Here is a 122,659-nt window from a genome sequence, read left to right as displayed (position 1 = left end):
AGTGGTGGGGTATGTTTAAGAAAAATTAAAATAATTTTAAATAAATAACAATAAAATTTTGAATAAAATGAATAAATAAATTAAATGGTTTCAACCCACCCGAACTCCTACATGAATCGATCCCTATAGGTTAGTAATTTCTTGTGTGTAGAGATTAATAAAAAAATTAATTTATAATGAGTTTGGAAAAATATAAAAAAAATGGGTGAACTTAAAAAAATAAAAAATAATATATATAAGAGAATCGATTTTGAAAGTAAAATTGATTGATTTGTCTTTTAATAATAACCACCCTTACCATTTAAGTTAACTGAGGGTTTATTTTGTTATTAATTAAAATATAACTTTAAATATATCAAATAAAATAAAATGTAATAATAATTTTTGTTTTTTAGTTAGGTACCTTGTATAGGCTCCTAATAATTGAAAGTTTTATAGTTAGTGAAATGTTTTTAAGTTGAATTGGGACATTGTGTGTGTGAGAAGGAATCGAAAGTACTTTCCTCATAGATATAGTTTCAAAATTCATTATAACATTTACACAACTTTTTATTTGTTATGAATTTTGTAAGTATAAATTAAATTATTTATAAAATTAAAATAATTTGTAAGTGAAAATTTTAATTAATTTAATATATTATTTGAATTTCAACTCATTATCTTGCATTAATAGAAGGATACTAAGATTGTAATAGATTTATCAGAATCTGATTGAGCTATTTTAATAATAGTAAGATTAAGCCCATTAATATTAAACTATATTATAGTATCAAATTAAAATATAATTAAGAAAAAAATAATAAATCTAATATTTATTATTATAATTATGAATTTAGTTATCTTTATAAAAAATATATATTTTAAATCCATTAAATAATAATATTACAAATTAATAAATCCAAATAGTTTTTTTAATTTTATTTATGAATTTGAATGATGGGCTTGAAGAACATATACGCATTCTTGAGAAGCCCAATAAGGATCAAAAGGGAACTTATTCCCTGGTAGATAAATATTCAGCATAACATTTGGGCCTTGATTGATCTGAGATTATTTTCATAAAATTATGTTATACTTTGAAAACTTATTCTGGTACATAATAAATAAATTATTTAGTTCATGTTACTAAAATATATAAAGTGAAGAATAATTTTATATTTAATTGAGTAGATGATGTGAATAAACCCTCAATCAAATATAAAAAGTTTCAAGAGATTACTTTACTTTGGGTCAAAGTACAAGAGATTGTCTCAATTTAAATATTTAAGACGGACTTTTTATTTATTTTAATAAAGAAATGTGAATAATTTTATATTTATTTTAAAAAAAATGTGACTTGAACATTCAATTAATCAATTAATCGCATATGTCATGTGTTATTAAAAAGATTAATTTTTATTATTAATAGTGGGCATATCTCCAATTTTTATTATTTTAATATAATTATTTTATATATATTTTAATTTAATAGAAATAATTTGAGGAGATAATTTTAGTGAGGAGATAAGAGAAAGAATAATGTGAAATAATTTGATTGATTGAAAAATAAAATAATTTATATCTCTTTACATTTTTTATTTATTCTCTCTCCTATCACTATTATTGATTTAATTTATTCATTACATTTTAAATATTCAATAAAAACAAAAACTCTAATTAGAACACATAAATCAATAGTACCTTATTTTCATTCAAATAAACAAATGAATATAGTAATAATTTTGTAAAATTTTATAAATATTTCAAAATTAAGAGTTGTTTATTTTAGTTTAAGAAATCATCCTTCAAAATCCTAATACAAACTAATAAATGCTAATAAAAAGAATAGTTTGACATCTAATCATTCTAACAAAAATAAATAAAAATTTAGAGTTATATAATAAATAAATGATAGAATAAAATTAAGGATCTCTATTGGGAGTTACTTGAAATTTTAGATATCTTCTTTAAACCAAACAAATTAGATTTAGGACTTTTTTTTTATTAAAGTTATACAAACAAGGTTTTATCTAAACAATTTCAAACGTCATTAATTTATTATTTACTTAATATTTATAAATAAATAAAATATTTATGTCACTAATCTAACTATCGAATTTTAAAATTTGATAATTAAAGCCTTAAATGCTTATAACCCGAACAATATTTTGCTTAGCATTTTTTCATAAATTGTCCTTAACATTGATGTGGGTAAAGCAAACCTCCCAAACATTACCATAAAGAATTAGTGTTAGTCAAAATGAGATGTGTGACTTTTACTCAAACATTCTTAAATGATTCTTTGTCACCATCATTTACCCAATATGGTACCAAAAAATGCAAAATATCTTCACGATGACTGAAAGAATCATGAATCAAGTTTGGAAGGAGGTGGTCAATGATGGTAACTCGCTCATTCATATTTGGAGGCAAATCCCGATTACTTAACAAAATTGAAATATTTGATACGATGAAGTAAAAAAAACAACGATATTTAAATCCCGCTAGTTATCTAATATTTTCAATCAATAATTTGTTTTTGAATCTTTAATTTAAATATTTATTCTTTAATTATATTATTTTAATCCTCTATTTCGATAAATTAAGATAAACTGTAGTTGCGTAAATGTACATGAATATGAAATAAAAAACGACTCATTAAGTCGTTATTCGGATCTTCTCTCGTTGGATCTGTACCTAGATCGAAATGTCTGATGTGGGTGGAGTTTAAGTCTTCTAACCCTCTATCGATAGCCCTTGAATATTATCTCTAAGACCTTTACCTTTTGTTTGATGAGAAAAAATAATAAGTGACTATCTATATGGTCATTAATTTAACCCTAATATACTCATTTTTAATTTGACCATTAACAAAGTAGTAAATAATATTTCTATTTATACATAAATATATTCTTATATTTATTATAAATATTTAAATAAATTCATAACCTTTATTCTTTAATAAATTATTTAAATTGAGTTTTAATTTTACATGATAACAATTAATACATCGTTACTATATTATAAATAAATATACCTACCCAAATATTAATAATTTTATTATAATTCTGATAAAATTATTTTAATTTTTTATTCAAACCAAAATGAAAAAAGAACTACAAACTATTATATTTGATATTTGGTTCATTGATATATTATAAACTCATTATAACTATTATACACGTTTTTTTGGTCGAAAGGTTCAAATTTGTGTTCAGATTGTTAAATTCCTTACAAATGAAATGATGCACGTTTTAAATAGTCCAAAATTCAACACATTTGTATCAAAACTCACTACTATATAATGTAATGTGGCTAACTTTTAACCTTCACTCTCTCATTGGATGACACCCTTTGTATGATTCAATCCCTCTCTTCTTCTTTCCGCAAAAGGGACGATTATTATATATATAACACCATTGCTCCACTGCTTTCAGGTCTCTTAATCAAGACCCAATATCCATTCTCCAGATTAAATCCAGATTAGCAGCAGCTTTGAAGATTCATGGATCTACTTTCCAGATTGAGTCTCTTCAAACTCACACTCCTCTTGACCTTATCATCCCTAGTTTCATCTGATACAGACGTTCTGGCGGAGATCCCGAGGAATTTTCTCAAACTTGCCAAGAAACCAGAGCTTGTGGAATGGATGGTGGGTATTAGAAGGAAAATCCACGAGAACCCAGAGATTGGTTTCGAGGAATTTGAGACCAGCAAGCTCATAAGAACTGAGCTTGACAAAATGGGTATTCCTTATAAGTATCCAGTCGCCGTTACTGGAGTTATCGGGTATATCGGGACTGGAAAACCTCCTTTTGTGGCTATAAGGGCGGACATGGACGCTCTTGCCATCCAGGTTCATTTCTTCTTTGAATCATCTTTGATAAGTTACCAATTTTTTGTGGCTCAAATTGTTTTGTTTTGGAAATGGGTTTTAGGAAGCTGTTGATTGGGAGCACAAGAGCAAAGTTCAAGGGAAGATGCATGCTTGTGGGCATGATGCCCATGTTGCAGCTCTTCTTGGTGCTGCCAAATTGCTTCAGGAGAAGCATTCTAATGATTTACAGGTTTTCAATTTCCCCTCATTCTTCTGTTTATTGATGTAACAAATCATCACAATCAGTATCAAGATCTTATTTGAAATCCATGAACAGGGACAAGACTTGATAAAAACATCTTGTGTTTTAAACAGGATGGAACAATTCTTCTAGTTTTTCAACCAGGAGAGGAAGGATATGGTGGGGCAAAGAAGATTGTCGAAACTGGTTTATTAGATAATGTCCAAGCAATATTCGGTCTACATGTCTCTGTTCGAATTCCTATTGGCACTGTCTCATCTAGGCCTGGTCCATTTTTGGCTGCCTGTGGTTTCTTTAAGGCAGTAATCAGTGGAAAGGGCGGTCATGCTGCCATTCCCCACGAGACAATCGACCCTATTATAGCCGCTTCAACCGTAATTGTCAGTTTGCAACACCTTGTTTCACGCGAAGCCGATCCTTTAGATTCTCAGGTGGTTTACATTATGATAAATTGATAATAGATGAGAAACTGATGTTAGTTAAACAGAGACTTAATAGTAAACAATTTTGTTATTGCAGGTTGTGACTGTTGCAAGATTTGAAGGGGGGTCTGCCTTCAATATAATTCCGGATTCAGTAACCATTGGAGGAACATTCAGAGCATTTACAAAGGAGAGCTTTGCACGATTACAACTACGAATCAAAGAGGTAAAATAAATAGTTTGATTCATGAAATTAATTGCAGACTAAAAATAACTATTTACGCAGGTTATTACTAGCCAAGCAGCTGTGCACAGGTGTAATGTGACAGTTGAGTTCGTCGAAAGTAGCATTTACCCTGTAACTGTTAACGACAAAGATTTGCATGAATATTTCACTACTGTTGCTAAAGATATGTTGGGAGAAGAAAAGGTGAACGAAATGGCACCGATAATGGGAGCAGAAGACTTTTCGTTTTATGGAGAGGTTATTCCGGCTTACTTTTACATGTTGGGGATGCAAGACGAGGCTAAGGAACAAATGGCTTCGGGGCATTCGCCATTTTATAGTGTGAATGAAGAGGCTCTTGCTTATGGAGCAGCACTTCATGCTTCTTTGGCTACAAGATATTTACTTAAGAATCAACCTGTTATGCATTTGTCAGCTGTTAAAGAAAATTTTCATGATGAATTCTAATGTATAGTATCTCTTTTTGAAAAATGTAATTTTCATTGAAAGTAAAACGCAACAACGCATTCAGTGAATAACAGATCATTCAAGAACAACTTTTTTAAGATTCATGTTCTGTTTTATAATATGTGCACTGTTTGATCTTATTAGAATAGTAAAGTGAAGGGAAATATAATAACAGTATAAAAAGGACAAAGTGAACTTTGAGAATTATCAAAGCTTAATATTATTTACAAAACTGTATAAAGCAATTGGGCATTTGGTCTAGTGGTATGATTCTCGCTTTGGGTGCGAGAGGTCCCGAGTTCGATTCTCGGAATGCCCCTTTTTGAGTTTTTATTTTTCACATCATTCAACCTGTTTCTCATTTGGTATAAATTTTGGAACAATTGAGTTATATCTGATATTGTGATATTTCAGTAAATAATGTAGAAACAATGAAAATAGATTTTCAAAAAAGACCTATTATTTGAGTTATATCTGATGAATTCTAATGTATAGTTATATCTAAAATATGAGTTTTTTTAGATGTTTTTGCCCCTTTTTGAGTTTAAGGTTTTTATTGTTGTATATTATTTAAGTTGTTTCTCATCTGGTATAAATTTTGGAACAATTGAGTTATCTGATATTGTCATATTTCAAACAAGATTTTTTAAACAAAACTTCAAATAACCAAGATCAATCAAGCTCTAAGACAAAAGAAAATACATAATCAGAATATAGAATTTCTCCAAACAAATCATATGGTATATAATATATAGTATTATATTGTCCAATCTCAACAACCAAACATACAAAAACATACTTAAATATAAAACTGCCAGTGTGATGATGGTCAGCTTGAATAAAATGGCATTATACAAAAGAGATGAAGAGCAACCAATTCATTAAGTGTACTACAAAAAAAAAAGAATCAAATAATATGATATTTTGCCTTTCCTGCCATACCCGTGGATGCTGCTGCAAAAGAACACTAATGGAATCTGTCATTTTTTTTTACTTTCATATAAACCAACTTAGCTTTAGCCACGGTTAACTCGAAGAGCCTGTAAACGGGCAGCTATATCATCGTAATCAGGAAGCTTCGGATGAACATGACTAGCCTTCTTTATTGAGCTCTCGGAAGTTAGGCCTTCTTCTGTTGATGTCTTAGCTTCAGACTTTTCAGTTTTTCTTTCAGACATTGTTGTAGAACTAGATTGACCTGGTTCAGTTTTTTGTTGAGTTGAGGCCAGTTTCTCCTTCTCGGGCTTGGGATCATTGGAGGTCCTTGAAGAAACTCTATCTGACCTGCCTTCAGACTTTTCGGATTTTATATCAAACATTGTTTTGGAACTTGATTGGCCCGGTTCAGTTCTTTGTTGAGTTGAGGCCGGTTTCTCCTTCTCAGGCTTAGGATCATTGGAAGTCCTTGAAGAAACTCTATCTGACCTGGCTTCAGACTTTTCGGATTTTATTTCAAACATTGTTTTGGAACTAGATTGACCCGGCTCAGTTCTTTGTTGAGTTGAGGTTGGTTTCTCCTTCTCAGGCTTGAGAACACTGGAGGTCCTTGAAGAAACTCTATCTGACCTGCCTTCAGTCTTTTCGGGTTTTATTTCAAACATTGTTTTGGAACTAGATTGACCCGGCTCAGTTCTTTGTTGAGTTGAGGTTGGTTTCTCCTTCTCAGGCTTGGGATCATTGGAGGTCCTTGAAGAAACTCTATCTGACCTGGTTTCATACTTTTCGGGTTTTCCTTCGGCCATTGTTTTAGAACTAGATTGGTCTGGCTCGGTTTGGTGAGTTACGGTTGGTTTCTCCCTCCGAGGCTTGGCTTCAGAGTTTATGGGTTTTTCTTCAACAATTGTTTTAGAATCGGTTTTCTCTGTTGGGCCTGGTTTAGTTTTTCGTCGAAATGAGGTTGGCTGAGCTTCAGAATAACCGAGTCTTTCTTCAGCCAATGATTTAGATGGGTCTGGTTCAATTCTTTGGCGTAATGAGACCGGTTTTTCCTGCTTAGGCTTGGGATTGTAGGAAATTCTCGAAGATTCAGAATTATCAAGTCTTTCTTCAGCCACTGGTCTAGAAGAAACATGTTTAGTTGGTTCAAGTCTTTCTTCAGCCAATGATTTAGATGATTCTGGTTCAATTCTTTGGCGTAATGAGACCGGTTTTTCCTGCTTAGGCTTGGGATTGTAGGAAATTCTCGAAGATTCAGAATTATCAAGTCTTTCTTCAGCCACTGGTCTAGAAGAAACATGTTTAGTTGGACTCGTCTCAGTTCTTGAAGTAGGTTTAGGAGTAGGCTTTGTTCTTCGAGAAAGAATAGTCTCAACTCGGTCTATTTTGGCAGACACTTGTGATGATTGATCTTCCACAGATTCACTAACCTTGAATGATTCCCTTTTCCTGTTAGGACTTTGTCTTGGAGGAGGTACCACATTAGAATCATCACTATCCGATTCAGATACTGTCAGATTAGGTTTACCCGAAAAGGCGCTGTTGGTGTAAGGTGGTGGTCTAGGTTTCTGATGTCTTAAACCGCCTCTTAAGTTTCCAAAGTCTAAACTCGACTCTCCTGATTCATCAGAAATAGTCAACTCCTTTACGGTTTTCCTGGACTGTGAGGGATCAACAGGTTCATCGTCAAAATTCATCTCTTTATCATACCAAGCTCCAAACTCATTCAATGAGTCAGAATCATCAAAAGATGAATTTAGCCCAACTCTGGCCTTAGCATTGCTGGGGTTGCTATTTTTCTTTGAATTGTCGGACTTATTCAGGACAGGCTGTGGATCTTGGATATAAACATTCTTTGAAGGTTGAGAATTAAACTTATACTTGTCTGCTTCATCTTCAGTATCAGAGCTGGGGCCATCAGAATCATCAAATGACACAGGTAAAAGTTTTTCCGGCTGCGAAGGAGGCGAAGAAATTTTACTGCCAGAGATATTAACGAGTGGTTTCTTACCAAACAAGGAAGACTCTTGACCATCATCATCTGAACCCAAATCATCAAAAACTACAGAAGGCTTATCTGAAAATTCTTCTTTTTCAACATGAAAATCAGATGCAATATAACTATTTTTCCGGGGATGATTATAGCTTCTTTGGTCATCATCACTGCTAGCTTTACTGCCAGAGATATTAACGAACGGTTTCTTACCAAACAAGGAAGACTCTTGACCATCATCATCCGAACCCAAATCATCAAAAACTACAGAAGGCTTATCTGAAAATTCTTCTTTTTCAACATGAAAATCAGATGCAATATAACTATTTTTTCGGGGATGATTATAGTTTCTTTGGTCATCAACACTGCTAGCTTTACTGCCAGAGATATTAACAAACGATTTCTTACCAAACGAGGAGTACTCTTGACCATCATCATCCGAACCCAAATCATCAAAAACTACAGCAGTCTTATCTGAAAATTCTTCTTTTTCAACAGGAAAATCAGATCCAATATAAGTATTTTTCCGGGGATGATTATAGCTTCTTTGGTCATCATCACTGCTAGCTTGTTTGTCAATTCTTTCTTCAATGATACTAGACTGTTGATTCGAATATAAAGTATTACTCTTCTCTTCCTTCACAGGATGGTTATCAACGAATGAGTTCTTCTGTGAATATTGATCTGCATTCTGATATTTCTCATCAGCGGAAGTCTTAGACCTTAAAGAATCCGAGTGATTAGCCCTATAATTTCCCTTTTCATGTTTTACCTGGAAAGAATGATTTCTTTTGTCATCTTCCTTCACAGGATGGTTATCAACGTATGAGTTTTTCTGTGAATATTGATCTGCATTCTGATATTTCTCATCAGCGGACTTCTTAGACCTTAAAGAATCCGAGTGTTTAGCCCTATAATTTCCCTTTTCATCTTTTACCTGGAAAGAATGATTTCCAGGGTTTTTCACATTTGAAAACTCTTTGATATCTTCCCTTCTTCGCTCTTCATTTCTAGATTCACTTAATTTCTGCGATTCTGTCGAAGACTGCCTGGAAAGCTTTGCTTCTCTGGCAAGCTCTGCTGCTTCTTTAGCAGCTCTACAAGCTATTTCAGCAGACTCAGCCGCTGCCTTAGCCGCTGCAACTGCATTCTCGAATTCCAAGTTCTGATTCTTCACAAATGCATCATCCACAGAAATAGAGGGTTTGAATGATGTTTTCTGATGATGTTCAGCTCCAGTTGATATCTGAGGAGATTGAAAAGTTGAAGGGGTGGCAGTCTGAACTTGGGGAGGCTCAGTTTGGATAATCTTCGCCTTCTCGAATGTATTCGGTCCGTTCTATCAAATGCAAAAGTATAGACAAACACAAATTGTTATAAACATCTTCATACTTCAGATCAAAATTCTTTCTAGAAAATGAAAACCTGATTCTTTTACAGAAAAAAAGAAGTTTTGAAGATACTTTACCAGCAAATCTGCAGGAGGTTTCAACTCGATTTGCTCGAGTGATTTAGCATCCCACTTAACGTTGTGTTCTTCTGCAATTTCTTTTAAAATCTTGATTCTTTCATGACCATCAGGGGTCTTGGCAGATAACTTCTCCACCATCTGAAACAAGTTGAAAACAGTCAAGGTTTTGGAAACAAATTTATAGGATGAGAGTCAACAAATGATAGTTTCTAACTCTGAAATCTTACCATTCGGCTAACACCACTCTCCGGCCGTAACTCAATAGCAGCTGAAACGAATTCTTTGCCATATTTTGCAGTGAAATGCTTACGAACATCTTGTAGTTCAACTACGTCTGAACATCGAGGCGATGCAAATAATACGCTTGCAATTGCTTCCTTTAGGTCAATGGGGCAGTTCCTATAACGAAACAGAAGATTACATTATCTAACATATCATCGAGAATAAGATCGAAACAAAAACTATTTAGGGTTACTTACTTCTGAGATTCAATGATTTGCATACGAACAGCAATAAGCTCACAATATATCTCAAGAAGATCATAAGCTAATTTCAACTTCTCCTCACGAATTACATGCTCAACCTAATAATATCCAAAAAAGGAAAGTAACCGTTCTTCAATAACCTAATAAGTATTTTCACAGAGAAGTTCAATCAATGGAGATTGAAAATACCCGGATTCGAGCAGTCTGATCTTGCCCTGATTCCAGCAATTGAGCAAGTTCTCTCTTCATCTGCTTCACTTGCACATCTTTCCTGTTCTTCAATAGCTTTATTCGAGACGATGCTAACTTCAAAGACGTCTTGCTGCATTCAAATTCCAATCCGGATGAACATGTATACAATTTTCACACACAATTATAAAACCCACGTATAAATCTCAAAACTTGATAGATTTACAAAAAGAAAAAGCATAGAGTTGACTGAGATTACTTACCATTTTACAGGTTTGAAGCTCCGGTGAAGCATTGATTTGATTTGATTTCAGCCGATAAAACGCAAGATCGAATACTTTAGGAGCTCAAAATCGTTAGAAAAGCAATTTGTAATTTTGGATTGAAGATGGAGATGGTGAAAGAATGAGGATTAGAACCGATCATCATCTGTTGTCGATATTCTGAAATTTAAGGCAAACACGCAATGAGAGTCGTCGTTGACTTTTTTTTAGAATTTAGTTGAACTTTATTAATTATGGGGTATTAGTGAAATCAAATCAAATAGAAGAATGGGACTCACTCTTATTATTATTAAAAAGTTGATAGATATGTTTTTTTAATTAATTTATAGAGATAATTAGGGATAACAATTGGGCAGGACGATAAATGCACGACGGGAAATACATTTATCGTCCCGTTTTAATATTTGGGATTTATTTTAATACCATCTTTGTCCCGTTCGATTCGGTTTTGGGGAATACCGCGGGACACCGTTAATAATTTTTTAAAAAAATTAAAAAAAATTATATAATAAAATTATATAAACGAATTTTTTAATATAATATATTAAAATTTTATATTATTATAAAAAAATAATTTTACTACTTTTATAAAATATAGTAAATAAATAAATATATTAGTGATTTAATATATTTAATTATGTTTATGGTCTTCGGGGCAGAATCGTGGTGAAATCGGGACGGGTCGGGGCGAGGACACAAATATCATCCCCGCCTCATCCCCGTTTGATTTCGAAAAAAAATAATCCCAAACGGAGTAATTCGGTTCGATTTTCGCGGGGCAGTTTCAGTTTCAAATTGTCACCCCCTATATATAATAAAATCTATGTAATTGTCTTTAAATAAGATTGAATAAATTTTATTTCAATAAATAAACTAATTACAAAAATATTATGACATAAGTATCACTTTGTTTTAAAATTTTGTTGGAAGGATCCAAACATTTTCTAAAATTTTGTATTATTGAGGAAATCTTAATTTATTGTTTTTATATTTATATTTATATTAAGAATGGCATCCATATTTGGGTATACGTGTTTAAGGGACAAAGTAACGCGGTTAAGGAAAAAGTGTGAATTCATATTAAGGGCTTGTTTGATATGTATGTACTGTACATATATATATTTTTAAATAATAAATCGTATTCATATTTTTTTCATTAATTGTAAAAGGTAGCAACCTAAAGATAAAAACTCATACAAAAAAAAATTAGTACAAGTTAAGACATTATATATCAAAATATATAATAATATTTAATTACAAATTAATGGATCAATGCACCACCTTTATGTGAGTATAATTGAAATTTAGATCGGTTAATTGAAAAAATAAGATTATAAATAATATATAACTCTTAAACTTGCTAATTATAATTAAAATAAATATATTTGAAATAATACACAATTTGAAAACATAAACAAATTAGTTTAAATAAAAATTAAAACAATTTAAATTGATATTTAATATATACGGAAAATTAAATATGTTAGATATTATATAACAAATTTATATTGAACAAATTATAACTATTTGAAATATTTATATTAGGTTACTTGAATAATTTAAATTCGAACTAAACCATTACAATACATATACCCTGTTATGGGAGTATAAACAGGTTGGAGAGTTTGTTTACGAGATAACACGTTATAGAATTTGAAGTGATTAATTAAAAAAAAAAATTATATAATATAGAATCATTTTCATTTCCACATGTTGCTATGAAAGTTTGGGATCTAGATATACCCCGCCTTTGGAGTCGTCATTCAAATGAAAATGAGGTAAAGAGAGCAAAAGGGTGAAAAAGACTTGGGTCTAGCAAGTGGTAAAGATGTTAAGAAGAAAAAGAACGGTTACAGTAATGACTCTCAGTTGAAAGAGTTCCTTCAGGTTATGCAGCCTCGGACTAAGTCACAACGGTTAATACTAATAATGTTCTTCGTGTGAGAATGAAAATAGCTTATGTGCTTTTGAATAAGATGAAACTGAAAATGCATTGGCGTCAGTCGCCCTCATTTTCTCACTTTTCGTTTACAAGTAAAGTTTGGAAAACCACACCACGAGGCGCGAGTAAGTCTCTATTGAACATCAATTCGCAGTTTGAATCAAGTGTTCGGTCTGGAGGAAGCTTTTGTAGCTACAGACCAATCCAAAAATGTCTAGACCTGTTATGTTCTTGTCTGGGCACTTATCTTCAAGCCTTTGTTGCGGTGCGATTGGCTTCAATCGTGCTGTTTGCGCCCACCCTTTGTTGGAAAATTTCAACATCTGTGGCTCCTTTGAAGATCGAGCAGTTTGCGCTTAATCTTTTCCATGACTGACATATGCCCGTCCAGTGTTGTTACTCGGGCAATGGGTGTCCTTCAAACCCGCTCTGAAAATCCTAAAAGGTGTTGATGGGGCCGTTGACCAACAGCAAGGCTAGGACTGATAGGAGAGCCCGCAGATCTCATAACAATGCTAGGAAACAGAAGCACATAACAATGCTAGGAAACAGAAGCAAAGATCAAGGATGATGTAATAAACAATGGAGAAGATGCTTGATTATATGTCAAATATATCATCAGGTATGAGTTTTTTTCCACGTGCTGAAAAATCTAATGAGACTGGTTCTATTGAGAATTCATACTGTAATGATAAACATGTGCATAGTAAAAATGATAGGAAAATATAGAAATTCATATAGAACTGATATGTACATGACTTGTAGTAGCTGGACCGATCTTTTCGAGACTGATATTTTGTACAGGACTGACTGAATGAGGAGTGTCAGATGCATATTTATGAACAGTAGTTTCCTTTGTGCATGGTATCTGTTAGAATCTAAACCACAATAAACGAGGATAAAAGCGATAAAGAAGAACGAACACCAAGATTACGTGAAAAACCCTTTACGGGTGAAAAACCACGGACAGAAGAGAAGATTTCACTATAACGAAGATTGTACAGATTTTTGATGGACAACGTAAAACTGTATTAGAGAAAAGACGGTTTTTTTCTCTATATATTGTCTAACCCTAAAATGTGATGTAAATTAAAAAGGGGCCAAACCCATTAAGACTACAAGTCCATACACTGACCCAACAAGAATTCGGGCCACAAACTCTAATAATATCTCAGCTTGACAAATAGGACCGGACAAGATGACTGTTACTGGATTGCATTAGGTTCAGTTTCTCCAACATTAGGATCAATGAATTCATGATCAGCAGCAGAATGACCGGCAACATGAGCAGCTCCAGGGCATATGTGACCAGGACCGACTGTAGCGGAACCTTTCCTTGGTCAGAACCAATCTTTTGATCAGGACCGGTATTAAATGCATTAAGACCGGCTACTTTCTCAGCGCTAGGAACCTTAGTATGACTAATATGACCCATCAGTTTGTCTTCATCAATATTTTCATCCAGACCACGATCATGACACAGACCCAGATAATATCTGCCCTTTCCATATCAATACCCATGTCTTCAACCCTTGCTAGACCCAAATTTTCAGCAATCAGAATACCTTCTTCAGACCCAACCAAGCGAAAACCGTTGGCTCATTCAGTTCATTACAATTTTCATCTCTTTGACCCATAATGACCACCTTATCCTCACCCTTAGTTTCATCAGCGATGTTATTACCCTGACCAATATTCTGGCCCAGACCCAAATTATTTGTAGCATCGATAAGACCCAAACCCAGATTATCAACCAGTTTGCAACCCATGGTGTCATCTGCCAACGAACCAATATAATACACATCCAAATTCTTACCTTTGGCTATTTCAATCAAGGAGTTCAGTTCATCATCATTCAGATCAGTATTGTTGAGATTTCCTCAATTAATTTCCATATCTTGCTCTAACTCAGACCCTATCTCTTCAGCATTTCCAAAATTGCAGGTTTTTTTTAGGAGATCCTGCAACTTTAGCTATAATTTCAATTTCCTGAGCACATCCATTATCTTCAGACTTGTCTTTATCAGCCTAGCTTTCAATCTGGTCTTGGACATTAAGATGTGTCTTGTAATGATGTCCAAACCGAGGTCCAAACTTACCTGTAAACAAAAAGTGAGAAGAGGAGGGTGACCGGCTGACGCTAATGCAGCGACCGGTCTCTGCAGAAGGAGAAGATGACTGCGACTTGAGATTACTCTGACGTCGGAAACTCCGCCGGCGATGATGCGACCGATCCGTGAGCGATTTTCTCCCTCTAGGCGCGGAAGCCAGTTTAAAAGTAATTATACTTTTGATTGAAGTGATATTGAGAATTTGTTTAATAACTAGAACTAAGCTGTCATTTCATATACGTCCAGTCCAGTCCAATCTAATTAGGATATTTACCATGACAATGTATGTAGATTAAAGATGCTTAAATGGAAGTTATGGCAATTCTCTTATGAGAAGAATTGAAAATTAGTTATATTCTAGGTGAATTGTCTTATGCATGTATAGTCAGATAATTATTTCCATAATAAAGGTACGATGTTACAAGACACGTACATCTTAATGTCCAAGAGAACTAACTAACTGTGTAGCAATTTGTCAATCCATGAAGTACGTAATTAATTCTGATAGAGAAGCAGATGATATTCTTGCTGTGAGAATTGCATTGGGTGAAACTCAAGTATTGCTCTCTGATACTACAAAAAGGACTTGCAATCATGTTATATTTATTAGTGAAGAATTTGCCATATGGATCTTCTGAAGGTGAACTGGCCAATATGTTTGAGAAATATGGAGATCTAGATAAAATTGTTCTCCCTTCAACAAAAACGCTGGCTGGCTCAGGTAATTAAGTTGTTTTACTAATTAACAAGTCTCATTAAGGATGTCCTAGCTAGATGTGCATATGCATATATATGCTATTTGATTGTACAATATCAAGAAAAATCTACTCCAGAAATGGGGGAAGAAATGATTTATTTTGATGATTGTGGGAAGGTCACAAACTTTTTTATAAGTTTATCTATAATTGGGTGCCTATTTACAGTAAGAGAAGTAAAGAATACACAATTTATGCAATTTTGTTGTCATTTATGCAATTTTGTTTCCAGGTTATTTTCTTAATTAGAACCAGCTGAAGCAGGTGCATGCAGCTTTTAAGGGGTTAGCCTACAAACGATACAAGTAAGTCTGTCTTGTCCATCTATTGTGGCCATTTTGTGTTTTCTTTGGTTTTAGAGAAATGTAAAATTATAAATAACAATTTTCACTGGTTGAATTACACATGTGGCTGTTTTTGCTTGAATTTAAGGGGGGCACATTTCTTGATAGATGTCATTTGATATGTTTGGTTGGATGATCCACTATGTTTGGAGTGGGCACCTGGTAACATTCTTCATGCAAATACGGCATCAGTAGTTGAATATTTTCCACTAAATTTTCTCCTTGTAATGAATATTCATATAGGTGAAGAAATACGAGTCAATACGTTTTTTCTAGAATCAATCAGTTTTTTTGGGCAATCAAAGATAGGAGGTTGCCTGTTTGGGACAGATTAGTAAATTTAGTGGTTGTTCTTGTCTGGGGTATACAAACAGAATTGTGACGTTCAATTTTCGTAAAGAATCTGAACTTCTAAACAACAGATGAGAGTTTGAGAAAGTATTTTGATGAAAAGCTCAAGGTAGGAAAAATCCTTAGTGTCCGAGTAAGTATTTTTGTTTTGTTTTGTTTTGGCAAGTGTGTTACAAAAAGATGTTTGTTTTTCTTTGGTAAATTGTCCTGTTATGTTCTGGCAGGTGAAAAAACACTTGATAAATGGGAAGAATGTTTCAATGGGGTTTGGTTTAATAGAACTTGACTCTGTAGATACAGCAGTGAATGTTTGCAGAGATTTACAGGTATAGTTTGCCAATCTTAATTAATCGTAATCAAGCTGAATATTATTGAAATTATATCCAAGTAAATTTTAATATAATAATTATTATTATTTGTTTTCATTCAAAAAACTGTATTTGATGGACATACTCTCATATTACAACAATGTCATGCTAAGAAGGGTTAAAAGGTGAAAAAAACTGCTGGCAAATATCGAAGTTCAACAAAGTTAATAATCGTAAGAAATGTAGCATTTGAGGCGACCGAGAAAGATCTCAGACAGCTCTTCAGTCCATTTGGTCAAGTAAGCTTATCCTGTGTTATCATTTGGTCCAAGACAAAAGGGAAAACAAATATAGAAATTAGATTATTGTTGTTTATTTAATGCATATATTTACTATGGTGTGATGCTAGATTAAAAGCCTGAGACTTCCAATAAAGTTTGGGAATGAATCATAGAGGTTTTGATTTTGTGGAGTTTTTGACCAAGCAAGAGGCACAAAACGCATTTGTAGCTCTCGAGAAAACGCATTTATATGGACGACATCTGGTATGTAGACCACCTTTTAACAGACTATATATGCGAATTTTATGATGGAAGAAAATAAAAATAAATGCGGTTTCTTCTATGTTAGGTACTGAAAAGAGCCAAGGAAGGGGAAAGCTTGGAAGAGTTGCGTGCTCGAGATAATAGTTGGAGTGTAACAATGTCGTCTAAGAAAAGGAAGCATTTAAATGAATTTGATGAAATGTAGAAGTTTGATGAAGAAATAGAATTTGTTTGTTCTTGTAATGATGTGTTATTTATTGGATGGACTTTATATTTTTTAATAAAATCTAATGATTTTTCAAAATATAAAAAATAAATAAAATTAAGAACTCAAAATCATGGCGATAGACTTAGGGTGTAACCAAAACTGACCGATTCGTTCTAAAAAAAAAAAATGACTGATTCGAGTTAAGGTCGGTCATTTCTTGTATCGACTTTAAACCTACGTGTTTTTTCATAAAATGAACCTGATCGTTTGATTATGAGTAATATATATTTATTATTTATATATTTTATGTCTTTTTTAATTAATATTTTAATATATTTTATTTTTAAATTAAATAATTATTTTATTACTTAATTTATTAAAATTTTATTTCAAGACTAAATTAGGTTTTTTATTCTTTAATTTATTATATTATATTATATATTTTTTCATTATTTAGTTTATTAAATTATATAAATTTGTTAATTTTTTAACGATAACGATTTTATAACCGATTAAATTGAATCGACACTTAATTACTGTCAACTGAAGGATGAAGATTTTGAAAAATCGACACTAGAAACTAAGATGATTTTTTCATTGAAAAAATTGACCGAATGAAACCAAACTGATTTGTTTATACGTAGACTTATATATTTATATCTATAATGTTTTTTTTTTTAATTAAATAACTTCATTTTCAACTACATACATCAAATAAAATCAATTAAGACTTAAATTAAATTCAAATATTTTATAAATGAAATAAGCTCCAAGTTAACTTACTCGTGCAGCATGTGAAGACTAATAAAAGTATAAAACCAACCACTTTAATCTATATTCAACTTTTGACTTTAATTATTTATATATTTTCTATCATTTTGGGCCATTAATGTTTTTACACAATTTTATAGTTCTCAAACGGCTGACCCCAATTTTAATCTTTATTTTAATTTATCTCAAGAAAGTAACAATATACACTAAATTATTTATTTATTTTGTTAGAATTAAAAAGTCAATCTGTGTCAGGCTTTAATATAATAATATATATATAAAATTAATTGAGTAGTTCCTTTCAATAATTTTGACTATGGGAACTTGGACTAAATAGTTTTGAAAGGGAGCATGCAATTGGCACCGTATAAACTATATGATATAAAGTATTGAATAAATAAAGTCAATTATTGTAAATTAAATGTGGTCATTTAACAAGTGGTTACATTGACATTTGGCTTATAGCTAGACATATAGATAGAGTAGACTATCTTTAACTTTTCGAATACTCATTTGGCTAGCTGCTTCTTCCATAGGACAAATCGAGACATTCTAGTCATTTTATTTTAAAAAAATTTATTTGTTTGAACTCATAAATCAACGTTAAATTGCAATAATTAATGTTCTTATGATCATGATAAACTTACAAAAATTCAAATGAAAAAAATATAATGACGATCTCAAGGTTAAATAAAAGAACTCATCTTTTGTAATTCCTATGATGCAATTGGAGCTTATCGACATAAACGAATCCATTTAGATAGTCCTATGTGAAGCGGCAGAAATAAGTGGATTCATGATAAATTCCTCGCACAAAAAAGAAAGAAAAGAAATGGTTAATGATACAATCAATTACTATTATTCTAGATACGTCATGGTATAACATTATTTGGACTACAAGATCAAACCAGACTCGTGCCGTAAGGTGTTGGGTTAAGTCCCGCAACGAGCGCAACCCTCGTGTTTAGTTGCCATCGTTGAGGTTGGAACCCTGAACAGACTGCAGTAAAAAAATATTTAGAAATTCAAATTCAAATTCAAATTCAAATTCAAATTCAAATTGAAAATATCAAATAATTATGAATTTTGTAAATATGAGTAATGAAATAGAAAAAACCGAACAAATTAATGTCTAGAAGAATTTTATTAGAATATATCAAATATTCTGAATATAATGAAAATTGATTTTTAAGTAACAACAAAAATAAAAAAAAAACTCATAAAAATTACGAGAAGTATAAAAGGGTTTACAGATTAAAGAGAAGTTTGTATGACTTTTTACTAACAAAAAAAAAAATCACATTCAGTAACTTCATTTTTTGTTTTTTCACTAAGAAAGGTATCATAACAATTGAAATGTATGAGTAATAAACTATTCATTAACAAATGAAAGTATTATTCAAATTAAAAAAATTTGGTTTACAAAATCGATTCAACTAAATTCAATCTCTGATCAATTACGACATCAACTCAAATATAATGGTTAGAAACAAAATATTATGATTCATACTTAATAATGGTAAGAAAAATATATAAAAAACCAGGAAATTAAAAACAAAATATTATGATTCATACTTAATAATGGTAAGAAAAATATATAAAACAACCAGGAAATTAACTGTCTTAATTAATACAAAAAACTTTTATCATCCAAAAGTACAACAATATTCTTCAACAACAAAAAAAAATACATAAAAAAAAAAATGGAACACTGGTCACACAAGAAAGAAGGGAAGGTCATAATTGTCAAGCTGTCCTTCTGTACACGTTATGGGACTAAAGTCGTAATGAAATGACTGAAAACACCCCGGATTTGAATATATATATTCCTCCCACAGGGACATTCAAGTCAATTCACAAAAAAAACCACGTCGCTACGGCGGCGCACAATCGGACAGCCTGTCAACTGGGTCCTACCCAACAAAAAAAATATGGTCAAGATGGTAATATTAGCTAGTTTGGTTTACAATCACCGGCGCCGTTGCCGGAAATAGGTTTCCGGCCGCCGCGTTTCCATTCCATTTTATCCACAAAATCACGTATCCTCTTTAACGCAACCTCCAACGTATTTTCACTCATATTAGCAAAACAAACCCGAAACCAACCCGGTTCAGAACAATGACAAGAAGAACCGGGTGAAATATTCAACTTTACTTCATTTACTATCAATTTCCAAATCTCCAATTCGGATTCCATAGTCGGATCTTCAAGAAACGGACCCAAATTCATCCAACAAAACAAACCCGCATTTCCTTTCAAACACTCGATTCCAGCTTCTCTCAACCCGTTAACAATCATCTCGTATCTTCTCTTCAATCTCTCGCGATTAATCCTTATATATTTTTCCACGAATTTCTCGTCAGACAACATGCATGCAAGAAGATGTTGTGTCTGAGAAGAAATCAACGTGAAACTCGACATTCTTCTCGCCGTCGTTACGACTTTATCGTTGTACGAATATATCGTACCGACTCGAAACCCGGGTAGACCAAGATCCTTGGAGAGACTATAAACAATGTGAACTCTTTCCTTCTCGTTGTTTTTGTATTTCCTATCTTCCAATATCTCGGCCATGCTCACGAACTCTGACGATGAGAACACAGATCCTGAATAGATTTCGTCCGATATAAGATGAATGTTTTTTTCCACCACGAAGTTTAGGATCTCGTTGAGGACTTTTCGTTGAATTGTTGCGCCCAATGGGTTGGAAGGGTTCGTTATCAGAACCCCTGCAACCCTTAAGTTCAAGCCGCGTGCAGTTTCGTACGCGGCTTCTAATGCTTCGGGCGTGATAGCGAAGTTATTCGAACTTTCGCAGTGGATTGGGACAATGTTTACCCCTGTTCTCCATCTCAAATCTCGATCAAATCTACATCCATTAAAGAAAAGTGTCAAGATTACAAAAACTCATGTCTTTAAGGTCATGAGTTCGAATTTTCACGAAAAAACTACTTACCCTGGATAATAAGGTGTTGGTATAAGCAAAGCATCTCCAGGGTTAGCCAAGATGAAGGTAAGAAGTTCATTGGCAGCAGTTGCACCAGCCGTAAGAACAATTCTGGTTGGTTCAAATTTAGCTCTTCCTCCTCTTATTTGCTCCATGAAACTTGCCATTGCCTGATCATGACCATCATCAAAATTGATTCAATATTCTATATAATTGAATGAAGATATTTTTATTTGATTAATTACCTTTCTGAAAGATAGGAGGCCATGATAGTCTTGAAACAGGGCATTATCTCGAAAGCCAGAATTAGTTTTCTTTCCAAACAGAGCTTTTTCAGAGTGTTTCTCCAAGTACTCTTCCACCAAGTCAAACGAAACCTGGAATTTGAAGAAACCTTATTATAAATATATCGAGAGACAAAGAGAGATAGAAGAAGATTGTAATTATGATTTATGATTGCTTACTTGATTCTCAGCCAATCCCATCTGTATAACACCAGATGGGTTATGAATTTCATGATATGGGTTTTCATCATATGCTTTCCAACCAGAAAAATAGGGAGAATCTTCTCCATGGGCAGATGAAACAGCAATCTTTGAGAGTTCTACACTTGGTGATTGTACTTCTTGATCATCAGTATCATGAAGCTCTAATAGTATACCCATGTCTATGTTTGAGAGATGGAAGAGAGATGTGATTATGTTCTGTCAAATGAAGACATTATGCAGAGTATATATATAAAAGAAAGGGAGGAAAGGCGTGACACCGGATTATATGACATTGAAATAATGAAATTCTCCTCAAAAAAATATAAGTGATGGATGATTGAGCCCCACGGGAGCAATTAATTAGGAGGATCAGAGGTCAGAGGATGGGTCTTGAAATAATATATAAATATGGATTAGTTTGATACATCTTATTCAATTCAATCATTAGTCAATTATTTAGTTTATTTGATGCAAAAATTTATTTGTATTGTTGCAAGTTGGTTTGTAAGAGATTAAATGGGATTTTGATTCCACTTCTAACTTCTTAAATGAATTGAAACTCATAATTTTGAGGTCATAGCTTTACATATTTAATTGTTGTTGAAGAAATTGTTCGGATTCATATATTTTTTTTAAATAACTTGAATTATTTAAAAATATTTAAAATGTATTAATATATAAAAAAATATTTAAATAAAAAGTATTTTAATATTTGATTAATGAATTAAGTGATTGGATAAGCAGTGAAACCATGTTTGATTAAGTTGAGTTATTTTATATACTATGAACTCATTAACTTAATTTTAAGTAATAAAAATGATTATTAAGAGATCAAAAGTTACGAGTTCAATTCTCACTTAAAACGTCCTTAACTTGAATTAAATGTTAGATGATTATGTTTTATGTTAGTTTCTAATAAAAAAAATAATGTTTATATGGTTCTTTGTAATGAATTGCAAATCTACATGAATTTATAATTAATTAAGAATTAAAATGAGAATAAGAATATTAAGATATATATTATTATATCTTTAACTTAAAATTGAATCAATAAAACATAAATGGATTTAGTTTGATTCCATCAAATAATAATAACATACTTTCATCCCACAAAAATAGTTTAGTGGTATGAGTCGACTTAGGAGATCAAAATGTCACGGGCGTTTTGAATAGAAGCGGGTGATTGTGATTGTATGGTGTCATGCTATGATTGTATGATGTCATGCTAGTTTTCTTTAATTATATATTTTTTTTAATAATAACTATGTCGATCAAGCCTGAGGGATAAACGATAAACACTATAACCATGAAAATGTTATAAATATATAACATGATCCTTTTCAAAATAATTAAATAAACTTATAAGATTATATAAAAAAATGAAAAAAAAAAAGTATAGTTTTGATTCACTGGTGCCAACCTGTTATGGTTTCATCAGCATTTCAAGCTTCCAATTGGTCACAAAAATCTCCACTTCTTTTAAAAAAATGTGTGGTGGTTAGGATTAATAGCTTGCTTGCTAACTTGTTGTTCTTCTCCATACTCAAAAGCTCTCTATTAATTTTATATCTTAATCTGTCAAAACTAATTCTTAATTAGCTAGATTAACAAAATTTCCCTTTTAACTAATATTTCTCCATCATCATGGTCTTGATGAGAAAAATAAACAAATATTGTTGTTCTTATTGGTATGGTTGATAAACTTAAAATGAGTTGGTCTTAATAGTAGGGACCATCACACTAATCATGGCTTCATATAACATTTTAAATGAGTAATAACTATAATTATCTTATATAATTTTAAGAAAGAAAAAAACCCATAAAATAAAATACAAGGTCAACAACCAATTTGTTGTAAATTATTCACTTAAAATGGTACCCAATCTCCCACCTCAAATACTTGGTGCACACACTTAAAATCCCATAATTAATTAAGAGCAAATGTTGAAATGGTATTCAAGAGGAAAAGTGCTTCTAAGATAATAAATCTTATTATTTAATTTTTACTTAAAACGTTTTAAATTAAATTAAAAGTCATAATTGTGTATAGTCAGGTTGAATTTTTACGTTCAAAAATAAAAAATAAAATAATGGCAACTCACTTATTTTTGTATTGTCGAGAAATAACTAGTATTTGAAGTCTTTTGTAAAGTATTACTATGATTCATTGTGTAATGCCTGAGTCATTGAATAATTGCTGAAAAATTTTGATTGCTGCGGCTGATATGACAAATCTATATATTTTCAATGCGTATCATTCATAATGTTAATATTATTAATATTATGACGTTTTCTGATATTCATTCGGAAAAGTCAGTAGAATTGGTTAGAGTTAATTGTTTTTCTTGAGAACTTACGAGTTTGATAACTTATTAGGTAACGTGAATTTTTTATATCATGTTTTGTCGTTGTGTTTATCCAATTTTTAATATAAATAAAGAGTAATGAATGATGAATATTAATTAGGGTGATCATAGTCCATAGAGATGTTATCAATAATAGGTTTGCTAAATAAACATAATAATTGTTTATGTGGATGAGACTGGAGGCCTCGTGGAGGTGCATGAGAATATTTGAGGAGATCTGATTTAAGTTTGATAATTAATTAATACAAAATTATTATGATTCTGATTTTGCATAGAGAAAAGTGACAAGGAAATGAAGATATGATGACCCCACATCTTGCGATTCCCCTTTATTCTTTACAATAAAAATAAATAAATAAATAAAATGATATAAACTAAGATTCTTAAGTTTGGTTAATCGTGTGCTCGCTAGCTAATTGCGGCTCAATTACTTTGTAATCATGTGTAATCACATGCTTTTCTTAGTTGTTAATTAAGCCTAGCTACTAATCATATGCTAATCCCCATACATTACACCATGTATATATATTATATAGGATCAAGACTCAATTGACTAACTACTTCATGCCACTTTTTATATTAATTAAATCACAACTCACCCCTAATTAATTAATAAGAGACTAATTTTATTAAGTTTAATTTTTACTAAAAATGTTTCAATTTATAGATATGAACCTTCCTTTTAACTTCAAACCTTTATGATCAATGATCATCTTTCTCAATTGAACTTGTTAAAAAAAATATAATATTTAGAAAGGACATAATAAGGTAAAGTTTTTTTCTTAAATAATTCATTTAAATTAAAAATGATAAAAATCATTTAAACACAACGAAAAAATATAAAATAAAATAAAATAAAAAATAAAAGTACAAAGTTAACAAAAATTAACAAATAATTATGTTGTAATTTTGATAGAAGATACAAGTAAAATGTTATAAAATGTAAAATGTGGTAAAGATATTAGAAATGGAAAAGTAATGTTGGATTTCCATGTTAATATATGTTAGTTCTTTTTAATTAAAAAAAATTATGTAACTTGAATATACAAGTGATATAAATTGTTTAAATTATTATTATTTTGTTTGAAGAATAATTTTTGTATAATGTGTCTTATAAATTTGTATTTAATGCATTATATAATAAAAAATAGTATAAAATATTTTTTTTTTCAATCAATTAAAATAATAATACAAACTTAATTTATTTCTATTTGTTATTATTATAATTATATAGCATTATCTAGTTTATAAACAAATCCTCTTAGTGTATTTCATAATAAGTATTTATTTGTCAACAACAACAAAATTTGTATCACTCTAATATCATTAATGTACTTGACAATGTTAAAAAATAATAAAACCATGAATATACCTACAAATAATTAATAATTATATAAACAAAATAAACTATTTACTTATATTTTAATTCAAATTAAATGTTAACTACATTCATATCATTATGCTAATGATATGAAAGATAACTTAAGTAATTCAAGAAATTGAACGTCAGAAATGAAATGAATCAAAAAATTCATGTTTGGCTTGAGAAAGGATTATGGTAGTTTTGAAAGGTTGGTATGAACTCAAAACTCATGTACATTTTTGTGGTAAATAGTTAACTACAACATGATCTCAATAACAACAATTTTCTATATTACGGATTATGGTTTAATTATGAGTTATTCTAATAGTAACGTCTCTTAATCTAATCAATAGTTTCATTACAAATTTTTAAATATAATAAATAGAAACTTTTCGTATGAATAATTACATCTTTTTGCGGGATGGTTAATTATGCCATTTAGATTATAATTATTGAGGTATAAATATATAGGTCCCTCCATCATGATTCATGAGTCATGGCAATTGATTCTAATTATTGGTAATTAGGTTGGCATGCATGAGTATTAAGGGTGGTGGTGATTAAACCATCATGATTCATGTCAATTGATTCTAATAATTGGCAATTACCTAGGTTGGCATGAGTATTAAGGGTGGTGATTAAACCATCATGAGTCATGTCAGTTGATTCTAATTATTGATTCAGAAACTGTGGCATGAAAAATCACTTACTAGTTAATTAAGTCCTAAGATAAATTATATAGAAAAGTCTATAGCTAAGATAAATATTTTAAGAGTCCTAGCTATCTTATCATTGGTTAAATTAAAAACTCATTTAGTCACAGGATTAGAAACTAATCCCTTCTTTAATGGTCAATGGAATGTGGGCTTTATGGATGTCTTTTGAGAGAAGGCCCAAAATATAGATATTTTTTAAATGTATTTATTTAAAAACCTTCTCCAGTGAGTTTACTATATATATTTGTGACAGATCAAACCATTGCTGATTATTACTTCCTCTTAATATGGTGGAAACGAGTGTACAAATGTTGATTTTAACATTTTTTTTAGATTTACAAAAAATAAAATGTGAATAAAAATAAATAAAAAATTAAGGAGACATATCACTTCTTTACATCAGAAAAATTATTTGTGTAACGAGTTTAAGCCCAACACAGATTTAACTTAACTTAGATCACCCCCAAAATATTATATAAGAATATTAAAAAATATATATATATATATATATATATATATATATATATATATATGAAACCGAAATTTTAATTAAATTTCTATAAAATTAATATAATAGAAAAATTTCAATTTCAATTTTCACCTTTGAATTAATAAAAAAGTCGTCAAACCTAAGGAGTGATCACCGACACTATGTACCAACATTTGATATAGGTCGTAACAAAACATTTGTTATTGAATATAAATTATTTAAATAAAGATTAATTAACATAAAATAATTAAAAGAAAAAATATATTATTTTTTTTTATTGAAGGACTTTCTTTATATATGTTTGTATTGAGTGTCAAGTGGTTCATATATATCATCATATTAGGGTGGGTTTGAAAATAATTCATAAAATATTTTAGGATGAACTCCAAAAATAATAAGAATGGGCGGGTTTGATTAGGCTTTTATAAGCTCGTTTAGTGTTTGAGCGTTTGACGTAATAAGATGTTACAATAATTTTGTAAAATAAGTTCACGCAAAAAATTATAATCAAACATATTTTTGCGTTTAAACTCAATTTTTTCTCTACTCCTTGTTCACATTTGAACCTATAATCTCATTGTTTTTCTTTCATCATTTTTAAATATTTTTTATTTATTTATTCTATGTAATTTATTTAATCTATTTAATATATTTTTTAATCATTTTATTTATTCTATCTTATTTATTTCATCTATTTTTAATATTTATATAAAACTATTATAATAATAAAATATACATTTAAATACATTTTTATATATTATTTATAATATGTATATATATTTTAATATATAAAATAATTAAGCAAAATATGAAATATAAATATATTGTGAATTTTTTATTTTATAATTATAATTTTAGAAATTAAACTCACCTTAAATAATTAACTAAAAGTACCGTTTATAATAATAAATTATTTTACTGTATTGAATTAATCATTTAAATATTTAAAAAATTTAAAAATATAAATAAAAATGGAGAAAAAAATAATATCATTTTCAAATAAAAGAGACGAATTTTAAAATATTATTAAATATTTATATATATATCTATATTTTTTATATTATATTTATATTAAGTATATTAAAAAAATTAATATATTAATATATTTATTTTAAAATATATATATATATTTTAATTTAAGTCATTTATTAATATTTAAAATTATATATTAACAAAAAATTATAAAAATAATATATTAATATAATTTATTTTCAAATATAATATTTTTTAATTTAAATCATTTATTAATAATTAAAATTAAATTAATAAATATATGTAATATTAATTATTAAATAATATTATAAATATAAAAAATAAATAAATTGAATCGTATAAGTTAAATCAAACTAGTTTGAATCAATAAAATATGATTTGTAAAAATTATCATAATAGTCCTTAGGTAAATGATAATTATTAAAAAAATTGGAATATGCATCATTAATATTAATTATTTTATAAAAATAATATTTATTATAAAAAAATAAAAAAAAAATATTTAAAAATACCTATAAATTATAAAAAAAAATAATACTATCAAACAAATTCTAAAAAATAACTAAATTTCAAAATTATAATTAAATTATGTCTAATTAAAAAATAATTAATTTAAATTTTATCTTCAGCACCTCAATCCAGATTAGTTATCTGTTGTCCTCTATTTAATATTATATGAAATAAATTTTATTTATTTATTTATTGTTTATCATTCATTTTTCTGTTTGTTTATTAGTTAACAACTATATATTATTAGTCAATACATATATTATTAATCTTTATTGAAGAAGGAACCAAGAATAAAAGTTGGGATAAATTTTAAATGAAATGGGTTACTTTAGGATTTGAAAGGAAAATTATGAATACATTTAAATGGATGAAAGTGAGTTTTTTCCTCATTCTTTAAAAAAATTAAAAAACTAAATAGTGAATTGAATTGAAAAAAAAAATAGAGTATATATCATGTCATATTTCTATTATATATATATATATATATATTATATATATATATATATTATATATATATATTACTGAACCCTGAGCCTTGTCTTTTGTGTATTATTAATTAATTATATATATATATATATATAAAAAAGTATCTATAATAAGGATTAATGCGTTTAAAATCTCGAGATAGTGTTTGTATGATTTTAGATTTTTTTGAGAAGACTAACAAGTCTAATTTAGGTAAATTAATTTTTAAATTAGTCAAATTCTTATTATTTTAGTTTAAAATATTATAATTTTACAATTAATATATTATAGTTTTATAATTTTATAGATAATTTTTATTTTAAGATTTTATACAAGTTTACGAAATAAAAAAATTATTTATTTGAATAAATAAATTAAAATAATTAATTTATTATATAACTCATGATTTCTAGTTATACTCTATAATTGAGTTCCATCTATATATAAAAGATCATAATTATATAAATAAATACTAATAATATATATATAACAATTTTTTTTTGTTGTTAAAAGTAAATTTTCAAGATTTTAGATAAATTCTCAATTTTACAAGTTTATAAATATTCAATAATCGTGAGTAAACTCTCGATTTTAAATGTGTTGTCATGGTTAATAAACTTTCTAGTGTTATTTTTGTTAATTTACGTTACATGCTAATATCTTTACCCTATTCTTGATGTTATAAAACATGGGACTTAATTTGCAAGTAAGCTCTTCTTTTTAAGTTATATATTTATGTTAAGAGTACTTAATTAATTATGTAGGAACATAAATACCCTTTGGACCCTCTTAAAAAGGCAGCTGTTTAGTAACCCCACCAGCCACTATCCTTCATAATTGTACTTAAAATAATTAACCGTCTTGACTAAAGTGTGAGATTTCATCCTTAATTAATATCAAAGATCCATTTGCTTAATGTGGGTTGTGATTAGATTTCTCAAAACATCTCATCATAAAGCTCATGCCACTTTAAATATAAGTAGTAATACCTTTAACAATAGCAAAATCTGATTAACTTTTGTTTTCTATTCACATCTAAAGCAATCTTGCCTTAATTTGTTACATTGCAAAAGATGCGCAATCCAATTTAGTATTAATTATATCTTCATAACTGTTGTATTGATTTAAAGAACACGTCTTCATTCATAAGAGTGTCACAAAGTACGGAGAATTTGTATTTGTTTAAGTTTAAATAACTCACTCGAATTGATCATTGGTTCGAATTGTTAATGTGAGTTTGTATTTATGGTCTAACCATTGGCTTATAAATATCTCCACTTGCCTTTAGGAGATTATATAATATAGGAGAAGCCATTGATTAAACCATTTGCTCAAGTTTAATAAAATTGATCAATTAGGGGAAAGGTTGTTTAAGAAAAAAGATAAAAAATTATAGATGATTTATATATATTCTGTCTCCACATTAGATTAGTGTCCACATGCATGAATTCACATGAGAAGGAGAAACAATATTGTATAGTTACCATTAAAATGGAATATACTAAATTCTTCTTCTATCATTTCAATTTTTTAATTCATTAGAAATATAAAATTCATTTAAAAGTATGCTTTTTACAAAATATCAAAAGAAAAAACTATAAACAAAAATTGTGAAAAATCATCCTCACAACACCTAAGTTCAAAAATAAGATATTTATTGTATCCAAGCTAATCAAATTAAAAATATCAATTATAAGAGTTTTTTTTTTTAAAAAAGAATTAATTTTTTAAATTCTAAAAGGACATGAGAAATTAATGAGTAAATAATAAAGATAATGTTATAAAATCAAAATTAATAATTAATTATCTAAATATTAAATTGCATAAATAATTGAAAGATAAAAATAAAACTTCAATTATAAATATTCAAAGATGAAGTAATTTGTTGAGAATTTCTCCAAAAACAAACTCATTTGAGTTTTTAAATGAGAATGGTTGTAGTAGAGCAATTCGAACGAAACTAATTAAACAGTATTGGAAGAATTTTTACCAGTCGATTGTTGATAAGTAACGCTGTAAAATGTCATGTCAAACAAAATTTATTCATCTACATATATAGTCGAAATAGTGAGAAATACATACAAATTATGGAAGGATACATGTAAGAGGTCATTCATATGAAAGATCAAATCGAGTAACTTTTTATTGAAAAAATGAAAAATAATTCTAGACCCGATTATTTCGTCTCATTTGCTTCTAAGAAGAGAACGGACACGGACTCGAGAAATGATCACCAACATAATTGGAGGGTATGTGCAGCAAACGACCCACCGACGATTAGAGGTATTATTCGGATTATAAATCCGAGTCAAAAAAACTAAATCAACTAAACATGATGCCGAACCAAACAAAATGCAACATTAACTCAAATCTGAGTTATAAAAAGAAAAACAAGACACTATCCGATGTTAAAAAAAATCATTGGAGAAATTGACCCTATCAACTTCTATAGAATTTATTTTCATTTTAGAGAGAAAAAATATAAGATTGGTGTTTGGTTTATTTATTAAATTGTATGAGTTATGATGATCAAATTTAAGTAAATTAAATATATATTCTAAATCAATTCATATTGTCTAATACATATTCAACAAAATTAAAATGAATAAAACTTATACTTGACCCAATTTATTGCCGTGAAAAAAAAAATTTGTCCAAAGTTTTTCCTATTAAACTAGTGTGAGTCTCTCTACAAATTTTACCCCATATAATTACTAGGAAAAAATTTTAAAAAAATATATATACATTGCACATTTAATTGGTAATAAAAAAATAAGAAGAAATTCTCAATTTTCCAAGTCAAAGTCAAAGTCAATTTTTTCTAATATTAATATTAGTCATCTTCCCAAATTCTTTAACAATACATACTCTTTGACCAAAATGAAAGACCATATTTTCTCGTAGAATTACTAAATGCATTCATACATAGATGTAGATATGTTATTAATATTGATAAAAAAGAGTTAATGAGTTGAAATTAATAAATATAATTAATATAATATATTAAATAATATAATATATTAAATATAATATAATGATAATATATTTGCAAGATATAATATCAATATTATATTATATTATATTAATTTCTTTATATAGACATTAAATTAAACTTATAAGGAAACTAATATAATATCGATATTATATCTTACCGATATATTATCTTCCTATTATATTTTCAATATATTATATAGATTATATTTGTTAGAAATATATAGTTTATATGTCCATCTATACAAATCATATTTTTTTTAAGAAAAAAACTCATGATTATACGTGCCAAAATTACCACTTTCTGTACCATACCACTTTCTGTACCATCTTCTTTAAGGCTGTATTCAGTAATTAGTTTTTTAAAAATAAAGAGAGAGAAAATAACGAATAATGAGTGATGATTTTGAAAATGTAATAATTATTTATTTATTTTTTTTGATAAAAAGATTTAAAGAAAATTGATATATATAAATAAAATAAATAATAATAATTTAAAATAAATAATATTTTAATATTTTGGTTAATGAATTGAGTGATGTAATTGATGAATGATGTTTGATTTGTATGGAGTTATTTGAAAAATCATACTGAATAAGGCGTTAGTGATTTTTTCGTCCCTCACAAATTCATAATTAAGTAATTAAGAAATTGTAGTAATCAATTATTACTCTCAAATTTCAAACATCATCAATCCAATTCCCTTGAAATGGTAACTCATATTTAACGGTAGAATACATTAACACATTATTCTCAAAGTTATAAGCTGAATCTTCACACAAGCAAAAGATGATCCAAAATAATATATATATATATATATATATATATATATATATATATATATATATATATATATATATATATATATGATTATTTAAGTCATTTGAGTAAATTTTGCTTTGTTTGATATTATAATCGTTATAAGTCCGGATAAATTTTGTGAAAATTTTTAGCCGGTTAAGATTTCAAATTTACGCATAGTATAAGGATAAATTAATAAAAACCAAATGCTTTGAAAATATCAACGCACTGAAAAACAATATTGTCCATCCAATCATCTCTTAATTAATCTTGTTGTGTGCCCATTTTTCCCATAGCCCCACCTTTCAAACATGATCATAAATAGCACCAACCCAAGTTTTATTTATAAATATCTCTTTCTCTCTTAATTCGTGTTCTATAATCTGACTAGTGACCAAGTACCGATCGAGCTCCATTCCAAGTGGGTGGAGATTAAAATGGCAAGAAAGTGCTCACATTGTGGAAACATAGGCCATAATTCAAGAACATGCACATCATATAGAACCAACACGACAACTACGGTCGATAATATCGGTGGGCTAAAGCTATTCGGGGTTCATCTCGACTTATCTTCTTCCTCCTCTTCCATTTTCATCAAGAAAAGCCTAAGCATGGATTGTCTTCCCTCGTCATCATCCCCGTCTCATTTTACTTCTTTACCTTCGTCAAGACTTTCCCTCCAAGAAAACATAAACGGGCTTTTAGGTCGAAACCAAGAGAGAAAGAAAGGTATACATTGAATTATTTATTTTTCTACAATTTCTTAAGTCCATATGGTTATCTAACATATTGAAGAATGATTCTATAGGGATGCCATGGACGGAGGAAGAACATAGAAGGTTTGTAGAAGGATTGGAGAAGCTTGGAAAAGGTGATTGGAGAGGAATTTCCAACAACTTTGTGAAAACAAGGACTTCAACACAAGTTGCTAGTCATGCTCAAAAATACTTTCTCCGACAAGACAGCCACAATAACAAGAAGAGGCGTTCAAGTCTCTTCGATATGGTATCCGAACAAACATCTTCTAAGTCGAAGAAATATGTTCCTGACTTAGAGCTCACGCTTGCGGTTCCAATGGGGACTAGCCAACCAAATTCTTCTTCGAGTCCTCTCTTATTATCGAACCTATTAGCATCATATTGACACTAAGAAAAGGCCAGCCAGTACTGAGATTTGTTTTACAAAAATGCCTTAAATTAGACATCAACTTCTTGACAAGTTATATAACACCTTATCATAGATATTAATTATTGTATTGCTAAGGAAAATGTCCTTATCCCATGTTTGTTTTCCTTCTTTGGTAAACCAAAATAAATAGCATATATGTTTAATTAAATACTAAATGTGTAAATCATTTGTTTTAGTCTTTTAGATAATAATGCAAGATTGAAAATACCAATTTTATTTGAAGAAGTTTGAGATACATTAGAATATTTAAAATCATGATATTGTTAACAGTCACACTTTTTTTTTTACTTTTTTAACACTTAATTGGTTATTGAAATTTTTTATTTAATAATTTTAAAAAATAAATAAATGTATAGATAAATGGGTTCATGACCTAGCTATCTACTATAATAAATACAAATTTTGATACAATTTTACTTACTAGGAAACTTTACTAGAGCTAGTTTGAGAATTATTTTTAAAGGAAATATCATCAAAATAATCATAATTATTTTTTTAATCTCTCGCTATAGAAATTATTATTTAAAATACCAATTAAGAATTTGATGTAAATAAGTGTCACATCAATACCTAACAACTTCACTTCATTGGTTAATAATTGGTTTATTATGAAGATTAATATATATATATATTTCTACGTGACTCAAATCATGGAACCAAGTAGACAAGTTAAAGTAAGAAACAAAGGTACAAGACCCCTCAATTATTTTATTGTCTAATTAAACTATGATCATGATATTTACATTCATAAATACAAAATTAAGATAATAACAACCAAGAAGAAAAAATTGTGAAGATTTAAATCCTCTCAACTAGTTCATATTCTTGAGTTTTTCAAGTTTTTTAGGTAAAGATTAACATTATTGTTATCCGAATATTTCTTAATTAGTTGTTACCTAATGAAAAAGAAAACGAATTATTATTATTAATATAGTTGTCATCTTCGTAAATTTAGATAAATTTATGTCTTATTTGCTATTTCGATCCATGTCTATTTGTGTTTGTCACAAATTGAAATTAATATATACCTAGACTAGCTAATTAGTCCTTAATCTTAAATCAAGAGTTTTGAAATATTAGGTTAATTTAGTGATGAAAATGACTCATAATTCTACTCATATATACCATTTGATAGAATATTTGAAACAAGTAGGACACAAATCTTGTAGAGGATGATAAGTAAGATGAATAAGAAGTAAATAAAACAAGAGATATTGTGAACCTTTTAAATTAGCTTAGTACTAGATTACTAGTTCATGTTAGGTGTAGATTAGAAGTAACTTTTAAATTGATTCAATTGTTATACCCAGGGGCGGAGCCAGGATAAAAAATTACCTGGGGCTGACTCCAACTTGCATCTCAGATTTAACTTTCTATACTCCGTTTTTTTTCAATAAAATTTCCACGATTATTCAAAGATGGAGACTCGTCATGCCCTCTCAATGCACACGCTTGCAAAGTGAGCCACCAAGTGCTTTCAATAGTTGTTCTAAGTCGTAATCTGTTATTTTGTTTTTCATCTAAATACTATGCATTCAGTACTTTGTCAATATGACAAGGATATTCATTAGATTATCAAGATATTCAATTGCCCTATTATGTGGTGAAATATTACATCCTAATGCATAACAAAAGAGCATCTATCATCATCATTAACTCGCTTTCAATATTTGAATTCGTTTATTGTAAATGTAGGTTTTTGGGGTTGCTTATGTTCAAACAAGAAACATGGGAAACAAAAAGCAGCATCTTTCAAAGGAGAGTATTCTAACCAAGTAAATTTCTTAAACCAATGACTTTGGAATCGTCGATTTTGATTTCCAAATTTGATCGGCGGGTACTCATCCTTAATAAGTTGATATGACCCCATCTTATATTAGTTCGTCTAATTTCATCCATTTTATTAAAAGGATATTTCCATATCGGAATACGTAATGCTGGATCAAGAGAACTTACATCAACATCAATTCTATGAGATTTGTTAGGTTTTTGAGCAGGGATATTAAATTCTTTATTTAAATACCGAATCAAACTAATGTAACTATTTTAACTTGTTTATTAATATTAATTTATATTTTCTTATAAAATTTTGAAATAGTTTAAAATTAAGAAATATAAAACACTATTATTATTTTAATTTTTATATTTTACCCTTATAAATAATTTGTATTATTAATTATATTAAAATAAATAAAAAATAATGTATAATTATTATATAAATATAATTTTAAAATAAATAATATTATTATATGATTTACATTATTTTATATATAATTTTTTATACTTTATTTATATAAATAAATTTTATTTATATATTAATTAAAATTTATGGATTATTATAAATATTTGTATATTAAAAAATATTGTTAGTATAAAATAAAATAATTATGAATTAATTTATAGATAAAAATTATATTTTAAAATATAATAAATTAAAGTTATTTATATAAATAAATATTATTTATATATTAGAAAATATTGTTGGTATAAAATAAAATAATTATGAATTAATTTTTAGATAAAAATAATATTAAAAGTGAGGCCAGGATTGATCACCTGACCTCATCTTCACAGTTTAGAAATATTGCCATCTGGGCTAAGAGTCATTTATTTAATATATATATAAAATGTTGTCTTTTAATATTTTAATTTAGGTGGGGCTGGAGCCCACCCTAGCCCATGTGGCTCCGCCCCTGGTTATACCGATCAAATAAGATTTGTCGGATATAAGATTTTGATACGATAAAAAATCTATACATTATTACTTCAATCAGAGTCGGATCTACGTTAGGGGCTGACATAGACTCAAGCTCATCCCGAACTTTAATTCCTATATCTGTCTCTGCCTTCAATAACTATGAGACATGTCCAATAAGTAAGTTGATCAACCAAACAAACCATGTCCAGTCTAAGACAAGACAATAGTGGCTCAACCAAACATAAACTCTTCTATTTGTGTAGTGAAGACGAAACAAAGCAGATGAAACGTTCTCCGAATGAATTGATGTTTAGGTTACCTATTTTATATATGAAACGTTCTAATTACCTATAAAAGATAACAATTAGGAACAACAAAAACTGTTTATAATATTTATGTTTTGCTTGATCCACTATATATTGTCTCAAAGACGCATCTTCCAAGGTTCCGTTTGGTTGAGTTTATGGTATCTTCAACTCACCATTCAATTGGGTAAAACTTAAAAGCAAGTGAGCAATATCCCCTAGTGGGTTAGGATATCATTTAAAAACAACCAAACAAGGCCAAACCGCCCACAGAATTTGAAAGAAAACACTTTTAAGGCAGCCCTAGCTTCATGGAATAACATGCACACTGCCCCCTGTTTTGAAATTAAACTAAATTTTATTCCCCACCATGAACAGTATGGGGCGGTTAGATTTGCGGGCACACGAATTTGGGCTAAATCTATATTATTTTTTTATGGATAATTTAGGTAAAGAAAAATCTCAAAACTTTCAACAATCTTAAATGATAGTTACGAAAATTTTAAAATACTATCCTATTGACATTATATGAGGTTTGATTCGTAAGAGAGCTCGTTGTCCTCTTAGAAGATCTTCGCAAACATTGCTTGATTTTTTTTAGACAAGTGTTTTGTTTTTGTCATTATGCTTAAATGACTATTTATTTTATAATATTATTACATTACATGCTTTTTTTTTTAAAAAAAAAAAAAAAAACTTATAAAATATGAAAGAATGAAAGAAAACTTGATTAGATTCATGCATTTTACTAACAATTGTAGCAACGTCTTGATACATTTCTAACTGTTAATTGAACTTACCCTCTAAAAAGGTGCTACCTTTACTTCATTTTGGGGTTAAAATGAATAGTTGACCATTCTGTAAAATAAAACCCTATATAAACCAAGCTTAGTTTCAAAATACAATCATCAATTAATTCATCATCCCCTTCTTGAGACTCTGAGAGAGAGAATTAGCTAGTAAATTAATGGAGGTTCCAGTTATAGACTTCAAAAAGCTTGATGGTGATGATGATGAACAGAGAGCTGAAGCTATGGCTATTCTCCATGAAGCTAGTGAAAAATGGGGTTGTTTCATGGTAAGTAAATTACATGTCAATCAAGAATTCATAAAGTCATGATCATGTCTTTATTTGCAGATTGAAAACCATGGACTGGATTATGAATTGATGGGCAAAGTGAAACAACTGGTGAATCAGCATTATGATGATCGAATGAAGAAAAACTTCTATGAATCTGAGATTGTTAAAGGGTTGGAAATCAAAACCATTACCTCAGATTCTGCAGATTGGGAAACCACTTTCTTCGTTTGTCACCGTCCAAATTCCAACATCAATGAACTCCCCAATCTCCCGGAGGATTTCGGGTAAGTCTTGTCTCCAGTTAATATCTCAAACCATGTCCATGTCCAAACAAACCATCTTTGTTTTTTGTTCTTAACCCAGGAAAACAATGGATGCATACATTGAACAACTGATAAATCTGGCCGAAAAACTGTCTGAACTAATGTGCGTAAATCTGGGCTTAGATAAAAACTTCATAAAAGAATCATTCAAGGGAAGCAAGGGTCCTACAGTGGGAACGAAGGTAGCGAAATACCCAAAATGTCCACAGCCGGAGCTAATCAGGGGATTACGCGAACACACAGACGCCGGCGGCATAATCCTGTTGCTTCAGGACGATCAAGTTCCGGGTCTACAGTTCTTGAAAGATGGGAAATGTTGGATGGACATTCCGCCTTCGAAGAACAACGGTATATTCGTTAACACCGGCGATCAAATTGAGGTTTTGAGTAATGGAAGGTACAAGAGTGTGGTTCATCGAGTGATGGCGGATAAGGAAGGAAGTAGGTTGTCGATTGCTACGTTCTATAATCCTGCCGGTGACGCTGTGATTTCGCCGGCGACGGAGTTGATGTATCCTGAGTTCCGTTTTCAGGATTATTTGAATTATTATGGTAAGACTAAGTTTGGGGAGAAGAGTCCTAGGTTTCAGAAAATGAAGGAAATAAGCAATGTCCATGCCTAGGGGTTCCCTATCCTTCTAGGCTTTGGCTTAAATTTGTGTTAAAAATATTTGTGTTGTATTGTATTAACAATCTAAGAAATACTTAATATCTATATTAAAGTCCTAAAGTGTAACTATGTAAGGTGAAAATAATTTTTCTGTTATTATATATAATGAACTGTATTTCTTTTCAACCTTCAGATTTGAGTTGATGTCGTGTTTTGTTTAGTATGATATTTTATTTAGTCAATTTGGATTTGTCGTATCGAATTTTTTTAATTCGAATAATATTCTTAATCTTTGGTGTTTCATATGTAGCTTTTACTATTCAATTGATTTAGTTTAGGTTTAACTCGAAACCAAACTAAAATCGAATTAAATTTTTATTATTTATTTTTATTATAAATTATATAATTTATTATATATTATATATTAAATTATTATAGGTCTACTACTAGATCCTTAATATCCAGCCCAATAATTCAATAAATCCATAATTCCTTATTCATTTTACCATTTTTTAGTCGGCCATCTTCCTAACCTTTATTGTCTTTTCAGTTGTCCACGTCATCTACAACCTTAAGAATATCTAAATTCTTTACTTATCTAGTTATTTCACTAGTAATATTATCACTGTCAATAATACATTTCCACCGTCATATATTGTCGTCGTTAACTCCTCTCTACTGGCATATATTGTCGTCGTCAACACTGTTTAACTTAGATCATTCAATTACCGAATATCGACAATGAGTTACTAATCTTAGTTTGTGTCATTTTTTTTATAATTTAAATAGATAAGATTTCTTTAACAACTTATTTATTTTGTTAATTTTTTAAGATTTTTTTTTATCTTAGGGATATGTCAATATATGGTCTAAATCGAATATTCGACCGAATTCAAACCAAATTTTATTAAATCGATTTCGAATTTATTCAAATCGGTTCGGTTTTCAAATTTGCTTACAAAAATAAAAATTTGAAGAACCCGAATCGAAAACTCAAATAACTCAAAAATCAAACCGATGAACACTCTTAAATGGAGGCAACAGCCCTGTGATCTTCTTCAATTTGATTGCTTAGTTTTTCATGTTTACGAGGTTAGTGAAGGGTTGAAGATGAACACTAGATTAAGAAGTGAGTTAAAAAAATATTTTTTTTACAGAATGAAGTTATTAGAGCTTTTGGATGAACAAAACAAACTTTAATTCCTTCTTTAGAATATTTGAAAACTTGAAGATTTTGTTTTATTGGTAAATTTTATTTCCAAGAAGATTTAGGGCATGCTTGGTACGTGGTTTTTGTACTCAGGAATGGGAAAGGGAATGAAATGAGATGTTTGGTTGGTGGTTTTGATTCCAGGATATTGATTTGATTCCCGGATACTCAGGAATCATCCAATCCTCTCTATATTGGGAGGAATGAATCCCATTCCGGAGCGATACACTTTCTCTCCCATTATCTCCACTCTCCTATTTTCTCTCTCATAATTATAATTATAATTTTATTATCATATATATTTTATAATTATATTATACGTTATTTTATAATTAACATAATAATAAATTTTTATTTATTTATGAATAAATAATTTCAATTATTTAAATAATATTAAGGAATTATTTAAAATAAAATTTTAGTGATAATTACAATAACTAATGATAATATAATTAATTTTATATAATTAATTTTAAATATTATATATTAATAATAAAATTAAAATAAATTAATTAAAATATAAAACTAGAAATAAAATAACAATTTATATAAAAAATATTAAAAAATTAAATATGAAATATTTTAATTAAAAATATTATTAAAAAAATTATATCATGTTATAATATATTATTAAATAAAATATTATATTTAATTTAAAATATATAATATTTGAAAGACTTTTTCTTATATTATTTATATTTAATAGATAATTATTTATTTATAATTAGTAAAAAATTGAAAATTCAACATTTTTTTTGTTATAAGTATTTTTATTTTTATTTTGAAAAAATATAATTAATATGAAAAAATATTAGATGTTTATATTTTATTAAATTATGTCACTTAAATATTTTATATATTTTAAACACTACAAAAATAATAATATTTTATTTTTTTAATTTAATAAAATAAAATTAAAATTAATCATAATTTTAATAACAAAATTATATTTATAACTTTTCTCTTATAAATCCAAACGTTATCAATGGGAATGTGAATGATTAAAACTCTTAACCAAACACTACACTTCTATCAATCATACCCATTCCCATTCCACACATCTATCAATCCCAATCCTATTCCCATTCCTTTATTTGAACCAAGCACCCCCTTACTAGTTTCGAATCTGGGGATGTTTCAAAGTCTTCGGTAAGATTTCATTAATATATTTTTGAGACATCCTCATATTCGAATTTTCTAGAACGAGGGAAAAAACATAAAGAAAACATTAAGAACATTACAAATAAAATCCATCAATAAAATACAAACTTCAAGTTTTTAAGATTTTTCTAAAGAAGAATCAAGCTTGTTTGGTTCCATCCAAGGGCTATAATAACTTTATACAAATCATAAATTTTAAGTTTTTTTTTTACGTTTAATTAAGCTGTAAACAATTCTATTTAAATAAAAAATAAGATTAGAGGTTTAAGATGACTCCATAGATTTGACATAGGTTTATCAACTACCCACACTCTTGATAAGCCCATTCCAAATAACCTTGGACTTATTAGTCTTTTGAGCCTTTTTTTAATATAAATATTTTAAACCCATCAATTTATAATTGATTAAAAAATTAAAATATAACAAATAAATTATATATGATAAAAAAAAATTTAATAATAAAAATATTAAAAGATTTGTATAGAAAGGTCTTTTATATTAACATAGACTCGAAAAATGTTCACCAACACGAACCGAGAACTGTATTTGAATTCGATTCGATTTAGAATTCGATTCAAAAACTAAAAATGTAAATCAAAATCAGTTTATTCGAATATAAATTCGATCGGATATTCGGTTTAGATTAAAGCCCTAACACTCTCCATTGAAATAGTAAAGTCTGTCAAGAAGCTTTGAGCTTATTAGTCTTTTGCATTTTTTAATATAAATATATTAAGCGTGTTAAGTTATAATTAATTAAAAAAATAAATGTAATAATAACAATTAATTAATATAATAAAAGAAATAATAATAAAAGATATATATATATATATATATATATATATAATAACATAATATATATAATAAAATAATAATTATACGTAAATATATAATAAATAATAATAATATATATTAATAATAAAAATAATCATTATACCATTGTACCCGGACAATAACTATATCTATACATAATATAATGAGGGATAATAATTTACCTAGATAATTACATACTATATACAAATATCCAAAAATTAAAAAAAAATATCTAAATACTTTTTCTTTTATATATCTATAGATGAAATGATAATAAAAACAAAATAAATAATAACTTTTCAATAAATACAAGATTGATTCTTCTTAATATAGACTAAATAAATATTTGTGCATAATATTTTTTTAAAATCCAAAAAAAAAATGATTTTAAAATATATATTTAAATAAAATTTTAAAGAACATTGTTTCTCTTAATAAACATTTATAAATTATTATTAAAAACCAACTAATTTAGTTAAAAATTAAAGTTATTATTTAATTAAAAATTAATAAATTATTTTTAAAAAATTAATTTTTTTAAAAATATTTTAAAATAAAAAACTAATTTTATTAAGTTATTATTTTCCATAGAAAAATTAATTTTATATATTCTCTTATTTAAATTCTAAAATTTAATATCTTTATATTATTATTTAAATCATCTACAAACAATAAAATTTTAACATTGGACAAAAATTTAAAGTAGATATTTATTTAAAATATTTTCTAAAATTATCCCAGAATAAAGACTTAAAATTTTAAAAAATAAAATAATAATAGAAAGATGTTGAAATGTTACATCAACTAATATTTTTTTAAATTAAACTTTTATAATTTAAAATAAAATTTAAATTTTACGAATTTACAACTAAACAAATTTTATTTTTAAATCGATTTGAAGTGAAATAATAAAAATAACAGTAATACTTTTTCAAGTTTCCACAAAAAGCCCAAAAAGAACAGTAAGGCCCAGATTCCTTTATTTTCTTTTCGTTTAGCTCAACTTTTACAGCCATGAATTTATCCTTCACCTTTTATTTTCAGCCGCCAGCATCTTTTTCTCATAACATCACAGCTAATATATATATATATAATCTTTTAGATCAAACCTCCGATTAAGAACATCTGTGAGAAGAAATCAACACAAACAGATTGATAAAACAAAGAAAGAAGCAAATCAAACATTTACTTAATAATGGATGTATCCAGATTTGTTATTGAAGCCTCCGAAGCTGAATCAATGGCTAACCAAGCAGGTCTCTCTGTCAAAGATCTCCTCTCCACCCTCGTTGGATCCTCCCAGAAGCTCGCCCGATGTCCAATCTCCAATTTCTCCGTCGCCGCCGTTGGATTGGGCTCCGACGGCCGGATCTTTCTCGGGGTAAATCTTGAATTCCCCGGAGTTCCTCTCCATCATTCAGTCCACGCTGAACAATTCCTAATCACAAACCTCTCTCTCAATCTCTCTCCCGGTCTCTCCGCCTTCGCCGTCTCCGCCGCCCCTTGCGGTCACTGCCGTCAGTTCTTGCAAGAGGTTCGCAACGCCTCTAAAACCCAGATCTTAATCACAACCGATGAATCACCAAAGTTCAATCCTTTATCATTATTGCTCCCAATCCCATTTGGCCCATATGATCTCTTAGATGAAGAAACCCCTCTTCTTCCTGAACCACATGATAATAGATTGAAGTTTTTGTTCATAGAAGATACGACAAAACCCTGCAATTTATCAAATGGGTCATGCGAATTGTACAAAAAGAATCGACATTTATTGAAAGAAGAAGCTCTGAAAGCGGCGAACAATTCTCACGCACCTTACAGCGGTTCTCCATCTGGGATTGCGTTGATGGATTGTGAAGGGAGAATCTATAAGGGTTCTTATTTGGAATCGGCGGCGTTTAATCCAAGCTTGGGTCCAGTACAGACGGCGTTGATTTCTTATGTTGCGTCTGGTGGCGGATATGGGTATGAACGGATTGTGGCGGCGGTGCTGGTGGAAAAAGAGGCGGCGCCGGTGATGCAAGAAGACACGGCGAAGTTATTGCTTAAGGTTGTTTCTCCAAAATGTCATCTCCAGGTTTTTCACTGTGTTTCAGATTCAGATTCAGACTCCATCAAAAAGCAGTGAATTTGATTCACCACGGTTAACATATTATCTTAATTAAATATTGAAATGGTTTGATTATTTAAATAATAATAATAATGTGTTATAAGATCTGTTTGCAGTTATTAATTATTATAAATAAATATTGACTATTTTGAAGTCATTGTTCATAGACTAATCAACATTTAAATATTCACATCTTTACAAACAATTCGGTGGACATATCATTTAAAGGGTAGGTAGGCATTCTTTAATCAACAACGTTGGGCAGCTGTAGGATTGTTGTGTGTTTTAAGGGCATTTTTAATCTTCTGAAACTGTTGAAAGTTGTAACAATACAAATGTAATAATTAGATGTTACTTTACAATGGAACATTAGGGTAATCAGTAACTGCCCTTAAATTTGGGATGTCATGAAAAAAAAAATTTATTGTTTAGTTTGATGAGTTATATTTTATTTATATTGAATAAATATAATAGTTTTGTATTTAATTATAAAAAAATAATAATATAATCTATTAGTATTCTATTCTTATTTTTATCTAATTCTAAATTTCGGGCTAAGAAGAGAAGAGTAATAGATTTTTGTTGCATTATAAGTCACGTATTAATTATTGGGTAAATTAGAAGGTAATTTGAATGGGAAATTTGAGGAAGTGACCCAAAAAGGGGGCTAATTATGTTTGGTGCGGGCCACTAATTTTTATAGCGCTGGTGACCCCCAAACAATTTTCTGCCGAAAATACCCCCGTTGCGTGACGCACCTGAGGGCATTGTGAAAAGATAAAAAAAAAATGTTAGTTCTCTTCATTCTTTCTTTCTTCTTCTCTTTCTTCACTTTCCTTCTCCTCCTTCTCTCTAAAAAAGACAACCACCGACCGACGAAGACGACGGCGGAATCCATTTCTCTTCCTTCACAATGTCTCTTTCTGCTGCTACAGGTATTCTTCTCCTTCTTTATTTCTCTTTCCACGCTTTGTTTGTTAGGGTATAGTGATTAGGGAATGAGTAGGTGGAATGCCACCGTCGCGGCGGAAAACCGGGTGCGTAACGCAGTTGCGTCACGTAGTTGCGTAACGCAATTGCGTCACGTAGTTGCGTTACGCAGATGCGTAACGCACCCCAGACACTTTACTTGCATTTCATTGTTACGGTGTCTCTCGATTGATACTATCATTTTTTCAATTGCAGCTGAAGTATTTGCTGACGTATTTGTTGTGTACAATGGAGAGTGGCAAATTGCAGCCAATGGTACCAGGTCTTTCTCTGCACAATCATGCAAAACCATGGATATACCCCAATGTACTACATTTGTTGAATTAGTTGATACAATCTATGAGACGATTAACGTGCAAAAGTCTGCATATGATTTAGTGATTAAAGTCATGTATGATCCTTCTGCAAAACTTCCCCCTGTTGTTATTGAGGGAGATAAAGATGTGGGCATGTATTTATCACGGTTGATATCGGGTCGAAGTTCGTCATCTTCGTCACCACTTTGTGTCTCATTAGTAGAGAAGTACCCAAGTCAAGATACTACACTACCAATCATTACTCAAAAAACTATACCCGACGTTGTTTCTCGAGTTGTTTCTCAACAGATTTTATTTGAAAGTGAAAATGAAGGAGGAGGAGAAGAAGATGAACGGGCTCATCATGAACTGATTAATCATGAACGCGTTATTGACTTTAATTATGAACGGGTTAGTGATTTCCAAGCTATTACTAGTCCTGCATCAGCAGTTGCACGCACGCCGCACCGGTCAATACCTACACCAATGGGTACACCATCTAGTGCAAGAGCGTCAATGAGTACACCATCTAGTGCAAGAGCGTCAATGGGTACACCATCTAGTGCAAGACCATCAATGGGTACACCATCGACAGACCCTACAGACGTATCACCGACAGACCCTTCATTTGCATTGGCGTTAACTAGTGAAACCGTATTGGAAGTCAGTACGTTATTTGATACTAAAAAAGAACTTCAACTGACGCTATATAAATATGCGATGACTTATCATTTTGAATTCAAAGTGAAAAAGTCTCGAAAACATCTTTGGTATGTGAAATGTATGGATGAGACATGCAAGTGGAGCTTACGTGCTGTGAAAGGTAAGTTTTCCGAGATGTTTGAGATTCGGAAATTCAATCGACAATACTCATGCTCAGTTTTGTCGAGGTCGGAAAAAAAAATGCAAACACCGGCATGGGTTATTGGGCAGTGCATGAAGGGTAAGTACATGGACCATCACCATAACCACTTGCCTAAAAAAATAATTGAAGACATGCAGTCAGCTTATGGGATGTTTTTGACTTATAATAAGGCTTGGAGGGCAAGGGAAACGGCTTTAACGGCGGTGCGAGGAACGGTAGAGGATTCCTGTGGAAAATTGCCTTCATACCTATACATGTTGGAGAAGAATAATCCGGGTACCATAACAGATATTCAGACAGACGAGCACGGCCACTTCAAGTATATGTTCATGTCTCTAGGCCTCTCAATTAGGGGTTTCAAAGCCTTCTGTCCCGTATTGTGTGTTGATGCAAGTTTTCTCAAGCACAAGGTGGGAGGTCAACTATTGGTGGCTGTTGCATTGGATGCCAATGAGCAACTGTATCCTGTTGCATTCGGCGTTGTTGATTCAGAGAATAATAACTCGTGGACTTATTTTATGCAAAAACTTAGAGAAGCAATTGGATTAGTTGATGATCTCGTCTTCGTATCCGATAGATACCCAAGCATAGCCAATGCCTTGTGTGCTATTTTTCCAGAAGCAGACCACGGTGCGTGCACATATCACATAAAGATGAATATTAATGCCAAATTCAAAACTGATAATTGTCATGTCGAGTTTGATTTGGCTTCTCGTGCGTACACTATCCCCCAATTTAATCGGTTTTTTGACAAGATTAGGGTTAAAGATCATAGGATTGCTGCCTATTTGGAAGAGATTGGGTTTCAAAGATGGAGTAGAGCATATTTCCCCGGTAAGCGATACAATCAACTCACAAGCAATTATGCAGAGAGTTTAAATAGTCAGTGCAGGGAAGTCAGAAAGTATCCAATTTCAGCAATGCTTGAGTCTTTAAGAACAACATTACAAGGGTGGTTTAATGATATAAGAGAAAAAGCGTCCAACCACCAAGAATTTTTATCTCCAACGTATGAAAAGTTATTATGTGATGGTTTTGAGAAAGCAAGATTCTAGGATATAATAGAGCAACATGCAAAGCAGTGATGCCTGCACCGTCTACCGCAAGAGAAAGAGCATCATCTCAGCAGCATGAGCCCTCATCATCTCAGCAGCATGAGCCCTCATCATCTCAGCAGCATGTGCTCTCATCATCTCAGCAGAATGAGCCATCATCATCTCAACTGTACGAGCCCTCATCTCAGCCCTACGAGCCATCATCTCAATCTTACGAGCCATTAGCTTAGAATGAACTTGTTAGTGTTGTGTTGTGGTGTTAATGTTGTTTTTGTAGACTTATTACCAAGTGTCTTGTGTGGAGGTGTTAATGTTGTTTTTGCATCAAGGATTCAAGGATTCAGTAAAGTGTATTGTAACAAGGATTCATTGAATGTTGTTTTCTGGTGTTTTCTGGTGTTTTTGTAGTTTTCTGGTGAATGTAATACAGGGACAGGGTTTTTGTACCAAGTGTTTTTGTAGACCCAGCTGCTTGACGAAACTACGTGACGCAGCTGCTTGACGAAACTGCTTGACGCAGCTGCTTGACGAAACTGCTTGACGCAGCTGCTTGACGAAACTGCTTGACGCAGCTGCTTGACGAAACTGCTTGACGCAGCTGCTTGACGAAACTGCGTGACGCAGCTGCTTGACGCAGCTGCTTGACGCAGCTGCTTGACGAAACATGGTTTACATTAGTGCAGAACCTATTACATTAGACATGGTTTATATAACTGTGTACTTAAGGCATTAAATTAATTACAATAACATATATATCATTAACACCGTTTCATATCGTTAAATCAACCATATTACAAAGGTTTGAGATTAACATTACAAAAATTTGATATCAGTACAAAAGTTTCATAAATAACTTATGGATCTACAAGTCCATGAAATAACCTCACTGCCCACTTTTCTCTCCAAGCTTTCATCTCATTTGAGGTCACTTCTGCTAGATTCAGGTTTGCAGTCAAGTACTCAATATACATTAGTACAAATACACCACAATCTCCACTCTTAGTTGCTTTGGGAACTTCTGACTCTGGAAGTCTTGTGTATGGCAAAACGGAATCAGGGTTGAGCAGAGGAAATCTTTGTTTATCTTCAAGAGGCAATGCCTTGTCAAATATAACTGGAATCATTTCGCACATCGGTAGCACAAACTCATCAAGAAGAGCATAACATCCAGGATCGCAGTCATATACGTCTACGCGCCATTGCTGTAGACGGACAACACAAAGTATCCAGTGGACGTCTTTGATGTTCAAAGGAATATATATATCATCGCATACTTTCCAACTATTCCTATAGTTGCTTTCATTTCCCAAGAAGTATTCGAAAAAGTTTTCAATGTCAAACTCAATACGACTTTTCTTAAACGCAGGGTACTCAGCAGTGAACCTGGTGTGGAGCCAACAATCTCCAATAAAGAAGTTCTTCTTATATGTCTTTGGATATACCCAAGCTCTTCTTCTCAAAATGAAGCAACCTGCATCGATTTCCTACACGAGAGAAAAACATTTAAAATACAATCTGCAAATCTAAAATTATTCTAACATGAATATTACTTACATCATCAGTCAGTCAGGTGAACCTTTTTAGCATTCGGCGAAATAATGCCTTATCACCTAATATAGTATGGAGCTCAATTTTTGTGTTGTCAGTTTTTGGATCTTTAAGCCATGTTTGCAATTGATGAAGAAGTTGATCGTCATATTTTAGAAGTGGATTGACGGTGATAGGATCTTTTAACTTGGGCTGTTTCAGATTGGGGTCGGTGAAATCTGGATCATTCTTCGGCCTCTTATTCCTTCTCGTGACCAATATGACTTTCTTAGGAAGAGGAGGAGGAGTATTCACTATTTTCAGTTCATCTTCCTCATTTTCGTCTTTCTTCTTCCCCACCTTCTTCTCCACCTTCTTCTGAAAAGTCTTTTGTATAGGCTTTCTCTTCACTTCTTCTTTCTTCTCCCCTTCTTCTCCAATCTCCACTTCTTCTTTCTTCTCTCCATATTCAATCTCCACTTCTTCTTTCTCATTCTCAACAACAGCCTCATGAATAACGTTCTCTATCGGCGGATCCTCAACAACAGCCTCATTCTCGACAACAGCCTCATGAATAACGTTCTCTATCGGCGGATCCTCAACAACATTCTCATTCTCAATCTTCTTCTGCTCCAATTCAACATTGTCTTGCAAAATGGCTCCATTATTAACCTTCTCATTCTCCTTTTGCTCCTCTTCTTCATCGAGAATGTCATTCAGACCAATGGCATTCTCCTCTTCTTCGTCACGAATGTCATTCTGCTTTTCTTCCTCTTCTTCGTCAAGAATGTCATTCTGCTTTTCTTCCTCTTCTTCGTCACGAATGTCATTCTGCTTTTCTTCCTCTTCTTCGTCACGAATGTCATTCAGACCGATGTCATTCTCCTTCTACTCCTGCTACAAAAGTGAAAAGAATTTATATTCAGGATGCGTCAAGCAGCTGCGTCAAGACATTAGTAAAAAACAGAAAGCTCTAACAGAATTACCTGGTTGGTGACATGGCTGGCGAACTGGTTGCTTAGACTGAGAATCATCTTTTCAAACCTCGTAAAGTAGTTTTGTTGATTCAATTTGATGTCTCTTATGTCTCTCTTGATCTCTTCGACATCTTTCTTTATCTCTTCAATATCCTTCTTTATCACTTCGGCATCCTTTATCTGAACATGAGATGCCGGTGCCGGTTCACGTGCAGGTGATGATGGAGGTGTTGAAGTTGCGGATGGGGGACTCATGTTACGCAGGCTGCGACGCTTGATGACTGCTTTGCTGGGGGGGATATATCATCATATTCAACATTCCTCTTCCTCTTGGAAGGTTGGACAGTAGTAGGTTCTTCATCAACATCTTCATCATCATCATCTTCATCAACATCTTCATCAGCCTTTCTCTTTTTTCCCCCATCAGTAACTCCCTCAAACAAATCATCGAATGAATTGTTAATGTGTTCAAAATCCTCCCCACTGTACAAACTCGTCTCCTCGGAGGACTCTTCCATCTTAGAAAACACAGCGCTATTAAAGGCAGATTGTACCTCCTGAAATTTATTCTTCCTTTTGGATTGATACAACAGTATCCTTGGGCTGGGAAGAAGAACCAATGCCACTAGTGGGGACAACCTGTTTTCTAAAGCTACCCGAACCGCGCCTGGCTAGCTGTTTCTCAGCCTGTGAAGCACGCTGATGTGCCTCAGAAACAGTCAAGAGATCAAACATATTCAAAATATCCTGCAACTGGAGGCGAAGGCCACCAATATAGCGAGAAACCAACTGGAGAGGGGACTCAGACAGGTCAACACGAGCCACAAAGGTGTAAAACTCAGTGGAATAGTCATCCACGGAACGAGAACCCTGACGAAGATTCTGGAACCGCTGGTACAGGTTACGTTCGTAATTATATGGTAGAAACGCAGCCCTAATATGCTTCCTGAATTTGTCCCAATTCGTGAGCTTTTCCTTACCATGACGAACACGTGTCTGTTTCAACTGCTGCCACCATGCTTGTGCACGATCATGTAAGCGGATCGTAACAAGGGGTACACGACGATCTGCAGGAACTTCCTTGAAATCCAGAATCTCTTCAACCTGAGAAAGTCAATCAATAAACTCTTCCGGTGGTAGACTACCATCGAACTTAGGGATGTCCACCCTGAAAGCCTGCTCCCAGCGATGATTGGGGCGTTTAGGGGATCGATTCCGAAGACCACCGAGAGGGTTTTCATCTGTCACTGTAACATCATCTTCAGGGTGGTGCATGTGCATAGATGCATCCATCCGTTGCGTCAACCATTCAACCTGCCGCCTCAAATCGTCGTTATCACGGCGAAACTCAGCGTTTTCACGTCGCAACTCAGCAAGGTCACCATCATCAGCACCAGGGGTAGGGTTGCGCGGCTGTCTTCGGGGCGGCATACCTCAGGGTCGACTGGAAACTGATACCAACTAATGCAGCGTGCGTGGCTAGGATGAACCTTTATCAAGATTCGTTGATTCTTACGAATACCGAAAGTTGATAGATATTGAGGAAACCTCGTTTTCTGATTAATAATCTTCCCATAACAAAGTGTTTTAAGATTCTTTACAGCACCACGTTTCCGCCCGAAAAACACTAGGCAATCGTCGAAATCTGACACTTGCGAGATATTTTCGGATGCTGCAACTTTCGCATAAACGCCTTTTCGACTCGCACCGCATCAAATATGGTGCCATGGTCGACGGTGCCTCTTCGATTCGTTCTTCATCGCTGAAAAAGAAGAGAAAATCTTCTCCGCCACCATTAGGGTTTCACGGCGGAGCGAAGAAGACGGGGAAGAAAGGGGCTGGATGAGAGAGAAAATGAAACGAAAATGAAAAAAAAATTAAGTCTTTATAGGGTTCAGGGTGCGTCACGCATCTGGAGGGTGCGTGACGCATGGGTATAATGGTCATTAAAATATTTGGGGGTCACCAGCACTATAAAAAATAGGGAGCCGCACCATCGGCTATTTGGCCCTATTTTGGGGTCATTTCCTCAAATTTCCCATTTGAATAGGTGTCTTGTTATTTTAATAAGTTAATTAATAGTTTACATGTTAAATCATATACCTAATGAGTTTGGTTTAGATTGATTCTAAAAGTAAAACTATAAAATAAAAATCATGAATTTAAGTAAAATTTATATTTTTAGTATCTGCTAGACTACTACAAGATCAACAAATTTAGGCTTTATATAAAAAAAAATATGTCAAACTGCATAAGGATATAAAAAATAGTAACATCAAATGTTATGTTAAATTATATTGTGGTTAATAATTCAAAGAGTTGTGTTTAAATACCCTTTTACGATGATATTTTTAAAATAAAAAATGACAAAATGATTATAAGAGAAATTTCCAATTTGCAAGCCAAAATATTGGTGTTAATATTAGGTTAGGTGGGATGGTTTTATCATTTCCAAAAATATTAAGTTAGATAGGAAAATAATTTGGATCATACTTTTTAAAATAAATAAAAAATGACAAAATGTTTGCAAGTGAAAATTCCAAATTGCTAGCCAAAATATGGTGTTAATATTAGGTTAGGTAAAATGATTTTATCATTTCCAAAAATATTAAGTTAGTTCCTACAATAATTTTTTTTCTTTCAAAGCAAAAACACATTTAAAGGGCAAAACATATTTAAATAATTGTAAGTAGATAGAGAGAGATCATCCAAAAATGATCAATGCTATATTTCATTTGGAAATACTTTTTTAACTTACATTTGATTAGACAATAAAATATTAACAAACTTATTAATACATGTTTAAGAATATTATCTTATTTAAATCAACATTTATTTAAAAAATAAATAAAATAATAATTGAACTAATATTAACAAATTTAAATAACAAAATTAAAAAGTATTTTATTTTGAATAATTTTTTTATATATAAAATTGAATTGCTGTTTACAAAAAGAGAAGTGTTTCAATAGGAAGTTTTAAACAAAATTAACACTAACAAAGTTGTCTAAAAGAAAATACATTAAGAAAATTTATAATTACATAATTGAATTATTTTAAAATAATCAATTATCAAATCAGATATATATTTTTAACAATCAAATAACTAAAATTCATTAATAAAAAATAAAAATACTAACTTTAATATATAAAAAAATATTTTAATATTTTCACTAAAATAATGTTTTTTGAAATGACCCAAGAACTTGATATGAGTACATAATTTAACTCAAATAATCTACTTTTAATCAAACAAACTTTAAATTCATAATCCAATTTTTTTTTTCAAATAACCCAAGATCAAACCAGCTCAATCTAAAGACCATCAACTCTAACCCTCATTTGGAAGTAACAATAACAAACAAACAGAAAAAGAGCACAACCAGCCCGAGTTCACCTAATCGAGTCCAACCAACAATACAAAATTGGGAACCACCTAATCGAGCTAGCAGACTCAGATTCAGACACGGCTGGCTCTACTCGTTTTGAACTAGAAAGCTGATTCAACAAAGCCTAATAACATCATCTCATGTTTCCCTCCCTCAAGACATCAATCATGTCGTAGATTCGCTTGTCAGCCTTAGTCCGAACCTACATAAAACATTTCCTTAATAGAATCTTTTAAGGAATAAGCTCATAGAATCCAAAACAAACAATACCTTCTGCGCCAAGAAAATGACAGCATCAACTGTGCCTTCAGCATATATTGATCTACCACATACATTATGCTGAAACTCAAAGGTAACTCTGCCCAAGATAAAAAAAGAAAGAAGACCCAAAGTACATTAGATGGTTCTAAAAGGCATCAGCAGATGAAGAATTTAATACACGAAAATGATAAATGTTTACGTTTGATCAGGGGATGTCAGATGATACATATGGAAAGCATGACCAAGCAGATGGTCCTCTGGGACTCCAACCAACTCGACTTGCTGTTTTGGATCCCGAATCATTTGTATCTGATTAAACAAGCAGCAAGGTTCAAGAACTAATAAGATTGTTTGTGATCAACCGATTCCACTAATAAGAACTAATTCCTATTTGTTCCCGTTTCACTGGATAACTCATGGCAGTTAATCCTTTTGTGGGAGCAGATTCAAATAAAGAAAATCAAAAAAATATTATCTGCACCTCATCCATTTCAAAGGACACACCAAGTTTCTGAAAACAAGAAATGACAGCCTTGGCAGTTCCAGAAGTGTCTAGCTTGCTTGCTTGATGAGACTCCATAACCTGAAGAATTATTACTTAGAGATGCCAAATAATTGGGAGAGAAATAAGCGTGAGACAGCCAAAGTGGAACCTGCAGATCGTAACCGGAGAAGGCCCCTGGAAACTGCTCCGACATAATTTCCATGGCTGCTAGAAAAGCTACAACCTATTGAAGGATTATAACTAAACCAGTTACTTCTTCTGTAAAAAAGAGAAAAGAAAAAGAAGCAAATGCTTAAGAACTAAGGAAATATCGATAATTTGATCACCTGCTTTCCCATTTGTGGAGAGATTACAGCATAATTTTTCGAGTCTCTAACAGTTTTAAAAAGCTGCTCCCTATCTCCACCTGTAGTTCCCAGCACAAAGGGCACTCCAACTTTGCAGTACAGCTCTGCATTAGCGTTCACTGCAGCTGGAATTGTATAATCAACCACTACTAAATTTGGATACTCAGCAAAAGTTGATGATAAAACATCCTCCCTTTCGGAAGGACCATGCACTAGGATTTCTTTCCCACCAACTTCAACCCTTTGTCCAGATTCCTCTACACTACCAAATGATATAGGAACCACATCAACTCCAGCTGAAATAGCTGCCTCAATAACTGCCTTTCCCATTTTACCAGTGCAACCATTCACCTATAAAGGAAGGTGATGAAAAAGCTTGTCATCTACAATGTAATGGATGGATCCCTTATGAAAAATGAGAAGATAAACTAAAAAACTGACCATGACAGCGTTTTGAGCTACAACACTTTGGTTGGATACAGATAATAATGTCTTGTCAATAATTTGAGTGGATGTGCTAGACATGGAGGAAGCTACAATCAGATTATCTGGTCTCATCTTTGTAAATCGAGGAGCATTCCATCTTCTGTTTCCTCTCCCATCAAAGAAGAACTGTGTGGGGAGTTTAACAAGGAACGCCATCTCAATATTTGCTGAATAACAACAAGAAGCAAGCAATTATATATCAAACCCAGCTCGGAATCAATCGTTAGTATTTACCCTAGGATAATTGGAGAATGAAGAGTTTCGACTGGTCTATTATCTACATGGGTTTAAGAATGTTACTTCTCATATGGTAAGCTGCTAAACTGAAAACAGAGAGAGATTACTTGCCTTATCACTTATCAGCTTGCGCCTCTCTTCAGTGAGAAAATCGACAAACGACAGCGACGCCGACCGATGAACAAAGAAAAAGATCGAAGCTTCACGCGGAAGGATATAAGTCCGCTTCACGAGAAAGAGATACGGGCTATGACTTAGGTCTTGTTCGAAACTGGGTTATTTTTATTTGGATAACAATTTGGGCATTGTTCGAAACCGACCAGGGTTATTTGGATAAAAGAATTGATGAATTGGCTATTTCTTCCACACCCACTTCATTTATTTAGAAATCCAACAAACCCACTCTTTTCATCTTCCAAAAGGGTTTCCTTTTGTTGGGATTTCTCCATTTGGATTCTTGGAAGGCAAAGAATTATTATTATTTTTTCAGAATTGAACACAAATTCACATACACCAATCCGTTTTGTTAACTTAATTTGGCAAGAACACATTTTTATGCTTTACAAGTATTACCCACCTTCAGTTAAATCAAACCATAAATCCAACTATGAGTGTATGATATCCCAAACAACTTCATGCAATCAAATGACAGAAGCAATGGTAATGGAGCTGACCATTAGTTGAATCAAACCACCACTCACATGCTACAGCCATTGGCCCATTGGTTGAGAGGAATTGTGTATTCTTAATAGATTTCAAATGGACATGTTGAACTTAAATTCACTAGTCCAACAATACTGATATAATCCTTGTATTTCAATATTCTTACAAAGAAATAAATTAAATAGTAATAAAGCCCTGGCAAAATTAAAAATTAAAAATGATTGTATAACATGTCCCTAATTTGTATCAAAACTACAATCTTCCGCCCTTGATTATACTGGCTTGCCTACAAACCCAAAGAATGAAGAACACAATGACTTTCAAATTTCTCATTCGACGAGAATACAGGCGAGATCAAACTGAACTTAACCCGACACATGACACAGATTCAGAAATTGAATCCAGAAACAAAAGTGTTTTTCTTTGTATGTTGTGAACCCATACAACATTCCTTCCTGAAGTCGAAAAGCTGTTCCAATTCAAGTATTTTCCCCTTCTTCTGATTCTGATTCTGATTGTTGTTGCTTATTGGTAGTAGTAGTAGCTTTGTCTGGATTCATACAACATTCCTTCCTGAAGTCGAAAAGCTGTTCGAATTCAAGTATTTTCCCCCTCTTCTTCTTCTGAGTCTGATTCTTGTTGGTTATTGGTAGTAATAGCTTTGTCTGGATTCATCAACATTGAATCACATGAAGACAAGCCTCTACGTGAAAGGAGGACAAGATCAAGAAGCTTTCTCCTGGCAGTATACACAGGATTCGGTTCAATCAGACAACCCCTTTCATAACCCTCTCTAAGAAACATAGTATGCATCTTTCCCTGAGTAGACAAGTAAAATATCCCAGGATGATCTAAGAACAAATCCCTTATGTTCAAATTAATCCCAAAACATTTCCTAAAATGGCTTATCTTCTCCACTTCCACCATTTTCTCAACTGTCAAACTCAAAAATTCGTGGACAATTGCCGCAGCTCGTTTCTCTAATCCCATCATTCCAGCTTTAGAATTAGACTTTCTATTCTCTCTCATTTCTTCATATGGTCCAATGTAAGGCAATCTTTGCCACTCTTTCAATTTCGCCTTAAAAGTTTTACCCAATCTCATTCCAGGAGGAAACATCTGTTTAAAGCAGTACTTAATATCACTCCTATCAACATTATTTCCCTCTTTACAATACTCTGTAATTCTCCAATTCTCAATTGCAGCTGAAAAATTCTCGATAGATTTGTTATCGACTAGTTTCAACACATGGGTATTTGGTTCATTGCCATCAATCAGCTGAAATATATGAGGGTTACTAGCAATTACCGAGTTCACGAAATCATCGGGCAGTCCCAACTCTTTCCAGACCTTCATAACTGCTCGAAGAGGCACGGATTTAGACACCGACATTGAGAGAATACGAACGAGGCGATCGACGGAGAGGGATATAGAGGCGGCGATTGCTTCTGTTTCTTGTTGGGATATGTCGATGGCGGCGGCAGTTAGCTTGCAGAAGGGCTGACATTTGGAGGTGTTATTGAATATGTCGAAGATACGAGGGTACTTACGAAGGAATGCGACGGCTCCACGGTTGAGATGGAGGCGTTGAGAGAGACGGTTGAGGAAATCGACGGAGACGGAAGGTGGGTTTTTGATGGGGCTAGCCAAAATGAGGTCTTGAATAGCGATTACTTTGAGGAGGTTCTTGTAGTTGCCCATTAGCTTCTCGAAAGTGGGATCTCTTGCTCTAGAGAATACATAATGGGCTGAGCTTGTTTTTCGCCGGATTGATGCGTACAAGGAAGAGTTGGCGCCGCCGACGGAGGTGATGAGTTTGAGTTGCCTGAGCTGGGCAGCCATCATCGGGCAAACGGGTCTGACCGTCGATTCTTCTTCTTCCTTTATTTTCTGTGGTTACAACTCAACCCAACAAAAAAAAAAAAAATTATTTTATTTTATATAATTGTATTTTAAAATATAATTCCAAATTTATTAATTGTATGATATTTTCAATAATTACTTAGATATTTTAAATATATTAGATTATACCCATTCATTCTGACATGTCATTTGATATTCATGAATTACTATTATTTTTAATTAATATTAATAGGATTATTTAGTGGTATGTCTAATTAAGGGTAAAGAATAGGGATGATAATTTTAAATGCAATCTGAACTAATTGGTTTAATTTTTGTCCGCTTTCATCGTAAACGAAAATCTGAACCAATTGGTTTAATTTTTTCTCTTTGATGGGATCGGAGAAAATTCGAAATATATTGACTGAAGTTTGAAAAAGAGATGGTATTACATGTCCTGTATTAATTTCTCAATCAAAATTTTTGTTTTTTTTTAATGATAGTTTAAAATAATTAATATATACTTATTTAATATAATTATTATTTATTTTTTATTAAAAAAAATTTATTTTTTTTATTTAATGAGGAGTGAAAGCAAGAATTTTGTGAGGAAATCTGGTGAGGGAATGACTTATCATCTTTGTTGTAAAATGTAAAAGTGGGAGGAAAGAAAGAAAAGAGATAAATTATTTGATTTTTTCAGCTAATAAGATTATGCTAGGTCATTTCCTCACCAAATTTTCTCACCTAATCATTTCTCCTTATTTAATTTAATTATGAGAGATTTATGTTATTTTTTTAAAAAAAATTATTGTTATTAGATTTTTATTTATTTAGGTATTTAATATTTTAAAATTATTATATTGAATGTTATTTATATTTAGTATTTTGATAATTTATAATTATAAATATATGAATTATTTTATTTTATTATTTATATTTTAAGTTTAAACTGTTTTCGGTTGTTTTTGTTACACAGCAAAATTTATATTTAAATCATCGTTGAAGGTTGGAGATCGGGACATTATGATAATGCGATCAAGGAACTCCTTAAATTAAGAATTGTTTATAAACTAAAAAACAATAAATACACTGATCTGATATACATATAGAGTATGCTTCAGAGAAACAAAAAAATTATAATAAAGAATTATATATAAGATCCTTAAAAATAACAATAAGTCCTGATCATGATGTTGTTGAACTTGAAGGACCCGTTTGTTTGTCCACTTGAGCAGACAGCATTTCAAGGGTAAGACCATTGGGCATGCCAACGTTGGAACCAACAGAATTGTTGTATGTTTCTATGGCATTCTTAATCTTCTTAAACTGTTCAAAGTGAATATATATAAGATGCCACTAACTTTACAAAAAGAAAAGAAAGTGTTTACTTACTTTGACAAATGAACAAGAAAAGGCATCCAGCAATCCATCAGCCCCTCGATAGATATGAAAGAATGGAAGAACTTTGACATTAAGGTTTTTGCACATTGTCTTATTCTCATCAAAATTGACTTTCAGAAACAAGATTTCAGGGTGATCTTTTGCCGTTCTACAAAGCTTAAAACATCCAATCCAATCCAATCAATGTCATGTTTTTAGATTTTATAAAAGGGTAATTCGGTTTATAAACAAAGAGCAGTGATTTTGAAACCTTGGGAAATAATGATCGACAAGAAGCACACCAAGTTCCATAGAATTCAACAATAACTAATCTATCTCCAGCCTCAACTAATGCAGTTAACAAATCATGGGTAGAGTTAATATCAATCATGTTTGCTCCTCCTTTTCTTTCCCACCATTTTGGCTGTTGTTGCTGCTCTGTTTCTGTCACACCTGTATGCACCTGATCATGGCCCATGCCCATGGGATCAACTCAATCAACACAAATACCCAAAAACAAAACACAAAACATATGCATAATCAGTTTAGAATCAAGCTCATACCTTGAATGAATCGAATTGTTTTTTGGGTGTTTTGAAAACGATTTGAGAAAAACCCAATTTCTTGGGATGGAAAGTAGATGGGACTGAGGTTAAGGATGAAGAGGAGGAGGAGAATGAAGGCGAGAATCGAAAAACATCAGCCATTGATTATGTCTGTTAATAGACTTTGCCCTAATTGATTCAGTTGGTGGGTGTACTGTAGATCGATGGATGGATCGACCCATATATATAGAATCTTTTGTGTGAAATAAGGTAGGAAACTACTATTCATCAAACAGACATACTTTTGTTGTGTGAACTAGATTGTGGTCAATAAAAGATAGCCTCAAGAATCTTCAAATAAGAAAAATGACTATTCCAAATCTAAGAAGCATACAAAGTAACAGTCGCCAGATTCAAATCATTTCAACTCAATCATGTCGGCTAGGCAAAATAACAGACCTAGGAAATTCCAAACTACCGTTATTACCAGCTCCCTGTATATTCAAAATTGATGTAACCAAATTGTAAACCTCAACATTCTCGAAAGACTGAACCTTTTTTCCTCTCCCAAACTGCGGTCCATGTCCAATGAAGATGGTTCTCATAGAAAATAACGTGTTGTCATAGCCATGTGTTCCTCCGCATTCTTTCACAAACGACTGTTTCTGTTCAACCTTAAATCCTTCTCCGACCAGTCCTATGATGGCCGGGATTCTATAACTATCTGAATAATGTAATCTTTTGGGGAGTTCTTCTTTGAGATAAACTTTCAAATACTCACCGTTTTCAACTTTCCCAGATCTCAAACCTGCGTTCATCTTCGTCACGATTTCAGAATGATTGTAACCTACGGACGGTCTGATCGCTAGCAAAGGACTGTACGATTGAACCCAATTTCTTTGAATCTTAACCCATGGTGATAAATCATCGAGAAATATCACTTTTTTATCGCAAGTCCCCACCATTCCATGATCACCCACCATGATTATCGTAACATCTTCGAAGATTTCACGTCTTTCAAGACCTTTGATAAGTTTTCCCACGATCTTATCTATTTTCTCAACAGCTTCATTGATTCGAGGATCATCAGGCCCAAATTGATGACCTTGATGATCTGGGTATTCAAAGTACAATGTCATAAACACTGGGATTTCATCATCAGGCAAATCGAAGTAAGAAAGAACCGAATCGACTCTTTCTTCAAACGAAACCGAACTATTGTAAGGAAAGCATAAATCTTTTGAGCAGTTCCATGAACCTTTTTTCACTTCGGAACCAGGCCAGAAATAAGTTGCAGCGATTAAACCATGATTAACCACAGTTTCCCATAAGGGTTCTCCAAGCCACCATTTAGGGTCATGGCTAGCCATTGTGAAAGTTTCGTTAGTAAATGGATCGGTGAAACGGTTATCGATGATTCCATGAAAAGCAGGGTATAAACCAGTGACAATTGAGTAGTGATTTGGGAATGTAAGAGTTGGGAAGACTGGAATTAAGCCTTTTTCTGCCTCTGTTCCATTTTTTATCAAACGGTCAATGTTTGGCGTTGAGGTTTTAAATTGGTAACCAAATCGAAACCCATCTGATGAAATCATGATTACAACAGGGTGTTTGAGTTTTGTGAGTGGACGAGCGTATAATTCGTCTTCTTCTGGAGAAGAGTAAAAGATGAAGGCAAGAAATCCGGTTACAGACAGGCTGATGATAGTGGTGAGAAGGAGAGAGATGAAGAGGAAAGAAGTTGCAGAAGGCTTACATGGGCTGGATGAAGAAGATGATAGAAGAGGGATTGTGTTGTCTAATGAAGATGAAGCCATGAAAGAGATACAAAGAAATCACCTTTTTTTTATCTAAGCTTTCATTCAAAATGATAACAAGAAATAATATGAATTTTAGTTCTATTGTGTTCTTGAATCATGATGGGTTTCATTTCCCATATGAGTGATCTCTGATTGACATCTCTTTCTTGCGATCTCCCCATAACCCATATTTCAGATTTGCTAAAAATAGCAACAGCTCCTTTTCTTGAATTATGCATTCTCTACATTTCCTTAAAAAAATAAATTTTTGTATGCATTGTTGTGATAAAATAGAGCTAATAGTCTTCAAGTAACTATAATTTTTTTTAATCCATCAAGTAATACAAATGATATGAGGGAGAGTTATAACGAACAAAAATTAATATAAAGACACACGGGTATTCAAAGTGTTAGACTATACTCGGAAACATAACGGGATTAACGATTTGAAAAATAACAATAAAAACATAAATCAAAATGTTCACAAATAAATATATAAAAATTAGCATTAACGAGTTTAGAGATTCTGACCGACCCACTTCACTCAATTTCCCGATTAGACCTTCCATATTATCATAAACTCAAAATAATAACGTTGCTGAATAAATACATTAGTTGATCGTGACACATTAGTCAATCGTGATCATCCTACTGTTCATTTCAAATCAAATGATCCAAAAGAAGATAATCGAGATATAGGTTCATCGTCTCAATCCAACCGAGATCACGTATTCTAACCAAACTTTCTAACAAGCGACAATTGACTAATGCATCACTCACTAAATACCGATCATATTTTAAAGTTATAAGAAATTATTTCAAGTTCAATTCTCACTATAAAAAAAACAAAAAAATATCTAATTTAAAAGATCTCTCCAAATAATCAAAGATTATGCTTGTTAAACTAAGAAGAAAAAATCACCATCAATTATTTCCCTGATCAATTCAAGTCAAAGAGTATGCTCTAAATGGTATGATATTATCATTAATAAGAGTTTGAATTGGCATAAAAGTGAGAAGACAATTAACTTTTGAAATTAAAATTAAAAATAACATCCATTTATATATATTATATTATTTGCTATAAAGGGTGTCTTCTATAGTAGAAATTGAAAGGGGAAAATTTTAGACAGCAGGGAAAATTCAGGGCCATTTAAAAAAGATGTGTAATATGACAAATTATGTAGATCTGACAATCTCTCAAACCTTGACAAAATTTTATTAAAGTGGACCACGTACGTTACTTTTGGATTTAATTAGATCATCCACAAAATCACTTAACAAAAATATAACCTTAATTATTTCTAATAACACTCATCAATCTATATAATATATAAAATAGAAACTAATTAAACAAAGGTCAACCATGAAGAAGACCCGAAGAAAGAGCCATGAGCAAGATGGCAGCCTCTTCCTCATCCTTTGGGAACACCCTATGGAAAGCCAACTTCTTAGTGAGGCTCATGAAGAAATCTTCAAAACAAAGCCCCTTTGTAATTCCATGATCATCATTATTACTATTATTAATATCATCTCTAAACCTCTTATTGTATGGCAACAAGTATTGATCTTGTCCATTGCTTGATCTCTTCTTCTCTATTTTGTTTTGAACCTTTGTAATGATCTTCACCACTGGAGTACTAGACCTAGTCTCACTCGATCCATTCCCCGCAGCAGCAGCAGCTGCCGCCATTGCCCTCCTCGCCTTCCTTTGACGAATACCACATGCATTGCATAGTGTCTAAAACAAAACAAAACAAAACATGTACGAATTAATTTCATTTATGTTGTATTATTGATATATAGTACAAGGTAACTAAGATAATGTGGATATCTTATATGTGGTGCACCATATCTATATTTATACTTGGTTATTGTGTTGAGAAAACAAAAGTACATAACACAATAATTAATTACCTTAGGACCTCTAGGCCCACTTCTCCATAGAGGGGTCTTGGTTGTATTGCAATCCGAGCAAACCCTAACCGGGGTGGTGCTAGTCACATTAGTATTACTAGAGATATTGTTGTTATCTTCGAGCTTCTTCGTATTAGGGTTATGATTTTGTGTTTGTGGAGTAGTACTCCAACTCGTGTTCAACATCCTTCCAGTAAACCTTATCTTTGTGGGCAAACTCTTATTTGTGTTTTCGCTATTCCAAAGTGAACTATCATTTAAACCGTTGATTAATGGAGGATGATCATGATCATGTGATCCGCTCTATGAAATCAAATTAATTAATTAATATATATTCTTACATAAAGTCAAATGGTTTGATTAGCTAGGGGATCAAACAAAGAAAGATATAAATAAATTATTACCTGATCAGCTTGCAGTTGTTGTGGATTGATGAAAGGATGAAGAGATAAAGAAGATGATGATGAAGAAGAAGAAACTTGAAGGTTTGAGGGTGAGAGTTGTTGATCATGATGATGATGATGATCAATTAGTGATAGATTCATCAGATTCAAAGGGGAAGGAACCATTAATGAATTAATATTGAAGAAGATTATAAATTAAAGAGATGAAGAAGAAGATCAAAGAGACATGTTAATTAAGGAAAATAAGAAAGATGGAAGTTAATGAAGAGCAGATTCATTCTTCATTTAAAGGAGGAGGGAAAAGGGACATTCACGTGACTTCATTGCACGAAGACAAACATTATATATTAAAAGGGAGAAAAATAAAAATTAAAAGAAAAGAATGCTACCACACGAATTAACCCCTTCTTTTATACCAACCAAAATTAAAAAATTAAAATTAAAATTAAAATATAAAACAAAACTTATCTGCTCAATATTATTCATTTCCACTAATCTCACATCTAACAAAAATGTAACTAACTCTAAAGACAACTCTTAACTATCATAATAAATAATTTAATGAGATCTTAAAAATAATAAATGTATAATTTTGATGTCTTTGATGTATGAATGACAATGGGTACCTTACTCGTCGGTCGGACAGTGAATTACACGTCCCCGAACCAGATTATCATTTTACTATCTGACTTCGATCCCAAGTCCGACGGGTATCTCTCTTCATATTCTCATCCCCGATTTGCTGGATGCCCGATCTCGGACAGTACCTCGTTACCCGATTAATTTTTTTTTTAAATTATATAAGTTAAAACACAAATGAAAACATTATTTACTTTAACTATGTATTTATGCTTTAGATGTTGATGAAGATAATAATTTTATTGTAAAGTTGAATAAAGATATTGTTATAATGAAGTTTAAAAAAATAAAGTTTAAAGAGAGGAAGAAATGGAGAAAAATAAATTTTTATTATTTATAGAAAAATTGAAGCCGAAGAATTGAAGAGAGCATTAACATTTTTTTGGAATATTACAAAATAAAGTTTAAGTGAAATATGGATAAAAACAAAATAAAATATGTATTTAAGATAATGTTTGTCATGACAAAGTATTTAAAAGTTCAAATTAATTCTTAATAAAATATATTTTATTTTTATTATTAATATAAACGGGTATCGGATATCGAGTTTGAGTTTTACAAGCTCTCATCCTCGACCTCGAACCCGATTTAATATACCCGAACTCGATCATCGGGTACCCACCCATAATATAGAGAACTATTGTCATCTCTAGTTGGATGCATGAGATTCTTTAAGATGAATTCGAATTACATTTTTTGTTTTCGAATCGAATTTTAAACCGTTTCGAATTCAAATACGGTTTTCGGTTTGATTTTGAGTTTAGGTTTTAACTCGAAAATCAAACCGAAAACCGAATTTATTTTTATTATATATATATTATATATATATTATATAACTTATTACATATTATATATTAAATTATCATAGGCCTCCTACTAGATCCCTACATTAAATCCATAATCTCTCATTCATTTTCCCCTTTCTCTAGCTGTCCACACCTTTTAACCGCCATATATTGTCGTTGTCGACACTGTTTTACTTTCGTCGTTCAATTGTCGAATATGTATTAGCGTTAGTCACTAAACTAAGTTTGCGTGATTTATATATTTTTTTTATAATTTAAGTAGATAAGACCTCTTTAATAACTTATTTATTTTGTTAACTTTTTTAAAAAAAAATTATCTTATGGGTAAGTGATGTTCTATATTTGGTCTAAACCAAATTTATTTATTTTTAAAATTTTGGTCTAAATTTTTTTACCGAATTAGAATAAACCGAATTCAAATTTATTCAAATCGGTTCGGTTTTCGAATTTGCTTAAAAAAAATAAAAATTCGAAGAATCCGAACCGAAAACTCGAATAACCCGAAAACTAAACCGAACACCCCTAGCTATGCTCTCTTATTTATTTATATTGTACAATTATGTATTTAAGTTTTTTTTATTATTAATATAAGTATTACCTCTCCGTCCTTATACTCATTTCAACCAGAAAAGGATGAGTAAAAATAGTAATATTTTAAAAATAAATAAATTGAACCATTTATTCCTCCCTGTGAAGAGAATAGAGAAAATCTCGTAATATAAGATCATTTTTACATTTCAATTTAATGCGTTTTAAATGAGAATTCATTTGTTAAACTATATTATAATTTTAAAGATATTAATATTTAAATTTGACTAATTTATAAATTATTTAAATTTTACATAAATAAAATAAAATTTTTAAAAAAGTATTACATATTCAAATAAATAAAATCTTTCTTATTAATTAATTTTGTATCTATTCGTTTTCCTTTTGCTTGAAGTTTTTATATGTGTATGTTAATTTATGATATATTTAATAAAAAACAAAAAAACAATTGATGAAGTTGGAATAATGATAATCTTTTTTTCTTTGGTATGAAATGATTATGTGTTTGAAGGATAAATAGATATCCACATATTTATTGAAAATATCGATTATTATTGAGGGAGAGAAAAAGAAAGGGTAAAATTAATTTTTAAGATAATGAGAGATGATACGTATGGGGGTTATGGATCACTACTACTCGATCCTGCACAGTATGGAGACAGAGAAAGGGACATTTGTGACAAACAAATATATATTTTAAACCTTGTTTGGTCTTTTTTTTTTTAATAAAACTATATTAAACATTATTTGGTTTATTTCATCCTCTCTCATGACTTAATTTATTATTCAAAAGATTAAAATATTATATATTTTAAAAAAAATATTATTATTAAACCAAATAAGCTCTTATTAGATAAAAGATAGATCATTAATAAAACCTTTTTTTGTTATATATATATATATATATATATATATATATATATATATATATATATATATATATATATATATATATATATATATATATATATATATATATGTTGAGAAATACTCTTTTAGATCAACACAATCTTTCAATGTAAACCAGAAATCCAAAACAGAAACAAGACGAATAAGAAGAAGACACCAATTTGATATCGGAGTTCAGCCCAAATCGGACCTACGTCTCCGTCAAGCTCAGTTTAGAGCTTGATTCCACTATAAAGAAAAAGTATCAGATTACAATCACTCACACTATCTTTCCTTTTCTTACACACCTTTCTTTGCAAGAATTCTTCAACAAAATCTCTCAAGAAAAATAATCTCACTCAAGAAAAGAAAAAAACAGAAAACTAAAGACTTAACCACCTATCTTCTTATATCAACCTAAAATGAATGACCCGGTTTTTACAATTAATTAAACCGGACCCAAAAAAACAGCTAACAAAAAAAACCGGTTCAACCCAAAATCAACAATCTCCACCTTGGGTTGTTTGATCATTCTTCAACTTCTAGTGGAATCAAAAACTCATATTTGCATCATTGCTTGAAGCCACCCACAGTTCAAGTTACTTCAACTCTAAGCAGTTTTAAACAATGTTTAAACTTGCTTAAAGTTAACACTTTTGTTCCAACATCAGCAGGATTATCTTCTGTTCCAATTTTACCAATTGAAACTACACCTTGTGCTATCTTTTCCCGAATGAAATGATATTTTATGTCCACATGTTTTGTTCTATCATGAAACACAGGGTTCTTGCACAAATGAAGAGCACTTTGGCTATCAGTGTAGATAGTAGCAGGCCCTTTAAACAGCTTGAGTTCTTGAAGTAGACCTTGAATCCACATGGCCTCTTTTACAGCCTCTGTTGCTGCTATGTACTCAGCTTCAGTGGTTGATAATGCTACCACTGATTGAAGTTGGCTTTTCCAGCTGATGCAATTTCCATTTATCAGAAAATAGAAAGCAGTAGTAGATCTTCTAGTGTCTTTGTCACCTGCAAAGTCTGAATCCACATACCCGATGACTGTTACTTCAGAAGTATTCTTTTTCTTGTAGCATATACCTGTATTGGTTGTAGAGGCAATATATCTTAATAGCCATTTCATAGCCAGCCAATGATCCCTACCTGGATTTGCCATAAACCTGCTTAAGGTGCTGATCCCATAAGCTAAATCTGGTCTGGTGCAAACCATGGAGTACATGATTGATCCAACAGCACTAGAATAAGGAACTTTTTCCATATATGCTTGATCTGAACTGGTTTTTGAAGAACTTGCAGCTGTCAAAGGAAACTGATTTGTAATAGGCATTTTAGCTGGTTTGGCTCCTCTGATCCCAAACTTGTCTATTACCTTTTCAAGATAACCCTTCTGACTGAGAGTCATTAAACCTTTCACTCTGTCTCTTATTAACCTTATACCCAGAATTTTGCCAGCACTGCCCAAGTCCTTCATATCAAATTCTGAATTAAGGACTGCCTTCAAATTCTTTATTCTTGAGAATTCTTTGCTAATCAGTAGCATATCATCTACATAGAGTAGAAGATAGTCAGCATCTTGGATTTTCGATCCTCTGAAATACAGGCATGTATCGTAGCTGCTTCGGATAAACCCTTGCTGAGAAATGAAGGCATCGAATCTCAAGTACCACTGTCTTGGAGATTGCTTGAGGCCATACAATGATTTTTGTAGCAGACATACCATATCTTTACCTTTCTGTAATTCGAAACCCTCTGGCTGCTCCATGAAGATGGTTTCCTCCAGATTTCCATGGAGGAATGCTGTTTTGACGTCCATCTGCTCCAGTTCTAAATCAAAATGTGTTACTAGTGATAGCATAATCCGAATAGTCTTGTACTTGACAACAGGTGAGAAAATCTCATTATAATCAATCCCTTCTTTCTGAGAGAAACCCTTGGCCACTAACCGAGCTTTGTACTTGACCCCTTCTTTTATAAAATTTCCTTCCTTGATCTTATAAATCCATTTGGATTTAATCACTGACTGTTTTGACGGTCTTGGAACAAGTATCCATGTCTGGTTAATATGTAGTGACTTCATTTCTTCTTGCATAGCATCAATCCACTTCAGCTTATCCTTTGAGTTTAGTGCTTGTTTATAGTCTTCTGGCTCCACCTTACCTATTTCAACTGCAGAAACAAACGCATAAGCTAATAAATCAGTATAAGCAGAAAAACCATACCTTTGTGTGGGCTTAATTTGTCTCCTTTCCCGATCCCTTGTGAGTTGATAGTCGGTATCAGGTTGCCTTACTTCATCACTTTGTTCATCTGCTAACTCTGTTTCAGTGGTAGCTGTTGTTGAATCATGAACTAAGACTGGTGACTCCACCTGATCCATGTTGCCATAATTCTCCTCCACCGAATCAGTAACTACCTGTTGTTGAGCCATCATAGGAACATAGTCAACACTTGTTCCTTGCTTGCTTGTATCTGAACCCCCTTGGGTGGTGTTAGATGTTTCTTGAGTAAGGCACACAAATTCTTCCTCATTGAAGATTACATCTCGGCTTATTATAGTTTTGAAACCACCTGACTGTTTTAACCAAATTCTGTAACCTTTCACCCCTTGAGGATAACCAAGAAACACACCCTTTAGACTTCTAGGCTCTAGTTTTCCTTCCTTTTGATGTGCATATGCAGTACATCCAAAAGGTCTGAGATGGGATAAGTCTGGTGGATTTCTAGACCACATTTCTTCAGGAGTTTTAAAGTCAATTGCTGTAGAGGGGCACCTATTCACCAGATAGGCTGCTGTCATTACAGCTTCTCCCCAGAATGTCTTAGGCAATCCTGCCCCAAATAACATTGAACGTGACTTGTCCATCAAGGTTCGATTCATGCGCTCGGCAACACCATTCTGCTGGGGTGTGTGTCGAACTGTCCGATGTCTCTGAATTCCTTGCTCACGACAGTAGCTATCAAATACTTCATTGCAAAATTCTAACCCGTTGTCAGTTCTCAATGTCTTCACCTTTTTATCTGTAAGATTTTCAACTAGAGTCTGCCAAACTTTGAATTTCTCAAATGCATCACTTTTATGTTTTAAAAGATATACCCAAACCTTGCGAGAATAATCATCCACAATTGAAAGGAAATATGAGTTACCTCCTTGTGTAGGTGTTCTTTCAGGCCCCCATAAATCTGAATGAACATATTCCAACACTCCCTTGGATTTGTGAATTCCAGTCTTGAAAGATTGCCGATGCTGTTTTCCCAATACACAATGCTCGCAGAAATTCAACTTAGTCACCTTGTCTGAACCAAGCAGATTGCTTTGACTGAGTATATGTAATCCTTTTTCACTAATATGTCCAAGCCTACGATGCCACTTTGTTGTAGTCTTGTCTTCATTTGTGACAACAAATGCAGATTGTTTTGACACTGTCTCACCAATCAAATGATATAAGCCCCCTTTCTTGATGCCCTGTATCACAACCTTGTTCTCTTTCATAATTCTCATCTTCCCTGAACCAGTTTGATAATTGTATCCCAAATCATCCAGCACCCCAAGAGAAATCAGATTCTGTGTAAGTTGAGGCACAAACCTTACATGTCTCAATGTCCTCACAACACCATCAAACATCTTGATGCTGATATCTCCAATGCCCTCTATTAGACATGTATTACTATTTCCCATCAGAACCTTGCCCCCATTTGTATCCTGAAAGTTTGATATCCAATCCTTGTTGTGAGTCATGTGGAAGGTGCATCCAGAATCAAGAATCCATTCGCAATTTGCAGATTCCATTGAGGCCATTAGAACCTCTCCATCATCATATCCATCACCATAGTTCGCTGATTCTTTGACATGTCCTGGTATTGAATTGCCCCCTTGTTTCTTCTTTGATTCCCTTTGCCACAAATAGCAATTGACCTTTAGATGACCTAATTTTCCACAATGAAAACATTTTCTGGATTCCATTGATTCAGACTGGAGTGTTCTGTTATTTGGCTCCTTTGAATTGTTGTGGCTAGGACGATGTTTAGACTTCTTGGAACTCTTCCCTTTAGCCATATAGTTTTCCCCGTTTGAGCTGATCTTCTTGTCAGTTTTCAACTCCAACTCTCTCGACTTTAGGGCAGATATTACCTCTTCAAGTGTAATACTAGTTCGACCATATTTGATTGCATTCTTGACCTCCTTATATGATTCTGGAAGAGAATTGAGAATGATTATGGCCTGATTCTCATTGCTCATTCCTTCATTTTCTCCAGAATTGGACAACTCAATATTGAGCTTCAAGAATTCATCAAGATTCTGTGTAAGAGTCTTATTCGGCATCATCTTGTAGCTAAATAGTCTCTCCTTCAAGTAAATCTTGTTGGTCAGAGACTTGGATTGAAACAACTCATCCAAACGTTTCCACATTGAAGCAGGATTCTTTTCATTATCTATCATCCTAATAACAGAATCTGATAAATGAAAAATTATTGTACCTATTGCCGATTCAATCATTTCATCCTTTTGATCCTCACTGATCTCAGGTGGCCAGGCAATTGGTTCTTCTAGGGTACGCACAAGTCTCTGCTGTGCAAGAAGTGCCCTAATCTTCCGCTGCCAAATTCGAAAATCGCCGTTTCCATCGAACTTGTCGATATCTATCTTCATCGTCGTAGTTGGTTGCCAAAGAAATACCTTGTTTGCGGAATCCTTCGTTGAGTTCTTACTTGACTCTTGTTGAACCCTGTCAACACAATCTTCACTTTCGCTGGAGCTGGAATCACCCTGTTCCCAATCACTCGCCAGCGTTGAAGATCTTCACGAAATCCTCAATTGATCTGTTTCTTGCCCTAACTCAGGCTCTGATACCACTGTTGAGAAATACTCTTTTAGATCAACACAATCTTTCAATGTAAACCAGAAATCCAAAACAGAAACAAGACGAATAAGAAGAAGACACCAATTTGATATCGGAGTTCAGCCCAAATCGGACCTACGTCTCCGTCAAGCTCAGTTTAGAGCTTGATTCCACTATAAAGAAAAAGTATCAGATTACAATCACTCACACTATCTTTCCTTTTCTTACACACCTTTCTTTGCAAGAATTCTTCAACAAAATCTCTCAAGAAAAATAATCTCACTCAAGAAAAGAAAAAAACAGAAAACTAAAGACTTAACCACCTATCTTCTTATATCAACCTAAAATGAATGACCCGGTTTTTACAATTAATTAAACCGGACCCAAAAAAACAGCTAACAAAAAAAAACCGGTTCAACCCAAAATCAACAATCTCCACCTTGGGTTGTTTGATCATTCTTCAACTTCTAGTGGAATCAAAAACTCATATTTGCATCATTGCTTGAAGCCACCCACAGTTCAAGTTACTTCAACTCTAAGCAGTTTTAAACAATGTTTAAACTTGCTTAAAGTTAACACTTTTGTTCCAACATCAGCAGGATTATCTTCTGTTCCAATTTTACCAATTGAAACTACACCTTGTGCTATCTTTTCCCGAATGAAATGATATTTTATGTCCACATGTTTTGTTCTATCATGAAACACAGGGTTCTTGCACAAATGAAGAGCACTTTGGCTATCAGTGTAGATAGTAGCAGGCCCTTTAAACAGCTTGAGTTCTTGAAGTAGACCTTGAATCCACATGGCCTCTTTTACAGCCTCTGTTGCTGCTATGTACTCAGCTTCAGTGGTTGATAATGCTACCACTGATTGAAGTTGGCTTTTCCAGCTGATGCAATTTCCATTTATCAGAAAATAGAAAGCAGTAGTAGATCTTCTAGTGTCTTTGTCACCTGCAAAGTCTGAATCCACATACCCGATGACTGTTACTTCAGAAGTATTCTTTTTCTTGTAGCATATACCTGTATTGGTTGTAGAGGCAATATATCTTAATAGCCATTTCATAGCCAGCCAATGATCCCTACCTGGATTTGCCATAAACCTGCTTAAGGTGCTGATCCCATAAGCTAAATCTGGTCTGGTGCAAACCATGGAGTACATGATTGATCCAACAGCACTAGAATAAGGAACTTTTTCCATATATGCTTGATCTGAACTGGTTTTTGAAGAACTTGCAGCTGTCAAAGGAAACTGATTTGTAATAGGCATTTTAGCTGGTTTGGCTCCTCTGATCCCAAACTTGTCTATTACCTTTTCAAGATAACCCTTCTGACTGAGAGTCATTAAACCTTTCACTCTGTCTCTTATTAACCTTATACCCAGAATTTTGCCAGCACTGCCCAAGTCCTTCATATCAAATTCTGAATTAAGGACTGCCTTCAAATTCTTTATTCTTGAGAATTCTTTGCTAATCAGTAGCATATCATCTACATAGAGTAGAAGATAGTCAGCATCTTGGATTTTCGATCCTCTGAAATACAGGCATGTATCGTAGCTGCTTCGGATAAACCCTTGCTGAGAAATGAAGGCATCGAATCTCAAGTACCACTGTCTTGGAGATTGCTTGAGGCCATACAATGATTTTTGTAGCAGACATACCATATCTTTACCTTTCTGTAATTCGAAACCCTCTGGCTGCTCCATGAAGATGGTTTCCTCCAGATTTCCATGGAGGAATGCTGTTTTGACGTCCATCTGCTCCAGTTCTAAATCAAAATGTGTTACTAGTGATAGCATAATCCGAATAGTCTTGTACTTGACAACAGGTGAGAAAATCTCATTATAATCAATCCCTTCTTTCTGAGAGAAACCCTTGGCCACTAACCGAGCTTTGTACTTGACCCCTTCTTTTATAAAATTTCCTTCCTTGATCTTATAAATCCATTTGGATTTAATCACTGACTGTTTTGACGGTCTTGGAACAAGTATCCATGTCTGGTTAATATGTAGTGACTTCATTTCTTCTTGCATAGCATCAATCCACTTCAGCTTATCCTTTGAGTTTAGTGCTTGTTTATAGTCTTCTGGCTCCACCTTACCTATTTCAACTGCAGAAACAAACGCATAAGCTAATAAATCAGTATAAGCAGAAAAACCATACCTTTGTGTGGGCTTAATTTGTCTCCTTTCCCGATCCCTTGTGAGTTGATAGTCGGTATCAGGTTGCCTTACTTCATCACTTTGTTCATCTGCTAACTCTGTTTCAGTGGTAGCTGTTGTTGAATCATGAACTAAGACTGGTGACTCCACCTGATCCATGTTGCCATAATTCTCCTCCACCGAATCAGTAACTACCTGTTGTTGAGCCATCATAGGAACATAGTCAACACTTGTTCCTTGCTTGCTTGTATCTGAACCCCCTTGGGTGGTGTTAGATGTTTCTTGAGTAAGGCACACAAATTCTTCCTCATTGAAGATTACATCTCGGCTTATTATAGTTTTGAAACCACCTGACTGTTTTAACCAAATTCTGTAACCTTTCACCCCTTGAGGATAACCAAGAAACACACCCTTTAGACTTCTAGGCTCTAGTTTTCCTTCCTTTTGATGTGCATATGCAGTACATCCAAAAGGTCTGAGATGGGATAAGTCTGGTGGATTTCTAGACCACATTTCTTCAGGAGTTTTAAAGTCAATTGCTGTAGAGGGGCACCTATTCACCAGATAGGCTGCTGTCATTACAGCTTCTCCCCAGAATGTCTTAGGCAATCCTGCCCCAAATAACATTGAACGTGACTTGTCCATCAAGGTTCGATTCATGCGCTCGGCAACACCATTCTGCTGGGGTGTGTGTCGAACTGTCCGATGTCTCTGAATTCCTTGCTCACGACAGTAGCTATCAAATACTTCATTGCAAAATTCTAACCCGTTGTCAGTTCTCAATGTCTTCACCTTTTTATCTGTAAGATTTTCAACTAGAGTCTGCCAAACTTTGAATTTCTCAAATGCATCACTTTTATGTTTTAAAAGATATACCCAAACCTTGCGAGAATAATCATCCACAATTGAAAGGAAATATGAGTTACCTCCTTGTGTAGGTGTTCTTTCAGGCCCCCATAAATCTGAATGAACATATTCCAACACTCCCTTGGATTTGTGAATTCCAGTCTTGAAAGATTGCCGATGCTGTTTTCCCAATACACAATGCTCGCAGAAATTCAACTTAGTCACCTTGTCTGAACCAAGCAGATTGCTTTGACTGAGTATATGTAATCCTTTTTCACTAATATGTCCAAGCCTACGATGCCACTTTGTTGTAGTCTTGTCTTCATTTGTGACAACAAATGCAGATTGTTTTGACACTGTCTCACCAATCAAATGATATAAGCCCCCTTTCTTGATGCCCTGTATCACAACCTTGTTCTCTTTCATAATTCTCATCTTCCCTGAACCAGTTTGATAATTGTATCCCAAATCATCCAGCACCCCAAGAGAAATCAGATTCTGTGTAAGTTGAGGCACAAACCTTACATGTCTCAATGTCCTCACAACACCATCAAACATCTTGATGCTGATATCTCCAATGCCCTCTATTAGACATGTATTACTATTTCCCATCAGAACCTTGCCCCCATTTGTATCCTGAAAGTTTGATATCCAATCCTTGTTGTGAGTCATGTGGAAGGTGCATCCAGAATCAAGAATCCATTCGCAATTTGCAGATTCCATTGAGGCCATTAGAACCTCTCCATCATCATATCCATCACCATAGTTCGCTGATTCTTTGACATGTCCTGGTATTGAATTGCCCCCTTGTTTCTTCTTTGATTCCCTTTGCCACAAATAGCAATTGACCTTTAGATGACCTAATTTTCCACAATGAAAACATTTTCTGGATTCCATTGATTCAGACTGGAGTGTTCTGTTATTTGGCTCCTTTGAATTGTTGTGGCTAGGACGATGTTTAGACTTCTTGGAACTCTTCCCTTTAGCCATATAGTTTTCCCCGTTTGAGCTGATCTTCTTGTCAGTTTTCAACTCCAACTCTCTCGACTTTAGGGCAGATATTACCTCTTCAAGTGTAATACTAGTTCGACCATATTTGATTGCATTCTTGACCTCCTTATATGATTCTGGAAGAGAATTGAGAATGATTATGGCCTGATTCTCATTGCTCATTCCTTCATTTTCTCCAGAATTGGACAACTCAATATTGAGCTTCAAGAATTCATCAAGATTCTGTGTAAGAGTCTTATTCGGCATCATCTTGTAGCTAAATAGTCTCTCCTTCAAGTAAATCTTGTTGGTCAGAGACTTGGATTGAAACAACTCATCCAAACGTTTCCACATTGAAGCAGGATTCTTTTCATTATCTATCATCCTAATAACAGAATCTGATAAATGAAAAATTATTGTACCTATTGCCGATTCAATCATTTCATCCTTTTGATCCTCACTGATCTCAGGTGGCCAGGCAATTGGTTCTTCTAGGGTACGCACAAGTCTCTGCTGTGCAAGAAGTGCCCTAATCTTCCGCTGCCAAATTCGAAAATCGCCGTTTCCATCGAACTTGTCGATATCTATCTTCATCGTCGTAGTTGGTTGCCAAAGAAATACCTTGTTTGCGGAATCCTTCGTTGAGTTCTTACTTGACTCTTGTTGAACCCTGTCAACACAATCTTCACTTTCGCTGGAGCTGGAATCACCCTGTTCCCAATCACTCGCCAGCGTTGAAGATCTTCACGAAATCCTCAATTGATCTGTTTCTTGCCCTAACTCAGGCTCTGATACCACTGTTGAGAAATACTCTTTTAGATCAACACAATCTTTCAATGTAAACCAGAAATCCAAAACAGAAACAAGACGAATAAGAAGAAGACACCAATTTGATATCGGAGTTCAGCCCAAATCGGACCTACGTCTCCGTCAAGCTCAGTTTAGAGCTTGATTCCACTATAAAGAAAAAGTATCAGATTACAATCACTCACACTATCTTTCCTTTTCTTACACACCTTTCTTTGCAAGAATTCTTCAACAAAATCTCTCAAGAAAAATAATCTCACTCAAGAAAAGAAAAAACAGAAAACTAAAGACTTAACCACCTATCTTCTTATATCAACCTAAAATGAATGACCCGGTTTTTACAATTAATTAAACCGGACCCAAAAAAACAGCTAACAAAAAAAACCGGTTCAACCCAAAATCAACAATATATTATAAGGGTAAGGTGAGTCCTAAGCTAATGTTGTTTTCAAAGTGCTACTCTTATATCTTTTGGGCCATACTTCATTGTCAACTTGACTCAATGCATGATTAAAAGTATAGATTTATCTATTACTTTCTGAAAAAATGTAAAAAGAAAACATCATTTTTTTATCAATTTTTTTTTTAAATTTTAAGAAGTTAGGAAAAACTTCTCCCGTCATGAATATCATTTCAATTTAGTGTTTTTTTAAGTTGAAATTGAACATTTGTATCTTTGATGATTATTAGAGATGACTATTGAATCTTGATGTTTGACCTAATCAAATTTTGTTCCTTTCACATGTTGATGGGTACTAACTAGCCCATCATTACAGGCCATATAATATGATAATACTCTCTCCAAGCCCAATTCTTTTTCCACAAACACTTCTAAGGCCCAAACAAAGAACAATAGAAAATGTTGCTTAAATATATCTTTTCCAATAAATTAGTTCTAATTGTATGACATTAATTAGACACCTGTTTGAAAGAGAAAAATGTCATTCTTTCTTGTTAGAACGGATGGAAAGAAATATAAGTTTAACGTTTGTTCATCAAAATTTTATCACATAGAAGACTTGAAAAGAGAATATTATTAAGGAGATCTCAATATATCTATTGAGTTATGACACGAGTTTATATAACACCCCATTTTTTAAAACCCTAACGCGCTAAAAACAAATATTTTAACTTTCTTAAAAAACACATGCACAATTGCACTTTTAATTAAATCTCAATCATAATATATATTTATATAACTGGAATAACCTAAAAAGTTCAAATATTCAAATCTATTTAACACTCTTAATAAATTACTCATAATTTAATAACAATCCATCTCCCATATCTAGGATATCTAGGAGTGTTCAATATTTGGTCTGAACCGAATATCTGACCGAATTCGAATTCACTGAATTCAAATTTCATTTTCGGTTTTCGAATCAAATTTCAAACCAATTCGAATTCAAATACGGTTTTTGAATTGGTTTTCGAGTTTAGGTTTCAACTCGAAAACCAAACCGAAAACATAATTTATTTTTTTATTATTTATTTTTCCAAACTTAGTTTAAAAAAAAAGTTCAAAATAATTAAATTATAATATTTGAATACAAGATTTAATAATAATTAAAAAAAACATAAGTGATCTAGTAGTATAATAGTACTTGCTACGGTATAGACTTGAGTTCAATTCTCGGTTGGTTCAATTTATTTTGAGTTATGCTAATTTTCATTTATTTCGAAAAATAAAAAAATTCGGTTTGAATTCGGTTCGGTTTTCGAATTGGCTAAAAAAAATAAAAATTCAAATAAACCGAACCGATGAACACCCTTACCCATATCTATTTATTTATCGAGTTTATTTATGGTTCTCTTTCTTGCAGCCTTTTATCTTCATTGGGTGCGTAGTTAACAAAGAATATATATAACTGTAATAACTTAAAAAATTCAAATATTCAAATCTATTTACCACTCCCAATAAATTACTTCTAATTTAATAACATTTCATCTCACATATCTATTTATTTATCGAGTTTATTTCTGGTTCTCTTTATTGCGGCATTTATCTTCACTTGGGTACTTGGTGCGTAGTTAAACAAAGAATAAATAAATAAAAGTGATGATGAGTGGATAGTCTATAGCTCTTTAATCATTATTGTCATGACTCATCAACTAAATCAAAATTTAACAAAAAAAAAAATAAAAAAGTGAAATTTGTTTAAGGATATTGTGAGACAACTAAGCAATTAGTAGTAGTAGTTGAATCAATAGTCTTTCTATATTGAATGGTTATGGTGAAGAAGCAGATGATAATAATATTATTGCCCATTTTTTCTACATCTACTTAATATATATGTATTTGGTCAACTTCCCTCCATCACAAGTAAGTAACCGCCCATCTATTATTTTATATTTAACCTATTTCACAATAATCTATTTATTTAAAATCCTTAATTTGTTTTTGCAAAAAAATTACATTTTTATTTGGTATAAATAGTTTTGTTACATAATAAACTACTTATGATCCTATAGTATTCATGTTCCAATCTTTTTCAATTTAAATTTGGTTCATATTCTAATAAGGTGGCTTTAATTAATTTATATATTAATAATATAGAGAGACGTGCGATAAATTGGATAAGGACAACTCCAATATCTATTTTCAAACTTACAGGTCATAGTTGATAGAGCTAATTTTCTTTATTTTATTCTTCCTATTTATTTTTAAGCAATCTACTTAATTAATTATACTTGTAAGCATAGTTAATTTAAAATTATAACCATTACCTAAATAATTATAATAAATTGAGACAACTATTATCCATATAGAAAGTAGTTAGAACTGGCAATCATTATTTAGATAGCGAAATAAAAACAGGGTACAAAGAATTTTAATTTCTTAATTCTGTACTTATATGATTAAAGATGTTTAATATTTGAAATATAACATCTAGATGAATTGATACACAAAAAATAAAATTTAAATGATTTTGAAGAGAGATAATGAATATGGCATGTTAAGATCTTATATTAAAAATAAATAATACTAATAATAATTTTAATGAATTTAAATTATTTTCATATATGATATAATTTTAATTGTTTATCTTATAATATTAAAAAGCAATTAAAAGAATATTGTTTTTAAATAATTGCGAGCATATCATGTCATGTCCAAACAGTTGGAGTGGATTGAAGCCCAAACTTTCGGGACCCACTTCTGCAACCAACCCAAAAAGGCCCACAAAGCTCAACAACTTGTTCATCAAATATTAGTTGGAAAGTATAAAAATATTTTTTTATTTTTAAAATATAAAAGAGTAATTAATAATACAAAAAAAAAAGCTAGTACAAACTCTTAAACAATCATCATGGTTTCCAATTTGATATGAAATTATGTTAGAGGACTTATTTGAATATGTAACATAAGTTGAAGGATGATAATAATTTTTGTAGTAAAGAATAACTCACCTAATTTTGAGTCCAAATCTCTTAATGGAAATATCTGAATGAGAGGCCTTGAAGAGTTTGACAGATAATGCATATTTGGTACAAATTAATAAAAATAAAATAAAATAAAATAAAAGAATGGCTTTCTATAAACAGCCGTTTAATTTATTGAATTTTATTCGAGATTTTCGATAATTCTATTTTATTAGGTTAGTAATATACAATGTGATCATGTACGATTATTTTGACATTTTACAGCTAAACATCCCATTCGTGTTGGACTCGATGGTAGTTGTAAGAGATTATTGAGATGAGAATGTAGAGATTTGATATTTGTTTCAATGTTTAAGAAACTTTGTTCCAATTGAAAAAAATGTTCTAAATTTGTTCAATATATATGATGGATGATGTAAAAGTAAGTAGGCTCATCTATATCTAAATAAAAACCCTACAAAGTTCAATGATCTAGATGGAGTGTGAAATTCATCTTGGAATTTTAGAATAATGGGTTGAGTGATTAAATGTTGATGTTGAAACTTGAACGGATTGTAATATTTCATGCAATTTTTGCTCTTAATTGATTGGAATACATAACAAATATGGACCACATGAATTATAATAATATATAACCTTATGTGGCATCCTTATCTTTAAATGGAGATAAATTATTTAATTTCAAGTTTAAGTGGCCTAAACTTTTACAATGATATGCTTAGTTATTTTGAGTGAAATACTTTATAATTGTAACAGTTTTAAATATCTTCTTATCACTAAGGATTATATTAAGATTTTTCTTCCAAAAATTATAATATAATATTTTTGTAGTTGTGGTTATTTTATTATTTTATTTTGCATAGGTAAAATAACATATAACATGACGTTAACATAGGTCTTAAACTTTTTTTTATTTTTATTTTTATTTTTGTTGAAGACATAGGTCACAAGAATTCAGCTTCATCCACTTTCAAACTTTGACTTGAATTTGAGTAGATAATAATTTTTTTGAGGTATAAATACTTTACTTACTTTGAAATCTCAATTGTAATTTAAAATATTATGAAAATTGTACAAATTAGCTCTAATTTTATTATATTTTTTTTCTAGACCCTTAAACCCCTCATTTACAATAAGACTTTCTTAATAAAAATATTAAAATTTATAATTATTGAATATCATTTTAAATAAGAAGAAAGTTTTAGTCTTTGTTTAACTATATCATTAAATTTGAGATTTGATGTTATATTTGACAATTTTGATATAAAAAACATACAAATTAGTTCAAAGGAAGAATCTAACAGGATTTTATTATTTATAATTTTCAATTAAACATTTTTAATGGGAGTAAGACACACGCTATTTATTCTTTTAAGTTAATACTATTTTTAAAATTTAATATTCATCGAATTAGTTTGTTTTATTTATAGAGAAATGTATATTTTATTATGTAACATTACATCATAATAATACAAATTAGATCAATTGAACAATGATCAAGTTATGACACATTTTAATTTGACGAAATAGAAGCGAATAGAGAGATTTTGAAATCGACCCGACCTGATTTAGTGAGCGAAACTTTTGATATTTCTTACCTTATACCAATTTTCTTTTCATGTGATTGATTGTACGAATTCTGTACAAAAACTATTAAATTTAAAGTTTCGAGATATTTAAAAATGGTAATCTATTTGTCAAAATTTACTAAAATTTTTGAGGTAATTTCAGGACAGATGTTATCTTAAATTGAGACAAGGCTGAAACAAAATTCCAATTAATAAGTGTTGTACAACTATTGTTATTCTAGAAACTAAAACTAAATTATGAGCCTAAATAAAAATAATAGGATGAATATTATAATTTCTCCACAATTTAAGAGCTTTATTTAATTGGTTTCTTTCAAATAAACAATGAAGAAGTTATTTGGACTAATGTTGATGGCCTAATCCATTTAGTCAAGATTTGTTTGACTTAATATGATAAATTAATGTAATTAACCCATCAACACTTTTATTTATTGTTTTTTTACTTAAAACTACATTGTTATTTAGAATGAGTTAATACAATATAGTTTAACTACCTAAGTTTAAGATTAAAATAAATAAATATATGCACTAGATAACTAGCTAAAGTTAAAAGGGAAAATTTCCTATATAGTATACATTTGTATTTATTTATAAATAGAAAAAGGAAAGTTCATTTAAATAAATTTCCTATAGTAAAAATTAATTCTCTCACATCAAGTTCTTGCCCAATGTGAAAGAGGATGATCTCATTTTCATCTATTTAAAGCTTTGCCCACATCTCTAACTCCGATATCTCACGTTCAATTCATAAACCTACCCTCCCTCGCCGTCGCCGTCCCGCCGCCGTCGTCGGTCTCCGGGAGAATCAATATTAAAATAGTGTCATTCTTTCTGAAAAGTCATGTGGAGAATCAAGAACATAGTTTTGGTGTTCATTGCATTATGGGTATTATTGGATTCTTCATCTTCTTCAGTCTCTGCCTCTGTAACCTACGATGGAAAATCTCTAATCATCAATGGCCAAAGAAGGATTCTCATTTCTGGTTCCATTCATTATCCCAGAAGCACCCCTGAGGTAATTATTTCACATAAAGACACTTCATTTTCTGTTTGAATTACGAAGAATTAGCATGCACCTCGCAGTCATTGCCCTCCGTTTCCGGTTTGAATAGATCTCGTAACCTTTTTTTTATCTCTTTTAAATCGACTATTTCCACCGGGCCAACTCTGGGGATTCAACTTCTATTATCTGTTGCAGATGTGGCCGGATCTTATACAGAAGGCCAAGAATGGAGGATTGGATGTTATTCAGACTTACGTTTTTTGGAGTGGCCATGAACCTTCACCTGGAAAAGTAAACATCTTTTTTCCCAATCATCATGATCATGATCATATGTTATTTATGAAACTCTGTTTTTTTTTTTTTCAGTATAATTTTGAAGGAAGATATGATCTTGTGAATTTCCTTAAATTGATTCAGCAAGCAGGACTTTATGCCCATCTTAGAATTGGGCCCTACGTTTGTGCAGAATGGAATTTTGGGTATTACATAATAATTAATATTATTTAAGAAAATACATGTGCTGATGAATTCACTCTGTTTTGGTTTGAAACAGGGGATTCCCTGTTTGGCTCAAGTATATTCCTGGTATTGAATTTCGAACAGATAATGAGCCTTTCAAGGATGCCATGCAGAAGTTCACCGAAAAAATTGTTCAGTTGATGAAGTCGGAAAACTTATTTCAATCCCAAGGCGGACCGATTATTTTGTCGCAGGTTTGAACTTTGAACACTTAATTTCTCATGATTTGATTGTGAAAACGGGTTAATAATAACATTGTCGTCGAGAAATGACAGATTGAGAATGAGTATGGACCGATAGAATGGGAGATTGGAGCGCCCGGGAAGGCTTACACGAAATGGTTCTCGCAAATGGCTCTTGGCCTTAATACTGGGGTTCCATGGGTCATGTGCAAGCAAGAAACTGCTCCTGATCCTTTTGTAAGTTTAGTTTATTTATTTACTTTATTTTGTGCAATTTCAATTTGATTGATTGTAAGCTTGTTATTGCAATATTACAGATAGACACTTGTAATGGTTTCTATTGCGAGAATTTCAAGCCCAATAAGGCTAACAAACCGAAAATGTTCACTGAGAATTGGACCGGATGGTGAGTCACATGACAAATGTTTGAATAGTAATGAGATTTTTGCGATCTATGAAAAAAAATTGATATTTTTTTGCAAATATAGGTACACTGCATTTGGTGGTCCTGTTCCTTATAGACCAGTGGAGGATTTGGCTTATTCAGTGGCAAGGTTTATCCAAAATAATGGCTCTTTTGTCAACTACTATATGGTATGTCATTATCATTATATTTAAATTTCATTATTGTTTGTTTATATGACTACTTAAAATTTTAAATTTTGTTTTGTGAATAGTACCATGGAGGAACAAATTTTGGTAGAACATCGGCTGGGATGTTCATAGCGACAAGTTATGATTATGACGCTCCCCTAGATGAATATGGTGCGATAAAAATAACACTTATAATGTGTTAAGTTTTGTTATCAGTTAATCATTATTTGCTTTGTTTTGATTATAGGATTGATTAGGGAACCTAAATGGAGTCATTTGAGAAATATGCACAAAGCTATCAAACAAGCTGAACCTGCTTTAATCTCAGCTTATCCAACTGTTAGTTGGCCTGGAAAAAATTTGGAGGTAATTCAGTTATCCTTTCAAGGTTTCCTTACCTTAAAATTTTTGTTTGATTTCTTATTGTTTTTGTTTTTGTGTTGGTTAAGGTTCATGTTTTCCAATCGAAAACAGCTTGTGCTGCGTTCCTTGCAAACTATAATCCGGATACATCAGCTACTGTTACATTCTGGAATAAACCGTATAGTTTACCTGCTTGGTCTGTTAGCATTCTCCCTGATTGCAAGACCGAGGTTTTCAACACTGCCAAGGTTTGAAATATCTGGATACAAAAATGTTTAAAGATTAAACTTTTTTTAAGTTCTAAGTTCTAACCATTACCCAAATGACGTTTTAGGTTGTCAGCAAAAGTGGGGAGGCAAAGATGGTTCCAGCTAGTGATGTTTCGTTTTCATGGCAATCGTATGTTGAGCAGACAGTTTCAGCCGATGATGGAGACACGCTCGCCATGAAAGGGTTGAGGGAGCAAATAAATCTCACTCGAGATTCATCTGATTATTTATGGTACTTGACAAAGTAAGTATTTCCTAGTAGGAAACTTCAATTTTCTCCAAGGAAATAGGAAAACCAATATTTTGAATGTATTTTCAGTGTGAATATAAGCCCTGACGAAGGATTTCTGAAGAACAAACAAAATCCTCAACTTACAATCATGTCAGCTGGCCATGCTATACATGTATTCATCAATGGGAAGGTTTCAGGCACGGTTTATGGATCATTGGAAAATACACGGGTGACATTTAGCGACAGTGTGAACTTAGTTGCTGGTATCAACAAGATTTCTCTTTTGAGCGTCACTGTTGGTCTTCCTGTGAGTTAATGTGTCTAATGAATATTCATCATTTTCATTTGAGTAATTTTTTCTGAGAAATTTCTGTGTTTTCTCAGAATGTTGGCTTGCATTTTGAAAGAAATAACACTGGAATTCTTGGGCCGGTCACGCTTAAGGGTCTTAATGAAGGGACAAGAGACTTGACACAACAACAATGGTCTTATAAGGTACTATTAATTGTTGTTCTAAGTTAAAGTTGGACTATATATATGAATAAAATCTTGTTTATGAAGGTTGGATTAAAAGGCGAATCATTAAGCTTGGACACGGTTAATGGAGCGTCTTCTGTAGAATGGATAGAAGGATCGTTGCTAGCACAGAAACAACCCTTGACATGGTACAAGGTAATATATAACATTGAAATGGTAGAGCGCAATAACTCGTGTCTTTATGGTAATGAATTCGAGTCTTTACAAAAAAATGATATAACTAGCTAATTCTCTTTTACCATCTTTCCAGGCCACTTTTGACGAACCAACAGGGAACGATCCATTAGCGTTTGACATGAAAACAATGGGGAAAGGCGAAATATGGGTAAATGGCCAAAGCATTGGCCGACATTGGCCTGCTAATATAGCTAGTGGAAACTGCGGCGATTGTAATTATGCTGGCATATTTACCGACCACAAATGTGGGAGATATTGCGGAGAGTCGTCTCAGAGATGGTGAGTGAAAACAAATATAGAGTAAAAACTCAAACTTTTTAATCATAAGACATAAGTTATTATATTCTATCACGGAGTTACGAGTGTTTGCTTGAATCAAAACAAATTCTTTCTTCTTTATTCACATTCTAATAGATTTTTTTTCCATGATCTAAGGTACCATGTCCCTCGAGGATGGCTGAAATCGACGGGAAACCTGGTGGTGGTGCTTGAGGAATGGGGTGGTGACCCAACTGGGATATCTTTAGTCAGAAGACAACTATAAGAAATTAAGACACTATTAAACATTGTTGTTTTGGTAAAGACCCCCAATTGTATAGTCTTCAATCAAAACACATTCATGTAACTGGAAATTGAAAATTAAATTAATAAATGAGCACAAACACAAACAAAAGTACAAAACAAAAGACTGTTATAATTAAACTAAGTTTGGCCCAACTGTCGCTAAAAGCCCAATTCTTATATGTTTTTTCCTTTTATTTCTATAAGAAGAAAAGAGAGTTTATAAATAATTGACATAAAAATGATAGCGATTTCATTGCAATAAGCATGCATGATTAATATTGAGGGGGACCGAAAATCTGTTAAAAATTTGTCTCCATCTTAACAAAAATATTAAAAGTTAAGGAAGGACTAGCTGGTTTGCTTGTAATTAAAATGGTGATATGAAAAGATGCAATTTCATGTTCATCTCTAAGAAATATTGGGTCCCCCTCACCCCATTGCTGTTTTCTGGTTGGTTTCACTTTCATATGAAAATCAAATTAATTTGTATCTTAAGTCACATGTGTGTATACTATTGTGGGTTAATTTAGAGCTCTAGTTATAATTAAGTTGTCGCGATCAAACACACATTCAAGTCTCGAGTATAATAGGGCACATCATTTGTACGCAATTTCTTAATATGGGACTTCCGTTTTAAAAAACATTACATAGTTTGTTTCTTAAGTTTTCAAAATCAAACATTCACAAAAAAATATATATTTGTTTTTCTACATGTTTTTAACATACAAAATTATAATTATAGTATACTGAGGTAACTTAAAAAACAATAGAAGAATATATCAAATATAATTTGTAGGTTTCAAATAGGTTGATGATTTATTTATGTATGAAAACCCCACTGGCCAGTATGGCATCAAATCATGAAATTTGTTTTCTGATGGGTTGTTGATCTAGGAGATATTGGCTGGACCATCCACATATTTAATTTTGTATCATTTTATTTGGGGAGTTTTTGGGTATGACATATCCTAACAATTCTATAATCATTAGTAATTAAATATAGTAATGTGCTTAATTATTCTTAAATCTTAATATTATGCAATCTAACTATAAGATAAAACAAAATTTTATTTTATTTTTGTTTTCCAAACTGAACTTCCTTGGCAAGCATTGTATGTGTAGATATGAAGGAATCCAAATGGCTCCATCTCAAATAATCCTCATTTGGGGGAATATTAGTTGTACCCAACAACATTAAAAACATCTCTTTGGTCACCACCATTTGAATGATCAATGGTGTCTAAATCACCAAATGTGGTTCGATTCTCATTTAAAACATTTTAGATTAAAATAGTGCTAATTTTCTAATCTTAATCCTCTCAATTAACGCTCTATTTAGATTTGAAATGAATTATTATACATAAAAGAAAATTGACATATTATAAGCATTTTAATTTAATGCTTATGTTTTTGTTTATGTTGATATATTAACATTAATCTTAATACAAATTAACAATTATTTTTTTTTCTACATAAAGCTACAAATGGTTCTGCCCCACGGACTAGCCCTAGATTCTTATATTACAAAGTTATATTATTGTAATGATTCACATATATAAAATAATCTCTAGCTAAGAATAATAATTAGCCTTTTTATAAAGCATATATAGGATAATATAAATTAGGCATATATGCTATCTTAAAAGAATATGAAGGTCTTAAGTAAATTTCTTATTTTTTTCTAAGAAAGTTTAATTATTCAAACTAAAGCAATTAGCCACTCAACCAATGTTGAGATTAATCTACATATTTGCTCCTTTGCCCATCTTTTCTTTCTTTTTATATTTGTACATTCATTTATATATATAGCTCCACCATGCACTTATATTTTTCTAATTTAAAATGTAACTAGAGTCACTATTCAACCTATTTTTCAATATATATTTTATATTAACCCAAAAAACACTTGTAATAGAATTATTTAAAAAGATATGTAAATTGATAAGAAATTATTTTAAAATAACCAAATAACTCAAAACAATGTATTAGTAAAAATAGTAGGTGAGTATATAATAGGCCTATTAATTTGTTGTCACATCTTATCATGTTTCAATAAATGATTTGATTTTACATGAAAGTCTTTTAATTAGAACATTTACATTTTATTATGTTTGAAAAAAAATCATAATAATTAAAAAAATAAAATATTGTTCATTATTAAAAAAAAAATATATAATTTGATTACTAATCCAAACAAAATTATACAAATAATTATATTAATAAAAAATAACTTCCACACCAAACAAGCTCTAAGACAACCAACATAGATTGTATAAATGATACATAAATTGACATATGGAGCTAAAAGTTAATTAAACATAATTATTAAGAGAATGACTACTCTTGTGGTCTTATCATTTGGTCAACTGAATTTATTTTCTCACCTTATTTACTTTCATTATAAATGAATATTTTTCAATGTTGCTTGATAAGAATTACTTAAATAACTTGTTGGATTATTTAACCCTACCAACAAGGCCATAGACATGATTAGACAAATCAAACTTTATTCCATCACAATGGAAGGAGAACATGCAAATTTGGATTGAGATTAATAATCATAACCAATATTTATTAACATTGTTTTAGGGGGTAAATTTCAATTAGAGTTAATATATTATATGGTTGATAATTAAGAGTGAAAAGATTGCATCACCTCCAATTAAGATGTGACATGTTTTTGTCCAAGAAGCCTAATATGTGTCAACAAACCATTGGCTGCCATCTACAATAAAATTGGAGCATAATCATATTATTATTAAGAAAAGCCATTGACATTTGGCCTTATGCTAATATGCTTTTGTTGTGTACCTTTGCCTTGGTTTAATATGTGTGTGATAATACTTTTTACTCATTTGATAACACTTTTTTTTTGAATTGAATCTTGATACAAGTTTGATTTTATGAGGAAAATATTAACAAATTTATAAATATATATAATAAAATATTAACTCGTCTCAAGAGCCTGTTCGAGTTTAGGGCTGTCCAACCCCACCAATAATTTTTTTGTAACTGCCTTAGTTATAATTTAAAAAACTTGTTATTATTATATTTAAACTCATTATTAAATACAAATTTTAAATTTTTATCTTGAAGTACTATGTTAAACCTTTTTATGTTTAAAAAACTTGTAAATTTAATTAAATATTTTTTTTATTAAATAGGCTGCCCTAACCCGTGAGTTTGTTGAGTTTATCCGGTTCGATCATAGTTTAAATCAGACAAAATAAAAGTATTTTTAAGAAAATTCATTATCATTTTTTTTAATCAAATGGGTCAATTTTTGTTTTTTTTTTCTTTAATTATTTTTACTAAACATTTTACTTAATTATTATTGATTTCTTTAATGGGTGATTCGTTCGGTACTATTTTGACGCCGTTAAATTTAAACTATTATCATCTCGTATTTATAAATACATGATATTGCATTAAAATAATAAAAAATGGGTCAATTATTAGTTTGTTTTATTGTTGTTCTTTTTATAAAGAATTTTCTTTATGTCAAATTATAGACCCATCTTTTTTAACCATTATAGTTTTTCCTTTGATGATAAAGCAAACAATATGTACATACATAGTGAAACAAAGAATATATTCTTGGCGATTACGTGGCGATATATTATTAGAAGGGTTTAAAGTAGATTGAGACAATCTAATTAATTAGAATCATATTTAATATATCATTAGATGGGCAGCCATAATCAACATGCCTAATTACTAATTAGCCACTCAATGTGAAGATATGTATTCTTCTTCTTTTTAGGGGACCATTTTTAATTATATTTCTTCTAAGTTATTGTAAATTTTGTTAAGTTAATTTAACATAAGATATACCATATGTGGAAAATAACAAGCTGTAGGAGTATGTCATGGATCCTTTCTCAAATCCCATTTTTTTTTTCAAATATTATTTCATTTTGCTAGGTCGATTTTTTTCTTTAAAAGATTGTGTAAGTAACAATAACAAGGTACAAAATAATAATTAATCAAAAAGAAAAAGCAAAGCATCTAAAGGTAGATATAACCTAATAAATTAACTAATGAATGAGGACTAAAAAGAAATACAAGATAATAGGAAATACCATTCAAATTTTAAATGCAATACTACAATTAATTTACAATGCAATAATAAGATTTGGGATGACCAAGACTAGTTAAACATGGATACATAAATAAAAACTAATGGGACTTGTGAATTGCCACTAAAATTAATAAAAAAAAATTATGTTAAATTCGAAACACACTATTCTCTTAGGGTGTGTTTGATCAACATGAAATTGAAATTAGAATTAGAAGTGAGAGTTTAACTCGAATTCTTAAGTTTGGTAAACCATTTAATATTATAATTAAAATTATAATTTCAATAGAATTCAAACCATGAAACACACCATTCTCTTAAGGTGTGTTTGATAATCATGCATGAAATTGGAATTAGAATTTAGGGTCTAAATCAAATTCTTTAGTTTTGTAAACCATTTAAGATTGTAATTGAAATTAGAATTTCAATATAATTCAAACAATGTAATTTTATAATTCTTAATTTTACTATTTTTTATTTTGAAAATAGAACGCTCTTAGTGAAAATCTAACCTTAAGTATTTATATTCTCAAATAAGACTTTTGATAATTGAAGTGTAATTTAAATTTAGTTACATTTCAAAGTAATATTAACATTTCTATATTAATTAAATAGAAAAATAACAATGAAATTAAAATATGAGCAAAGAGTAATGATTTACAATGATAATACTCCAAATGAAATTAAATGAAATAAATTTGGTTGGGTGAGAAAGTAAAGGCATTTGTTTGTTTGTTTATGATAAAAAGGCTAATTAGACAATGGTACTGGTGATTGATTTGTGTGTGATATATATGCACTATCATTGAAGGGTGATTGAAAAGCCCTAACCTCATGAGGTAAAAACATAAAAGACCAGATGGGACCATTATTATTTCACCCATGCACCCTCTCAACTCAATAATACACTCTTCTTCTTATCTCTTTTTTTTTCATATTATTTAACATTGTCCTTTTGTTATCTTATGTCGACTGTTTCCACTGACCACATTAACGGTGTTTTTATAACATTGTTACTAAATTATTTTACCACTGTATATATAATCTTATGTTATAGGAGACATTCGAAAAAAAGAGCCAATTATATGATCGTGTGAATGTGTGATTGTGAATGTGTTATATGGAGAGAACCCGGCCGACAAATCAAACATTTTATAGTTAGATTTGAAAAATAGAGAACTTAAACTTGTAAAAAAAAAAAAAAAGACAGAAAATCCCATACCCAAATCCCATAACACACATATTTGTTGTTTATGGACAGTCATGTTCTGTCTTATGCATTCATAGAGGAGAGAAATCTCTAGTACAACCAAATTGTAAGATTTCACTATTGTACAGTTGATGCATCAACCAACAGCTACACACTGTCTCAGCTTGTGTCTGCATTTGCATGGAATGGGACCTCACAGACCCTAGCTTCAGGCCCACCTGCACAACCAGATCAAGGCCATGATCTCCTGTTTCGATCTCTCTTCCTATGGCCACTTGGGTTTTTTTTTTTTGGATCTGATCTGATCTGATGATATATGTATTTTACTGTTCATGGGTCCCATTGGGTGGTGTCACTATTTTGATTTTATAGGAATAACACAAAATTATGGACAGCTCATACATTGGATTGGCCCCCAAAATTGCCAGAAGAACTTAAAAACAATAATAAACAAAAAAGAGAGAAAGAAAGAAGGGTCTGTTTGGATTATAGGGTAATGAATTATAATATTCCTGTCAAAGTTGAAAACTGAGCCAGGTTTACCGGATCCTGTGTCCTGTGACCAAAACCAAAAGATAAAGATAAAGCATCTGTCTTTAATCTAGGTTTTATCTTCCCATATTTAATTGCCAAACATAACCTAAAGTTGCTTTGGTTGATTCTTGCTTATGGTTTAAACAACACATAAATAAGATTTCTTTTTCCATTGTCATCACCTCCCCCCAACAATCTTACTAAATAAACAAAGAAGATGGATTGATCATAGTTGTTTCTTCTCTAAGGGAAAAAATAATACTAACTGTTGTTACTAATAATTGAAACAAACATAATGATAATAATAATCATAAAAATTTCATAGTCCTCCAATCAAGTGGTAATGTTTAAGAAGCCTGTTAGCTTCTCTAAGTCCACTAAAGTATGCTCCATGTGTGGTTGAGTAATGGGTTCTGTGTGTTGCTTCCCCTGCAAATAAAATTTGAAGTGGACGAGACAAGTTATTATTATTATTATTATTACAAACCGGCAAAGGAACCGCCAACGAGTCTAGATCATCTCCGCTCGAACCCACTTCCACGTAGCTATACGACCCCAAGAACAGTGGATCACTCCCCCATTTACTTTTCAGCACCTTACTGAACTTTATCTCTTTTGTTGACATCACTTTTAAGCTGGAAATTGTTTTTTCGAACCCATCCTTGATTTCCTCATCTTCAAGAGATTCAAGCTCCATTGCCTCTTTTCCGGCGAACCAAGAAATTAAGACACTCGATTTGCCGTAGATTGGTGATAGGGAGTCTGTCTTCCTTATCCACCAGGGGATTGTTTGGTTCCTCAATTTCGAATCTGGTGGGTGAAAAGCCATTTGCAAGAATGGGAACTTGTTGGAATTGGGTTGTTCTTGGATTTGTAAGAACAGCTTGTTGACAACACCAAATCCAAGCCTTGAAATTGCCTGAGTTTTAAAATTTGGAAGTGGAGGATCAAACAGAGTGGAACTTGCCGCCGCCTTTAGTACTCCTAATGAGACTGTCACAATGACATGATCAGCCATCATGACAGAACCATCCAAGAAGTGCAACTTTACAGGCAACCCGTTTGGCTCATCATTAATATTATGATTATTGTTATGATTCTGCTTCTGCCACTCAATCTTGGTCACTCTTTTCCCTAACTGAATTGAACCAGGGGGCAAAACAGAGGCTATAGAGTGAATAATGCTGGAATATCCCTTGGCAATGGTTATCTCTTCGCCGGGAAACATCCTGTATTCACTCTCGGCATCAAAATCCAGCCTTTCTAAATCGTCGGCAGAAGTATAAGTCCTCTGGATGCATTCATGCATCCCGAAAACCGCCTCCTCAAGTGACTTTCTAGTCCAATTGCCATAGCCATTCAGATCTTCTTCTTCTTCTTTTTGTAAATCAAAATAAGATTCAAGTCCTTTTCTAAGAAAAGAACCAACACTAGCAGCAGGCTTAAGAAGAGGAATAATAGTAGTGTTTTTTTCCTCAGAATCTTTGGCTTGAGCAAAATCCATGAGGGTATTGAAGAGAGAAGTAATGGAGTTAACAAGGGTTTGATTTAGAACATACCCATCTTCAGCCACGGTTAAAGGGTCGGAAGTTGTGCCGTCCATGCACTCCCATGGGCGATTTGAATGAAGGGAATTGATTTCTTGGGCAATCTTATGAACTGGGCTGCCTTTAATGCCGTGGATCCATGTTGCGCCCATCTCGATCTGGTCACCGCAGAACTCAGAAGTGTTGATTCTTCCTCCAATTCTGTTGCCTCCTTCAACTACAATCACCTCAAGAACATCATTAAAACCAGGACTTGTGTACAGTTTGTTGGCTGCTGTCAAACCTGCCATTCCTGCACCAATTATCACAATCCGAGGCTTCTTGTTCACCATTTTCGTTGCTTTCTTTCTTTCTTTCTTTGATCGAAGGGAGAGAGAGAGAGAGAGAAGTAGATTGCAAAATGAAGCAAATTAGTGTAAGGTGAGAAATGGAGTGTTACTGAAGTCTAGGATTTATATTAATGTGTAATTTGGTGGTAGTGGGAGCCGAGAGGAGGAGATATAGTTCTTTTTACCTTTTTTTTATTTTTTTTTATTTTTAAGATAATTAAAATGTTTTCTCAAAATATATTATTGAAATCATTTCTCTAGTAAAGACAGCTCTATGCTTTTGCTTTTTCTTTTTGATGAACTACTTAAATAACAGAACATAGAAAAGGGTAGAAAAATATCAGTTTTTCCATTCAAAATTTCAAGGATGCTAGTTTTTACCATATATTTTATTTTGAAAAATAAAGTAGAATTTATTTAAGTGTTTATAAACATAATATAATAAGTTATCAATATATTATATTCAAATTTACTTCTCTTAATTATTTATATCTGCACGATATTTTTAGTTGAAATTGAGACATTTATTTCCAGACAACATTATTGGCACAACTATTAGGTTTGAAAGATGTTTTTAGTTAAAATCGATTGAGACAATTATTCTCAGTAAACATTATTGGCATAACTATTAGGTTTAATTGTTTTACAGTTAATTATTGTACATTTTGGATTTTTTATATTTCTTTCATCTTTATTTTTAAACAATTATATATTTGTATGTAAGCTGAGAAATATATAAGCATATTAATTTGTCAAAATAGTTACAAAATATTGTAAATAAAATACATGTCTAAAAACGAGCAAATGATGCAATGTTTATAAGCAAGAACTTCATTTATGAACCAAAATATGACAAGAAAGTTGACATGAATGATATGTAATTCTTTGGGTGTACTGAAATTTAATAAAAACAAGAATTTTCAAATTTTTAATTCACTCAAAGAAATATTTTTTTTTGTCATATTATTGTCGTCACTTCTTATTTCTCTTATAAAAATTTGTCTTGTATAATAATATTGTCAATAAAATCTCCCACTTTGGAAATTCTTAATATCATATTAGTTATCATCAATTAAAATAAAAGAGATTGATACGCTGGTGCTGATTTATTAAGTTGTTGTTTAAGCACATAACATAACAACTCAAAATAACATCCTAAACACAATCCCAAAAGATTGACCACTAATATTGCCTCGATCGACGGATTCCTTTGGTGTTTTCCGCCAAAGATATCTTAGATCTTCTAGAGATACTAAGAACTCACAAAATATTAACGATGTCTTAGATTCGATTTTTATTAAAATCGAAACATTCGTGAAAAATAGCCGGACAACATATTTTAAAAGAAAATGCACGAGGACAACAATAATAATAGGGTTGATAATGCTCTTCAACAACCTCACATGAAAAATTCAGTTAAAGGACGAGCGGCCCACCAGTAATTGTAGACCTTCATTTCTACAATCTTCACCAATAGAGAATACAAAGATTTTTGTAACACTTATTTCTAGAACCCTAGATTCTTGACTTTTATTTACTTATATGAGTGTTGGTTCATGTTTTGTGATCTATTTAATAATTTATGACAAATGATATTTTAATTATTATTTTTAAAAAAAATTACATAGAATTAAAATAATAACACTCTACAAGTCATGAGTATGACTATTTGTTTCTATTCAAAACGTTATCAATAGATATTATAACTGATACTAAATTGTGTTTTTATGGGTTTTGTCATTCGATTGTGATCTTTGCGACTAAATAGATCAATGAAATATGTTATATCTTAAAAAATAGTTGACTGCTAATATTCATTCACTATTTGTAATTTCGGGTTACTCATGAATTATTAATTAAGTTCCATTTTCAAAATATGTATATTTCAATCTCAATCAAATGATATGATTCTTTATGTCAACCTACTTTATCTCAATATATATTCTTTATCAACAATTATTTTTTAGTAGTAGTAGATGTGCTACTATATATTAATCATTAGCTTGGAGAAATATATATGACTAGCTAGAGACAAGAAACACAAATTCCCCATTTTCATAAGTGAACTTGGATGGTTCATGGTGGTTCGTTTGAAGGTATATTCGAATGAGTTGTGGAGCCTACATTAATAATAATTTTTTTTTATTAAAATAAGGAGAACTAGCATGACACTTCAGAGTTATGACCTCTTGTTTTAACTCAAAATGTTCTAGATGGAATCGAATCCGTGACATTTTGGTCTCTTAAACCGACTCTTATCACTAAGCTACCTTGGTGTGTTACACTTATAATAAACTCTATAAGGTATGTTTGAATAAGTGAAATTAGAATTAGAATTGACATTAAATTACAATTCATATAATATATTTGGAAAATAATAGAATTGTAATTCAATCACAATCCTTATTTTTGTAAAAAAATATAATAAAAATAGTTTAATGTATATTATCTATTTTATTAAAATATTCGTTTAACACAACCAATTATGATATCTCAAGGTTCAAAAGATTTTTTAAGTTTCAATTTTTATTTAAAAAATATAGGTTCAAGTGTTAACTTCATATATTAAAAATAAAAATATCGTTTCAACATTTTAACTTTTTAAATTAAAAAATAAAATACCGATTCAACATTTTAACTTCATAAATTCACACACATATATATATATATATATATATATATATATATATATATATATATATATATATATATATATATACACACGTTAACTTACTAAAATAAAAAAGAAAATATCGGTTTCATATTTTAATATCCTAAATTCCAAAAAAATATTATCGATTGAAAATTTTAATCGTGTTTTATATGATAAAATAATAAATTATTTTGTTTGAAAAAACATAAAAAAATAAATAAATTTGGAATTACAATTCCGACCTAAAAAGAATGAAATTGAGAATTATAAAATTCAAGGTTGCAGTAATCGGTAATCAGACATTAATCGACGTCACATACGGGTTAATGATTAATTCGATTAATCGGGATTAATCGAAATTAATCAAAATTAATCAAATTAATCGTTTTTAGCCTAAACACATTATTTTTGAAGAATAATACTAAATTCTATTCATAAAAAGTTAAAAACACACCCAAATTCATACAGAGTCGCATTGGATATTAAAATTATCGTCCAAAAGCATATAAAGTTATAACTAAAGTCTAAATGATCAACAATGGCGACGCCGGTTTTAGGTTCCCTAGACGAGATGACCGGTGGCTTGAGTAAAAGAGAGAGGATAATAAGAACAAAAGTGAGAAAATGAAATTGGGAGAAAATTATTTATATTCTTTAGAATATAATTTTTACATGTTAATAAAAAATTAGACCGAGTTTGACCCGAGTTAACCGGGTTCGACCCAGGTTGACTGTTGACCGATTTTTGGTTACCGATTAGCAAAAAAACTGGACGTTTTTTTTTTCCGATTTCCGATTAATCGCGGATTAATCCCATTTTTTACAACCTTGATAAAATTACACTAGATTGAATTTCATTGAAATTCTAATTCCAATTCCAAATTTCATTAAAATCCTAATTCCAATTTTAATTCTTAATATTAATTAAGGGTCTACCAAATTTAGAAATTGAAATTAGACCCTCCAATTTTAATTTTATAGGGTAAAATTGAATTTTAGAAAAATAAAGTGTGAAACAAAAATCTGTATTCTTTTTTATTATTATTAATATATTAAAAAATGTAATAGAAGAGCCATTTATTTTTATTTATTTTAATAAAAGAGAGCTAGGGAAGAGCCATTTATAAATGTAAAATCAAAAGAAAAACTAAAACAAAGGGGATGAAATTGAGTATTTACTTTTTAAATTTATACTGTGATTAAATTGAGAATGAATATATCTTATTATATGTTACACTTGTTAAAACGAAATCATATTATTTATGGCGCATACATACCGACGCTTATCAAGCGTCGGTATGATAAGAAAAATCTTTGCATTAAAATTATAAATTACGCTTAGCATATAAGCAGACCTTGTACTAAAAAAGATAAGCAGACACCTTACTTTTAATGGATGCAAGTCAAACCATTCAGCCACCCCATAAATTACATAGATCATAAATGGTCCCAAAAATCCAAAACTATAATAAACACTAACCTTGGAGTTCTCGAATTTGTTGTGTTTGTGATTTTTGGTTAATTATACAAGTATATATGTTTAAAGAAAAATGGCCAAGGCAACTTAATTATCAACCCAACCCACAAATTACGTCGACCATAAATGGTCCCAAAACTACTAAACACCAATTTTAGAGTTCTCGAATTTGTCGTGTTTGTTACTTTCGGTTATTTATACAAGTATTATATATGTTTAAAGAAAAATGGCCAAGGCAACTTAATTATCAACCCAACCCTAAATTTTCTTCTTTTTTGACCTAAATTAGAGGTTGCTACTACCTAAAAAAAACTTAGCTCCCACAGTATAGGGCAATGATGAAATCAAACCATGATAATCTTTACAATAATTTACAAAATCAAGTCGATCCCCATTAATCTTTTTATCAAGCTTTAATTACTTTATGATATTCCATCAAGTCCTCAAACCTTTACCCAAAATCTTCTTTGAATGTAGTGAAGATATGTTATAAGCATTATGGGTTTTCATTAAAAAAATGACACAAATAGATTAAAGAATATAAATTACCAGATTAGATGTGTTTAAGGGTGATTAGAAACAATTAATTAAGGGGATCTTAACTTTATTGTCGGGATTATGATTTCATTTCATCGACTCATCACCCTTTTACTCAAAGTTTTCTTTAACATATATATTTTTGGAAAATGATAAATGTATTATAAAAAAATTAATGAGAAACCAAACTAAGTATGATATGAGAATACCGAAAATTAAATTCATTAAAACAAAATTTTAACTAATTAGTAAAAGTTATATATATTTAGGAGTTACCGAAAACTAAGTATGATATGAGAATACCGAAAAATTCACTTATAAGAGTTTTATTTAATATATATACATATATTTAAACTTGATGCAGGTATTATATTGCTAAAGGTCTGAGTTTAATGCAACATAACCCTAATTTTAATCTTTAATTTCATGCAATAAATGAATTATGAGATCGTTTAACTACAATGAGCAAACATTACATAAAAAAGAGAAAAGAATATATGGTAACACTATATGTTAATTTGTGAGTTCGATTTTATTTGCATCTGATAGAGATTAATCCCGTGGTTATTATTGATAAACAATGTTACAATATATACTAGTCAAAAGACTCTTAATAAGGTAAACCACTAATCTAGGAATCTAAACAAGGTAACCCACTAATCTAGGAATCTAAACAAGGTAACAAGATATATACAATATACTAATACACCCCCACAGTCGAAACGGGAGATTCTCGGACGCTGAGACTGTCTCTGAAATCTTCAAATAGTATGCGCGGAAGTCCTTTGGTGAATATGTCAGCGATTTGAAAACGAGAAGGCATATGAAGAATGCGAACTTTACCTCTATCTACTTTTTCCCTTACAAAGTGTATGTCCATTTCGATGTGTTTGGTACGTTGATGTTGGACCGGATTTTGGGAGAGATAAATCGCACTTATGTTGTCGCAGTAGACCAGTGTGGCTTTGTCCAATGAGATACGAAGTTCTAACAATAAATTGCGAAGCCAACAGGATTCGGAGACAACATTGGCAACTCCTCTATATTCAGCTTCAGCACTAGAACGAGAAAGTGTGGATTGCCGTTTTGACGACCAAGACAGAAGATTATCGCCTAGGAAGACGCAATAGCCAGATGTAGAGCGACGGGTATCTGGACATCCTCCCCAGTCTGCATCAGTATATGAAACGAGTGTAGACAGTGAGGATTTGTAAAGATGAAGGCCATAGTGCTTTGTACCCTGTAAGTATCGAATGATTCTGTGTAAGGCAGCCAAGTGAGCCTCTTTCGGATCATGCATGTGGAGGCAAATTTGCTGGACTGCATATGAAATATCAGGACGTGTGAAAGTAAGATACTGTAGTGCTCCGGCTAAACTTCTGTAATGAGTGGGGTCAGAGACTGGTGGACTAGTTGATTTTCCAAGTTTGCCATTTGTATCGACCGGCGTTTGTGTTGATTTGCAAGTAGACATTCCAGCACGATCAATAATTTCTTCAGCATATTTCTTCTGACTAAGACAAAGTCCATCCTTAGTATACGATACAGCAACTCCCAAGAAATAGCTTAATTTACCTAAATCCTTCATAGCAAATTCTGCGCCTAAGCTTTTCATGAGAGTCTGACGTAACTGATCAGACGAAGCCGTAATGATAATGTCATCAACATACAAGAGTAGATAGGCAATTTCGGACCCATGTTGATAGATAAAAAGCGAATGATCAGTCGTGCTGTGTGTAAAACCGATTGTAGAGACAAAATCTGCAAACCTTTGATACCAAGCACGAGGAGCTTGTTTTAAGCCGTATAAAGATTTGCGCAATAAACAAACATGGTCGGGAAAGATTTTGTCTCTAAAACCGAAAGGCTGATGCATGTAAACTGTTTCGTTGAGATTACCATGTAAAAATGCATTCTTGACGTCCATTTGGTGAATGGACCAAGACTTCGATAAAGCAATGCTCAGAACAGTTCGTATGGTGGCTGGTTTGACAACAGGACTAAAGGTTTCTTCACAATTGATTCCAATCTGCTGAGACCTGCCATCACCAACAAGACGGGCTTTATGCCTCTCAAAAGAGCCGTCAGAGTTAGTTTTATGCTTAAAAATCCACATGCATCGTATAATATCAACACCCTGAGGACGCGGAACCAAGTCCCAAGTCTTATTACTAATTAAAGCGTTAAACTCATCGTCCATGGCGGCTTTCCAATTCGGGTCTGATAAAGCTAACTTTGGGTTTTTGGGAATAGGCGATGGAGATGTGAGTGTGTTTAGATTGAAAATGCGTTTTGGACAGACAATCCCATCCATTGCGCGGGTTCGTATTGTCCGTGTTGGATTGATGATGGTTGGTGAATGATTTGGACGGTTTGGTCTTGTGGACGGGCTGGTCGTGTTTGGGTTTGGGCCTGGTGAAGTGGTGATGGGTGATGGTGGGTTTGGTGGAGTGTGTTGAGTTGATAATGGGCTCGGTAATGGAGTGTTGTTTGGTGGGGAAATGGACTCGGTGATGGGCGGGGTTTGGATGTGTATTGGGATGGTTATTGGTTCGGATTGAGATGGGTGAGTTGAGTTTGGGTTTTGGACAAGAGAAAAGGGAAATTTTGTTTCGTCAAAAATGACGTGACGAGAGATGATAAATCTTTTTGAGGCTGGGTCGTAGCATTTGTAGCCGCGATGATTAGAGGGGTATCCTAAAAAGACACAAGGGGTAGAGCGTTTATGAAGTTTGTGAATAGTGGTTGGAGGAAGAAGAGGATAGCAAAGACAACCGAAAATTTTTAGGTGAGAGTAAGAAGGAGTTCGGTTATATAGAAGTTGAGTGGGTGAGAAATTTCGAATTTGTTTATTTGGAAGAATATTTAGGAGATAAGTGGTCATTTCGAGGGCGTGATGCCAAAAATTTAACGGGAGAGAAGCATGAGTAAGCAATGTTCGAATCATGTTATTTATGGTGCGTATTTTTCTTTCTGCTTTACCATTTTGAGGAGAAGTATAGGGGCAAGAGAGGCGAAATTGTAGACCATTTTTGTCACAAAATGTACGAAATTGACTGTTGTTATATTCAGTTCCGTTGTCACATTGGATTGTTTTAATGGGCTTTTGAAATTGTGTTTGAATTTGATTTTGAAGTGTAGAGAAGACGGAGAATACTTGGGATTTGTTTCCAATTGGAAAAGTCCAAAGGAAATTTGTGTAATCATCAAGAAACAGAATATAGTATTTATGTCCATTTGTACTTAGCACAGGCGACGTCCACAAATCACTATGAATAATATCGAATGGGGAAGTAGTATAAGAGACAGAATTGGTAAATGGTAACTTAACTTGTTTACCAAAGATGCAAGACTCACAGAGTTTAGACCCTAAAACGGGCTTACAAGAAATAGAATTTGATTTATTGAGAGAATGCAAAATATCGACACCGGGGTGTCCTAATCTATTATGCCATAAATTTGACGAAATTGCAGTAAACGAAGAATTAGTTGGGGGTTTTTGGCTTTGGCTCGACAGAGAGAGTGGGTAGAGATCCCCCGAGCTATTGTTCCTCATGATAACCTTCCCCGTCTGGAAATCCTTTACAGAAAAACCAAGTGAGTCAAATTCTACAGAGACGTTGTTATCACGAGTAAACCGACGAATAGATATAAGATTTTTAATGAGTTTGGGAGCATGTAGAACATTGTTCAGAAGTAAGGGTGGTAAGGGTGGTTTTAAGTTAGTTTTACCAATACCGCGAATCGGGATTTCCTGTCCACTCCCAACAATGATATTTTTAACACAATTTAAATTAGAATAAGGCGAGAGACTACCTGAGTTGGGTGTCATGTGTGAAGTTGCTCCCGAATCCATGTACCAAGTATCGTCAGGCGGAGTAAGGGATAAAGTGTGCATCGCCTGATTGATATCGGTTGCAACGTAACTTTGGGGCTGCTGCTGGCTCGTCTCAGCCATGTAGGCCTGCTGTGGCCGAGAACCGAGTACGCCTGCTCCTGCTGTCCGAGTGTGTTGCTGCTGATAGCCAGAACCGCGCCAGGAGGCGCCTTGTTGCTGTTGACCAGATGCGTGCCAGGGGGCGCTTTGCTGCTGCGGCCAGATCTGTTGTGTCGGGTAGGGACAAGGGGGTGCTGTCCAGCCCGCAGGCGCCCACTGTGCCCATTGCTGTTGGCCAGGAGGTGCCCAGAATTGCTGCTGCTGGTGGTATGTGCGGCTGGTGTTGCGACCGCGTCCTCTGCCGCGCTGGCTGCGTCCTCGGCCCTGGCCGGCCTGTTCCTGCGCGCTAGAGGTGCCCTGCTGCTGCTGCTGGCCGGTAGCACGGGCTGATTGGCTAGAGTTGTTTCCGCGGCCTTGGCTACGATCGTCCGAGGCAATAAAAGAGGTGTTTGTGTGGACGAATTCATCCTTCCTTGTTTCAACAAAGAGCAAATCAGATCTAGCATCGTAGAAAGATGGGAGAGGCTTCTTTTGACCTATTATGGTGGCGATTGTTTCGTAGTTTTCATTCAAACCCCCAAGTAGACGCAACACCAGTCGATTTTCAGAAACGGGGCAATCAACATTAGCAAGTTGATCCGCAATCATCTTCAATTCAGTGCAATAAGCACTCATGTTTGGGAAATCATTGAGACGAATTTGAGAAAACCTATTTTCAAGATACATAGCGCGAGAACCTGTGTTATCTTGAAATATATTCGCTAAACGTTCCCAAGCCTGAGCAGCCGTCATACCAGGTTTTTGGATCGTGTTTAGTAGATCCTTGGATATTGTTCCAAATATCCATTGCTTGACAAGGGCGTCAAGGCGTTTCCACAGAAGAGAGTCGGTCTCGGAAGATGTTGAAGGTGTTTCGGAGGCGTTGGGAGTTTTTGGTTTGAGATGTTCGTAAACATTGTGAATCAAGCAGTGGTTTTCGAGAAGGTCTGCCCAAGAGAGATATTCCTCGCTACCCATCTCTAGGGTGATAGGAATTATGGAGCGGAGATTGTTAACAGAGAAAGCAGAGTGGTATTGAGAAACAGACATGGTGGTGGGCGTCTGACTTTGATTGGAGGAGGAGTCTGAATTAGTAGGTGGGACAGACATTAGAAGTTTGTGCGTGAGGCAGCAAGGTGGGAGGAAGAGAAAAAAAAATTCGATTGATGATCTTGAGAGGATCTTTACTCTGATACCATGATAGAGATTAATCCCGTGGTTATTATTGATAAACAATGTTACAATATATACTAGTCAAAAGACTCTTAATAAGGTAAACCACTAATCTAGGAATCTAAACAAGGTAACCCACTAATCTAGGAATCTAAACAAGGTAACAAGATATATACAATATACTAATAGCATCCGTTATGAGTTGAAGCATGGGTCATGATTCATTGTCATATTAATTCTCGTTAATTCAAACTATATGTTAATTTGTATGTTTTATAAGTTTGAAAAGGATAAAGTTTTATTCTACTTCATTTTTGTTAAGAGACTTATTATTATTATTATTATTATTAATTCAGTCCAAGGCAGGTTCTCCATCTTTTATGCCATGACTCATGAGTATGTGTTCTTTTGAAATAGTGATTATATATATAGGAGATTTTCATTTATCCATGGTCAATTTAAAAAGCAACTCAATAATTATAATTTTCTTTTTCTTTCTCTTGGTAAAGTTTGATATTATGAGATCTTACTTTATGTTATATACATGAAAAGTAATAATATATAACATAAGGCATCATTCATATGAATTATTATACATTATCACTATCCAAGTGATATGACAAAAAATATATATATATATATAGAATATTGTATTCTTTGTATAATTAATAAACTTGAAATATGTGTGGTTCGGATCCACAATTCTCGACCCGCACGCTTGTAGCAGCGTTTTAATTATTAATAAGTGCCTTAAAAAAATGGATGCTCAGGGCTAAAAATTGATTATTTAATATCATATTGTACTTATATATGAATTAATTCATCTTGGAAATAACCGCTATTCCCTCCAATATTAACAAAATTTACTAGGGCTAATAAATCACACTATTACTTAATGAATTGTTACATTAATTTTAAACATAAATAAAATAAAATATGCACAATTTGTTTAGGGAAACGAATACGAATTCACTGAATTCAAATTTCATTTTAGGTTGTTGAATCGAATTTTAAATTAATTTGAATTCAAATAAGATTTTCGATTGAATTTATTTTTTATTATTTATTAAATTATAAATAATTAAATAATTATATATTTTAGTTGTTTCAATAACTTAATTGAAAAAAATAAACATCGAATTCAAAATTGATTTGACAACCCGAGTAAAAAAATTAAACAAGAACTCGAACCAAAAAATTCGAATAATCTAAAAATCAATCCAATGAATAAATAAGGTTAAACAAAAGTGGCCCAATCTTTATATTTGTATTAATGAGCACGTGCATTTGGCTAGCAAACAAACACAATTATATAAATTGAATAGTCAAACGAGATTAATTGGAGGAAGGACTCATTTAATTTAATGGTATTAATTAGATCTTCATGAATCTGAAATCTGAATCGAATCGATGTAATTAAAAGACAAAATGGTATGTTTGTAAATAAATCAAATTGAAGGATAAATTCACATTTTTATTATTTGTCTCTTTTCCCCATTCATTTGTTTTGATAGAAAAAAAAATTGGTTTATTATGGCCTTTTGTTTTAGATTAGATAATAACATTTTCACTCAATTATCGAGCAGAGAGTTAATCATAATATATACATTTAATATGCTGATCGTTTTTGCACAAGCACAAAAATAAATTAAACTCTTAAATCTTCATTAAATTATGATTTAAAGTATGGAAAATCAAATAAATCCTAATAAAGGTCTTTCCTAAATTGAGCCTACTTTGAAAACCATCATTTTATCTATTTCCATTCATATTTAAAATATAATGTTTGATTTGTTTTTATAATAAATTTAGTTGTGAACAAAAATTTTATCTTAGAAATAAATATCAACAAAAACATTAAAAAAAATTCAAATAAGTATGAGCTATATGAGTCAAAAGTCTTCAACATAATATGAGGGTTACTAATTTTTGGAGGCATTTTAAATTTTTTCATTTAAATCATTCTTACACTTTTTTTTTTAAATGTCTTACACTTAAATAAGGTTCAAAAACATCGATTTTTTAAACAAAACTATAATGAAAATAAACAATAATACAATTGCTCAATTAATCTTTCTAATGTCACATCGCATGATTCGTGTTTTCTCACAGTATTTATAAAAATTTTATTATTTTTAATATATATTATTATTTTTAAAAAAGTAAAATAAAATCACAACGCATCATGATAATTTTTTTTAAATTAGTTCGATTATTATACAATAATGACCCATACTTTAAATTCATTTAATAAGCTTAATTTTAATATATATATATATAAGAATATTTATAATCACCCATGATCATTAATAATGTTTGCAATAAACTCATTATTGACACTATCAAATGAAGGCTAGCTAGGTTACTACTTGCATAATAATTTTCACTTTAGGCTTGATTGAGAGAAATTAAAATGAGAATGATGTGACTGCAGGAACAAGTTACAAAAATGCACACAATTTTTTTTTGCATAATTTCTTTTATTTTTCTCAGGAGCAATAAAAATAACTTCACTTTCTTGGATTCAAATTGACCCTACAGTATTATTAAGAGTATTAATATTTGAGTGGGTCTATCCCCATTATGTTTATATCAATCTTTTTCTAATATAAAAATAGACTCTATGAATTCAGATGCCACAATTATTTCAAACAGTAGTATTAATATGATACCAATAATATTTTAGATGAGAAATTGAAAGAATAATAAACATATTTTGTTTGAAAAATCTTAAAGCTGGGGTGGAAATGAATCCGAACGGAAATTTGTTAATATATACAATGTTTACAGTAAAACATTATTTCATATAAATTAGTATTCAATTTAAATAAATATTTTCGTTGGTTGTGTATTAATGTTGGGTTTAAACACTATTAATAATGTTTATTTTTAATCAAACTAGGCATATAAGTTACCCTATGACATGGTCCCTGCATATATAAGGGACTTGTTTTATTGACCTTTTTTACTGTCCCTATTACAATACCTTAGTAAGGTAAAATTACTGTTGGTTGGGCTAGCTAGGGTTTTTATATTAGGACAAGCAATTAAAGTCCTTGAGCCACCCTCACCCCTAACATATGTATAATATATATATATATATATATATATATATATATATATATATATATATATATATATATATATATATATATATATATATATATATTATTCTTTTTCTTTATAATGCTCAAATTAATTTATTGATTTATGCATAGAGAGGTCAACTAGCACATAACTATCTTCTATTATTTTAAATGGGCATTGTTCCATTGGCTTATTTCAATATCAATAAAAAAAAAAATCACTTCTATTTTAATCATATTATTCAATTCAATAATTAAAATATTAAAATATTTTTTATTTTCAATTATTATTTATTATTTTATAATTATATATTAATACCTTTAAGATAATCAGGTTATACCAATAACTAAAATCCAAACCAACCCTAAAATTATTCTGTGTGTATATATAGTAAATTGAGTTATTTGAGATTATATAAGTTTGATTCTCATTCAGAATGGAAATTGTGAATTGTGCTAGTTTTCGGAAAAGATTCGCTTGATCATAATACAAACAAAAGCGAAAATGTTACTTAGCTATCTGTCCGAAATAACATTAAATTAAAACTAAAATACTATAATAAAATGTATACATTGTTTTTAAAGAAATATTGAATTATGTGAAATTAATCCCCCAATTACTACTAATTTCTTTGAGTCTCATAACGATGGATCATTCCAACACTAGGGTATCTGGAAGCCATGACCAACCATCTATGAGCTTTGGAACAGTGTATTGTTGAGCCTCTATGTCACCCATGACCCTATAGCTTTTCCAATTTACTCTTTTCCGAGTTGAAGATCCGGGGCCGAAATTTTTATACTCTCTATAACACAAATTGCTCACATCCGAGGATCCGGTGAATTTTAACCAGCCTGCTGGATTGATTTGTTTGTTGAAAAATGACTGAAGAAATGCAACTCGAGCATGATTCCTCCAAGGTCGTCCCAAAAAGGTGTTGTTTGAGGGGATTATCAACGAGTATTGAAACGAGAAACCCGTGTTCTCATATGTAAACTCCCTACTTTGAGCAGTTATCACAGCAAAGGCTCGATACATTGTCTTTATGGTACATTTTTGAAACACGGCTGCTGCATTTCCAAAAATGAAATCTACAGTCCCTATTATGAAACATTCGCGATATAATTGTCTACCGGAAGCTGCATAAAGGGTATCTTGGTATCCTTCAAAGCTGCATTGGTAGAAAACAGAGTGATCCGAAAAGGAAGCCATTGCCACTCCTTGTCCACCATTCGGACCAGCTGTGTTCCTAAAGGTTATGCCCTTCACAATGAATCCCGAGCCTTGTACGGCTGAGATTTTTTTAAGGTGTAGATGTTTAGTTTAATGTAGTAATTCTTACAGAGTAAAAACCAAATTTCAAAGAATGATATTAATACAAGAAGTTAATACTATACACGACGTATTAACCGTCGGTACTGTCAAATATTATCATAATTACCGTCGTTAAAGAGTCTTCATTTCTTTTAAAGTATTAGCGACGGTGATTTTATCATTAACTATGGTTTTGTCAAAAACTCGAATTACGATTTTTATTTAAACCCCCACATTTTTGTTAGTCAAAGATTTGAACAATTTTTTAAAAATGTTATCAATAATATATATCAAAATCCAATAAATAGTTTAGGGAGGTAACATGAATAAATGAAGTAAAAAAAATATTATAATAGTTGACAAGGATAGAAGAGTACCGAAAGTTGCAGATCCGACGAGACTAAAACCTTTTGGTTCACTGCGTTCACCAGTAATTATAGTTTTTTTTATGCCGTCTCCAACCATTACGACGTTTTTAAGATTCTTAGGGATTAGAATATTCTCATGATACACTCCCGATTTAATAGAAATGACATATTTCATGTCATCCTTCCGTTTCCATCTTCCCAAAGTAGTGACAGCCTCTTGTATGGTTTTATAGTTACCAGTTCCGTCCTTGGCCACTACAATATCTACCTTGGAAAATATTGACGTCCATTTTGTCGACTTCTTTTCGTTTCCAAGAACCAACTTGTTAGGAATATGTTCTCGGATATTGTGATCAACCGCCTGTTCTGACCATTCATAGTTAATGGTAAGTGCATTCCTTATTAGAGCCGTTATGTTGTTTCTCAATAGAGGGGTAATGTGATTGATAGTCTGAGAAATTTCTCTTTCACAAATGAGAATATTCGTGGAGGCTGCGCTAAGCCATGATTGTGTATCGGAATCTGTGTGATTGTTGGAGACGTATAGAGTGTTGTTTAGCTGGAGGGTGGCAAGATCATAGAGATTTGAACAGTCGAACCATGCACCCATTTTTTCAGGTACATTTTCTACACTTTTGCGCACTCTCAAAACCTCGGTTAGGGCTGCCTTCAATGTCACTCTTAGGAAATCGCGTTCCCCGTTTATAACAAATGGACTAAGTCGGCTTTCTTGGCTGAGGTGGTAGAGACATTGCGCTGGATATGGCAATTCGCTACACCAACAAGACAAGTCTTGGCTTGGAGTACAAGATTTTGAGTAAGCTAGTGAAATGAGAGAAAAAAATATAAAGAAAATGGAACTAACAACATTGGTATTGGTAGACATTTGGATTTTAGATGTATTTTTTGCTCTATAAAGTGTGTTACATTCTAACTATATATATACTAACTACACAATGATTATTTTAGGAAGGAGTTTGAAATCTAGCATAATTTAGTAAATGTATATACAGTCAAACATTGAGATTTTCTACATATTTTTTTCAATTGAATTTATATTTTGTTTTGGGTCTCTCATGGAAATTTAAATTTAATAGAATTTTATAAATAGTAATTTGGAGATATTACTAATTATTCCATGCAGTTATATATACAATTTATAAATATTTGGTCAATGTCAACATCTTTAATATTGTAGCTTGTAGTAAATCTATAATGTTCATTTATTTATTTAGAATATTCTTCTGGTCCTTTTTTAGAAAGAATATAATATTCTTTTTTAAAATATAATGTCATTTAGAGTTTTTATTGAATTATAAAAAAAAATATTATAAAAAAATATCATTTTATTCATTCTCATTAATTACATGTTTTATGCTAATATATCATTTATTTAAAATATATATATATATATATTATAATTATATATTAATAAATTTTAAGTGTTTTTAAAAAAAATTATTCACTTCTAATTCAAAATCACCATTATTCAATATGTTTTCTAAATAAACTAAGATTTATTTAAATTACTCAAATACTTTATATGTTTCTTGTTAAAAAAAATAATGCTAATAAAATAGTATTGGTGATTTTATAGTTACATGTTTAATAAATAATATTCATATCACTAGATTAAAGATTGCTTTAGACCTTATTTATATTATTAATTCATGACAATTCTATGATATTTTGAAAAAAAGGAATTTGGGCAAAATCAAAAGTATGAATGTCCAAGTACAATATTTTTTTTTCATTACATATTAATGGGCTACTTTGACTCAGCATATAAATATGAATAAGTCGTAATTACTTAATAAATTGCTACAGTAATTTTATGAATAAGTTAATGTATATAAATTAAAATCAAACATATCTTAATATTTAGCATAGTATAAGTTAAAATAAATAAGAAGAATGTTGTAAAAATATTAAATATATCAAACTTAATCAATATTAGTAATTTAAAGAAATTGAGTATTATTAAATATATCTGAATATTTAATAATAAATTGCACACTGTAGTCCCATTATATGATGAGCTTATTTTGAAACAGGATAGATATTTAGTGAGTAATACCGGAGTGAAACATCCACTGCTGACAAGTTTGGACTGAGATCGCGTGTTTGGTTAGTTTGAGTCGATAGGTCGCTATTCCGATCATCTTAATTGAATCATCTCGTTCGAAAGAAAAAACCAGATATTCAGTGATCGCGTTCAACTTATGCATTTATTCGACAACACTGTAATCATGACATGTGTAAAACAAAATAATTTTTGTCTGAAATCAATCTAGATATATTATTTATTTTATTATGTATAAATGTAATAAGTAGTTACATAATTATTATATATATATATTTAAATCCATGGGTCATAGGGCACTTTGGTACTTGGAAGCCACAAGCAACCATCTATGAGCTTTGAAACAGAGTATTGTTGAGCCTCCAAATAACCCATAACCCGATACCCATTCCAATTAACTCTTTTCAAAATAGAAGATCCAGGCCCGTTGTTCTTATACTCTCTATAGCATAACTTATCGACGTCCGATCCATCGTTGAATTTTAACCAACCAGCTTCGTCGATATTCTTATTGAAATACGACTTAATAAACACGGTTCGAGCATATGTCTTCCATGGCCTTCCCAAAAACGTGTTGTTAGATGGGATTATCAATGAATATTGAAACGAGAAACCTGTATTGTCATGTGGATTATCTCGACCGTGTGCTGTTATGACATTTAGGCCTCGTGGCCTAGTCTTTATGGTACATTTTTGAAAGACGGCTGCTGCATTTCCATATATGAAATCTACGGTTCCTGATATGAGACTTTCGCGATAAAATTGTCTACCCGACCCTGCGAAAAGGGTATCTTGGTGTCCCTCGATGCTACATTGGAAGAAGACCCTGATACGGATGCTACTGCAGTTGCTTGTCCATTCTTGGGATCGGCTGTGTTCAAGAAGCTCATGCCTTGAGCAATGAATCCCGATCCATAAACACCTGATAATTTTGTTTTTTAAATTATAGGTAAAGTTGTTGAGACTAGTAACTAAATAGTAGAGCATATGTTAAGAATTTTCAAATTTTGAATAATTTTTTTAAAAAAATACTAATTTTCAAATTGAATAATTTAAAAAAAAAAAAATGTGTTATCAAAACATTTAGAAGGAAAATTACTTAGAGTTGCACATCCCAAGAGGCCGGATATTTTTGCAATGTCATCACCAGAAATTATAGTCTTTTTTATACCATCACCGACCAATACGAGGTTCTTAAGATCGACAGGAATTATAATTTTCTCGTAATAAACTCCCGATTTAACATAAATAACATATTTCTTGTGGTTGGACCTTTTCCATCCTCTCAAATCAGTTATAGCCTCGTTTATAGTTTTATATTTCCCAGTTCCGTCCTTGGCCACTTTAATATCCGCCTTGAAAAATATTGGTTTTGATGTCCTGTTTCGGTTTCCATTAGGTAAATGTTGTCTAATATTGTGATTGATGACTTTTTCCGACCAATATTGGTTAACTGCTAGGGAATTCCTTATAAGAGCCGTGATGTTGTTGTTATTGGATAAAGGATTTTGGCCGACGGAATGTGAAAATCCTCGTTCGCAAATGAGGGTATTCGTGTAGGCAGCGCTGAGCCATGTTTGTGTATCGGAATCTGTGTGATTGTTGGAGATGTCTAGAATGTTATGAAGATGGATGGAGGCAAGATTGTACAGATTAGAACAATGAGACCATGTTTCCTTCTCTATTGTAATGTTGCAACGTCTAGCACTCGATTCCAACACTTTTACGATTTCGCCAACTCTCATGACTTCGATCGCGGCTGTCTTGATCATTATTCTTAGGAATTCTCGGTCCTCGTTTATAACGAGGTTTTTGAACTGACTAAGGTGGTAGAGACATTCTTCCGGATATGGTACTTTGTTACACCAACATTTTATGCCATCTGTTGACCTGCAAGATTTTGAGTAGGCTAGATTCAATAAACACAAAATTAGAATAAAGAATGAACAAATAATATTAATTTTAGTCGACATAATATTTGAATGTCTTTTCTTCAATTGTACTGATATCTTTTATTGTTACTTATTTATAAAATTTCAATTTTTAACAATGAAATAAAATTTTACTAAAATATGACATAATTAAGTAAATGCATATATACAAATTCTAACATTGAGATTTTAATTAGATTTTATTTGATGTGGTTTCTATCTCCTAATTAAAATTTATCTAAGAAATTAATGTTGGTCAAATGTTATCAACAATATCTAATTTTTTTTTTTAAAATCTAATAAGTTGTTTACTTGTTTATAAGATAAGATTACATATTTAGGATAGGTTTTAACTATTTTTTTCCAAAGATAATATATTAATGAAATTTCTTTATCTTTTAATACAAAAATAAAAATAAGATTACATGTTTAATTAATTAGCAATTCAACCTTCCATTTATTTATTTGGATATGTGACGGATAGTATCGATTATATTAAGACATTAATTAACATAATTATAATTTTTGTTGAAAAAACTTTAGGAGTTAAAGATTACATGAAAGATCTCGTATTTTGAATGAAGCGTTATTTATAGTGAAAATTTAACGAATTATATGTGCATGAAAAAAATTGTATTCTGTGTTACGAAGAGATTGAAAAATCAACTCATTTACTTTTGTATTTTCGAGGGGTGACTAATATTTGGAGTCTTTTATAAAGTATTATTGGGATTCATTGGGTGATGTCCGAGTCTTTGGGTAGTTGCTGAGAAGTTTGGATTAATATGGCTAATATGACAGACTTACATAGTTGTGTTATCATCTCCATTATTTTTTAGTGGACTGTCTGGTTAGAAATGTCTGATACGTATCAATCATAATATTATTATTGTGACGTTTTTTTTATATTTGTTCAGAAAAGCAGTAAAGTGAAGTTGGAGAGTTAATTGTTCTTCTCGAGAATTTACGAGCTCGATAACTTATTTAGTACCGTTTTTTCTTCTTTTTTATGTCATGTTTGTCTTGTTCTTAAACGATTTTTTTCTTTTTTAATATATATGGATCTTTTTTTAAAAAAATAAAAAATAATAATTAACATAATTATATAATATTTATTAGAATAACTTTATTATTTATTTATTTATCATCTAATTAGTTTAATAATTAATTAAAATACTAAAATACTTTTATAAAATTTAATAAAAAAATATTTATCTTTAATTAACTTTTATAAAATTTTATAATATATATATATAACCAAAAAATAAAACCGAAAAATTAAAACAAAATTGGAAACAAATATGTCAAATCATATTTTCTTAAAAAAAAGGTCAAGCAATATTTTCTGAAAAATAAAATGTCAAAACAAAATATAAATAATAAATCAAAATCTGTCATTAGTGAATATTTTGGTTATTAATAGTTAAAAATAAAGGTCAAATGGAAGGAAATTGTTTTAAAATAAACTCACATAGATTTACACTAAAAATATTCCAGAAAAAACATACAAAAATAGTAACTTTCTAATTTATAATTTTTTTTAGATTGCTTACAATTTAAATTTTGATTTATGTTTCCCATATTATTGTATCCTAAAAATTTTAAATAAATCATCAAATAATTCTTTATAGTTAAGGTAATACTTCATAGAGTATGTGTTCCTACTTTTAAGTTTTTTTAGTGGAAATCTAACAAATATATTATACATATAGATTATCATTTTCAATAGTTTTAATTTATTTACCTCCTTTTCAATATTTATTTACAATAATAAAATTTTACGGACTCTTTACTCTTTTATATTAATGAAAGAAATGCAGTCCGTGGCACAAACATGAAACACTCACTACACAATTCAGGAATGAAAGAAACCAATATTTTTCCTAGTAAAAACAAATGGTTGGTTTCTTCCATTCCAGAAAATATTTAAGATTTGGAAATTCTTCATCAAATTGGATCGAAGAATTCCAGCAAGAAGTTCATCATTATATAGACGATTCAGTTCCATGTTCGCTCATTGTTCCACCCGATAATTTCTTCAGCTTTTTCCAAAGTCCCTCCCTAGTCCTTCCTCCAAGTCTCAAAGGACCCGAACTAGAAAATACACGAAACACCCCTGTATTCTGTCGCCCAAGCCTAACCGAATTATCAAAGATATCCGAGACAGTGAATCCCCTTTCTGCGTCGAGCCCAGAACAGTAGTTTGAAACCGGGGAATGGCAATATTGTAAATGATTGAACAACATGTCGGAGTTGCTGCTGCTTCTAGCAGCATCCATTTCGACTGACACAGCATCATCTTCACAATCGTTACACATTAGTTTCAGAGCCTGCACGACTTCACCCATGAAAGGACGATGAGATACCTCTGGCTGGACGCACATTGAGGCAATTGCAACCACTTTGGCTATGCTATCAAAAGGAAAATCAGGTCCTAGAGACGGGTCTATTATCGATTCAAAACCTTCTATTGTGGAGAGCATTGGACGAGCCCATGCTACTAAATTCTCTTGACCTGGCGGTTGAGACATGTCCACAGGTTTCCTACCTGTTAGAAGCTCGAGAAGAACTACTCCATAACTGTAAACGTCGCTCTTCACTAGAAGATGACCCGTCATTGCATATTCTGGAGCCACGTATCTGTTCAATACAAACAAAGAAGAAATCATTGTGATAACTTGTACTATCTCAATAGTGTAGTACCCCAACCAAACATGACTTTAATATACAAAATCGTTCTATAAAAGTGTCATGTAGCATTGTAGTGTGAGTAAATAACAATTATTTGCTTTTCTTTCAATGAAATGAACTTTGTTAAAAATATGTGGAATATTGACATACCCAAAAGTTCCCATAACCCGTGTGGAGATGTGCGTATCTTGTTCATCCATTGCAGATCTAGCCAACCCAAAATCAGATACTTTCGGCATAAAATCATGTTCCAACAAGATGTTACTCGACTTGAAATCCCTGTGTATCACACGGGGACTTGAATCTTCGTGCAGATAAGCCAATCCCCTCGCAGCACCAAGTGCAATTTTCATTCTTGCTCCCCAATCGAGAGGTGCAGCTTCCTTATCAACTCCTGAAAAGTACACAAGAACAGATTAAAGTGACCTCCACTAGAAAAAATAAAAACTAGGATCAAAATACCATGAAGATGAGATTCGACGCTTCCATTGGGGACGAGTTCATAAACTAAGCAACGAGCATTCTCCTCTGTGCATATACCAATCAATTTAACCAGATTTCTGTGATGGAGTCTGCTAAGCATCTCAACTTCAGCCAAAAATTCACGGCCTCCCTGAAGATCATCTCTCTTAAGAACCTTAACCGCCACTTTTGAACCATCTTCAAGTACCCCACTATAAACTTTTCCAAATCCGCCTTCACCGAGAACTCTTGAACTGTTGAAGTTATCTGTTGCTCTCTCTATATCTATCAAACTAAATCCCTTGGCTGATCCAGTGTAAACCACTAAACTAGATCCAAACGACATTGAAGCAGAACTCCGCATGCTTCCAAGTAAGGATGCACCAATCCCTGATGGTTTTGATGCAGAAAGAAGAGAAGCTATGGGAGTTAGCTTCTCTCGATTCTCTCTATCCTTAAACAATAAAATCCAAGCAAACAAACTGCATAAAACCAAACATAGGAAAGCGGACAAGACTATGATAGCAACAATGCTGCTGCTAAGCCCCTGCTTGTGATGCTGCTGCCCACTCACATCAACTCCTAGGGGTTTTGTCCTACCATTGTTTCCATGATTAGGCACACCATTTATGATGCCAGTGCTTGAAGGGGGAGGAGAGACAGGAAGACCTATAAGAGAGATATACAAATAGTTCCTTAATATGCTCAATTATCTTATCTTGTATCTTATATTTCTGTTTTAAATCTTGTTCTATACAAACAATCATGTCCTAGTCAGGTCCCTTTTCGGTTTTTAGGTAGCTTGAAAGTTTATTTTATCTATTAGGACCTGTTCTTCTAACAATTTCAGCAATAAAATTATCGTAACAGGTTTTTCTCCAAAAACAATGTCCCTTAACTTTGACGATTTCGAATGAGATTGTGAGTGTTACAAAATACTAGTTTCCATGTAGGCTCGTATATGTCATAGATTTAGGAGCAAGCACTTACCAGGATAGTGCACATAGAGAACTTCATAATCACCAAATAAAGAAGACTTCAAAACTATCTGCTTATTCCAGAATCTCAGATATGTCAGGAAAGCAGTAGTGTTGTCAAACTTTTCTTCTAGCGGCACCAAATCAATGAGAACAACAGTCTTTTCCTCGTCTTGGCTATCTGCATTTGCTCCCATAATGCGGACTTGGCTTTGTCTCATGAATATCCCGGAAGCAATTTCATCCGATAACTCAGCAACCGAAGGGAAAAACGTGTATAAAGAAACGGTTATGCGCAATCCAACTTGCATGGGCACGACACAGACACAAGGTGATCCGTGAACAGGATATGTTAACGGATCCGTGCATGAAATGGATGAACATTCTACAAATTGTAGGGAACATCATCTAAAACGATCAGATCATATCAGATCAAAAAAATTAGTATTCCAGTTTAGGAGAAGGGAAGAATTTTGTATACCTTCATTAGGTGGTGGAGGTGGTAATCCATGATATGTCAATGGTATCTTTGGACTTGGTGAAGACCAAGAAGGAGAGAATTTTGGGGAATGATGAAGCACTTCCAAAAGAAACATCATTAATAGGTTGCCCATCAACTAAAGAAGCTCTACTCTTCTTCTTCTTTTCAAATTTTAAAGACAACAAGAGAAAAGAATGTCTTAACTTACTTGTCTCTTTTCCAGATGGAATTGTTGGTGCTTGTGTACGTGAGATGTGAGCACTTGATGAAGGACGTGAGGAAAATGATGGAGAGATTGAAGAATCTGTTATGTAGAATCAACGTGTGAGGAAAACTGTTGGAAGATTCAATTTCTATCCTATTAAGAACGCCATGATTGAAGTGGGAGGCGTGCTAGCTTCCTCCAAAGAATAAACCCTCACAAGTTATAATTTTATAGAAGGCCAATGGGCCATTATTGCAAGCAAAGAATGTATCCCTGTCCCCCTTTCTTCTAAGTCACACCCATGATCTCACCCCATTTCTCTAATATCACATCCTCTTTTTGTTATCTTCAATATTTAAGTTATTACATAAGCCCTGTTTTTCTAAAAGTGGATTCAACTTCTCTGAAAAACTTAGCTACCTGCACTATCCTGCGATGGAGCATGGATCCCTTCAGCACTTCCTTGATGTGGTTTTGGAGGATATAGAGGAGCTGGATTCATGACAAAAAAGGAAATGTTAAACAAGAAGCAGAAACACGCAAAGATTGAGGACACCTTTCTAAAGAAAAATGACAAACCTCGCTTGTGTGAAGAAGGAAGTGTAGATGGTGATGGAGCCTGACTCGTTTTATTTCTCCTAACATAGCGGGGACTGAGTGATGAAATGTTAGGGGATGAAGCAGGTGAATGATAGCCTATTTCGGGAGATGATTTGGGATTAGTGGCACTCTTTGAGTGCCTGGCCATCTTGTGGCTGGAAGGAGCTGCAGCTACCAAACATATCACCAACTTAAAAAAATATATATTTCATAGAGAAACCACATCTTAGAGAGTTTCCCTATACCTGATTTTGGTGAGGGATGAGTTGGAGGGAATGGACTTATTGTAGGGGGAGGAGTTGAAGCAGCCGGAACCTTTTGTCCTGCAAGAGAATTTTAGATAACTGGCTCATACATAGATTTTTAGACTGGCATTTCATAGAGAAACCACTTCACTATACCTGATTTTGGTGAAGGATGAGTTGGAGGGAATGGACTTATTGTAGGGGGGGGAGTTAAAGCAGCGGGAACCTTTGGTTCTGCAAGAGAAGTTTAGATAACTGACTCATACATAGATTTTTAGACTGGCATCACAAATATATGTCATTATGTTGCACCTGGTGGTTTAAATGGAGATCGTACAGGGTCGGTTGCAGGAGATATGGTTGGAGGTGACATGAAGGGAACTGCAATTCATTGACAGACACTGAATATTACTTGTGATTCCAAAACGAGATCATTTTTAAACCAAATCGTTCATTATAGCACATAAAAAGGCACACCAGGGAGATTTGACGGAAATGGCCTCACAGATGGTGTATTATTTACTCCATTGGTTGGCGCTGGTGCAGGAGGAACTATATATGACATCAGCCGATACAGTTTATAAATGAATAAAGGAAAAGAGAAAGAAGAAAATGCTGAGAGGTTGGCCATAGAAGCCTGCCATACTTATTCGTGGTCCTGGCATAATATAGGGTTGGATGTTTGGTGGAAGTTGCGGGGAAAGGTGTGAAGGCAATGCAACTGGTAAACAACAAGAAAACAAATATTTTCTCAAATTTCAGAGAAGAAGATTGAACTGAAATCTGTAAAATTATATTATTGAATTGAGTTACATTATACAGTTTTTACATATTGGCATTGAGATTTGAGATCCTTTCAAACAAGACATCCATCCAATCATAAAAAGTGATCATTTTATACCTGTTGCTGGAGGATAGGTAGGATTCATAGTAATTGGTTCTTTTTCTTGATGATTAATCGGCGATAAGGCTGGTGCTGCTCCACGAATAGGCACAGGAGGTTGACTACTCGGTTCTATGGATGGTGGTGATTGTGAATAATAAATCAAGTGAAGCTGTCAAAGTTTTGTGATATTATCTAATTTTCATGGTTTATGGAACCTTACCATTTAGTTGAGATGCAGAAGGAGTAGGTGCATTTACCATGGTTCCAACTATTGCCGGAGATGGGGATGAATCCGATCCTGGTAAACAAAACCAATTTGAAGATTCAGCTTATCATTGTATCAAACACTTAATGTGCTAAGAATGAAAAACGCCAGTAATTTTATTGTAACATGTTTCTTGTTTTCCTCATTCCTTAATCATGCAGACAAAACAAGAATGAATAAAAATTGGTCGGTCTGTCTGGGTCATATAAAAAAAACCTGTGGATACTTGAGCAGCCAAAACAATTGCAGTTGTGAAGATACCCATGAAGAACTGCATTTTCTGAGACAAACCCATTCCTGAAAATGCGATCTTGAATAATCTGAATTAATCTCCTGAATGATTGAATGATGAAGATGAAAGAAAATGGAAGGAGATGGCGCAGTGAATAAACTAGAATAAGTGGTGACTTGAAGCAACACCAAATGGGGGAAGCTGTGAGATTAAAAAAGTGGTCCTGAAAAGTGAGAGAGAAGCAATGTAGAGAGGTTATGGAATCTCCCTGAAATTGGTTTGGCAAGAAGATGAGCTTCTGCAAGTACAGGACTTTGAAATTGGATGTGCTTTGACATTCCCATGTTCAAGATGAAAGGAAGGAGACCTAAAGAGTAGAGTAGTAATTAAATGGTGTATTAAAATCTTAAGAGAGAAGCACAACCAACAAACAACATTCACAGGCCATACTACCAAAAACTTACTCTTTCAGAAAAGAGAGAGAGAGAGAGAGGTGCTGTAACTTTGTGGAGGGCACATATGTAACATTAGTATGATTTTTCAAATAAACATATTATGCAAATTCACGTATAATTTTAGAATGGAAATATGGTAATAGGATAATGATAAATACACAAATTGATTAGCTCATGTATCATTTCTTGAAAAACACTATTAATGTTTTTTTTCTTTAGTCAGTTACATGGATCATAGGACAGAGATAAAAAGTTAAAAATGTTTGAAACTCATTTCTCTATTCTAGATGGCACTAAACAGTTTAAAAAATAATAATGTAGAAAACTGTTAAGGACAAAATTTCATTTCATATAATATTAATAATAAAATATTTTAAGTTGTGAAGTTTAAAAAATGTCGACACATAAAACCGGTACTGTCACTAAAAATAATTAAGAAAAGTAATAAAAAACTGGAAAAAAAAATTGAAAATAAAATAAAATTGTAAAGTATGAGAAACCGTTATGAGTAAAACTAAAATTTAAGAAAAGAAAAAAAATTCAAATTTTTAATCCCAAATAACATATCATTATATATCAATTTCTTCTTACTAATAATATGAAATGAAGTATTATTATTAAATAAACTCTTATTTCAAAAAAAAAAATCAATTAATACTAAAATGTTCACGTTTAAGTTTAAATAAGAGTTCAATATTGTACTAGTTTATTTTAAATAATAAATAAATCTTACTTTAAAAATTATTAATAATTTAGAGTTCAAAATTGTGAAAACTCATACACTTCAGTCAGAAAAACTAATTGTATCAGGTCATGAATTGTAGTCTTGAAATCAACCATAAAAAAATCAATTAGAGTTTGAAATTTGTTGACAATAGTTAATTAATCAATTTAGGGTTGAATTTTGATTATTTTAATGGTTATTATTGGACTCTTTTTCCACTCACTTTCTTATGTGTGTTGTTGTTGTTGCATGTGGTAAATAGTGTTTGACAGCTCAACTAATCTTAATTTGTCTTTAGATATGGGATTAAGTATTAAGACAAAAAATAGATAATTAAATTAAAGATGCTCTACATGTGGGTATCATTCATATATCCAACAAACACGATTCCATCTATTTAATTTAAGAGGAGCAATAAAAGCAACGAAATTGGGAAAGAAAGTATTGTCACGAATCTAACTTGTATAAAAGAAAAAAAAATATAATAAAAAATAAAATAAAAAATTGGCCATGTTATAAAAAATAGACGATTCAGTCTATATTCCACTCAAATGTTCCAATATGGCCATGTTCGAGATAAAATTTTTTTAAACATGATCATTTTGTAACTTTATTATTATTTTTTTAGACATTATATTATGGCAGACCATGTTGGTTTTGTGGTCTTATTTTTGTTGTATTTTCGTTACCTAAATTATTTCTTTTAATTTAAACCTATACTAAATAACTAATACAGTCAACCATCTTAATTAAGGAAAAAATAATACTTAATTACGTTACAAACTGTTTACCAAGATTTGGTTAATTAGAATGGAGATTGTATTCAAGGGACACCATTACGGAAAATAAGGGAGCAGCTCAATTATTTATTCTAAATGACAAATTAATTAATATTAAAAGGAATCAAAACCGACACTTTCTTTCTGTATTTATGTGTTCCTAATTGAGTATTTAATCATGCTTAAATCTATTTGGCATGTCTTCTATCTTTTCTTGAAATTTTAATACTAAATTAAAGACATAATGTTTAACTTTTCAAATAAACCCTCAAAAGACCAGACTTTAAATTATAGATTCTCAAAAGAATATACAAATTTGTCCAATTGTTTTTCCTCAAAGGACTAGACTTTAAAATATATATACAATTAAATTTTTTATTATTATTTTAAATAATCCATGCATTTTAAAATAACAGCATTTAAGCTTAAGGCAAAGCATGACATTTGTTAAAACTTTATATTCTTTTAACTAAAAATCTATTTAAAATAAATAATGGGTTGCAAACTCGATGCCCTAGACAATTTGGCCCATCAAAAGAAAATGTTAAACATAATGGGCTGTAGACTTCAATAAATTCCAAATAATCTGGCCCTAAGTCCGGATCCGGCCCAGAGAGACATCTTCTGGAGCCCATACTTTACAGCGCAAATAAGCAGCCTATTTATTTTATAAATAAATTGAGACAGTTCAGGGCCGGGTGAAATATTTATTGCCCCTTCAAAACAAAATTAGGGCTGCTGCTTGTGACTATTTCTTGAGTTTCTAGAAGATTATTTAAACTAATAACAAAATTATTAAAAACAAATGCTATAGTTTTCAAGAATTTGAATTACCATTCTTATTTTCTAATAGAATTTCAGTGTGGATAAGAATTGAATTAGGTATACGTGAATGAGACCGTCAGAAAACCATCCAAGTCAATCTCTTTACGTTTGATAATAGTTTCATTTTAGTTTAAAACGCTTTAAATTGATACTAACATTTTATATACATAAATAAAAGTATACTTTTTTATTTATTAAGATGAATTTAAGTAGAAATTCAATTTGTAAATAAGAAAAGAAAAGTGGTAATTCCATAGCCCATATATTTGCAAAAAAAATGGGTAAATTAAGTATCATAGACACCGCAGCCTTAAGGTTAAAAACTATTCATGTGATTAAAAGTGTTTTAAATAAATAAATAAATTACGTTACGTTTCTTTCTTTTAAGTAATTAGTGAAAACAAAAAGCAATATTAAATAAATATATTATCGTGAGACAAATGTGAAAAGTAAGTTTGGTCGCAAGAAAGCAATGCATTTTGGTGATAAGCAACCCACAGACAATCGAGTTTACGTGTTTGATTGACACCACACTTTTTTTTTTTTTTTTTTTTTTTTTTTTTTTACCATTCCTTTTTCACTGCCTCTCATAAGAATGATAGGATTATTATTTATTATCACCTCGTGTAGTCGTGTTAAATAAATATATAATGAACTTTTTTAAAATCTCAATTATGAGCCAGATTTGGATTTTGATAAAAAAAAAAAAAAAAAAGTTTTTTTTTTATTTGTTTATTTTTTTTATAAATATTTTATTGAGTATCGATTTATGAAATAATGTTGGGCAATTTTTTATATATATATATATATATATATATATATATATAGAATGTTAGGGTTAGGGTGTATTTTGATGAATTGATTTTACTTAATTTTTCCCCCAAAATCATTTTTTAATTATAATTAAAATACATGTTTTTAAATATTTATGACCAAACTAGGTTATACATTCTTTTCTCTCTCTACACGTTGCTTAATAATTAATTTATATTAAAAATTTAAATAAAAGATAATTTTGATATTTTAATTAATAGATAAAAAAAATTAATTAGATGATTGTGGTGATAAATTAATTTGATTGAGGTGTTGAATAGTTATTGGAATTTCTTTAAATTTTTATTAAATTAGTTTTATGATGAAAACCTAAAAAAAAATCCAATAACCACACTGCCCATCATCGAAGTCTTTTACTGTTTTTATTTTGAAAAAAAAAATTATGAAGATTATGATTACCTACTTTGATTTATATTGAGGATTATTTTTCATTGACAAATATAATTTATAATATTTTATTTTTGTAGGTAAGATTTTTGTCTATTATGTTCTATTATTTTGTGTGGTTAAATTGACTACTACAATTATGACTAGTTTCAATTTAGAGCTATTGAATATTATTGGAAATCAAAACTTAAGACATTTAAAATATAATACAAGTGAGAATTATATATATAATATAAATACTTGTTTCATTGTCACACTACTACTACTAATTAATAATAATAAAAACTGTAATTTTAAAGAATTAAAATATATTATGTGAGACATTAGATAGACAAACGGATAGAGCTAGCTAGCTAGTATGCATTTAAACTTTTAAG

The 122,659-nt window shown here is 31.7% G+C and overlaps 16 protein-coding genes, 1 non-coding gene and 1 pseudogene across 18 annotated transcripts; 7 read left to right on the top strand and 11 right to left on the bottom strand.

The window, feature by feature from the left end:
* Nucleotides 1-3,324: 3,324 nt before the first annotated feature.
* On the top strand, nt 3,325-5,295 carry LOC124911541 (IAA-amino acid hydrolase ILR1-like 4). Its single transcript, XM_047452041.1, has 5 exons — nt 3,325-3,835; nt 3,918-4,046; nt 4,172-4,489; nt 4,578-4,706; nt 4,767-5,295. The coding sequence occupies exons 1-5, from the start codon at nt 3,485-3,487 to the stop codon at nt 5,172-5,174; spliced, it is 1,335 nt and encodes a 444-aa protein (XP_047307997.1). The 5' UTR covers nt 3,325-3,484; the 3' UTR covers nt 5,175-5,295.
* A 126-nt stretch (nt 5,296-5,421) lies between these two features.
* Nucleotides 5,422-5,493, top strand: TRNAP-UGG. Its single transcript has one exon. It is a non-coding gene; the product is annotated as a tRNA-Pro (tRNA).
* Nucleotides 5,494-5,862: 369 nt separating this feature from the next.
* Nucleotides 5,863-10,656, bottom strand: LOC124911818 (adenomatous polyposis coli protein-like). 2 transcript variants are annotated; one of them, XM_047452342.1, is made up of 7 exons: nt 10,512-10,656; nt 10,249-10,381; nt 10,054-10,157; nt 9,802-9,973; nt 9,572-9,712; nt 7,411-9,442; nt 5,863-7,245 (listed from the first exon to the last, which is right to left on the bottom strand). In XM_047452342.1, exons 1-7 carry the CDS (start codon nt 10,541-10,543, stop codon nt 6,191-6,193), a joined length of 3,669 nt encoding a protein of 1,222 aa, XP_047308298.1. In that variant the 5' UTR covers nt 10,544-10,656; the 3' UTR covers nt 5,863-6,190. The 2 variants fall into 2 exon arrangements, with proteins under 2 accessions (XP_047308298.1, XP_047308296.1); XM_047452340.1 differs by having other exon boundaries at nt 5,863-9,442.
* Nucleotides 10,657-15,067: 4,411 nt separating this feature from the next.
* On the top strand, nt 15,068-17,093 carry LOC124911600 (annotated as a pseudogene).
* A 2,649-nt stretch (nt 17,094-19,742) lies between these two features.
* Nucleotides 19,743-21,479, bottom strand: LOC124911599 (1-aminocyclopropane-1-carboxylate synthase 7-like). The gene is made up of 4 exons (XM_047452103.1): nt 21,279-21,479; nt 21,060-21,191; nt 20,824-20,984; nt 19,743-20,736 (listed from the first exon to the last, which is right to left on the bottom strand). The coding sequence occupies exons 1-4, from the start codon at nt 21,477-21,479 to the stop codon at nt 19,821-19,823; spliced, it is 1,410 nt and encodes a 469-aa protein (XP_047308059.1). The 3' UTR covers nt 19,743-19,820.
* A 10,942-nt stretch (nt 21,480-32,421) lies between these two features.
* On the top strand, nt 32,422-33,205 carry LOC124911907 (transcription factor MYBS3-like). The gene is made up of 2 exons (XM_047452439.1): nt 32,422-32,726; nt 32,806-33,205. Exons 1-2 carry the CDS (start codon nt 32,435-32,437, stop codon nt 33,138-33,140), a joined length of 627 nt encoding a protein of 208 aa, XP_047308395.1. The 5' UTR covers nt 32,422-32,434; the 3' UTR covers nt 33,141-33,205.
* Nucleotides 33,206-37,100: 3,895 nt separating this feature from the next.
* On the top strand, nt 37,101-38,334 carry LOC124911906 (1-aminocyclopropane-1-carboxylate oxidase 1). The gene is made up of 3 exons (XM_047452438.1): nt 37,101-37,266; nt 37,327-37,553; nt 37,633-38,334. Exons 1-3 carry the CDS (start codon nt 37,156-37,158, stop codon nt 38,213-38,215), a joined length of 921 nt encoding a protein of 306 aa, XP_047308394.1. The 5' UTR covers nt 37,101-37,155; the 3' UTR covers nt 38,216-38,334.
* Nucleotides 38,335-42,461: 4,127 nt separating this feature from the next.
* On the top strand, nt 42,462-43,623 carry LOC124911529 (cytidine deaminase 1). Its single transcript, XM_047452027.1, has one exon. The coding sequence runs from the start codon at nt 42,582-42,584 to the stop codon at nt 43,512-43,514; it is 933 nt and encodes a 310-aa protein (XP_047307983.1). The 5' UTR covers nt 42,462-42,581; the 3' UTR covers nt 43,515-43,623.
* An 8,831-nt stretch (nt 43,624-52,454) lies between these two features.
* On the bottom strand, nt 52,455-54,706 carry LOC124911495 (4-hydroxy-tetrahydrodipicolinate reductase 2, chloroplastic-like). Its single transcript, XM_047451991.1, has 8 exons — nt 54,543-54,706; nt 54,150-54,361; nt 53,688-54,059; nt 53,510-53,584; nt 53,338-53,439; nt 53,056-53,165; nt 52,866-52,953; nt 52,455-52,797 (listed from the first exon to the last, which is right to left on the bottom strand). Exons 2-8 carry the CDS (start codon nt 54,348-54,350, stop codon nt 52,729-52,731), a joined length of 1,017 nt encoding a protein of 338 aa, XP_047307947.1. The 5' UTR covers nt 54,351-54,361; nt 54,543-54,706; the 3' UTR covers nt 52,455-52,728.
* Nucleotides 54,707-55,302: 596 nt separating this feature from the next.
* On the bottom strand, nt 55,303-56,963 carry LOC124911540 (protein ROOT PRIMORDIUM DEFECTIVE 1). Its single transcript, XM_047452040.1, has one exon. The coding sequence runs from the start codon at nt 56,937-56,939 to the stop codon at nt 55,692-55,694; it is 1,248 nt and encodes a 415-aa protein (XP_047307996.1). The 5' UTR covers nt 56,940-56,963; the 3' UTR covers nt 55,303-55,691.
* A 1,146-nt stretch (nt 56,964-58,109) lies between these two features.
* Nucleotides 58,110-59,174, bottom strand: LOC124911195 (thioredoxin-like 2-1, chloroplastic). The gene is made up of 4 exons (XM_047451646.1): nt 58,883-59,174; nt 58,591-58,782; nt 58,332-58,496; nt 58,110-58,265 (listed from the first exon to the last, which is right to left on the bottom strand). Exons 1-4 carry the CDS (start codon nt 59,024-59,026, stop codon nt 58,125-58,127), a joined length of 642 nt encoding a protein of 213 aa, XP_047307602.1. The 5' UTR covers nt 59,027-59,174; the 3' UTR covers nt 58,110-58,124.
* A 107-nt stretch (nt 59,175-59,281) lies between these two features.
* LOC124912072 (ectonucleotide pyrophosphatase/phosphodiesterase family member 3-like) lies at nt 59,282-60,872 on the bottom strand. Its single transcript, XM_047452629.1, has one exon. It carries the CDS (start codon nt 60,679-60,681, stop codon nt 59,293-59,295), a length of 1,389 nt encoding a protein of 462 aa, XP_047308585.1. The 5' UTR covers nt 60,682-60,872; the 3' UTR covers nt 59,282-59,292.
* A 922-nt stretch (nt 60,873-61,794) lies between these two features.
* Nucleotides 61,795-63,272, bottom strand: LOC124912356 (GATA transcription factor 21-like). Its single transcript, XM_047452966.1, has 3 exons — nt 62,985-63,272; nt 62,581-62,883; nt 61,795-62,404 (listed from the first exon to the last, which is right to left on the bottom strand). The coding sequence occupies exons 1-3, from the start codon at nt 63,147-63,149 to the stop codon at nt 62,024-62,026; spliced, it is 849 nt and encodes a 282-aa protein (XP_047308922.1). The 5' UTR covers nt 63,150-63,272; the 3' UTR covers nt 61,795-62,023.
* Nucleotides 63,273-81,232: 17,960 nt separating this feature from the next.
* LOC124911229 (beta-galactosidase-like) lies at nt 81,233-85,048 on the top strand. The gene is made up of 16 exons (XM_047451683.1): nt 81,233-81,512; nt 81,696-81,791; nt 81,867-81,979; nt 82,054-82,213; nt 82,295-82,438; nt 82,519-82,607; nt 82,690-82,795; nt 82,879-82,966; nt 83,043-83,161; nt 83,245-83,406; nt 83,493-83,671; nt 83,747-83,966; nt 84,044-84,154; nt 84,221-84,331; nt 84,447-84,652; nt 84,809-85,048. The coding sequence occupies exons 1-16, from the start codon at nt 81,339-81,341 to the stop codon at nt 84,915-84,917; spliced, it is 2,187 nt and encodes a 728-aa protein (XP_047307639.1). The 5' UTR covers nt 81,233-81,338; the 3' UTR covers nt 84,918-85,048.
* A 5,955-nt stretch (nt 85,049-91,003) lies between these two features.
* Nucleotides 91,004-92,735, bottom strand: LOC124912314 (probable polyamine oxidase 5). The gene has a single exon (XM_047452912.1). It carries the CDS (start codon nt 92,636-92,638, stop codon nt 91,079-91,081), a length of 1,560 nt encoding a protein of 519 aa, XP_047308868.1. The 5' UTR covers nt 92,639-92,735; the 3' UTR covers nt 91,004-91,078.
* A 20,267-nt stretch (nt 92,736-113,002) lies between these two features.
* Nucleotides 113,003-117,468, bottom strand: LOC124911858 (receptor-like serine/threonine-protein kinase ALE2). The gene is made up of 11 exons (XM_047452390.1): nt 117,373-117,468; nt 117,208-117,276; nt 116,896-116,965; nt 116,630-116,821; nt 116,471-116,542; nt 116,054-116,149; nt 115,846-115,944; nt 115,378-115,749; nt 114,388-115,056; nt 114,076-114,319; nt 113,003-113,874 (listed from the first exon to the last, which is right to left on the bottom strand). Exons 4-11 carry the CDS (start codon nt 116,796-116,798, stop codon nt 113,220-113,222), a joined length of 2,376 nt encoding a protein of 791 aa, XP_047308346.1. The 5' UTR covers nt 116,799-116,821; nt 116,896-116,965; nt 117,208-117,276; nt 117,373-117,468; the 3' UTR covers nt 113,003-113,219.
* LOC124911596 (extensin-like) lies at nt 116,877-117,460 on the bottom strand. Its single transcript, XM_047452098.1, has 4 exons — nt 117,373-117,460; nt 117,208-117,276; nt 117,039-117,129; nt 116,877-116,973 (listed from the first exon to the last, which is right to left on the bottom strand). The coding sequence occupies exons 1-4, from the start codon at nt 117,458-117,460 to the stop codon at nt 116,877-116,879; spliced, it is 345 nt and encodes a 114-aa protein (XP_047308054.1).
* A 5-nt stretch (nt 117,469-117,473) lies between the features above and the next one.
* Nucleotides 117,474-118,752, bottom strand: LOC124911859 (proline-rich receptor-like protein kinase PERK9). The gene is made up of 4 exons (XM_047452391.1): nt 118,263-118,752; nt 118,002-118,079; nt 117,797-117,910; nt 117,474-117,616 (listed from the first exon to the last, which is right to left on the bottom strand). The coding sequence occupies exons 1-4, from the start codon at nt 118,339-118,341 to the stop codon at nt 117,474-117,476; spliced, it is 414 nt and encodes a 137-aa protein (XP_047308347.1). The 5' UTR covers nt 118,342-118,752.
* Between the last annotated feature and the right edge of the window lie 3,907 nt (nt 118,753-122,659).

This window comes from Impatiens glandulifera, chromosome 8, assembly GCF_907164915.1.
Source record: "Impatiens glandulifera chromosome 8, dImpGla2.1, whole genome shotgun sequence".
NCBI classification, from domain to species: Eukaryota; Viridiplantae; Streptophyta; class Magnoliopsida; order Ericales; family Balsaminaceae; genus Impatiens; species Impatiens glandulifera.
The sequence above is the reverse complement of the archived record's forward strand: the minus strand, read 5'-3'. Positions and strand labels throughout refer to the sequence as shown.

What these genes read in the sequence shown, in the direction of transcription:
- LOC124912072 (XM_047452629.1), bottom strand. Translation starts at nt 60,681, where the DNA reads ATGGCTTCATCTTCATTAGACAACACAATCCCTCTTCTATCATCTTCT.
- LOC124911540 (XM_047452040.1), bottom strand. Translation starts at nt 56,939, where the DNA reads ATGATGGCTGCCCAGCTCAGGCAACTCAAACTCATCACCTCCGTCGGC.
- LOC124911541 (XM_047452041.1), top strand. Translation starts at nt 3,485, where the DNA reads ATGGATCTACTTTCCAGATTGAGTCTCTTCAAACTCACACTCCTCTTG. An exon ending in TGGACGCTCTTGCCATCCAG is followed by an intron (nt 3,836 to 3,917) that starts GTTCATTTCTTC and finishes AATGGGTTTTAG; the next exon opens with GAAGCTGTTGATTGGGAGCA. An exon ending in CCGATCCTTTAGATTCTCAG is followed by an intron (nt 4,490 to 4,577) that starts GTGGTTTACATT and finishes TTGTTATTGCAG; the next exon opens with GTTGTGACTGTTGCAAGATT.
- LOC124911596 (XM_047452098.1), bottom strand. Translation starts at nt 117,460, where the DNA reads ATGTCATATATAGTTCCTCCTGCACCAGCGCCAACCAATGGAGTAAAT. An exon ending in ATTTCCGTCAAATCTCCCTG is followed by an intron (nt 117,277 to 117,372) that starts GTGTGCCTTTTT and finishes AATGAATTGCAG; the next exon opens with TTCCCTTCATGTCACCTCCA. An exon ending in AAATCAGGTATAGTGAAGTG is followed by an intron (nt 116,974 to 117,038) that starts GTTTCTCTATGA and finishes ATTCTCTTGCAG; the next exon opens with GACAAAAGGTTCCGGCTGCT.
- LOC124912356 (XM_047452966.1), bottom strand. Translation starts at nt 63,149, where the DNA reads ATGGTTCCTTCCCCTTTGAATCTGATGAATCTATCACTAATTGATCAT. An exon ending in AACAACTGCAAGCTGATCAG is followed by an intron (nt 62,884 to 62,984) that starts GTAATAATTTAT and finishes TTGATTTCATAG; the next exon opens with AGCGGATCACATGATCATGA. An exon ending in GTGGGCCTAGAGGTCCTAAG is followed by an intron (nt 62,405 to 62,580) that starts GTAATTAATTAT and finishes GTTTTGTTTTAG; the next exon opens with ACACTATGCAATGCATGTGG.
- LOC124911195 (XM_047451646.1), bottom strand. Translation starts at nt 59,026, where the DNA reads ATGGCTGATGTTTTTCGATTCTCGCCTTCATTCTCCTCCTCCTCTTCA. An exon ending in AACAATTCGATTCATTCAAG is followed by an intron (nt 58,783 to 58,882) that starts GTATGAGCTTGA and finishes GGCCATGATCAG; the next exon opens with GTGCATACAGGTGTGACAGA. An exon ending in GTCGATCATTATTTCCCAAG is followed by an intron (nt 58,497 to 58,590) that starts GTTTCAAAATCA and finishes GGATGTTTTAAG; the next exon opens with CTTTGTAGAACGGCAAAAGA.
- LOC124911858 (XM_047452390.1), bottom strand. Translation starts at nt 116,798, where the DNA reads ATGGCCAGGCACTCAAAGAGTGCCACTAATCCCAAATCATCTCCCGAA. An exon ending in TCCTTCTTCACACAAGCGAG is followed by an intron (nt 116,543 to 116,629) that starts GTTTGTCATTTT and finishes TCATGAATCCAG; the next exon opens with CTCCTCTATATCCTCCAAAA. An exon ending in TCCATCTGGAAAAGAGACAA is followed by an intron (nt 115,945 to 116,053) that starts GTAAGTTAAGAC and finishes TTCTTTTGGAAG; the next exon opens with TGCTTCATCATTCCCCAAAA.
- LOC124911907 (XM_047452439.1), top strand. Translation starts at nt 32,435, where the DNA reads ATGGCAAGAAAGTGCTCACATTGTGGAAACATAGGCCATAATTCAAGA. An exon ending in AAACCAAGAGAGAAAGAAAG is followed by an intron (nt 32,727 to 32,805) that starts GTATACATTGAA and finishes ATGATTCTATAG; the next exon opens with GGATGCCATGGACGGAGGAA.
- LOC124911818 (XM_047452340.1), bottom strand. Translation starts at nt 10,543, where the DNA reads ATGCTTCACCGGAGCTTCAAACCTGTAAAATG. An exon ending in AGCTTCAAACCTGTAAAATG is followed by an intron (nt 10,382 to 10,511) that starts GTAAGTAATCTC and finishes ATTTGAATGCAG; the next exon opens with CAAGACGTCTTTGAAGTTAG. An exon ending in AACCTCCTGCAGATTTGCTG is followed by an intron (nt 9,443 to 9,571) that starts GTAAAGTATCTT and finishes TGCATTTGATAG; the next exon opens with AACGGACCGAATACATTCGA.
- LOC124911859 (XM_047452391.1), bottom strand. Translation starts at nt 118,341, where the DNA reads ATGGGTTTGTCTCAGAAAATGCAGTTCTTCATGGGTATCTTCACAACT. An exon ending in GGCTGCTCAAGTATCCACAG is followed by an intron (nt 118,080 to 118,262) that starts GTTTTTTTTATA and finishes TTTGTTTACCAG; the next exon opens with GATCGGATTCATCCCCATCT. An exon ending in TTCTGCATCTCAACTAAATG is followed by an intron (nt 117,911 to 118,001) that starts GTAAGGTTCCAT and finishes CACCATCCATAG; the next exon opens with AACCGAGTAGTCAACCTCCT.
- LOC124911229 (XM_047451683.1), top strand. Translation starts at nt 81,339, where the DNA reads ATGTGGAGAATCAAGAACATAGTTTTGGTGTTCATTGCATTATGGGTA. An exon ending in TATTTATGGTACTTGACAAA is followed by an intron (nt 83,672 to 83,746) that starts GTAAGTATTTCC and finishes ATGTATTTTCAG; the next exon opens with TGTGAATATAAGCCCTGACG. An exon ending in AACAACAATGGTCTTATAAG is followed by an intron (nt 84,155 to 84,220) that starts GTACTATTAATT and finishes TTGTTTATGAAG; the next exon opens with GTTGGATTAAAAGGCGAATC.
- LOC124911599 (XM_047452103.1), bottom strand. Translation starts at nt 21,479, where the DNA reads ATGGGTATACTATTAGAGCTTCATGATACTGATGATCAAGAAGTACAA. An exon ending in TGGGATTGGCTGAGAATCAA is followed by an intron (nt 21,192 to 21,278) that starts GTAAGCAATCAT and finishes TTCAAATTCCAG; the next exon opens with GTTTCGTTTGACTTGGTGGA. An exon ending in CCAACACCTTATTATCCAGG is followed by an intron (nt 20,737 to 20,823) that starts GTAAGTAGTTTT and finishes TAATGGATGTAG; the next exon opens with ATTTGATCGAGATTTGAGAT.
- LOC124911906 (XM_047452438.1), top strand. Translation starts at nt 37,156, where the DNA reads ATGGAGGTTCCAGTTATAGACTTCAAAAAGCTTGATGGTGATGATGAT. An exon ending in AAAAATGGGGTTGTTTCATG is followed by an intron (nt 37,267 to 37,326) that starts GTAAGTAAATTA and finishes CTTTATTTGCAG; the next exon opens with ATTGAAAACCATGGACTGGA. An exon ending in AATCTCCCGGAGGATTTCGG is followed by an intron (nt 37,554 to 37,632) that starts GTAAGTCTTGTC and finishes TTCTTAACCCAG; the next exon opens with GAAAACAATGGATGCATACA.
- LOC124911529 (XM_047452027.1), top strand. Translation starts at nt 42,582, where the DNA reads ATGGATGTATCCAGATTTGTTATTGAAGCCTCCGAAGCTGAATCAATG.
- LOC124912314 (XM_047452912.1), bottom strand. Translation starts at nt 92,638, where the DNA reads ATGGTGAACAAGAAGCCTCGGATTGTGATAATTGGTGCAGGAATGGCA.
- LOC124911495 (XM_047451991.1), bottom strand. Translation starts at nt 54,350, where the DNA reads ATGGCGTTCCTTGTTAAACTCCCCACACAGTTCTTCTTTGATGGGAGA. An exon ending in TGTCCTTTGAAATGGATGAG is followed by an intron (nt 53,166 to 53,337) that starts GTGCAGATAATA and finishes TTGTTTAATCAG; the next exon opens with ATACAAATGATTCGGGATCC. An exon ending in CTGACATCCCCTGATCAAAC is followed by an intron (nt 52,954 to 53,055) that starts GTAAACATTTAT and finishes TATCTTGGGCAG; the next exon opens with AGTTACCTTTGAGTTTCAGC.